The following is a 144,179-nucleotide window of genomic DNA, read 5'->3' as shown; positions in this document are numbered from 1 at the left end:
CTGTCATCTGCAGAGAGTAGACTGAAATGTTTTTTGACAATCTTACAGATGTCTCTGTAGTCAGTACTGAAATCCGTCACAAATGTGACTTTGTGTGGGGTATTGATGTTCACACCAGTCTTAGCACAATTAGATCTGTTTAAAAAAGACTGCCGATCCAAAAGATCGACCTGTCTCTGTGCTCTGTCTACTATATGTCCAGAGTATCCTCTTTCTCTGAGTCTATTTTGCATGTCTCTACTTTGTGCTTTGTAGGTATCACTATTGCTGCAGTTCCGTTTGACCCTAATGAGCTGTCCCTTGGCTACTGCCATAGGTACATGTGCGGGGTGGCAGCTCTTTGCATGCAGCAATGTGTTTTTCGATATAGGCTTCCTGTACATATTGCTTATAATTTTTCCATCATCCCCTGCAGTCAAAGTAAGGTCTAAATAGTTAATGGTCCTAGAGTTCATCTCAAATGTAAAACTCAGGCCAACATCGTTGGAATTTAAAAGACCAACGAATTCAGAAAGAGAGTCCTCAGATCCCTGCCATATGAAGAGCAGATCATCAATGTACCGCCTATAAAAGGCGATACAGTGTCTGTGTATATTACTATCTCCATAGATGTGGGACAGCTCCCACCAACCCATAAAGATGTTGGCATATGAGGGCGCAAATTTGGCCCCCATAGCTGTCCCACATCTCTGGAGATAGTATTGCTCCCCAAAACGGAAATAGTTGTGAGTCAAGGCAAAACTAGTTGTCCTCACCACATATTTCACCAAATCACTATCCAAATCTGATAGGTTCTCCAACATAAAAGACAGAGCCTTCAGACCTTCCTCATGTGGAATAGTGGAGTACAACGATACCACATCTATTGTTAACCACTTGTGCCTATCAAGATCCCAGCAGAAGGTATCCACAAGATTTAATAAATCCTTGGTATGCTATCCAGCCACTGGGACAGGTGTTCCAAAAGGGAGCCTATACCACTGACTATAGGCCTTCCTTGTACTTCCATTAAGGATTTGTGCACCTTTGGAAGATGGTGGAAGATGGGCACCACCGGATGATCCACCAACAGATAATCATATGTGTCACGGTCAAAGAACCCATCCTCCAAACCATCATCCAAAAGGCACCTAAGTTCTTTCTGGAAACACCCAGTGGGATCCCTGTCTAGTCTTTGATAATTTGCATCATTATGGAGTTGTCTATGGGCCTCCTTAAAATATTCAGATTTATCTAGGACCACAATAGATCCACCTTTATCGGCGGATCGAATGACCAAATTTTTATTTTGTTGTAGCTCTAGCAATGCCTGTCTTTCTCTAAAGGATAGATTAGGCCTCCAATTCTTGGTCTCAGTTTTACTGGAGGCCAGGGAAGTGAGGTCTCTCTCAATCCTCTTGGAAAAGGTTTCTAAGGCCAGACCACGACACTGCAGGGGATAAAAGTCAGATGGTTTCTTGAAACCACTGTGACATCTTACAGTCCCTGTTGCAGTCTCACTTGTCCCCTGTCTACTAAGTTCATGCAGTGACATCAGATCACAAGACTCAGAGAACGAAAGTTGTGTGGTGTCAAAGGTGGACTTTTGTGACTGTGCCAAAAGTTCACCAGTGTCTGAGACGTTGTCAGAGTTGTAAAAAAAATTTTTTAAAGTTAAATTTCTAATCAATCTATTAACATCCAACAATATGTTGAAGAGGTTAAATGAAGTGGTTGGAGAAAAATTCAGACCATAGCTAAGTACCTTTAATTGCATACTGGATAAAGTGGCACTGGAGAGATTAATTACATTAGAGGTGTTATCATTACTAGATGTCATTGGTATTTGGTACTCTTGTTTATCCTCTGTGGGTAACTCTTCTCCTGCCCTATCCCAGTTTTGGTCTGTGCCTGGTGAAAAACCTGATCAAAGGCCCTACGATCTTCTCCTAGGGTATTCATCTCATTAGCTGTGCTCTGATTCATGTTGCTTACATATTTCGTGCCCTTAGCATTGTATGTCTTATTATGTGTATTGTTGGCAATATTTGCACCCTGTTTGTGTGAAGCCTTAGGTATCACAGCTATAGTATTCGTAGCATCATTTATGCTCACTTGTTTGTGTGTACCTAATGTGTTTTTCAAAATTCCCCTGGGTGGTTCTGTAGGTTCTTCACCCCCTGAGGCACCATAGTCATCACCTGAGTCCCCCTCACTACCTGAAGATTTGTTAGTAGCTGAGTGGTTAAGGGAGGTGTGCTGTTGTTGTGGTAGTTGTGCCCTACCTCTACCTCTACCTCTACCTCTACTCCTGCTCCTGGATCTACCTCTCCTATTATTGGAGTTATTTCTGGAATGATGCCACACATACACTAACTTGTTATCGTAGTCTGACTGGTCCCTAAGATATTTAGAATGTTTAGTGTCTAAAATCTCTTTCTTGGATTCAGACAGGACCAATCTCAAAATGCCATCAAACTTAGGATAGTCAGGTTCTAGTTTCCTATTGATCAATTCAATCTGCAGTTTTTCAATTTCACCTCTAACAATGGTAAGCAATTTAGTTTTATACATAATCAACAAATGCATTAATCTGATTGAACATTCTGTGAGTACTGTGTTCCAGGTCTCAACGAACTCCTGATCGGAGACCTCAAAGGTAGGATATTTATTAAGTCTGAGACCCCTAGGAACTATGTTCAATTTAATGTATTTTTCAAAAGTCCAGATCTCAAACTGTAATTTATGTTCTTTAATGAGAAGCTTTTCAATATCATCAAAAAGAGTACTCAGGGTGTATGTAGAAATATCCGTAGAAAAAACTGTGTCAAGTTCATAATTATTATAACCTCTTTCTGTTAAAGGCAGCAGGGAGTAATAGTTCATAACGCTGGATCCCTCCATTAGGAGCTGTGAGAAAGTCCCTTATTACTTAATATGCTACCAGCAAGCATAAAAATAAAGCAATCAAAAAGGATTTAGTAAAGGGACTCCTGAATATAAATGTTTGTAAAGCCACCATGTGGATATCTATTCCACTCGACCCCTTATGCAGGTTTAAAAAGACAATTCACTGTAGAAAACCGCAATATCCAAAACCAAAAAGCACAAACATCCCCTCAAGCAAAGATAGCAGGAATAAAGTTCATCATTGAAGTAGGCAGGTGAGTCTCATATAAGGCAAACGGTAAATACGTCACCCTCCAATAGGCAATACAGTGTTGCCACAGGATATCGATAGCAATACCCAAACAGCTAGTAGCTGTATGACTCACCCTTCTTGCTTGTAGTTTCAAACTTACACCTTGAATGAGAAAATCCTGCTGAATGCTCCGTGATCCACGGCATCTAAGACAGCCTTGATGCCTCTATCCAGCCGGTTCCAGTCATGTGATGGGTGTCGGCCGTCACAGCCAATGGAGTTGATTAGCCTACCAGGAGGCTTACAGAGTTCAGCGTCGGAGGGGATGCCCAATGTCGAAAGTAGTAGGGGGAGTGGAATAGAGGCACGCTCCTGATGCAGCCCAGAGCGCTGGAAAAATAGGCATCAAACGAAAGAAATGATATCCAGGCTGCAGTTAAAAACAAAGTCTTTATTGAGTTCCGCTTGGGATAAAAAATGAAAAGATAGGGGGATCCAGCATAACAGTGTTACCAAAGTTGTTCCGCTAACATGTTTCGGTAAAGACCGTAATCATAGCTAATTGGAAACTGGTGTGCTGGCTATTTAAAAGACAAAATCCACACTCATTGGACAAAGTTAAGACCAATGAAATGGTACACTGTTAGTCATAAAACGTAATAGGATGAAAGAACTAATACACCCTGGCATGTTAGTATATAAATATATATATAGACTCACATAGCACACCACAAAATATAAACATTAGAGTATGTGCTGCGAACATTAAAGAAAGAGGAAATAACAAATGACTAAAGGTAACGATAGGGGCATAAAATACTCTCATAGATTAAGTGTAAAAGTGTAAAACACATACCAAAATGCACGAACCACCTAGCATATAAATGTGTATGGATGTATAAGCAATGTAAAATATATGTAATTAAACTGATATATAATTTTACATACAGAAGCATATATATATATATGAAAAAGGTAAAGGTATATCTGTACATGCCTATAATATATATATATATATATATATATAAATGTATAACATCGCTAAAACAATATACAACTAGCTGAGTGTGGCCTGCTGGGATAACTACAACTCAAACACAAACATAGCAATAATATGTTATGTTTATATTTATATTTATATTCACTCCGTTATATTTACTCCGTTATATTTAGCGTAAGGATCCCTATCTAGTGAGAGTTTAGACCTCAAATGCGTATCAATGTACACGGGTAACAGTGACCCATATATAGGGAAATAGAGCAATTGAAAATACAACTACACTAATCTAAAATACTGAGTAAAATACGCTAAATGAGTGTAGTGGGGTGTAAGTTGTGAAAAACAGTAAAAGTACACTGCACTGTGGTATGGATAAAAATAATAATAAGAGTGCCCTATTCTTTATTGAGTTCCGATGGAAAAATTATAAGCAATATGTACAGGAAGCCTATATCGAAAAACACATTGCTGCATGCAAAGAGCTGCCACCCCGCACATGTCCCTATGGCAGTAGCCAAGGGACAGCTCATTAGGGTCAAACGGAACTGCAGCAATAGTGATACCTAAAAAGCACAAAGTAGAGACATGCAAAATAGACTCAGAGAAAGAGGATACTCTGGACATATAGTAGACAGAGCACAGAGACAGGTCGATCTTTTGGATCGGCAGTCTCTTTTAAACAGATCTAATTGTGCTAAGACTGGTGTGAACATCAATACCCCACACAAAGTCACATTTGTGACGGATTTCAGTACTGACTACAGAGACATCTGTAAGATTGTCAAAAAACATTTCAGTCTACTCTCTGCAGATGACAGCCTTGTTAGTTGTGTGGAGGGAGGCTTACGTTGCTCCTATAGGAAGAACAGAACCTTGGGTAATATTCTGGCCCCCTCAGAAGTTTTGACTAAGAAACCCGACAGACAAAGCTCTTGGTTGCAACATAGGGGGATGTACAGGTGCGGCAAATCGAGATGTAGACCGTGTGAGTTTATCATTATTTCAGATGACTTCAGATCAGAGGTTACTGGAGAGATTTTTAAGATATCATCTTGCCTCAACTGTACATCTTCCTATGTTATCTACCTACTTTACTGTATAGAGTGCCATCTACAGTATGTAGGACTCACCACCACGGATGTAAATACTAGAATCAGGAACCACCTTTCTACAATCAAACTGGGTGAAGCCAGTACCCCCTTGGTTAAGCATTTTCGGAATTTTCACAATAAGAGTAATGCCACACTCAGATGGCAGGCTATTGAACATGTCAAGGCACCACCTAGAGGAGGTGACAGGAATCAGCTGCTTGGCAAGCGTGAGATGTTTTGGATTTTTAAATTGCGTACTAGAGTACCAGAGGGTTTAAACTCTGAATATGATTTGATTAACTATTGGAAATAATTACCATTGCCTCTCACGCTTGCCAAGCATTTTCCTGATTTCTTGTATCCTTAACGCTTTCTCTATATACATCTTTTTAAGATAGGGCACTCTTATTATTATTTTTATCCATACCACAGTGCAGTGTACTTTTACTGTTTTTCACAACTTGTACCCCACTACACTCATTTAGCGTATTTTACTCAGTATTTTAGATTAGTGTAGTTGTATTTTCAATTGCTCTATTTCCCTATATATGGGTCACTGTTACCCGTGTACATTGATACGCATTTGAGGTCTAAACTCTCACTAGATAGGGATCCTTACGCTAAATATAACGGAGTAAATATAACGGAGTGAATATAAATATAAATATAAACATAACATATTATTGCTATGTTTGTGTTTGAGTTGTAGTTATCCCAGCAGGCCACACTCAGCTAGTTGTATATTGTTTTAGTGATGTTATACATTTATATATATATTATAGGCATGTACAGATATACCTTTACCTTTTTCATATATATATATATATATATATATATATATATATATATATATATATATATATATATATATATATATATATATATATATATATATATATATATGCTTCTGTATGTAAAATTATATATCAGTTTAATTACATATATTTTACATTGCTTATACATCCATACACATTTATATGCTAGGTGGTTCGTGCATTTTGGTATGTGTTTTACACTTTTACACTTAATCTATGAGAGTATTTTATGCCCCTATCGTTACCTTTAGTCATTTGTTATTTCCTCTTTCTTTAATGTTCGCAGCACACACTCTAATGTTTATATTTTGTGGTGTGCTATGTGAGTCTATATATATATTTATATACTAACATGCCAGGGTGTATTAGTTCTTTCATCCTATTATGTTTTATGACTAACAGTGTACCATTTCATTGGTCTTAACTTTGTCCAATGAGTGTGGATTTTGTCTTTTAAATAGCCAGCACACCAGTTTCCAATTAGCTATGATTACGGTCTTTACCGAAACATGTTAGCGGAACAACTTTGGTAAAACTGTTATGCTGGATCCCCCTATCCTTTCATTTTTTATCCCAAGCGGAACTCAATAAAGACTTTGTTTTTAACTGCAGCCTGGATATAATTTCTTTCGTTTGATATATATATATATATATATATATATATATATATATATATATATATATATGTGCCTAAGCCCATTCTTACCTTTTACCTTGTCGGGAGCGTTATTCTCTCCATACAACTGGGCTCTATTTCCTTGTGAGATGTGAGCAGTATGTTGTCCTATCAAAAACAAAGGTGACCACCGTAACAAAAAAAAACAATAAAAACCATTTAACCTGGTAACTCAATAGCATAAAAGGTAATATAACCAGTAACATTTTCTCCATTCTCCACACCAATGGTTGACATAGGGGTGTCGAAAGACCTGAATAGGTCTGGGCACAGTTCGGGGTACACGTCATTTTAAGGCATGATAACTTGAATATATTATTTTTATTTTATTTTTATTTTTTTGAGAAGTACTCCGAGCAGGAGGAGAAGAAAAGAGAGTGGGCTGCCATTGCAACTGGTACACGATTGGTATTTGCATGGGGATTCTTAAAGCTAGACATACTATGAAAGAAATTATATTCCCTCCCCTGAACCTCCTTTCTTTTCAAATTGCCAATCCCAGTGATTTAAAAAAAAAAAAGTGTTACCTAAGTGATGGCTTTCTCTCTGAGGGGTATAATCCCTCCAAATCCAGCTAGCAACAGTTCCCCTCCTCTCTCAACATTTTAGTGAGTTAAAAGATAAAATAAAGGACAGATAGTCAGCAGTTTTCCAAACCTTGAGAGGATGTTAGTCCATTCGGTGCAATTTTTTTTGTTCTCTTTCTCTGTACTTTCATCCACCGTGGTCTTTGCTGCTGTGGTCTGGAGATATCGGAAGTCTGTTCTTCATGTAGTGATGGCAGTGCTGGCTGTGATATCTCCAACTGGGTGCAGAAGGCCTCCAAATCTTCTAGGGACCTATAGATATGTATTCTGTTGTTTTTCAGTACCTTAATACTGAACGGGAAACCCAGCCTATAGGTGATTCCTTTGTCTTGAAGGTGTTGGGTTAGGAATCATGCTTCTTTTCTGTTTTGCAATGTGAGTGGACTGAGGTCAGAATAAAGTTGTAGTTGATTTCCTTGGTAGGCTACAGAGTGTTGTTGTGTCGCTGCCTTCATAATTTTTTCCTTATCCACAAATTTGTGAAATTTTATAATCACATCACTTGGCGGTTCTGTATCTTTGGGCTGCAGGCGCAATGCAATATGGGCCCTATCTAATAGGATATCTGCGCAATCAGGGTCTTTTATTATAGACCTGAACAAGTCTTGGAGTAAAAAGTGCAATTCTTCTGGGACAATTCTTTCCGGAATACCTCTGATCCCTATGTTTTGCCTCCTCCCTCTATTGTCCAAGTCTTCCAGTTTTTCCTGTAAAAACGAGATTTGAGATTCTTGAGCTTGCAGTTTTCTAGTTATCAGATCCATATCTGTGGTCTGTTGTTCTGATTGTTCTTCCAAGAACTCAACTCTGTTACCTAATTCATTAACTTCTTTCTTTACTTCCGCTAGCCCGACTTTAATCATGCGGTCCACTTGCTGTATAAATGAAGTGAAATCCCCCTTTGTAGGAAGATCCATTAGATCTGCTCGAGTGATTGGGGTATCCAAGTCCATATCTTGTTGAGTGTCCTCCTCATCTGGAGCCAGAGAAGAGTTCTCATCCTCAGGTGCCGTTGTATTTGCTGTTCTAAAAAACATGTTCATCTTATTAGGGTTACTCATTTTTATTGTTTTTCGGTGTTCTTTTGGACGCCATATTGGAGCCTCACAGTGTGTAATTAAATCCTGTCTTTCCCCTCCGTCTGTGTCTGATCCTTTTAATAAACAGGGAGTATCTGGTTATACCCAGTTCAGTGTTGCTGGTCTTCTAATAGTTATATGAAATATTAGCAACAGTCTCTTAGATATAGGATGGTATTCCATCCTATATATTTCCTTGTATTTATTTCTTGTTGGTGTATCTATCCCACTTTCTATATGGCAGAGTTAGGGCATTTGGTTGATGTAAATTGTTGAGATATAATTTATTTGGGCACAGGCTCTTCTTGTGATTGCAGCTATTAAGACAGTGCTTTCTTCTGGGCCTTGTATATTTTTCCTTTCTAGCCTGCATTTTCAAGCTTTGCGTGCAGGCCTTTCAGCGCAACTATATTTTATAATCCAAAATGTGCGCCCTTATATGCTATGTCAGTTAATCTCTTTGTATTTCAGCCCTCAAAGTGATTATGTGGCTCTCTGATATCTGTTCAGACTTTTTAATTATGCTCCTCCGTAACAAGCTGTAACAAGCTGTTTCTCTTATGTGCTCCTTATTTATACCGAGCCCGCTGATGTTCATCGAACTCCTTCCTTTCACATTTGCTCCCCACAGTCCCAATGTCTATAGGGTTATAGTTAGATGTAATTGTTTATGTATTGATGTACCCCCACCCAGGGTGCTACTTGCGCAGATCGCTCACCTTTTAGGTATGTGTGCTCGTTATAGCTTCCCGCCACAGCTCCGTTTTTCTTCCTTCATGTAAAAAGCTCTTGTAGCCTTCTTCAACCCTCTGGGACCTGTAGAGCACCAATGGGTTTCCTGAGCTCTTTTTCAGGGTTGGGTTTCGCTCTTCCACTGAGTTATCTGTCCCTTAGGTAGTTTACGTTCCGTGAGGCCTACCGTAATGGCGTCGCTGGCGTTCCTCTGCTATATCCACTGTGAGTATTCCGCTGTATCATTTAATGAAGCATTTTCAGCTGGATTGTTCCTGCTTGTTGTTCTCTTGGATCGATGCGTACAAAGCGCTGCTATATGTTATTTTATACCCTAACTGTGCCTATGATACTGTAGAGCTTCACACTAATGCGGCCATTTCAATCCATGGTCGGCTCCGCCCCCAGTTTTGCAGAAATTTTATCCATTTGCAAGAGCACTAGATAACAGTGCAATTTCCTGCTATGTAGTGCTCCAGACAACTACCTAGGTATCTCTTTAACAAAGAATACTATGGGAACTGAGCAAATTTGATAATAGAAGTAAATTGGAAACTTTCAAAAATGATATGCTCTGTTAGTAAATTAGATTTACATCTAATTTACTTCTATTATCAATTTAGCTTTTTTTCTTGGTATCCTTTGTTGAAAGAGCAGCAATGCACTGGTGGGAGCAAGCTAAACACATCAGTAAGCCAATCACAAGAGGCATATATGTGCAGCCACCAATCAGCATCTAGCTCCCAGCTCCTGTGTCTACCTAGGTATGCATTTCAACAATAGATAGCAAGAGAACAAAGCAAATTAGATAAAAGAAGTACATTGAAAAATTGTATCCCCTATCTCGATCATGAAAGAAAATTTTTGGATTTCATGTCTCTTTAACCTCTTCCAAATTACAAAAAAAGTCTTTATCTAAAAGAGTTCAATATTATCTTTTAATTAAACATAAAAACCTATATTTCGTTTGCAGATAATAATAAAAAAGTTAATTGAGTCTCTCCATTTATCAAACTTTTCTGGCCAGCAGCAGTATAGAAACCTAGAATTTGATGGTAGTTATAGGGACACTGAACCCAAATATTTTCTTTCATGATTCAGATAGAGCATGCAATTTTAAGCAACTTTCTAATTTACTTCTATTATCAATTTTTCTTCGTTCTCTTGCTATCTTTATTTGAAAAAGAAGGCATCTAAGCTAAGGAGACAGACAATTTTTGGTTCAGAAACCTGGATTTCACTTGTTTATTGGTGGGTGAATTTATCCACCAATTAGCAAGAACAACCCAGGTTGTTCACCAAAAATGGCCCAGCATCTAAACTTACATTCTTGCTTTTCAAATAAAGATACCAAGAGAATGAAGAAAATGTGATAATAGGAGTCAATTTGAAAGTTGCTTAAAATTGCATGCTCTGTCTGAATTATGAAAGAAAAAAAATTGGGTTCAGTGTCCCTTTAAGAACCAAACGACCCACCAAGTCTTCCCATATTATTTGTGCAGTATAAACTTATTTCCTGAAGCAATAGCCGCATGTTAAATGGCATCGCGGGATAGGGGGCATGCCTAGCGTTGTATGCTCTCCCCCTCGACCCGATCCCCTCTTTGATATAATTTTAACTTATTTGTTTACATCAGAATTTTGTTCTGATGTAGACAAATAAGTCCCGTCAGGAAAGGCTTAATTTAGGGTATTTTGTTTTGGGAGTTGTTTGTGATGGCAAGGGAGTCATGTAGTCAAGGAATTAAAGATGGGGGATTATATGTTAGTTAAGTTTAGTGGTGGAAATAGATATTGTAAAGTGTTTAACTGACAGAGGGATAGCGCTGAGGGGTGTTTAGAATAATGTGGGCTATTGTTATGGGAAGGTATAATTATTGCCATAGTCATGTGTGTCATGTGTAGATACAGTTAGGGATTGGTTAACAGTGCTGAAAGAATCTGGTCAGCAGTAATTAGGGTTAATTGCACAGGGACAGGTTTGTGGTTGCACTGGGATAGGGTCAACGTTAAAAAGTTAATTGTGCTTTGGGGACCAAGACAGCTGCAGTTAGGGCTAATAGTGGTTTGGGAAGTTGGAAAAGTGGAGGATAGGGTTAAATGGAATGGGAGAGGTACAGACAGCAGACAGGTTTCCTGCATGCAAACCTTGTTCACATGAATTGGCCCCTAAATAATAGGATTGAAAGCCATTGCATAAAATCTGCTGATTAGATTTTGTATAGCACTTCCATTACAGTACAAATCCCAATATCAATAACTGCTGCAAGGACAGAATTCCGCACAATTTACTAACAGGAAAAAATATTTAACTGATCACTATTCCCAAAATTATATATGAAATTTGACATTTTGTACCATTCTCTTGCCAAAGTATGTAAACTTATCTGCAGGAATCCAGGAAAAACCAATAGGGTTTAGGGTCTACACATTATTCTGTGCACAGAAAATGTGGTTGTCCCTGAAACCTATAAAGTACATCTCTAAGAACAGGGGTGGGCTTAAATTAAAGTGACAGTAAAGTTAAAATTAAACTTTCAGTATTCAGATAGAGGATGCAATTTTAACCAACTTTCCAATTTACTTATTTTAAATAATTTACTTCTTTCTCTTGGTATCCTTTGTTAAAAATCATGCCTAGGCAGGCTCAGGAGCAGGAATGCACTACTGGTAGCTGATTAGTGGTTGAATATATATGCCTCTTATCATTAGCTCAACAGATGTGTTCAGCTAACTACCATTGCTGTTCCTTCAAAAAGGACACCAAGAGAATTAAGAAAATTGATAATAGAAATGTCTACTCTAACTGAGAATCTCCTTTCATCTTCCCATATTACTACCTGTCACCTTGACCCTATTTCCTCACAACTAAAACCTTTTCTTTTCCGCTTCTCTTACACCTCTCCCTTAAATCTGGTATATTTCCATCATCCCTTAAATATGCTCTAATTACACCCATTCTTAATAAACATCACTTGATCCAGTATCCCCTTGCATCTATTGCCCAATATATCTTCTTCCCCTTGTCTCTAAGCTTCATGAGCAGATTGTTTATAAATTCTTATCACACTTTTGCCTCCAACACTCTACCGTAGCAGCCATCACCAAGGTGACAAATGACTTGCTTACTGAATATTCTAAAGGTCAGTATTTCATGCTAATCCTTTTAGACCTCTCTGCAGCCTTTGACACTGTTGACCATCCACTGCTGATCCAGACCATTCAATCCTTGGGTATTTGTGACACAGCTCTAATGTGGCTCTCTTCCTACCTTTCTAACCATACAGTGTATCCTTCTCTGACTCTTCCTCCTCCCCTCTACCCCTCTCTGTTAGGGTACTTCAAGGCTCAGTTCTAGGTCCCCTTCTACACATAATCTCTACGCTCTTTAATTAACCTGTGGGTTTCAGTATCATCCTTATGCTTATGGCACCTGTGATGAGAGTGGGAAGTGATGTCACCGGATGGGGGCGTGGTTTAGGGTTAATATTGTCTATGTCGCAGTTACCAAGTTAGATGTGTTGTACAAGCTGTTTACTTCTATGCTCTGCAATAAATAGCGTTGTACCTTCTATGCTGTGTCCTGCATCTCATGACATGGTGTCAAAAGTACTTGCATGCAGTTCTGTTTCCTGATTAATGACAATGTTGAAGTTTACCCCACCTGAGCCTTTTGATTTCTCTCAGCCTGCAGCTTGTCCCACATGGCGTCAGCGGTTTTAACACTTCAGGGTTGCTTCCAAGCTGGACAAGGAGAGTGGTGAAGTACAAGTTAATTCTCTTTTATACTCTATGGGGAAAGATGTGGAGCCAGTGTTCAATGTCTTTACTTTCCAAGAAGGGGAAAATTTTGACTTTGAAATAGTTATGAATAAACTCAGTGCCCACTTTGTACCCAAAAGAAATGTGATTCATAAAAGGGCATGTTTTCACAAACGTGCCCAGCGTGTGGGAGAATCTGTGGAATCATTTGTGCGCAGCCGGTATGAAGTAGCTGAATTCTGTGAGTTTGGTGTTGCTAAAGAGGAGCAAATGCAAATCAGTGACAGAATAGTCATAGGAATTGCAGATGCTGAAGTCTCACTGAAGCTACAGTTGGAGGCTGATTTACCATTGTATGGGGCTATTAGGATGGCCCGCCAGAGTGAACTGGTGAAAAAGAAAAGTGCAGATCTGAGGTCTGAGAGTATTGTGGATGAAATGCAGCAGTTCAGGAGAGCTGCTAGTGAAGTAGAAGAGCGGTAGACCAAGGGAAACAGATAGGCCCAGAAGCGGATGGGTGCAGCATGCTCGCTGCATGCGGTGTAACCGTATCCATGATCAGCGTGTCTTATGCCCTGCTAAAGACAAAATATGTAGAAAATGTAACCGAATGGGCCATTTTGAAGTGGTGTGTAAAACTGAATACATTAATGAGATGCATGTGGATAGTGACCAGGAGGGTCAAGAAGTGTCCTTTGTTGGGTCTGTTGTTGAATGGTCTGGTTCAGATGAAGATTGGTGGGTTACTCTTACTGTAATGGGAGCCAAAGTTGCCTTTAAGATTGACACAGGAGCAGACATCACTGTTATGTCCCTTGCAGCATTTGTAAAACTGCCTCAACAGCCTCAGCTGGCGAAAGTTACAACAAAAGTTCATAGTCCTGGTGGCCGCATCAATTGTGCAGGGAAATTTCTTGCCAGCTGCAAGTACAAGCAGAGGAAATTCACCATGTGGGTACATGTGATTAGAGGTCAGTGTGTTAACAACCTATTGAGCAGAAAAGCAGCTTGTGGTTTTTGCCTGGTCGCCAGAGTGAATAAGATTTCAGAAGACATGTTTGGTGAATTGGGCCTACTGAATTGCAACCCAGTCTGAATATCACTTAAAGGTGATGCAGTCCCATACACCATTACCACTCCTCGTAGAATTCCGTTCCCGCTCATGCCTCAAGTGGATAAGGAACTTCTGCGTATGAAGAATATGGGAGTCATCGAAGAGGTTGTTGAAGCAACTGACTGGTGTGCCCCCATTGTGCCTGTTGCGAAGAAAAACGGGAAGGTACGCATCTGCGTAGACTTGAAAATGCTGAATGAGGCGGTGAAGAGAGAGATATGTGTTGCCAATACTTGAAGACATAGCTCCGAAATTGGCTGTGGCGAAGTTCTTCTCTATACTGGATGCTTCCAGCGGCTTCTGGCAAATACCTCTAGATCCAAAGTGCAGCAAACTGACTACCTTCATTACACCAGTAGGTCAGTTTTGCTTCTGCAGACTCCCCTTCGGGATATCATCTGCTCCTGAAATCTTTCAAAGAGAGATGAGTTCTCTCCTAAGGGACCACAAGGGCACGGCAGTTGTCATGGATGACATTTTGGTGTATGGGTCTACATTGGAAGAACATGATCAGCAATTGAGCTGTGTGCTGCAGACCATTAGAGAGTCTGGGCTGAAATTAAATAAGGAGAAATGCCATTTTAGGAAAGCTGAGTTATGTTACTTTGGGCATATCATCAATGGGGATGGCATCAAGTCGGACCCTGATAAAATCTGTGCTATTGAACAGATGAAAAGTCCTTCTGATGTACATGAGCTGAGACAAATATTGGGCCTTGTAAATTATGTGGGCAGGTTCCTTTTAGATATATCCACAATACTACACCCTATCACAGAGTTGCTAAAGAAAGATGTTGCCTGGGTCTGGGGACCTTCACAGGAAGAATTCTTTGTGCAGGTCAAGTCCCTGCTGGGGTCTGCTGCAGTGTTGGGGTTCTTTGACCCTTCTAAAAAGACTGTGGTTAGTGCTGATGCGAGTAGTTATGGGTTAGGGGCTGCCCTCCTGCAGTTGAATGAGAACAAACTACAGCCCATCTTACTTTGGGCATATCATCAATGGGGATGGCATCAAGTCGGACCCTGATAAAATCTGTGCTATTGAACAGATGAAAAGTCCTTCTGATGTACATGAGCTGAGACAAATATTGGGCCTTGTAAATTATGTGGGCAGGTTCCTTTTAGATATATCCACAATACTACACCCTATCACAGAGTTGCTAAAGAAAGATGTTGCCTGGGTCTGGGGACCTTCACAGGAAGAATTCTTTGTGCAGGTCAAGTCCCTGCTGGGGTCTGCTGCAGTGTTGGGGTTCTTTGACCCTTCTAAAAAGACTGTGGTTAGTGCTGATGCGAGTAGTTATGGGTTAGGGGCTGCCCTCCTGCAGTTGAATGAGAACAAACTACAGCCCATCGCCTACTGTTCCCGTACACTGACGGCTGCTGAGTCGAAGTACGCCCAAATTGAGAAAGAGTGCCGGGCTGCAGTTTTGGCCTGTGAGCGCTTCCCATCGCCTACTGTTCCCGTACACTGACGGCTGCTGAGTCGAAGTACGCCCAAATTGAGAAAGAGTGCCGGGCTGCAGTTTTGGCCTGTGAGCGCTTCCAGCGTTACCTAGTGGGTTTAGAGAAATTTAGTCTGGAAACTGACAATAAACCGCTAGTCCCTCTAATCAACTCCTATGATATTGACAAAACACCCCTAAGATGCCAGAGACTTCTGATGAGGCTGCTCAGGTTCAATGTTAAGGCAGTGCATGTGCCGGGGAAACAACTGGTAGTGGCAGATACACTTTCCAGGCTCCCGCTGGCTGCTGCTCAAGAGTCTTCAACGGAATCAGATGTGAAAGTGTATGTAGATTCAGTTCTGGAATCCAAATCCATTTTGTCAGGGAAGCTAGAGCAAATAAGAAATGAGACATATTAAGATACTGACCTTCAAGAAGTTATTAAGTACATAAAAGAAGGTTGGCCCGAGAGACGGGCAGCCTGGATGTCTTTAAGTTCTTACCAGTCAGAAAGGTCGCAGCTCACAAAACTGGATGGATGGGTTAGTGCTGTTCCAGGACCGCATTGTTATTCCTGTTAGCATGCGGCAGGAGATGTTAAACAGGATTCATGATAGCCACTTGGGCATTACAAAGTGCAGAGAAAGGGCAGCTATGTCAGTATGGTGGCCTGGGATCAGTTCCGACATCGCAAGCCATGTGTCAAAATGTGCCTTTTGCCGGGAATGCCGGCTTACTCAGAGAAGGGAGCCCTTGATTTCTACTCGGTTGCCTGCAGGCCCGTGGCAGAAAATAGCTGCTGATTTGTGTGAAGTGCACAGGAAAAAGTACCAGTCGTGATTGACTACTATTCCAGGTATTTGGAGATTGCACCCTTGAATGAGAACACAAGTCAGGCCGTTATCACTTGTCTCAAGAGCTTGTTCGCCTTGTGGGGCATACCAATGGAGTTAGTGAGTGATAACAGAATGCAGATTGCTTTCATAGAGTTCAGTTCTTTCAGCAGTGAATATGATTTTGTCCATTCTACATCGAGTCCACATTACCCGCAGGCCAATGGAATGGCTGAAAGGGCAGTTAAAACAACAAAGTTCATTTTGAAGCAATCTGAGCGGTACATAGCCCTCTTGTCCTATAGGGCAACTCGCATTCAAGCCACGGGTTTAGCCCAGCACAGCTGATGCTAGGATGCCAGATTCACACCACTTTACCCTCTGTGGGTGTCTTCCAGCCAACTAGCTCTGTTCCTCGGGACGAGGTCCTTAGGAGGGATGAAGAGGCTAAAAGGGACTATTGATTCTTCTACGACAGGAGACACCCTGTGAGGCCCTTGCAGGAGCTGAATGTGGGGCAAAGTGTCAGAGTTAAACTGGATGATGAGAAGAAATGGAAGACGCCTGCTACGGTAATTGGATGCTCTCCAGAACCAAGGTATTATGCAGTCCTTACTGATGGAGGGACAGTCACACGTCGAAACTGAAAACATCTTCAGCCTGTACCTGAAAGTTTGGGACTGGATGCCTCAGTACCACCGCCGGTGGGATCCCCTGTTTTAAGAGGGGTGCCTTCCCCTCAGCAAGATCACAGCGGGGATACTTCTTTGCTTCCAGCAGACTCTCAATCACCATCTTCTGTATCAGAGGACAGTTCATGTAAAATGACATCAAGTGGAAGAGTGGTGAAACTTCCAGCCCGATATCGGGATTAGCACTAGTTAGAGCAGTGACCGGAAGTATGGGCAGAATAATCCCATGGTCACTGTGGACTAGGGTAGTCTACCCCAATGTTCAAGTCAGGATTGTATTTCATGTTGTTTATATATATTCTCTTTAACTTGTTATTTGATGTATTCAAAGAAAAAAAAAGTTATGCTTTGTCCTTTGAAAAGGGGGAAGATGTGATGAGAGTGGGAAGTGACGTCACTGGATGGGGTCATGGTTTAAGGTTATTATTGTCTATGTCACAGTTACCAAGTTAGATGTAAATACAGGGATATTTGTGATAAAGAATACCACCAGTCCCCTATAGGAGGCGCTAGTAACCAATGGTAAAAATTGCTAAAATCAGTGTGCAACTCGTCACACCATATACATAATGTAAAGAAATTAAAATTGTTAAAAATATGTGTATATACAGACGTAGCACGTGACCAATCTGGCAATAGATAAGTTCAAATGGTATCCAACAAAGTCCAAAAATAGAACAGGCAGCTCTCGGTCTTCACCCAAACGATGGTGTAGCTTCTAAAATGGTTAACTGTAATGAAAACAGAAACAGAGGCGCCACATGTGTAGATCAATCAAAGCTGACAATATCCAAGCAATACAAGATACAGGATACTCACAAACGTGAAGGCACTCTCTTGTGCCTGTAGAGGCAGGCTGGTATTCTCACAGCAAACCAGCTGGCTGTACAAGGGAATCCCCGTCGTGATGTCCTGTGGTTCTAGTTGTCCCAACAGCAACTCTTGCCTGGGTCACTTTCAGCAGAATGGAACTGGAGTGAAGCAGGGAGAAAGGCTAAACAGCCCTTAGATTACTTACAAGGGAAATGCCACACAAACACCAGACTTGTAAAAAAATAAACCAAGTATTTTATTGTTCCAAAAATAAAAATACCATCAGTGCAACGAATTACAGCTGGGTGTGTTAAAAGACAAATCTCCTTGTGTATGCAGAGATAATAGCGACGCGTTTCTCAGGGATAACCCTGTTTCATCAGGCTTGTATCTATATATATGATACAAGCCTGATGAAACAGGGTTATCCCTGAGAAACGCGTCGCTATTATCTCTGCATACACAAGGAGATTTGCCTTTTAACACACCCAGCTGTAATTCGTTGCACTGATGGTATTTTTATTTTTGGAACAATAAAATACTTGGTTTATTTTTTTACAAGTCTGGTGTTTGTGTGGCATTTCCCTTGTAAGTAACCTAAGGGCTGTTTAGCCTTTCTCCCCGCTTCACTCCAGTTCCATTCTGCTGAAAGTGACCCAGGCAAGGGTTGCTGTTGGGACAACTAGAACCACAGGACATCACGACGGGGATTCCCTTGTACAGCCAGCTGGTTTGCTGTGAGAATACCAGCCTGCCTCTACAGGCACAAGAGAGTGCCTTCACGTTTGTGAGAATCCTGTATCTTGTATCGCTTGGATATTGTCAGCTTTGATTGATCTACACATGTGGCGCCTCTGTTTCTGTTTTCATTACAGTTAACCATTTTACCAAGTTAGATGTGTTGTACAAACTGTTTACTTCTATGCTCTGCAATAAAATAGCGGTGTACCTTCTATGCTGTGTCCTGCATCTCATGACAGCACCCAAATCTACCTTTCTGCACCAGACATTTCCTCTTCCCTGCTGATTTATGTCACCAACTGGCCTAGCTAATATATCATCCCGGATGGCTTCTCAATACCTAAAGCTGAACCTCTGTAAAACTGAACTCTATTTCCCCAAATCTCACTTACTGTGGACAAATCTGTCATCATCTCTACCCCTCAGGCCCTCTGCCTTGGTGTCATACTTGACTCAGAACTTTTTTTTACTCCCCACATTAAGTCCTTATTTAACTCCTGCCACTTCCACCTTAAAAAAATGTCACTTCCTCATTCAACATACAACTAAGACCATTCCCTTATTATTCAACACCTTGACTACTGCAATTCTGTCTTCTCTGGTCTCCCAAGCTACCGCCTATCCCCACTGCAATCCATCATGAATGCCTCTGCATGGCTCATCTTCCTTAAATTGACTTTAATTACCTTGATATGGTAATATAAAATGATAAGTTGTATATATATATATATATATATATATATATATATATATATAAAAACTCTGCAATACTCTTTCATTGTTTATTGTGTTCCCTTTTCCTGTTATTCCATTCTGCAATTGTGATCTTTTCAGTTCCTGGTAGAAATGGAAGTGCAGAACACTGTTATATTCCACACAGCCATTGGCTGCCCACTCTAATGACCTCGTTATAACTGTCCCTTTTTGGCCACAGCAGAAAAGGTAATCTAAGTAACTATATGGCAGCACCCATTGTTTTATAGACACTAAGGCCTCTATTTATCAAGGTTTGGCAGACCTGATCCGACTGTGCGGATCAGGTCTGCCAGACCTCACTCAATACGGCGAGCAATAGAGCTGCTGGTGCAACGCCGCCCCCTGCAGACTCGCGGCCAATAGGCCGCCAGCAGGGGGTTGTCAATCAACCCGATCCTACTCGATCGAGTTGATTTCCGGAGATGTTTGTCCGTCTGCCCAGAGCAGGCGGACAGGTTATGGAGCAGCGGTCTTTGTGACTGCAGCTTCATAACTGCTGTTTCTGGCGAGTCTGCAGGTTCGCCAGAAACACGGGGCATCAAGCTCCATACGGAGCTTGATACATATGCCCCTAAAACTTTACAAATATTTAGTCAATATTTAAATAGCTAATGAGACTTTAAAAATACATCTACATGTTATTCTCAGACTAATCCTTTCTTTGAATGCATCATTCTATAAAGCATTTATTTAGTGTTTAATGTCCCTTTAAGCCTCACTCCACATCTGCTACATCTTCTTGCCAACATCTCCACTGGCTTCCCTTAGCCTCAAGAATAAAAATCTAAATTTTGACCCTAACTTTTAAAGCCGTCACCAACATTGCACCCTCCTATATTTTTGCCCTTGTATACAAATACTCCCCAACCTGCCCCCTCCACTGAGCTCACAACCTACTTCTCTCCTCATCTCTCATCACTTCCTCACACTCATGATCATATCATATGGAACTCCTTGCCTTGCTCATTCAGACTTGCCTTTAGTCTCAAAAAGTTCCATAAAAGCATATAAGTTCAGGTATGCCTGCAACATACTTAAATATGTCTCCACTACTTATGTTTCTTTCTTCCTCAACTTTCCCATGTATTTCCTTTAGAATGTAAGCTCATAAATCCACCTGTCATGCAGACCATTTTATGTAAAGATGCTTTACAGCTTACAGTGACTCCATGTCAGGGCCCTGTACTCCTACGATTATGTAATTATCTGTTACTTATTGTACTCCATAACTACAGGGAGTGCAGAATTATTAGGCAAGTTGTATTTTTGAGGATTAATTTTATTATTGAACAACAACCATTTTCTCAATGAACCCAAAAAACTCATTAATATCAAAGCTGAATAGTTTTGGAAGTAGTTTTTAGTTTGTTTTTAGTTATAGCTATTTTAGGGGGATATCTGTGTGTGCAGGTGACTATTACTGTGCATAATTATTAGGCAACTTAACAAAAAACAAATATATACCCATTTCAATTATTTATTTTTACCAGTGAAACCAATATAACATCTCAACATTCACAAATATACATTTCTGACATTCAAAAACAAAACAAAAACAAATCAGTGACCAATATAGCCACCTTTCTTTGCAAGGACACTCAAAAGCCTGCCATCCATGGATTCTGTCAGTGTTTTGATCTGTTCACCATCAACATTGCGTGCAGCAGCAACCACAGCCTCCCAGACACTGTTCAGAGAGGTGTACTGTTTTCCCTCCTTGTAAATCTCACATTTGATGATGGACCACAGGTTCTCAATGGGGTTCAGATCAGGTGAACAAGGAGGCCATGTCATTAGATTTTCTTCTTTTATACCCTTTCTTGCCAGCCACGCTGTGGAGTACTTGGACGCGTGTGATGGAGCATTGTCCTGCATGAAAATCATGTTTTTCTTGAAGGATGCAGACTTCTTCCTGTACCACTGCTTGAAGAAGGTGTCTTCCAGAAACTGGCAGTAGGACTGGGAGTTGAGCTTGACTCCATCCTCAACCCGAAAAGGCCCCACAAGCTCATCTTTGATGATACCAGCCCAAACCAGTACTCCACCTCCACCTTGCTGGCGTCTGAGTCGGACTGGAGCTCTCTGCCCTTTACCAATCCAGCCACGGGCCCATCCATCTGGCCCATCAAGACTCACTCTCATTTCATCAGTCCATAAAACCTTAGAAAAATCAGTCTTGAGATATTTCTTGGCCCAGTCTTGACGTTTCAGCTTGTGTGTCTTGTTCAGTGGTGGTCGTCTTTCAGCCTTTCTTACCTTGGCCATGTCTCTGAGTATTGCACACCTTGTGCTTTTGGGCACTCCAGTGATGTTGCAGCTCTGAAATATGGCCAAACTGGTGGCAAGTGGCATCTTGGCAGCTGCACGCTTGACTTTTCTCAGTTCATGGGCAGTTATTTTGCGCCTTGGTTTTTCCACACGCTTCTTGCGACCCTGTTGACTATTTTGAATGAAACGCTTGATTGTTCGATGATCACGCTTCAGAAGCTTTGCAATTTTAAGAGTGCTGCATCCCTCTGCAAGATATCTCACTATTTTTGACTTTTCTGAGCCTGTCACAGCTATACAGCTTGGAGTAAGACAACATGCATAAAGAGGATGATGTGGTCAAAATACTCATTTGCCTAATAATTCTGCACTCCCTGTATATACACATGATTTATGTATATGTCTGTTTATTGTACGCCTGTACCTGTATACTTGATGTTATAATAATAAAAATGAAAGAAAATGTTTAAGTTTTAAGTCCCTTTAAAGCTCAGTGAGTCAACTCTTTCAGGGATATACACGTGGGAGGTTACTAAGTCATATTAGCTATATAGTACAAATCAAAAATGAGAAACAAAGTCTGATCAAAAAGAACATTACTGCAACCTTCATACTATGCCCAAGAGATTAGAATGTAGTTGTAAAAGTAAACAAGGTGCACATGGAAGAATGTTTAAAATAGTAAATTGAATTCAATTATATATGACAAAGAATATGAATTTAATATAATTAATGGCAATATTTAAATAGAACATCAACAAATCTCTAATAAAAACCATGTGGTTTCCTTGAGAGACATACAAAACACATATAAAACTCCGTCAAAGAAAACTAGACTCACATTTATTAAAGAATGTCAAAACTGCATTTGATTATTAGAACAGTTAAAATATGTGGTATAATTGCAAAATAATTTAGATGAAAGAGAACCTGGAAGTTCATTTTACTAGTTAACATCAAAGTATAAAGAACTGCTTAACTTTTACTATATAGTTAAATACAAAAACATATAAAGTATATATGAAGCTTCCTGTATAATGTTATCCACCATCCTTTGAACAGTACGTAATGCTAGATTTCCATCTGGATCTAATATCTGATATTTTCTGTGTTGACACAGCTGTTGATTTATGTTTGAGAATCCTGAAATCCTTGAAGCAAGTTATGCTAAAAATAACTTTTTTTTTTTTCAAAAATAGCTAACATTTCTACAGATCATCACATACGTGAGATAGATTTTTAACCAATGAAGCTGCAATAGCAGGAAAAGTAATTTAAATATGGAGGAGGGACACGTAAAATGTATTTATCCATGGTCACTGAAGCTTTTTGCTATCATAAGCAACTCAGGAATAATTACAATTTTTTGAAACATATATTTATTTATTCATCATTATGTGATGCTTAGACCCAAACTGACCTTAAAACTACACTATTGGACGTTTTTCCTCATATATCATATATATCATATTGCTCTTTACTCCAGCTGTTTGTTAGAAACTATGGAAGTTGCTATAAAAGAACTGCTATAAAAAAACTTACAGATCTCTATTTGCAGTTTTATAACTAATAGCAGTAGCTGAAAGCTCATTTCTATAAACAGCCAGATAGCAATGGTATCTATATTAGTTATCAGTATATTAGTTACCGTTAGTGTCATAGCCTATGCCATAACACCCCAACTGCAATGTTAGACCCCTACTTTAACTGCGACCTTCCTACATTTGACCCCATATACTAAAACTAACAATGCCAAAGTGACCCCCATTAATTAGACCTGTAAATTAGTTGGCTAGCTGTAAAAGTTGAAACTATCTGATTGGTTAATTATCAGTCATTATTATACATAGTAACTGGAGGAGAGTATATCACAGTTAGTTATGTTGAGGAGAGCTTAATTTTAGGTTGGTGGGGGTTAAACATGCTGTAGATTTCTAGAGAGTGGGGTTAGGATGTTTTTGGTGGGGGTCATAGGGTTAATTGCAGTGAGGTAATTGTATTGAGCTGGGAATATTTTGTTGGGTTAGGACATCTCTCTATGAGTGGTTATGTTTAAATTATTTTACAAAATTAACACTTCTTTATGGGTTGGAACTTGACAGCAAAAATCAAACCTGGAACTGATATATTTTTTGCATAATATTTAAGTTTCATTATGTCTATTAAATGGATGCAATTTTCAGAGGCTTAGGTAATAGGAATAACATTACCCACTAATATTTGCAGATATTGTATGGTGATGATGAACTTAAAGACATAATTAAAGGTGGTTGCTAATCGGTGTATACTAAAATTTTGACTATTGGACATATGGTTCCACCTAGTATGCCCTCTCATTAATCAGGTAGATCTTGGTTGACTCATTTTGGCACTTTTAGATGTGGTAGCATACATTGTAATGCATGTGATTGTATTCAGGTTTCAATGATTCAATTCTCATGTAACTGGGGAAGTTTTCAATACTAGAGGATGTATCAACTGTTCAACAAAATTTGTGATATACCTAACAGAATGTATACAAAGTTCCATTCGATATGTGAGCCTCACCACCTGAGAGGTTAGGTCCAGAATAAATGAACATTTAGGTAATATACCTAGAAAGAAAAGGTGCTCTGCCCTCTCTATACACAACCAATTAGCTTTTATTATTATTAACATTTATTTATAAATTGCCAACATTTTACACAGTATTAAACAGAGATACATTACATTTATTAAGGTACAAACAATACAAATGTCATGACTGTCAATGAAAGTTTATTGTACAGGACATGGAAGGATCCGTTACTAGAAGCAGGATAGGTGAACAGGTGCGTCCACTCCAGAGCTGAAATAGGAGGTAATGCCCATGATAGGGTCAGGAACAGGAATGCCCACATGAAGGCCGAGACTGGAGTGCCCACACGAAGGCTGAGTCAGGAATACCCATGATAGGGCCAGGAACAGGAATGCCTAGTCGAAGCAGAAGACTGGAAAGCCCACTTGAGGCTGAAGACTAGAATACCCACTTGAGGCCAGAGATTGGAATGCCCACTTGAGGCCAAAGACTAGAATGCCCACTTGAGGCCAAAGACTAGATGCCCACTTGAGGCCAAAGACTGGAATGCCCACTTGAGGCTAAATATTGGAATGCCCACTTGAGGCCAAATATTGGAATGCCCACTTGAGGCCAAAGATTGGAATGCCCACTTGAGGCAGACGGCTGGAACAGGATAAATTAGCTGGGTGGACACCCAATGCAGAGTTTGAGTACAATAGCTAAATACTGGTATGTGTACAATAGTTGGATACTGGTATGTGGCAGATACCCTTTGCATAACTTGGAAGGAGGAACTGGAGACTGGCACTTAGCAGATACCCTCTCTTGAGCTAGAGTACAGGAACTGGATACAGGAACTTGACACCCTCTGCAGAGCTTGGGTGCATTAGCTGGAGACTGGCACTTGGCAGATACCTTCTATTTTAATATCATTAAGTGCAGTTTAGTATTATAAATAATTGACATACTTCTTATTCATACTAGTTTATTATGGTTATTAAACAAACAGGAACAACACACGCATGCTTGATTAAGAAATACTTAAACTCCTTTGTTTTGAAATAATATTTATACTGCCTTTGGGAAAATATTAAACACAGCCTTTCTTGTGGCTCTTGCTACTAGAAGTCACAAATCATAGCATCAACAAATTCAATCTATCTGAGACTGGGCTCCTTCTAACGGGAGCCAAAATGAACTATTGTGTTAAATCTCCTGCTATTGGGAGTCACCTATTGTTGTATGATGAGTTCAATCTATCTGTGTCTAAGCTCCTTTTATAGCGGGAGCCAAAATTATTGTTAAACTGACTATTATATCAAAGGCAGATTTTTTAATGTTGAGGAGTAAGCCATAAAGTTAAAAAATGTCTAGAAGTGGCATGCTAGTGTAAGCAATATTGTGACAGCGTTAACTATGGCGCATATTATAAGTTGAAAGTAAATGGGTGTGCTCGAAAAAATCTCCACAAAACACATGGAAAAAACATTATGATAAAGTGTTACACTCATATATAACAAAAATAAAAAAAATATTAAAGGCATACTGAATCCAATGTTTTTCTTTCGTGATTCAGTTAGATCATGAAATTTTAAGGAACTTCTAATTTACTCCTATTATCAATTATTCGTTCTCTTGCTATCTTTATTTGAAAAAGAAGGCATCTAAGCTTTTTTTGGGGGGGTCAGAACTTTGGACAGCACTTTTTTATTGGTGGATAAATTTATCCACCAATCAACAAGAACAACCCAGGTTATTCACCAAAAATGGGCCGGCATCTAAACATTCATGCATTTCAAATAAAGATACCAAGAGAATGAAGAAAATTTGATATAATTTTTTTTAGAAGGGTTAAAAGGGATATGGCATATGGCAATGTATTTTACTATAAAGGGCTATTAAGTATATGTGCATATATATATACTGTGTGTTAATTTTAGCTTTAGTGTAGAGATCAGCCTTCCACCTGACACATCAGACCCCCTGATCCTTCCCAAACAGCTCTCTTCCCTCCCCCACCCCACAAATGTCCTCGCCATCTTAAGTACTGGCAGAAAGTCTGCCAGTACTAAAATAAAAGGTAGCTTTTTTTTATAGCATTATATAGGCTGCTGTGAAGGATCCCCCTTAGCTACCAACCCTAACCCCCCACCCCCTCCCAGATCCGTTTTTATATGGTTTTACTGCACTTCCCTCCCCCAACTCTCCCACTTTTGCCAAACATATTTTCTGTAATGTAGCGGTTCCCACCCACTCCCTCCCTGTGCACGTGCCTGCCTGCCGCCTCTCATGCGTGCCCCGGGCGACCCGGCCCCCCTCTTACTGATCTAAGCCATCGATGGCCACCCACCCACCTCCCACCCACCAACGATACCGGCCATCGATGTCCGGTGCAGAGAGGGCCACAGAGTGGCTCTCTCTGCATCGGAGGGGTAAGAAATGTTATTGCAGGATGCCTCGATATCGAGGCGTCACTGTAATAACCGGAAAGCAGCTGGAAGCGATCAGGATAGCTTCCACTGCTTTCCAAGGCCGACAACGTATGCCATAAGTCCTCGGTCGTTAAGAGTATTTTTTGTGAGGGCGTACAGCGTCGGTCATTAAGGGGTTAAAGGTACATGAAGCCCAAATTGTTTCTTTCATGATTCAGATAGAGCATACAATGTTAAACAATTTTCTAATTTACTTCTGTTATCATTTTGGCTTCATTCTCTTGTTGAAGGAGCAGAAATGCATCAGGGAGCTAGCTGAACATATCAATAAGCCAATGACAAGAGGCATGTATGTGCAGCCACCAATCACCAGCTAGCTCCCAGCTCCTAAGACTACCTAGGTAGGCTTTTCAACAAAGGATACCAAGAGAACAAAACAAATTACATAATAGAAGTGAATTGAAATATTGTTGAAGATTGTATGCTCTATCTTCTCAATCATGAAAGAAATAATTTGGCTTTCATGCTCCTTTAAGACTTAAAGGGACATGAAACCCAAACATTTTCTTTCATGATTCAGATAGAGAAAACAATTTTAAACAACTTTCCAATTTACTTCTATTATTTAATTTGCTTCCTTCTCTTGTTATCATTTGCTGAACGTTTTATCTAGGCAAGTTCATGAGCAGCAGATAAACTAGGTTCAAGCTGTTGATTGGTGGCTGCAAATATATATTGAATGTGATTGGCTCTCCCATGTGTTCAGTTAGAAACTAGTAGTGCATTGCTTCTCCTTCATCAAATGATACTAAGAGAATGAAACAGATTAGATAATAGAAGTAAATTAGAAAGTTGTTTAAAATTGTATTCTCTATCTGAATTATGACAGAAAATTTTGGGTTTCATGTACATTTAATACATAAGAAACAAACAGCTAGATTACAAGTTGTGGCGTTATGGCTGCTCGCTAATTTCGTGTACGTTATATATTCATTGCGCAACTTTCATAATGTAGGTATTATAAGTCTGAAAAGAACCTCTTAATGCGTCCCAGTAACACGAGTACCGCGTTTATTTCCCAAGCGTAATCACGGGCGCGTAATGAATTCTCCTATAGAGATCAATGCAAAATGAAGAATACTCAGATTTTTCTTCTAACACTCAATCTCACGAGAAATACACACTGCTCTGTCATATTACGTACATGGACAAGAAAAACAGTCAGCTCAAATGTACAAACAACAATCGCTCACGCAACATAGCACATACGCATTCAAGATTCATAATCGGAAAAAACTAATACTACATAATATTTACACTAAACGAGGAATAGGAAAATACGCTGCGATCTGCAACACGGAACGAAACAACTTGAAAAAAGAATTGCACACTGATATACAAACAAAACATTTGCATTGCCGATTACGAAACATTAGTACAACGAAAAAACATTTACAACACTTAACAACTACGACACCATCACAAATCACCATTTAGATTTGGAGATAATTAATACATTTGGAGAATGTTAGGCAAAACGATCATTATGACATTGCATTATACACATTCCACAAATACATACCTGTATGTGCATTTACAAACTCATTATGAGCATGCGCAAATTAAAACAACTATTACACATTGCACACATACAAATCAAAAAGAAAGCACACCTGGACATCGTTTACTTTGCAAACCGGTACATCATTAAACATTTACATAGGGTATATAAGCACGCTAGAAACATGGCTTCTTTGCCTGTATTGCTTTTTTGAGTTAGGTGCAGGTCTTCTAGGTGTTGGAGGATTTGGTGAGATGAGAGAGAGAGAGAGAGATTAGAGAGATATTAGTGTGAGAGTTAGTCTGAGAGTTAGTTTTCGAGAGAGTGAGTTAGTGAGAGAGATAAAGAGCGTTAGTGAGCGAGTGCTGTTTTTTGGTACATTCCTTATATAAACACATTTACACGCAAACACATTCAATACATACATACACTTATCACTAACACTACATACATTCCATACCCTATTCCCTTTCATCCTACACTCCATACCCCATTCCCTTTCATCCTATACCCCATTCCCTTTTATCCCATACCCATCCCATAGTTATATTTTGTTTGATTTACACTAACTTATTGTTAGTTACTTTTTTAACATATACGTGTGTCTGTTTAATACTCCTTACCCTCTTTTTTTTTATCCCATTCACACTTTGAGCAATTTTTACTTTTAGTTCATTATTTTGACCCCCTTTCATTTGGGCACATTCACATTTTGATTGAGTATGGCGGGAGGGAGGGATAGGGGGCAGATTAGCCCGGAGCTAGTAGAGCTCCTTAGGCAGGAGTATAGGGATGAACTTAGGGAGGAGGTTATGCAGGAGTTTAGGCAGGGGAGAGGGAGGGGCAGAGGAAGAGGGAGAGGAACTAGAGAGGAAGGGGGAGAGGAAGGGAGAGGAATGGGTGGGTGGACCCAGCCACATTGTGGAAGATGAACAAGTGGGCCCAGTGGTGTGCAGCGTAGACAGGGTGCTTCATGGTCCAGGGAACAGAGGCTCACATCGCAGGGGAAGCCCAGGCAGAGGGAGGAGAGATATACCATGGAGAAGAAGGAGGCCCTTATAGAATCTTATATGGAGAGGGCTACAAGACTGCAGACACAGAGGGCCACCCCTTCGGATAAGAAGAAGTTGTGGATGGAGATCAGGGATGCCGTTAATGCAGTGGGGGACTATAAGAGGGATGTCAAGTCTATCCAGCACCATTACCGGGACTGCAGAGCTGAACTTAAGAAGAAGCTCACAAGGGACAGAGAATATTATTCAGGGGCAGGTGGCGGTCCGGAACAAACCTTTGTGTACAGCCGCCGGGAGGACATGCTGCATCCTAACATATCCAAAGTGGGCATAGTTGATATCAGAGGAGTTGATACCAGGAGTGTGTAGATAATGTGTGTATAGCAAACAAGTCAGATGTTAACAAACAGATATGCTTAACACAATGTACTAAAAAACAATACTCTCCTTATCAAAGTGATGTAAAGATGACCGCTGCCTTCCTTCAGTCTCTCCCCAGGGACTGTACAAACAATAGGCAAATAGAAATGGATGGCGCTGGTCTTGATATGAAGTTAAGTTTTCTAATGATAGATAGAAATGGACTTGATGTGCAAGTTTAAATCCACAAAAATAATGTGCAATATACTCACTCCTTCAATAATGTGAGTTCAGCTTCTAAGGTATGCCTTTCTCCAGAAGATAGGAAACAAATCCCAAAGAGGATGTCAGCTGGGCTGGAAATGGATTGAAAACCCCATCAGCAGTAAAATAGTAACTTTTATTACAAATCAAATAATAACTTACTTATCAAATATGGTAAGTCCGGCTCGTCACAGGAAAGAAAATGATTCCAAGTGTATAAAAGATATAAATATTTATTTTAGCTCTACGCGTTTCAACGCTCAAGCGTCTTTTTCAAGAGCAGTAAAAAACAAATAAACTTTTTATTTGTTTTTACTGCTCTTGAAAAAGACGCTTGAGCGTTGAAACGCGTAGAGCTAAAATAAATATTTATATCTTTTATACACTTGGAATCATTTTTTTTCCTGTGACGAGCCGGACTTACTATATTTGATAAGTAAGTTACTATTTGATTTGTAATAAAAGTTACTATTTTACTGCTGATGGGGTTTTCAATCCATTTCCAGCCCAGCTGACATCCTCTTTGGGATTTGTTTCCTATCTTCTGGAGAAAGGCATACCTTAGAAGCTGAACTCACATTATTGAAGGAGTGAGTATATTGCACATTATTTTTGTGGATTTAAACTTGCACATCAAGTCCATTTCTATCTATCATTAGAAAACTTAACTTCATATCAAGACCAGCGCCATCCATTTCGAGTTGATACCAGGAACCTGCGCCGCTCATCTGCCGGTAAGCTTATTTACTAATCTCTTTACATCCTCCTTATAAACCATTCACACGCAAAAAAATACGGCTAGGACTAACGCAATAAACCGTTTTTAAACATTATTACGTAAACACATTCACAATTACCTTGAGAAAGTTGCATTTGAAGAAAATCCATCACATTAGTAGCTAGTCTATAGATTAGGTGTGCATTTAAACAGATTTAAGACAAACTCAAAAAGACATTCAGATTGACCATATAGATATCAGAAAGACGGGTTTGAAAATATGGAAATTGTATTGATTGCTTTGGCTTACAATTGAATTACGAAGGCAGCCTCATTAACATTGACATCTTTATTCGGAACTGTGCTAATATCTTGATTTCTTTATTTCTAAAATATACAGAGTCTGAGGCAGGGGAGGAGGAAGCACAGCACCAACAGGCTCCTCCTTCACCCAGGCATGAGAGTGGTGCAGATGACTCACCACCTCGGGGAGAAATAGAGGACATCCCTGAAGAAGCACACCCTGAAGAAGCCTCCACTGCAGAAGAGATCCCTACAGCACCCTCTCCATGCACCAGCAGCCCGCCGTGCACCAGCTCCTCCTGAGGAGAACATCCCCCCAGAGGTGCCAGATCTGGAGCTCATTAGAAACTTCCTCGAAGAGATGCATGCCTCCCAGAGGGAACAGGCGGAATACAGGGTGTTCATGACAGGAGTAATGAACCAACTGCTCGAAGGACAGGAGGAATACAGGGTGTCCATGACAGGAGTAATGAACCAACTGCTCAAAGGACAAAATAATATCTTTAATACTCTAAATAATATGTTGCAGGTCCTCCAGGAGGTGCCAAGCGGAATGGAGGAAAGAGCGTCTGCTCCTGGACCATCTTCTCCTGAGCCTCCATCATCTCTTCTGCCTCAATCTCCTCCTCAGCCTGGTGATCCCTTAACCACTCATAGTACTCCTGCTCCCCTTCTTCCCCAACCATCTCCTAGGAGAACTCGTCGGAGGGGACAATTGCCTTCCATAGAGCCTCCATCTCATGGGAAGAAGGGAAGGAGGAGGAAGTAATTATATATATAGATATATATTTTTTTATTTAATGTGTAAAGGATAGATATGTAATGATGTTATTTTCTTACACTTGTGGAACACACTCTGTATTTAATAGGCTTCTATAGGAACGGGTACATGGAGGCATATTGTTTGCAGAGTGTGGTTTACAAGTGTGTGTAGACAACATCATCACATGCTGTCCTTGTTGATTAGATTGATTGGTTTTTACGTTGTGATGTCCAAACTGTTCTCCTAATACAAAATATTGACCATTACAATTTGATAATAAGCCTGTATACCATATTTCTCTCAATGTGTTAAATAAAGTGTATATTTTTCAAGCTATATTATAGTGTTTGATTCATTTATGAAATCTATTTCATTTAAAAGGTGTATGAAAGCCGAACATTTGCTTACATGATTTTAACAGAGCATAACATTTTAAACAACATTCACGTTTACTGATATTCGGACAAGTTATCTTGTTTGCCTTTGCTGAAAGGTTTATCTAGGAAAGCTTAGGAGCAGTAAAGAACATAGCTTTGATCTGCTGATTGATGGCTGCATATATCTACCGATTGTCATTGCCTCACCCATGTGTTCACTTAAAAACTAGTAGTGTATTGATGCTCCTTCAACACATTATACCAAGAGACTGAAGCACATTTTGAGAATAGAAGAGAATTGGAAACCTGGTTATAATTGTATGTTCAACATAACTAATGAAAGATACATTTAGGGTTTCATGTCCCTTTAAGAGTTACATTTGAAAGAAATGCTCACAGTACTATATTTGGAGAAAAAACAATGTGGAATCGATACATGACACGATATTGAGCATTTACATTAAGAAGAAATATCAGGACATAACATATAGAATAAGTAGACATCTCATATATATTTATCAGATGATAAAGGTCAATGCATATTAAATAATTAAAATACAAAAGCGCATGTTTAGGAATTATATATGTAGAAAATTAAACACAACATATTCATTATTTGGTAAAGTTAAAATATTGTTGACAAACATATTAAACAAGATGGAGAATTTTCATTGTTGAACATTCATGAATTAGCACTTGCCTCAAAATATATTCGGGATCAAAAACACAATGCCTTCATTCGTTTCTTCCACGAGACAGCCAGCAATAGATATTTATTTGCTCTTTATCATCTATGTTTTAACAATGTACATGATTGACACAATCCATAATCCAAGAAAATCATGGTTTTAAACTTGTGTTCTCATTTGCAAACGTGGCAAATCCAATATTGCGGGACAACGTCATCTAATCAAAGGTTGGATTTAACACCTTTGCATGAGACATCTTATGCAACATGGTGCATCCGAGATCGTGTAAAAATGTCATCCAATTAAAGGACGGAATTAACACCTTTGCATGTAAAAAAATAGAGTATGTGCTATATTGTTATCTATGAAGCGTGTTTGTTTCATGTAATGCACAGCTTCACATTCTGATATATGAAATATAATCCATTGTTGGTAATAACTATATATTTCATTACAATAAGAAGATTAGGAAATATTTTGGAAGCAGCAGGGTTTAGCAAAAATAATGCTACTATATGCATTACCAAAATGTAGATTGTTTATACATTATATATAGCAATATATTGTTGTATAATTAAATATAATTACAAATAATAGAAAGCGATTATTCATCTAAAATCTTTGCATTACACACAGTGATTTCTTTGGTTATACTACTACAATAAGATATAAGGAAAATTGGAATATATGTGTTGTCAACATTCAGATAAGTCTGTTTTAAAGATATATGTGTATGTTGGTGTCAAAAGAAATAATAATAACATTTACATTATGATTGCATATCCATAAATTAAGAATTGTGGTCAGTATCTTTTAAGGATTATAAACATAAAAGATCTTTGATTAGAAATTACATAAATAAATAAAGAAGAAACATAACAGTTTAATTACTTTCTTTTTTATTATGATAAATATGATTTATGAATGTCATAAAACATAAAGAAATAAGATAATTTGAAAAACAAGTCAGAATGAGAAAACAGCCTCTTTGGAGCCATCTGACAAGGTGACATAGTGCATCACAGTCCTTGGAGGGAGTTGACAAGGGCAAACAAAGGCCAACACAGCCCCTTTGGAGCCATCTGACAAGGTGACATAGTGCATCACAGTCCTTTCAGGGAGTTGACAAGGGCAAACAAAGGCCAACACAGTCCCTTTGGAGCCATATGACAAGGTGACATAGTGCATCACAGTCCTTGGAGGGAGTTGTCAAGGACAAGCAAAGGCCAACACAGCCCCTTTGGAGCCATCTGACAAGGTGACATAGTGCATCACAGTCCTTTCAGGGAGTTGACAAGGGCAAACAAAGGCCAACACAGTCCCTTGGGAGCCATCTGATAAGGTGACACAGTGCATCACAGTCCTTTCAGGGAGTTGACAAGGAAAACAAAGGCCAACATGGCCCCTTAGTATAAATCTGACAAGGTGAAATAGTGCAACAGGCACAACAATACAAACAAAATAGGCCAAATAGCAACAAATAGTAACAAATAAATAACAACATGTGGATGGAGGAGTTATTAGTTCTCCCTTGGGCCATCTCTGGATTCTCAACTTACTGGGGCATCAGCATCACCTTCATCGTCCTACGCCCCTCCAGCTGCGGCTTCATGCATTGCCTCTAACCGCATTATTCGGGCTAGAGTCAAGGGATGAAGCAGCAGCTGGATACACATCGTGTCATGCATCCTTCCCAGCAACTGATTGGAACTCAGTATGGTTTGCTCAATCCTTGCTAGAGCCTCTAGCGTTAACCATGCTGAGTCACAACCTAAATAAAAAAAATATTACAAATTAATAATAATTAAAATACAAATCATTATTATAATAAAATATGCTATAGAGAAGAGGAATTACACATTAAATATGTTCTTCAGAGATAAACCATTAAGATATTAAGAAAAATCAAAACCCTATCAATCTGGAAATAAATATTTCTTTGGTTTATGACACACTGTGAAAAGGGCGGTGATAACAAATCCAAAATATTGGCATATATACATAATATATATCCAACATCTAGGCAATATCATTTAGATATTAGAAAATTTACATTAATTAAAGAAAAGGTTTATAAAAAACATTTTCCATTCAAAATCAATTTATGTATAATTAGATCAGTATAATGTCCCTTTAAGAATGTATGTTCTAATGTTGATTTGTAATGATACTTACATCGGTGGCTGGGAAGGACAATCTAACACCCAGGACAATGAAGGTGGGGATTAGGGTAAAGGTGTTGTTGGGTAGCGATGGGTCGAGGCGGAGAAATGGGGTGAGGGGGAGGGATGGGGCGATGTGGGGGATTGGGTTCCTGCTCCGGTGGAGCCTGCACAGCTGGGGAATGATAGGCTGGGAGATTTGGTGGCTGTGCAGGTGGGGTAGAAGCAGGATGGGCCAAACAGGAAGAGCGGCGAGGGAGGGCAAGGATTTTTTTTGGGGAAGGGCCGGGAGAGGAGTCAGGATGGGAAGGGTCGGGATGCTGATGCTCAGAAGTGGAAGTTCCATCTGAAATATATAATACAATTTTATAAATACATATATTATATTAAAATATATTCTTATCTTGAGAGAATTCAATATTCACCATCATTTAAAATATGTATCCTTGTTCTCATAAAATGTCATAATAATGACTATGTTTAAAGGTATTGATTGGAATCAAGTCTAATTAATAATAATATTTAATTGATCCTTGAAACTCTGATTGTTCAATGGTATTTTTCATGGAACATTTGATCAATACATCAAAAACTATCGCCTACATTTGGAGTTCTGCGTTAGGGTTAAATGCAGCGTTAAGGGGTCCTAACGCTGCTTTTTAACGCCCACTCTGGTATTACGAGTCAGGCAGGAAAGGGTCTACCGCTCACTTTCTTTCCGCGACTCGAGGCTACCGCAAATCCCCTTACGTCAATTGCGTATCCTATCTTTTCTATGGGATTTGCCTAACGCTGGTATTACGAGTCTTGGAAGAAGTGATCGGTAGAACCTCTACCGACAAGACTCCAACCACAAAAAAAAGTCAGTAGTTAAGAGTTTTATGGGCTAACGCAGGAACATAAAGCTCTTAACTATTGTGCTATAAAGTACACTAACACCCATAAACTACCTATGAACCCCTAAACCGAGGTCCCCCCACATCGCAAACCATATAATCAAATTTTTTAACCACTAATCTTCCGACCGGACATCGCCGCCACCTACATTATAGCTATGAACCCCTAATCTGCTGCCCCTAACATCGCCGACACCTATATTATATTTATTATCCCCTAATCTGCCCCCCCCCACGTTGCCGCCACCTACCTACACTTATTAACCCCTAATCTGCCGACCGGACCTCGCCGCTACTATAATAAATGTATTAACCCCTAAACCGCTGCACTCCCGCCTCGCAAACACTATAATAAATTTTATTATCCCCTAATCTGCCCTCCCTAACATCGCCGCCACCTACCTACAATTATTAACCCCTAATCTCCCGCCCCCAATGTCGCCGCTACTATAATAAAGTTATTAACCACTAAACCTAAGTCTAACCCTAACACCCCCCTAACTTAAATATAATTTAAATTAAACTAAATAAATTTACTATCACTAAATAAAATATTCCTATTTAAAACTAAATACTTACCTATAAAATAAACCCTAATATAGCTACAATATAACTAATAGTTACATTGTAGCTATTTTAGGATTTATATTTATTTTACAGGCAACTTTGTATTTATTTTAACTAGGTACAATAGCTATTAAATAGTTATTATTGGCTGATCCAATCAGCCAATCGGATTGACCTCGCATTCTATTAGCTGTTCCGATCAGCCAATAGAATGCGAGGTAAATCCGATTGGCTGATTGAATCAGCCAATCAGAATTTTCCTACCTTAATTCCGATTGGCTGATAGAATCCTATCAGCCATTCGGAATTTGAGGGACGCCATCTTGGATGACATCATTTAAAGGAACCGTCATTCATCGGAAAGTCGTCGGCCAGGATGGATGTTCCGCATCGGAGGTCTTCACGGATGCTGCCGCTCCACTCCAGATGGATGAAGATAGAAAATGCCGCTTGGATGAACACTTCAATCGGATGGAAGACCTCTTCTTCCCCCGCTTGGATGAAGACTTCAATCGGATGGAGGACCTCTTCTGCCCCGCTTGGATGAAGAATTCGGCTCGGCTGAGTGAAGACAACTCAAGGTAGTGAGATCTTCAGGGGGTTAGTGTTAGTTTTTTTTAAGGGGTGTTTGGGTGGGTTTTTAGAGTAGGGGTATGTGGGTGGTGGGTTGTAATGTTGTATTGTATTTTTATTTACAGGTAAAAGAGCTGATTACTTTGGGGCAATGCCCCGCAAAAAGCCCTTTTAAGGGCTGGTAAAAGAGCTGATTACTTTGTAATTTAGGATAGGGTAGGGCATTTTTTTATTTTGGGGGGCTTTTTTATTTTATTAGGGGGATTAGATTAGGTGTAATTAGTTTAAACTTCTTGTAATTTTTTTTATTTTCTGTAATTTAGTGTTTGTTTGTTTTTTGTATTATAGTTTATTTAATTTAATTGTATTTTAGTTTAGATAATTGTAGGTAATTTATTTAATTAGTTTAATGATAGTGTAGTGTTAGGTGTATTTGTAACTTAGGTTAGGATTTATTTTACAGGTAATTTTGTAATTATTTTAACTAGGTAGCTATTAAATAGTTAATAACTATTTAATAGCTATTGTACCTAGTTAAAATAAATACAAAGTTGACTGTAAAATAAATATAAATCCTAAAATAGCTACAATGTAACTATTAGTTATATTGTAGCTATATTAGGGTTTATTTTATAGGTATTTAGTTTTAAATAGGAATAATTTATTTAATGAAAGTAAATTTATTTAGTTTAATTTAAATTATATTTAAGTTAGGGGGGTGTTGGGGTTAGGGTTACACTTAGGTTTAGGGGTTAATAACTTTATTATAGTAGCGGCGACATTGGGGGCGGGAGATTAGGGGTTAATAATTGTAGGTAAGTGGCGGCGAAGTTAGGGAGGGCAGATTAGGGGTTAATAAAATGTATTATAGTGTTTGCGAGGCGGGAGTGCGGCGGTTTAGGGGTTAATACATTTATTATAGTGGTGGCGAGGTCCGGTCGGCAGATTAGGGGTTAATAAGTGTAGATAGGTGGCGGCGACATTGGGGGAGCAGATTAGGGGTTAATAAATATAATGTAGGTTTCGACGATGTTAGGGACAGCAGATTAGGGGTTCATAGCTATAATGTAGGTTGCGGCGGTGTCCGGAGCGGAAGATTAGGGGTTAATAATATAATGTAGGTGTCAGCGATGTTGGGGGTGGCAGATTAGGGGTTAATAAGTGTAAGGTTAGGGATGTTTAGACTCGGGGTGCATGTTAGGGTGTTAGGTGTAGACTTAGAGAGTGTTTCCCCATAGGAAACAATGGGGCTGCGTTAGGAGCTGAACGCTGCTTTTTTGCAGGTGTTAGTTTTTTTTTCAGCCAGCTCAGCCTTATTGTTTCCTATGGGGATATCGTGCACAAGCACGTTTTTCCAGCTTACCGCTACCGTAAGCAGCGCTGGTATTGAGGGTTGAAGTGAAGCTAAATTTGGCTCAACGCTCCCTTTTCTGAGGCTAACGCAGCCATTCAGACAACTCGTAATACCAGCGTTGTCTTAAGGGTGCGCTGGAAAAAAAAGGCTCGTTAGCACCGCGGGTCTTTACCGACAAAACTCCAAATCTAGGCGTATATTTTTCAAAGTCAACATTATGTGCTAATCTTTATGATTTTATAATATGATATTTCTCTTTTTGATAATATATTAGTACGCATGTATGCATTTGAGATTGAAAGGCCATAGAGTTCTTTTAGACACATGACCATGGATTGACTTTAGAGACTCCTCCTATTGGATAATATGGGAGTGTGTAATATGATCAAATCTAAATGACCACTCCACATAGCCTTTGAAACAAGGTAATCACTAATTAACATATAGATTAAGATGATTGCCTTTGTAATCTTAAATATAATTGTTTTAAGCTTGATGATTCAATCAATTACTATTCAGAATCTATACACGGTAGATACTACCGTTCATATTAAATATTAAGAATTGAATGGTATCTATCTGACATCACTTTTACAGAGTATGTTTTGTGAATATCTCTTTTACATCAGGATTAAATGTATGTCATCCCAATATTAATAGACACATTCAGAATTACATTTTTTGTTTGAGTGAAATGGACACTCTACACATAAATTATTTGCAAATCCCTTTACATATCATACATCATGAAATTAAATCAATGAATTTCAACATGATTATATTTTATGTATACTTAGAAGTGGCTGAGAAGTTCAGAACAGTGATGATATAATGAGATGGTCTGCATCTAGGCACTCAGATAAATAGCAATGACTGTCTGTACAATCATAAAATGATTATTGGGGGTTTAAATGTAAAATGCATGTGACATCATGATGTCCATCATGAAAATTCATACATAAATAGGAAAAGAAATAAAAAAATATGTTCATGCTGCATGATATAGAAAGGGGGGCAGTAGTGTATTGAAAAAATAATGGAATAATAAGGGACAAAGCTGTAGACTTTATTTTTCTTCAGTAGTATGATTTGGAAACAATAATACACGTTAGATACATGTTATATATATTTGACGTACCATCAGACTCCGAGGGAGACACTTCCACCTCCATCGCACATGTTGTTACATTAATCTCTGTAAAACATAATATGTTGTGTACACATTAAAATAAAATAGTAACGTGTTAATGGTGCTCAAGGACACACATCAATGTTGCATTAAAGAGATACTGAACCAAAGTTAGGAATTTCATAATTTGGATGGAGCATGCAAATTAAATAAAATATATAATTATCTATGATTAATAATTAAATATGATTGCCTGTATTTTTAAAATCTGGAAAAAGCATAGGACATAGAACATTTAATAGTTCTCATGTGTGTATCGCTTGATTGTTGTCTAAATTTATACAAAATATCAACATGTGCTAGCCATGTTCTGAAGCACAAAGGTGTAGACTAAGAAGCTTTGAGATCTTAATATTAAAATAATAAAAAATAAATATATATATAATTAGAGAAGTACATTATAAGTTTTATTTAAATAGAATGCTTCATCATAATCATGATCAGAATTTCTTTGAAAAAGACACCTTTAATGACGTATGAATGAGTCAATGGACTTACCAGAACCCTGCAATGTACAGTAATATGGTTTCTGACACAACACATATTGATCACAATGCAAGACATAAGATATATATTTTAAACTATGTCATCATGGTGCTGTTAGAATATGCTTATATATAAAGGTAGTCCGAGAGTGAAAGATGTGATTTAAATCACAGTATTGTTTCATCAAAACAGTGTAATGATTAATAAATATATTGTTTATCTATAGATAAATTCAATACCAATATTTGAGAATGTCACTCTAAAGGAATTGTCTATTCTATATGTTGATGTAATGAATCGGAGAAAGCATGCAGTTTCAAACAAATATATAATTTCCTCCTATCATCATGAAACTTTAATTCTCCTTCTCTCTTAATGATAAGAAAAAAATATCAAGGCATATGAGATGTATATTTATATATTATGCACATGAGTAAAAAAGTGTTAGTGTTGTCTAAATGTAGCCACTAACTGTCAAGCACTACCCAGGTGCAGAATACAAAATGGGCAAGACCCTAATATTACATTCAAATAAAGATAGCAAGAATCAGAGGAATATCTTTGAATACTAATAAATTGAGATTTGGATTACAATGGAATTTGATCTCTGAATCGTGATTCTTCTTTTTAAATACACTTGAAATCGAATTAGAGGACCCATGATAATATACATCAATGTGAATGGATTAGGCAATGTCATGTACAAATTTGTAAGCCAAAGTAAAGTACTGTATAATGAAACATACCAGAATGGGACAAACCGGAGCTAGAGGGTCCAGCACCAACATCCATCTCTGTAAAATATTCAATCAGGATTGGATATCTTAATACAAATCAGAACTTTGACACGAACAATCATACATTGTTTTTCAAATTGACAAACTTAAACATTTTAATTCTTCACGTGAGATCATGGTTTTCAACAATGTATTTATAAATAAAGAGATCATGTATATTTATTTTTAAGTTTTTATGTTGTTGACTGTCCCTTTAAGTCATTTTATGTCTTCTTGCATTGTCATCAATTGTTAGACATTGAGTGGTCATTTTTTCTTTTTATATTGCTAGTATAGCTTTTGTAATTTCTAAGATTGAAAATCAGGATACTGTATTCTTCACATTTACACTAATTAATGTATACATTTGACAAACATGTCTAAAGTAATGCCACTGTTACAGCAAACCCATGTTCACGTCTCTGTGCAATTATAACTTCCATGAGCATCGCGCAATAATTAAAAGCGTAATTGTGCATCCGTGATTATGAATTGATTTGGATCTAGTAGTGTGATGAGAATAATTTGTAAAGCTTTAGAATATATTTACAATTGTGTGTATCGCGATATTCCAATAAGATCATTGTAAAGATTGAATAATACAAATTAATACTTCTAACTTTTGTATGAATTGATATTCAAGGTATGAAATGGAGGAGGATAGGGATTTCACTGATGCGCAATTCCATTTTAGTTCTGTGACGCATATTCGGGAGAGAGCAAGAAAAAGCATTATTCCTATTTGATGTGTGACAAATCTAAATTCAGATGTCTACCATCATATGTAACGTCTCTTGGGAGATCTATATAGGTTGAATATATGACTATATACAGATTGCTTAAATATATACTCAAATATTAATATATTATATGAAGTCTGATATTTACCTGGTTCAGCCTCTGTAGTGCCTTCTCCCAGGCCACCGATTGGAGCTGCACTGGCCTCCGGGTTAGGAGATTCAGAGCCAGCAGCTAGGGACTGTGAAGGGGCCGAGGAGTGTGCGGAAGCAAATCTGCGGGGGAAAGGGAGATTGAGGAGGGTGCATAAAGTCTCCTCATAAGGTTGTAGGAAAAGTTTCCGTGGGGGTGGACCATGATTCCCACCTATCCGATGGGCTTTTGCCCAATCCCTCATGAGATGGACTTTACTGCAAAGCCGCAACCTCATATCCCCAAATCTCCACACAATTTGATCCGTGGTCCTGTGGACATCTTTCACCGAATTCACAGAAACGGTGATAGACACCCAGAGGGCCCTCTTAATCGCCGGCTTCGTCGACCCCTTCTGAGTCCCAAACAGCTGTGGAAAAAACTGCTCGACCGCATTGACCAGTGCATTACTTTCCACCCGTGTGAACCTGGGAGACATCATGTTGGTTTGTAACCAATATATACAGTATATATATATATATATATATATATATATATATATATATATATATATATATATAGAGGGAGTGCAGAATTATTAGGCAAGTTGTATTTTTGAGGATTAATTTTATTATTGAAAAACAACCATGTTCTCTATGAACCCACAAAACTCATTAATATCAAAGCTGAATATTTTTGGAAGTAGTTTTTAGTTTGTTTTTAGTTTTAGCTATTTTAGGGGGATATCTGTGTGTGCAGGTGACTATTACTGTGCATAATTATTAGGCAACTTAACAAAAAACAAATATATACCCATTTCAATTATTTATTTTTACCAGTGAAACCAATATAACATCTCAACATTCACAAATATACATTTCTGACATTCAAAAACAAAACAAAAACAAATCAGTGACCAATATAGCCACCTTTCTTTGCAAGGACACTCAAAAGCCTGCCATCCATGGATTCTGTCAGTGTTTTGATCTGTTCACCATCAACATTGCGTGCAGCAGCAACCACAGCCTCCCAGACACTGTTCAGAGAGGTGTACTGTTTTCCCTCCTTGTAAATCTCACATTTGATGATGGACCACAGGTTCTCAATGGGGTTCAGATCAGGTGAACAAGGAGGCCATGTCATTAGATTTTCTTCTTTTATACCCTTTCTTGCCAGCCACGCTGTGGAGTACTTGGACGCGTGTGATGGAGCATTGTCCTGCATGAAAATCATGTTTTTCTTGAAGGATGCAGACTTCTTCCTGTACCACCGCTTGAAGAAGGTGTCTTCCAGAAACTGGCAGTAGGACTGGGAGTTGAGCTTGACTCCATCCTCAACCCGAAATGGCCCCACAAGCTCATCTTTGATGATACCAGCCCAAACCAGTACTCCACCTCCACCTTGCTGGCGTCTGAGTTGGACTGGAGCTCTCTGCCCTTTACCAATCCAGCCACAAGCCCATCCATCTGGCCCATCAAGACTCATTCTCATTTCATCAGTCCAGAAAACCTTAGAAAAATCAGTCTTGAGATATTTCTTGGCCCAGTCTTGACGTTTCAGCTTGTGTGTCTTGTTCAGTGGTGGTCGTCTTTCAGCCTTTCTTACCTTGGCCATGTCTCTGAGTATTGCACACCTTGTGCTTTTGGGCACTCCAGTGATGTTGCAGCTCTGAAATATGGCCAAACTGGTGGCAAGTGGCATCTTGGCAGCTGCACGCTTGACTTTTCTCAGTTCATGGGCAGTTATTTTGCGCCTTGGTTTTTCCACACGCTTCTTGCGACCCTGTTGACTATTTTGAATGAAACGCTTGATTGTTCGATGATCACGCTTCAGAAGCTTTGCAATTTTAAGAGTGCTGCATCCCTCTGCAAGATATCTCACTATTTTTGACTTTTCTGAGCCTGTTAAGTCCTTCTTTTGACCCATCTTGCCAAAGGAAAGGAAGTTGCCTAATAATTATGCACACCTGATATAGGGTGTTGATGTCATTAGACCACACCCCTTCTCATTACAGAGATGCACATCACCTAATATGCTTAATTGGTAGTAGGCTTTAGAGCCTATACAGCTTGGAGCAAGTCAACATGCATAAAGAGGATGATGTGGTCAAAATACTCATTTGCCTAATAATTCTGCACTCCCTGTATATATATATATATATATATATATATATATATATATATATGAAAGAAAAGAGAAAATGATAGAAAAGGTAGGGCGCAAATAATATAAATGTTTATAATATATATTCAATTGGCTATTATTCTGCAAAACAAAATATAGAAAGTCACTTATTAGGAACAATCTAATATGTCCAATATCCTTATGGTAGATATATAGTTGCTTAAACACAAATTCAATGCAATACAATAAAATAGTAGGAGACAGTAAGTAGTAAGCCTATTTAGCTAGTAATACACAATCAGTATTATAAAACACACAATACAATCTAAACACTTCGTATAAAACACATATTAAAGGTATGTATAATATACAATGGTTTAAAATAAAATAGAAATAAAAAGATAATGAAAATAAAAAGTATATGCTATATATGAGAGATGAATTATATCAAAAAAACTGCCTTTAATCCAAGAAGCAGAAATCTTAAGGGGTGTCTACTTACACTCCTTTACCTCAATCAGTATGAGGTAAGTGCCGCGCAGTATGAGTAGAAAACTCCCTTGAATCACCAGCTGTGTCGAGTATAGGATGATCACTTGCAGGACTGCAGTCAGAGTACTTGTCTTTGTGGGGATAAAACAAACCCCTTTTTCACCAGATGGCCATGGGCATGTAAAACAAATAGACACAATAATAGTGCAACCCCGTATGTAAAACAGTGACAAATATTTTATTCCATACAGTGCACTCACATTCAGTATCCTCAAATATGTATGAGGTATAATAAAAGCATAGACCGGTTATCCCAGTCAACAGTATTAAGATAGAAACTCTTTCCAAAGGGCTGTGCTCAACTTTTTTGTATTTAAAGTTCAAAAGTGAGATCAATATGCAGCAGTATATACAGCAGTCCTGGTATAGTAATCACTTAGTCCTAGTCCTTACGCGTTTCAAAGGCATTAGTGCTTGTCAGCCTTCTTCATCAGAGGATTTACAGACAGCTGGTGGCTGTGCTGTTTTTCAAGCGGAGCGGCGGCACACTCCCCCCGAAAACAGAGTTCTCATTGGTGCAAGTAAAAAATCACATGACCGTCCATCTGCCTATGGGAATCCCGAGTCATGGATTATGAACTGCTTAGTTAAATGTAAAGTCCCTTACTCATAAATATTGCGATAGTATAGGTAAAGGGCAGTATCATATATACAACCATAAATAACATGAGTTAGATGTCCTTAGTTTTTACCAGATACTTGCGGTATATGAAATATTGCGTTTTCATATGATTACAAATTATAGTATTAGCATTTGATACATTTTGTTAAAATCAAACATAAGTAATATCAAAACCTCTAGAGAAATATATATTAAATATGAAAAAACTAATTAACCTATAAAAACATAAAGGGGATATATATATATACACTATAAGATATCTCTAAAACCTAATTTGATAAGATATACTAAAAAAAAGGATAAAAATAAAAATAAATATAAAACTAATTTTTATTCCAATGTATTATTTACGATATAGAGTTAAGCAAGAAAAGGAGTAGAAAAAAAGGGGGGGGGGGATAATACAGCTTTAAATATTATGATTAAGGTAATATGTTTGTGGAAAAAGAATGTCATATATAGGTACTATCATATATAGGTAGATCAAACTGATAGTTCTTAATTGGGATATTAGACCTCCTAGATGAGATTTTCCGTTGTTAGATCAGAAAAAATCTAAAAACATTAAAAAATGATGTTGGTTTATATCTAAAATCTGTTATCAAGGCAGTTATATAAAACTTATTAAAAACTGTATAAAAAATATATATCTGTTTATATAATTTAGTTAATTAAAAGCAGTAATATAATACAGTAATTAGAATTATTAAAATTTATATGCATAATGCCAATATCAAAAGTAAAAAATATTAAAATTAACTAATATTGTTTCTTTTTGCATCTGCTTCTAAAAATATTGTTCAATTAAAAACTATATATAACCGGTCAGTATGCTACAATTTAGACTAAAAGTCTAATGGACCAAAAAACATGATAATAAATTTAGATTTAAAAATAGAGGATAAAAAAGGATTTTAAGTTAAAAATGCTGCCAAATCAATGTCTTTATTATGGCCTTGTGGAATTAGAGTTCCTAGAGTGTAGATCCAAAATGTCTCTCTTTTTCTGAGTTTCAGCTCTCTGTCTCCTCCTCGCTTATGATTTTGAACACATTCTATAATGGTTCCCCTTAGACATGTGGGATCTTTATTGTGTTTTTCTTTATAATGCGCAGAGAGATTATGAGTTTTTTCTCCATTCTCTATATTGTTGATATGCTCCAACAGTCTTTTCTTAAAAGGCCTTGTGGTTCGTCCGATATACTGCAGGCCACACCCACATTGTAGGAGGTACACAACAAAGTCTGTGCGACAATTGCATAAACTTTCAATCTTGTATTTCTTATTAGTTGTTGTCGAAGTAATTTCTTTCGTTGGTTTGTTCTTATAGAAATGATGTGTACAAGCTACACAGTTTTTTCTGTTACATTTAAAAAACCCAATTGTATTTTTATTCAGCCAATTGGTGTCTTTTGTATCCACATTCTTTAATTCACTGGGTGCCAGGATATTTTTAAAATTCTTGTTTTTTCTGAAAATTATTTTTGGGTCCTTGGTTGTTACCTCATTAAGGAGATTATCCTTCTTGAGGATATGCCAGTGTTTAGTTAAAATTTCTCTAATTTCTAGTGCTCCTTCATTAAATGTTGTAATGAAGTTCACAGATTGTTCTTTTTTGTTTACTATTTTTGACTCTTTCTTTATTCCAGTTGTCAACAAATCATTTCTGTTTATCCTTTTCACCTTCTCTAGAGCTTCACTCACTTTATAGGAATTGTATCCCCTGGCTTTAAACCTTTCACTTAAATCTTTTGCTTCCCTTTCAAAATCTTCATTTTTTGAACAATTTCTTTTAAGTCTCTGGAATTGTCCTGTTGGAATATTGTTTATCCAATTTTTATTATGGCCACTTTTTGCATATAGATAGCCATTACTGTCTGTTGTTTTTTTGTATAGTTTTGTGTGTATTTCATTTTCTTCATGGAAGAAAATGACGTCCAAAAAGTCTATTTCCACAGTATTCATTTTGTTGGTGAAGGATAGATTAAAATCATTAACATTTAATTTTGACACAAAGTCATCTAATTGGCTAGTTGTTCCATCCCAAATGAAGATGATGTCATCTATGTACCTCCCCCATACTTTTATGTTGGGGAGGTATACATTGTTATGCCAAATTACCTCCTCTTCCCATAGGCCTAAATATAAATTGGCATAGCTCGGGGCAAATTTTGTCCCCATAGCTGTGCCATTTATTTGTAGAAAATATTCTTTTTCAAAGATGAAATAATTCTTTTCTAAGGTGAATCTTATTGCATCTATTAGAAAAGTCTGTTGGTCATGGTGAAGCTTATTGTCCTATTCCAACCAATGTTGTATCGCTCGTATTCCCTTTTCATGTGGAATGTTTGTATATAACGCATTGACGTCCATTGTTACCCATAGCCAGCCTTCATTCCACTTTATTTCACTTATACACTTATACACTATATATACAAAAATTAAGTGAAATAAAGTGGAATGAAGGCTGGCTATGGGTAACAATGGACGTCAATGCGTTATATACAAACATTCCACATGAAAAGGGAATACGAGCGATACAACATTGGTTGGAAAAGGACAATAAGCTTCACCATGACCAACAGACTTTTCTAATAGATGCAATAAGATTCACCTTAGAAAATAATTATTTCATCTTTGAAAAAGAATATTTTCTACAAATAAATGGCACAGCTATGGGGACAAAATTTGCCCCGAGCTATGCCAATTTATATTTAGGCCTATGGGAAGAGGAGGTAATTTGGCATAACAATGTATACCTCCCCAACATAAAAGTATGGGGGAGGTACATAGATGACATCATCTTCATTTGGGATGGAACAACTAGCCAATTAGATGACTTTGTGTCCAAATTAAATGTTAATGATTTTAATCTATCCTTCACCAACAAAATGAATACTGTGGAAATAGATTTTTTGGACGTCATTTTCTTCCATGAAGAAAATGAAATACACACAAAACTATACAAAAAAACAACAGACAGTAATGGCTATCTATATGCAAAAAGTGGCCATAATAAAAATTGGATAAACAATATTCCAACAGGACAATTCCAGAGACTTAAAAGAAATTGTTCAAAAAATGAAGATTTTGAAAGGGAAGCAAAAGATTTAAGTGAAAGGTTTAAAGCTAGGGGATACAATTCCTATAAAGTGAGTGAAGCTCTAGAGAAGGTGAAAAGGATAAACAGAAATGATTTGTTGACAACTGGAATAAAGAAAGAGTCAAAAATAGTAAACAAAAAAGAACAATCTGTGAACTTCATTACAACATTTAATGAAGGAGCACTAGAAATTAGAGAAATTTTAACTAAACACTGGCATATCCTCAAGAAGGATAATCTCCTTAATGAGGTAACAACCAAGGACCCAAAAATAATTTTCAGAAAAAACAAGAATTTTAAAAATATCCTGGCACCCAGTGAATTAAAGAATGTGGATACAAAAGACACCAATTGGCTGAATAAAAATACAATTGGGTTTTTTAAATGTAACAGAAAAAACTGTGTAGCTTGTACACATCATTTCTATAAGAACAAACCAACGAAAGAAATTACTTCGACAACAACTAATAAGAAATACAAGATTGAAAGTTTATGCAATTGTCGCACAGACTTTGTTGTGTACCTCCTACAATGTGGGTGTGGCCTGCAGTATATCGGACGAACCACAAGGCCTTTTAAGAAAAGACTGTTGGAGCATATCAACAATATAGAGAATGGAGAAAAAACTCATAATCTCTCCGCGCATTATAAAGAAAAACACAATAAAGATCCCACATGTCTAAGGGGAACCATTATAGAATGTGTTCAAAATCATAAGCGAGGAGGAGACAGAGAGCTGAAACTCAGAAAAAGAGAGACATTTTGGATCTACACTCTAGGAACTCTAATTCCACAAGGCCATAATAAAGACATTGATTTGGCAGCATTTTTAACTTAAAATCCTTTTTTATCCTCTATTTTTAAATCTAAATTTATTATCATGTTTTTTGGTCCATTAGACTTTTAGTCTAAATTGTAGCATACTGACCGGTTATATATAGTTTTTAATTGAACAATATTTTTAGAAGCAGATGCAAAAAGAAACAATATTAGTTAATTTTAATATTTTTAACTTTTGATATTGGCATTATGCATATAAATTTTAATAATTCTAATTACTGTATTATATTACTGCTTTTAATTAACTAAATTATATAAACAGATATATATTTTTTATACAGTTTTTAATAAGTTTTATATAACTGCCTTGATAACAGATTTTAGATATAAACCAACATCATTTTTTAATGTTTTTAGATTTTTTCTGATCTAACAACGGAAAATCTCATCTAGGAGGTCTAATATCCCAATTAAGAACTATCAGTTTGATCTACCTATATATGATAGTACCTATATATGACATTCTTTTTCCACAAACATATTACCTTAATCATAATATTTAAAGCTGTATTATCCCCCCCCCCCCTTTTTCTACTCCTTTTCTTGCTTAACTCTATATCGTAAATAATACATTGGAATAAAAATTAGTTTTATATTTATTTTTATCCTTTTTTTTAGTATATCTTATCAAATTAGGTTTTAGAGATATCTTATAGTGTATATATATATATCCCCTTTATGTTTTTATAGGTTAATTAGTTTTTTCATATTTAATATATATTTCTCTAGAGGTTTTGATATTACTTATGTTTGATTTTAACAAAATGTATCAAATGCTAATACTATAATTTGTAATCATATGAAAACGCAATATTTCATATACCGCAAGAATCTGGTAAAAACTAAGGACATCTAACTCATGTTATTTATGGTTGTATATATGATACTGCCCTTTACCTATACTATCGCAATATTTATGAGTAAGGGACTTTACATTTAACTAAGCAGTTCATAATCCATGACTCGGGATTCCCATAGGCAGACGGACGGTCATGTGATTTTTTACTTGCACCAATGAGAACTCTGTTTTCGGGGGGAGTGTGCCGCCGCTCCGCTTGAAAAACAGCACAGCCACCAGCTGTCTGTAAATCCTCTGATGAAGAAGGCTGACAAGCACTAATGCCTTTGAATCGCGTAAGGACTAGGACTAAGTGATTACTATACCAGGACTGCTGTATATACTGCTGCATATTGATCTCACTTTTGAACTTTAAATACAAAAAAGTTGAGGACAGCCCTTTGGAAAGAGTTTCTATCTTAATACTGTTGACTGGGATAACCGGTCTATGCTTTTATTATACCTCATACATATTTGAGGATACTGAATGTGAGTGTACTGTATGGAATAAAATATTTGTCACTGTTTTACATACGGGGTTGCACTATTATTGTGTCTATTTGTTTTACATGCCCATGGCCATCTGGTGAAAAAGGGGTTTGTTTTATCCCCACAAAGACAAGTACTCTGACTGCAGTCCTGCAAGTGATCATCCTATACTCGACACAGCTGGTGATTCAAGGGAGTTTTCTACTCATACTGCGCGGCACTTACCTCATACTGATTGAGGTAAAGGAGTGTAAGTAGACACCCCTTAAGATTTCTGCTTCTTGGATTAAAGGCAGTTTTTTTGATATAATTCATCTCTCATATATAGCATATACTTTTTATTTTCATTATCTTTTTATTTCTATTTTATTTTAAACCATTGTATATTATACATACCTTTAATATGTGTTTTATACGAAGTGTTTAGATTGTATTGTGTGTTTTATAATACTGATTGTGTATTACTAGCTAAATAGGCTTACTACTTACTGTCTCCTACTATTTTATTGTATTGCATTTGTGTTTAAGCAACTATATACCTACCATAAGGATATTGGACATATTAGATTGTTCCTAATAAGTGACTTTCTATATTTTGTTTTGCAGAATAATAGCCAATTGAATATATATTATAAACATTTATATTATTTGCGCCCTACCTTTTCTATCATTTTCTCTTTTCTTTCATATTTTCTTTTACCCTAGTTGGAGGGTTTAGGGACCCTCTCTCTAGGGTAGATAGATTGGGGCAGCATTTAATTATTATTATCCACTTCTAAAGAATTTTTAGGATCAGGTTTTTCCTGCTTGCGCCACATGCACATTTTTCTTCTTTTCTTATATATATATATATATATATATATATATATATATATATATATATATATATATATATATATATATATATATATATATATTATCAACAGGTATCAGAGAACTGACAAAAATGGCTACGTGTAATGGACTTTTATATGGGGAAGTAAACATGAGATGCACCATGGGACATGTTAACTGTACATCTAATTGGATAAAACACTGTAATTTTGTTAGCATGTCTGTGAGGCCATACTGACAGGGCCGGACTGGGAAATCAGACCAGCCCTGGAAATTTGTATAGACAGGCCCAACCCCGCCCCCTACAACATAGCCACGCCCCCTCCAACATAGTCATGCCCCCTCCAAGCCAGCCAACTTTTTCCCTTCAACATATATATATATATATATATATATATATATATATATATATTTATATATACATTATATATATATATATATATATATATATATATAATAAAAAATACAAAAATTGTGAGTTAAGCAGGCAGTTTATACACAAATGAAATACTTGCAGACATACTTACACATACTTGCAGACACACTACATACACAGCATACACATACATGCAGACCCACAGCATACACATGCATACAGTGGGGCAAAAAAGTATTTAGTCAGCCACCAATTGTGCAAGTTCTCCCACTTAAGAAGATGAGAGAGGCCTGTAATTTTCATCATAGGTATACCTCAACTATGAGAGACAAAATGTGAAAACAAATCCAGACAATCACATTGTCTGATTTGGAAAGAATTTATTTGCATATTATGGTGGAAAATAAGTATTTGGTCACCTACAAACAAGCAAGATTTCTGGCTCTCACAGACCTGTATCTTCTTCTTTAAGAGGCTCCTCTGTCCTCCACTAATTACCTGTATTAATGGCACCTGTTTGAACTTGTTATCAGTATAAAAGATACCTGTCCACAACCTCAAACAGTCACACTCCAAACTCCACTATGGTGAAGACCAAAGAGCTGTCGAAGGACACCAGAAACAAAATTGTAGACCTGCACCAGGCCGGGAAGACTGAATCTGCAATAGGCAAGCAGTTTGGTGTGAAGAAATCAACTGTGGGAGCAATAATTAGAAAATGGAAGACATACAAGACCACTGATAATCTCCCTCGATCTGGGGCTCCACACAAGATCTCACCCCGTGGGGTCAAAATGATCACAAGAACGGTGAGCAAACATCCCAGAACCACACGGGGGGACCTAGTGAATGAACTGCAGAGAGCTGGGATCAACGTAACAAAGGCTACCATCATTAACACACTACGCCGCCAAGGACTCAGATCCTGCAGTGCCAGACGTGTCCCCCTGCTTAAGCCAGTACATGTCCGGGCCCGTCTGAAGTATGCTAGAGAGCATTTGGATGATCCAGAAGCGGATTGGGAAAATGTCATATGGTCAGATGAAACCAAAGTAGAACTGTTTGGGAGAAACACAACTCGTTGTGTTTGGAGGAGAGAGAATGCTGAGTTGCAACCAAAGAACACCATACCTACTGTGAAGCATGGGGGTGGCAACATCATGCTTTGGGGCTGTTTCTCTGCAAAGGGAACAGGACAACTGATCCGTGTACATGAAAGAATGAATGGGGCCATGTATCGTGAGATTTTGAGTGCAAACCTCCTTCCATCAGCAAGGGCATTGATGATGAAACGTGGCTGGGTCTTTTAGCATGACAATGATTCCAAACACACTGCCTGGGCAACGAAGGAGTGGCTTCGTAAGAAGCATTTCAAGGTCCTGGAGTGGCCTAGCCAGTCTCCAGATCTCAACCCCATAGAAAACCTTTGGAGGGAGTTGAAAGTCCGTGTTGCCCAGCGACAGCCCCAAAACATCACTGCTCTAGAGGAGATCTGCATGCAGGAATGGGCCAACAAACCAGCAACAGTGTGTGACAACCTTGTGAAGACTTACAGAAAATGTTTGACCTCTTTCATTGCCAACAAAGGATATATAACAAAGTATTGAGATGAACTTTTGATATTGACCAAATACTTATTTTCCACCATAATATGCAAATAAATTATTTCCAAATCAGACAATGTGATTGTCTGGATTTGTTTCCACATTTTGTCTCTCATAGTTGAGGTATACCTATGATGAAAATTACAGGCCTCTCTCATCTTCTTAAGTGGGAGAACGTGCACAATTGGTGGCTGACTAAATACTTTTTTGCCCCACTGTATATGCAGACATACTATATACACTTGCATACAGACGCACACCATAACATGCACATACATGCATAGTAGTACCTTATTGCCTGTCTCAGACATTCAGACAGACAGACAGTGCAGTCAGTGAGTGCTGGCTGTTCTGCTTTATTGCTGGTGATGGCTGTCTCAGTGCCACGTGGCCTGGCCTGCTGCTGCACACTTCTGCCTGCCTGCTGCCCCCAATAAATTACAATTTACTAGTATAGTACGGTACCTTATCCTCTCTCTTCACCTTCCTTCAGACTCTGCTCTCCCTCTGTCCAGTGTCACTGTCTACCACCGCACCACGCACGTGATCCCATGACGTGCAGACCTGGCTGGCTGACAGTCCTGACTCCTGATGGCGCGAAGGGAAGAACGCAGACGCAGCGCTCCCAGGCTGAGGCTCCCGCTCCCTCCACTATGTCAAGTGGTGGCGCCGGCACGTGGTGAGAGTCATCGTGACATCATCACAGCAGTGACAGCCGCCTGCCCTGGCGGGCCCGCCCCTCACCCACCTGCTGACCCGGCCGGCCCATAGGAAGTGGAACCAACTGAGTCTGACAGTCTGTCACAGTGTGATAGTAACTCTATACACTGCAGACTGAGTCAACTCAGTTGGTACTTGCGGAGTCACTGTCAGTCAGTCAGAGTGAGGCACGGCAGGAGCAGCAGCGGGCATTGATGATGAAACGTGGCTGGGTCTTTTAGCATGACAATGATTCCAAACACACTGCCTGGGCAACGAAGGAGTGGCTTCGTAAGAAGCATTTCAAGGTCCTGGAGTGGCCTAGCCAGTCTCCAGATCTCAACCCCATAGAAAACCTTTGGAGGGAGTTGAAAGTCCGTGTTGCCCAGCGACAGCCCCAAAACATCACTGCTCTAGAGGAGATCTGCATGCAGGAATGGGCCAACAAACCAGCAACAGTGTGTGACAACCTTGTGAAGACTTACAGAAAATGTTTGACCTCTTTCATTGCCAACAAAGGATATATAACAAAGTATTGAGATGAACTTTTGATATTGACCAAATACTTATTTTCCACCATAATATGCAAATAAATTATTTCCAAATCAGACAATGTGATTGTCTGGATTTGTTTCCACATTTTGTCTCTCATAGTTGAGGTATACCTATGATGAAAATTACAGGCCTCTCTCATCTTCTTAAGTGGGAGAACGTGCACAATTGGTGGCTGACTAAATACTTTTTTGCCCCACTGTATATGCAGACATACTATATACACTTGCATACAGACGCACACCATAACATGCACATACATGCATAGTAGTACCTTATTGCCTGTCTCAGACATTCAGACAGACAGACAGTGCAGTCAGTGAGTGCTGGCTGTTCTGCTTTATTGCTGGTGATGGCTGTCTCAGTGCCACGTGGCCTGGCCTGCTGCTGCACACTTCTGCCTGCCTGCTGCCCCCAATAAATTACAATTTACTAGTATAGTACGGTACCTTATCCTCTCTCTTCACCTTCCTTCAGACTCTGCTCTCCCTCTGTCCAGTGTCACTGTCTACCACCGCACCACGCACGTGATCCCATGACGTGCAGACCTGGCTGGCTGACAGTCCTGACTCCTGATGGCGCGAAGGGAAGAACGCAGACGCAGCGCTCCCAGGCTGAGGCTCCCGCTCCCTCCACTATGTCAAGTGGTGGCGCCGGCACGTGGTGAGAGTCATCGTGACATCATCACAGCAGTGACAGCCGCCTGCCCTGGCGGGCCCGCCCCTCACCCACCTGCTGACCCGGCCGGCCCATAGGAAGTGGAACCAACTGAGTCTGACAGTCTGTCACAGTGTGATAGTAACTCTATACACTGCAGACTGAGTCAACTCAGTTGGTACTTGCGGAGTCACTGTCAGTCAGTCAGAGTGAGGCACGGCAGGAGCAGCAGCGGTCGGACTCGGAGAGGGGGACGGTTAAGGAGTTTATTATAACACAACACAACATAAATAAAACATAAAAGAACAATTATTTTACTAATAACTACACACGGATGCTGCTGTAGCAGTGGGGAGGGGAGGTAGGGACTGGTGGATACCTTACCGGCCGGCGCGGCCGCAGCGCAATAGCAATAAATAAAAAGCAAGCTGCAATAAATTTAGACACAGCAGCGAAGCCAGGCCAGCCCAGCTGGTATCCCAGCTGCCCAATCCGGCCCTGCATACTGAGTCAAGTCATGTTTAAGTGATGATCTCTGATTGGCCGTTACTTAATGGTTCATGGATTCATATCTTTGTAACTTCCATACACATACCTCCTGGGGGTGCTGTTACTACATTTGGTGTGTAGAATAAATTAGAATTTATGAGAATGGTATGCGTATATATGTGACGCATATATAATATACGGAATCCGTTAAATAATAATATTTTTGGTTAACATTTGAATGTATTTTTACTCACGATAGTAAATATAATCATCACATTAGTAAATGTTTATTACACATTTGGATGTTTAATATTGATCAAGTTCTTTAATAAAAGTTTACAAATATTTGAGATTCCAAAAAGTAAAGATTGTATGTATTCATTGTTTATTCAATAACTATTGTGACTCATTGTGAAGTATTGACAGTGCTCTATTAAATGTATTTACAATCCCAACAACGCACATCGATTGTGTGCTAGTGCATGAAATTCTATTCAACTTTACATAGATTCGAATCTCGTGTTGAAAAATACGTTTACTACACTATATTTCAATAATGGTGAAATTTGTATTTTTAATGGACGTTTACTTTGTGAAATATAAAGGGAATTTTTTTCATTTGGAAAATCAACGTTTCTGTTCCTTCATTTTAAAAAAAGAAATCGAGCATGTAGTTGTCTGAAATGCTCACATATAATTTTTATTTTTAAGGTGTCTTTATTGTTAAGAAGCAGATATGCAATAGTGTGAAGTATCTAAAGACATCTGGCTAACCATTGCAACTATGCATTGTTGCCCACCCACAAACAAGTAGATATCTCCCAGTAATGCTTTGCTGCTCATAAGCCTATGCATATAGTTTGTGCAAACTTAGGATAACATGAGAATGAACCATATGTGATTATTAAAGTCCATTTTTATTTTAGATTCAAATCTGCTCTGTCTGAATCATGGAAGATTAACTTATGGTTGCATTTCCCTTTCACTACAAATGAAATAGCCATCACAAGCTATTAACTCTATCTAAATAGTTGACATAATAGCCAATATTCTAAAAGTAAATATGCAATGGGAATTTTTTTTAAATAAACATGCAGTCATGTCTAAATATGATAATATATTTAAATAGATGAGTGTATACCCCGTGAATGGTTAGATATATTTAAAGGGACAGTAAACCAAAAATAGATATTTACTTTAATACATATTATGTCATACTCAAGCCTGTTTTATGAATATACATTTGACCTGTGTGAGGACGTTGTATTTAAACTGTCCACGTATCTCCCTCCTTTGATGGAGCTTTGGAATGGTTCAGTGCAGACTCTTAAAGGGACAGTATACTCTAATATTTGGATCACTTAATGTGTTTACAATTCCGTATTATTTTATTAGCAGCAGAGTATATAATGTATGAAATTAAATTTTTCCTGTTTGTCTATGAATTATTATTTGGAAGCCACAACAAAATAACATTTTATTAGCTTGTAAATATAATCTGATCTCCTAACTTTATCCCATTGTTTACATATACATCTTATATCTGCAAATTAATCAACCTACATTTTTAAATCTTTTATTACCTTATATCGTATGCCCCACTTGTAAACTGAAATACTTGTAAACAATTGTATACACTCCAGCAGGTAAAGAGGATAATTGTGAGAAATTATATGTTGAAATATCTATGAGTTAACTGTCCCTTCAAATGACTCCACTAGAGCGAAAAGTCATCAATATGGCAAACAATAACTAGCTCTGTCTAAATGTGAAAATTAACTTAGCTATCATGTTTTCTTTAAAGTTCATTAAATCTACCTAGGTTACCCTGCAAATAATGATACCATAATAACTAAGCTATATTTATTTTAAGAATATGTTAAAGAAAATTTTAATAAAAAAATTATAGATTTTAGAATGGAAATATATATATATTAAATTACACTGTCAATGTAATCTAACAAGTTCACCCTACACATTTCTTAAAAGTGACATGACCAAAGTTGTTATGTAGACTTTATACTGCATAGCCTCGTCATTAACATTTTAGGATTTGTACATCTCTAAATCACACAACCAAAAATTAGATGGCTGTATCTAACTCCACCTTCACTTTTCTAAGATACAAGATTTTAACACTCATTATCTGCTTGAGCTGTGTTGATATTTGATTTTTTTCTTAAAATTTCAACTGTATTAAATTGAATATGTGCTTGTAAAATAGATACTTTAACAAACAGTCATGGGGCTAATATTTTGTTTACATGTTCTAATATTAGAAGGATGTATTTCTTATTATCTTACTTAGATAGAGAATATGAATATATATATATATATATATATATATATATATATATATATATATATATATATATAAATATAATTGAAATAAATAAATAAAAAAAATATAGTATGTAAAGATATTTATTAGGAAAAAAAAATTAAAAAAATCTAACAATAAATCTATATTTGTTTTGGAATACATCAAAAATGAAAATCTGTAAGAAAAAAATAAAAAGAAGAGATTAGAATATGAAATCAATTATGTTATTTAATGAACACATGACTAAACAAATATTCTGTAAATCTAATAATTTTAAATTGATGTTCTGTCTATGCTTTAATGTTTTGATATTAAAGCCAGGTTCAGAATGGAGATCGAGATCTATATATATCTACACATAATTTAACATTCATCACACTAAATTGTATAATCAAGAGTTGACTTACATATTAACATTAAATTTATACAAAATAATGCCTAATAGCCATAATAGAATGTAATATTTCCTGTCCCTTCAAAAACTAATATACCTAAATGTCAACTATGAAATGTTTCCATGTATCTGTCTGATTGATCACAATCTGAGTCCTCTCTAGCACAAAGTAGGGGGAATGTATATTAAATAAATGTCTTCAAAAATAGGACATGTTTAACCCCTTAGTGACCAGAGCACATTTCCTTTTTCTGACTTTTTGGAACCAAGGCTATTTTTACATTTCTGAAGTATTTGTGTTTAGCTGTAATTTTCCTCTTACTCATTTACTGTACCCACACATATTATATACCGTTTTTCTCGCCATTAAATGGACTTTCTAAATATACCATTATTTTCATCATATCTTATAAATTACTAAAAAAAATGATAAAATATGAGGAAAAAATGGAAAAAAAACACACTTTTTCTAATTTTGACCCCCAAAATATGTTACACATCTACAACCACCAAAAACAAAAATTTGTCCTGAGTTTAGAAATACCCAATGTTTACATGTTCTTTGCTTTTTTTGCAAGTTATAGGGCAATAAATACAAGTAGCACTTTGCTATTTCCAAAGCACTTTTTTTCAAAATTAGCGCTAGTTACATTGGAACACTGATATCTTTCCGGAATCCATGAATATCCCTTGACATCCCAAAGTATTGATCTAGGCCCATTTTGGTATATTTCATGCCACCATTTCACTGCCAAATGTGATCAAATAAAAAAATCGTTCACTTTTTCACATTTTTTTTCACAAACTTTACTTTTCTCACTGAAATTATTTACAAACAGCTTGTGCAATTATGGCACAAATGGTTGTAAATGCTTCTCTGAGATCCCCTTTGTTCAGAAATAGCAGACATATATGGCTTTGGCGTTGCTTTTTGGTAATTAGAAGGCCGCTAAAGGCCGCTGCGCATCACACGTGTATTATGTCTAGCAGTGAAGGGGTTAATTAGGTAGCTTGTAGGGAGTTTGCAGGGTTAATTTTAGCTTTAGTGTAGAGATCAGCCTCCCACATGACACATCACACCCCCTGAACCTTCCCAAACAGATCTCTTCCCTCCCCCACCACACAACTGTCCTCGCCACCTTAAGTACTGGCAGAAAGTCTGCCAGTACTAAAATAAAAGGTATCTTTAATTTTTTTTTAATTTTTTTAGCATATTTACATATGCTGATGAGTAGGATGCCCCCAACCTCCTTGACCTCCCCCCCCATACAGCTCTCTAACCCCCCTCTACCTATTTCCCACCATGTTGGGTACTGACATCTGTCTGCCAGTACCCAATTTGCCCAAAAAAATAGTTTTTTTATTTTTAAATTTTAAAAATTATATTTTTTGTAGTGAAGCTGCCCCCCTCAATACCCTACCCACCCTCCCCCTCCTAGATCTCTTCCCAAGCACATTTTACCCCACCTTCTCCCTCCTTCCCATTACTTTTATACTAGCAGCCGGTAAATGCGGCGCGCACCCCCAGTCACAACCGCAGGACTTGAAAGACATAATGAGGACCGATTGCCGGTATCTGTGTAATGAGGGGCCGCCCACCCACCTCCCAGCTGCAGGTCCCACCCACCAACGAACTGCCCCATCGATTGCCGATGCAGAGAGGGCCACAGAGTGATGTATGGTCTTTAAAAGTCGATTCTATTCTAAAGATCAGTTTATCTTCATTATGTGTCATATGCATAACTTTCCAAATAGAGGATTGCAAAAAACCATCTAAAAGAAATGAGGAAACATAATTGTTTCCCATAGGATGTATCCTGAATCCCCAGTCTTGTTCCATACAATGGATATACTTACAATGTGAAGGTGTCTTTGTATGTTTTTCGAAGTCAGCACAGTTGAAAGACAATGCCACAGACATGATCACATTGGTATTCTTCACTTTCAGTCTGTAGATGAAGTCATCTCCCTAATGATAAATATTTTGAAAATAAAATATGAAAAGCCCCCCCCTCCCGAAATTCACGCACACCTGCATAATCCGCATCCGTGATTCACAAATGAACTGCACGTTGAGACTATGGAAATGGTTGCGATTTTGGAAGGGTCGATAATCTGCTGGAGCATGCAGCGCAATGTGGGTGCAATCTATTGCTCCCAAAACATTCCCTCTTGTGTCTCCTCCAATCATCCTCATTTTGAGGGAATCCTATGTAAAGCTTACAAACTCGTACCATGGCGTCCAGTAACTTGTCAAAAACCACAGAGAAGGTACCCTGAGACAACCCATGCATGTACCCCTCTGAGGACTGAAATTTCCGGAGGCCAGGATATGGCGTCCAGTAACCTGTCAAAAACCATAGAGAAGGTAACCTGAGACAACCCATGCATGTACCCCTCTGAGGACTGAAATTTCCGGAGGCCAGGACATGTATGCAGCATAGCATCTTGGTTGTGCCAGGGATTGCAGTCCGCATACATTTACGTGGCTCCAGATGAGGTTTAAGTACTTCGCAAAGGCCCATGAGTTTCTCTAGATTGAGCCTATACTTGTCAAAAGCCTCGAAGTCACTCATGTTCTCCAAGGTGGGCCTCACCCTGTGAACACGAGGACCTCTTATCAAACTTGTCCAACAGCACCTACACAAGCTAACTGCGGATCATCCATATTTGCCAAGCCAAGCAGCACAAAGCCAAACAGCAGAGCAAACGCACAAGGAGTAACAAGGTATGCAAAAACACAAAAGCGATTTGATACAATGTGATTTGATACAATGTCGATCACCAAGGATGCTTTGGCCATGTTGTTTGGGGGATTTATAGTGCAAAATGTCCAATGGTAGCGTGTTTGTAATGATTGCTGATTGTATCCACTTGATTGTATGTGAGCGGCGCGAATGCTTTCAAAGTGGGCGTTTTTTAGGTGTTTGGTGAAATTTTGTTTTCCCCCAATAAATTGTAATGGGAAAGTGTTAAAGTGTAAAATATAACATACACAGTGCATCTTTGTGATGTTTGTTCATATGCATAACAAATACTTGCGATCTTATAGTAAAAACCACACGTCCACGCTAACATGATTGAAAGTGCATACTTGTGTATAACGTGTGCATAGACCTGGCATAGAATCTGATCGATCAATGTTGCTGCAATATTGTTGCAAAACGATAATGTAACGGCTGATATCTATAATATTATATTTATAAGTGATTGTCGAGATTTCAATATTTTACGTGTCCCATTGAAATCGCAATAATAATGAAGATCTTCCAACCCTCTCATCTACGTATATGTAATATTGTAATATTGAGTGAGAAACTAATGAAAGGGGCGGTACAGTCCTAATGCTGTAATCTGTATGGTTGAATCTTAGAATGATGTCATCACATTAGCAACATGCCTGTCTAGTTTCCAAATCTTCGTTCTCTTGTAGTTTGTAGCATTCTTATTGTGTAATGATTAAAAAGATAAATGTGTGCTTTGCTGTTGTGTGATGTGTGTTATGTACATTTATGTATGTATTGTGATTCTCTCCCACATAAGTTCATTAATATGAAGCAGTATAGCATTGTTGTTCATTCCAAAAAAGCGACAACTCTAATAATTTTCTAATGATATGTTATTATTGTAAGTAATTCCTAATGGTATCTAATTTTTAAATTGTGATGTTAAAGGGACACTAAAGCCATAATTTCTCTTTCCTGATTGAGAGAGAGAATCCAATGTTAACCAACCTTCCAATGTACTTGTATGATGTAAATGTGTTCATTGTTTGTATATGGTTTGTTGAATGAATAGCAATGCACATGTATGAGGCAATGACAAAAGGCATATATGTGCAGCCATCAATCATCATCTGGTGAGCCTATTTAGATATCCTGTTCATCCAAGCATATGACTTCAATAACTGAAATGCTATAATAGACGTAAATGAGACAAGTGTTTAAAATTGCCAACTTTACTGTTTGTGAATAATTAAATTTTAAAAATATTTTTTCTGTCCATTTAAATATGATTTAATTCATGAAACCGATTTCTTATTGTTGGTGATAGAATGGATCGTGGATCGTGATTTATAGTTGATGTAATGTAATTTTGTAAAAGAATTTGATGTTGTAGTGATGTTCACACAAGTAAAAGCCATAACTCCAGTGTCAAATAGTCTATTTCTTGATCTATTTGTCATAGCGGGACCAACACAAGAATTAATGAATTAGCACCACAATTCTAACGCTGCTATTATGAGTTTTAAAGGAGAAAAATATCTTGTGCGTTACGGAAAGAGGCTGGTCGCTTGCACAAGCACGTATTCCCCATAGAAATTGCAATGAAAAAAACTTCCAACACTTGTGTTGAGAGTAAAGTGAGTGACAGCATGTCCTTCTGTGAAAAAGTAGCTAAATCGTGTTAATTTCATATTTTAAAAATGTTTTGTGTACGTAATGTGCTGTATATTGTTTGTATTTATCTAATTCTGTATGTATGTGATGCTATTTGTACGTAGATGTAGCTAGATGAGTGTATGTTCAGGTATGTCTATGTAAGTCAATGTAAAATGTGTTTTTCAAACACCCAAGATCTCGTAACTTTGATCTGTTATATTTTCTAAATTAAAAAAATTAATTAAAAAATAAAAATTGTATAGTGTTTGTATGAGTGTGTGTACTTTGTATGATATTTTGGAAATGATTCATGAATGTTTTTGGTATCGGGATATCAATAACTACTGGGTCTGGGTGAGCGTTATGGATTTGAGTGTAGAAGGGGATATTTGTGGCGCTACGGAAACTTGTAATAGCAGCGTTAGGGAAAATGAAGCGTTATGGGCCATATTGTTGCTATTTGACTCATAACGCCAAACTCGTAATCTAGGTGATAGGGTTTATAACAACAACCAAAAATATTTTGGGGAAGGCTTAAAAAGATATATGACAAAGAGTGGTAGTGGGGGGAGGGGTCAAAGGTGTGCACGTGTATTTACATATGTGATTGTATATGTATGCATGTTAAAAAGAAAGTAAACACCTTGTAATTACAAGACATTTCTGTTGTCTTGCTTTATAATAAGAGATCAGCCATTTTAAAACAAATGAACATCTTATTTGCTGTAATTATTTTACAATAGCCAATCTCCATTCACCAATTGTCTCATTTGGAGCAGCCAATCTAGGCTTGAGTCTGCTATTAACAAGGCTATTCAATGTCATATTGTTATTATAGATTGCATTGTTTTGAAACAGTTAGGGGCCTATTTAACAAATGTCTGTCGGACATGATCCGATCAGCGGATCATGTCCGACAGACATCACTGAATGCTGCAGAGAGCAATACGCTCTCCGCATTCAGCATTGCACCAGCAGCTCTTGTGAACCGCTAGCAGGGGGTATCAATCAACCCGATCGTATTCGATCGGGTTGATTTCCCGCAATGTCTGTCCGCCTCCTCAGAGCAGGCGGACAGGTTATGGAGCAGCGTTTCTGGCGAGTCTGACAGGTTATGGAAACTGGTGTTTCTGGCGAGTCTGAAGGCTCGCCAGAAACAGGGCCCTTCAAGCTCCATACGGAGCTTGATAAATGGGCCACTTAAAGTCAATTAGGGATACATATGTAGTAAGGTTAGGCTTGAGAGCTCAGCAGTTTTTTTTTATTTTCTTCTGAGACATAGAAAAGCGACAGTTTTCAGAGCTAAATTACACAAAAAGTGTGCAAAATAAACAATAAAAGTATATTGAAACTGTTTTCTATACACAACTTAACATTGTATATTAAAACTTCAAAGTGTTTACTGTCCCTTTAAGTCTCACATGTAAAATATACATTAAAGTGTATATTGCATAACTAAATGAAAAACTCCACTTCTTGAGCAGAAATTTGGACTCCATCAGCTTAGTGCTCAAGCATTTTCTAATATAAATTTAAGTGCAGGCCCTCATAGAAATGTATTATATGAGGAATAGTCCACACCTGCACTAATCTACCCTACCTTAATATTGTAGTGCACATTATACTACCATGCACAAATAGTTATTTTTTAACAGGTTTAACCGTGGACTTCTGACACCAGCACAATAGTGCAAGCGATATTGAAGGTAAGTAGAAGGTAGCGTCGCTCCTAGTCCATACGGAAACAACAGCAGTCATAGTCCAATCTCAGCAGAGGTTACACTGAAGCAGAATGACGCCTACGTGCGACGTGAACACTGGAGCATGGTGCGCACCAATGAGAGAGTAGAGGCCGAGCCAGCCAAGTCCAAATGAAGATAAGAAAAGGCAGCACTCCTTGAATCCTTGTATTAAAAGACAGTCTTTAATGGAATAAGTTAAAACAAACACTCATAAGACAAAGCATGGACGGGGGGGGGGGGGTTCCTTACGCCTATTGTGCAGTGTGGCACTTAATCATAGGATATCCCCACATGCCCTGATTCTGCCTTAAATGGTGAACATATCCAATCACCAATAGGTACGATGGAAACAGACGCCATACTAGCAGGTGAGCAATAAAACATTAAAAATAGATACAATACATTAAGAGCTGGGTATACAGTATAAATACAATACTAAAGAAAGAGACAATCGTTGTTAGTAAGGATGTTGTCTCTTTCTTTAGTATAAAAATCAAATCAAGAGCCCTAATATGTGAGGAACTAAATTGTATTTGTTATACTCAGCTCTTAACGTATCACAGTGTGTACAATGTTTATTTTTTTGAGGCTAAATCACTTGTTACTTGTCAATACATATATATTTTTCTAAGATCTTGGTATGGTAATATTAGCGCTGTATTGATATTGTATCTATATTCAATGTTTTATTGCTCGCCTGCTAGTATGGCGCCCATTTAAATGATACCTATTGGTGATTAGATACATTCACCATTTAAAGGGACAGTCTACACCAGAATATTTATTGTTTTAAAATATAGATAATCCCTTTATTACCCATTCCCTAGTTTTGCATAACCAACACAGTTATAATAATACATGTTTTACCTTTGTGATTACCTTGTATCTAAACCTCTGCAAACTGCCCCTTATTTCAGTTCTTATGACAGACTTGCATTTTAGCCAATCAGTGCGGGCTCCTAGGTTACTCCACGTGCATGAGCACAGTGTTATCTATATGAAACACATGAACTAACACCCTCTAGTGGTGAAAAACTGTCAAAATGCCCTGAGCTAAGAGGCGGCCTTCAAGGGCTTAGAAATTAGCATATGAACCTCCTAGATTTAGCTTTCAATTAAGAATACCAAGAGAACAAAGCAAAATTGGTGAAAGAAGTAAATTGGAAAATTGTTTAAAATTACATTCTCTATCTGAATAATGAAAGTTTGTTTTGGACTAGACTGTCCCTTTAAGGCAGAGTCAGGGTATGTGGAGATATCCTATGATTAAGTGCCGCACGGCACGAAAAGAGTAAGGACTCCTCACCCTGTCCATGCTGTGTTTTATGAGTGTTTGTTTTAACTTATTCCATTAAAGACTGTCTTTTAATATGATTTCAAGGAGTGCTGTCTTTTCTTCTCTTCATTTGTAAGCGATATGAACTCCAGTCATATTAAATTGACATTAAACACTAAATAAATGCTACATAGAATGATGCATTCAAAGAAAAGATTAGTCTGAGAATAGCATGTTGATGTTTTTTTTAAAGTTTCATTAGCTGTTTAAATATTGACAAAGTGTAAAGTTTTAGCGTCTATTAAACAATGGAAGCTGCCATGTAGTGACATAGGTTACCTTCTCTGCTGTGGCCAATTAGAGACAGTTATAAATAGGTCACTAGAGTGTGCAGCCAATGGCTGTGAGGAATATAACACTGTTCTGTACTTCCATTTCTAACAGGAACTAAAAAGATCCACAATTTCAGAATGGAATTACAAGGAAGGGATGCAAAATAAATAATGAAATTATATTGTAGAGGTATTTTTTATATATACGATTTATCATTTTATTTTACTATCGCAAAGTGTTTAATGTCACTTTAATGCTTCCCTTGCATTTTGGGCTCCACTTGTAATCTGATCCTATACAGTATAGGCACTCATTCTCCTTCCTTTATCTACTTCCTTGGATAGATGGGGGTTGGATTTTGTTGAGGAGAGATAATGCAAAGGAAGAAACAGAGGTAAGCTCTGTCAGACATTGGGCTTTTACAGCTAGTGCACACCAGAAAGGTTTTTCCTATACAGCTATTGCAGTGTGGTGAGCAAATGTACGTTTTCTTGTATTTAAAAGAACAAAGAACACAGATGTAAAATACATAAAAGAATACTTGTATATTTAATGTGTACTTTAAGTTACTGGCTATAATGCTTTTGTCTTTGCAGCTCCCCTTCAGTTCAGCTCTTAACACTGTTAGCAATACCCTATAAAGCAGCTGATTTATGAACAGTGAACTTGCTCTGTCATTACAAGCCTTCTAAAGCCTTCTACACATTTATGGAAAGTCCCAGTAACATGTCACTGACTTCACTAAGTACTTGTCTGCTCTACACCAAGAGCAAATGCAAAGTACCTGGACAGTAAAATATTAGTTATTATTTAAAGGGTAATACAAGTGCAGAATGTTTTAGAGCATTTTATTAATTCAAACTATTTGTTAGACTCATGCAAAGAGGGTATTGTGAGCCAATGACAAGAGGCATATGCATGTAGCTACCAATCACCCGCTGCTCTTGAGCTTGCCTAGCCATAGTTTTCAGCATGTATTATACGTTGAAAGTAAATTGTTTAAGCGTGATCGAAACCTGATGCACGCTAACTTCAGGAGTGCACTTATCCTGTGCTAACCCAACACGCGTAACTTTTGTTCTGGCTCCTGGGTATAATTGACTACAGTGGTTCCTGACCCTGGCTTATCTCCTGTCTACACTTCTTTGTACTCCATAAGCTCCAAAATTTGCTACTCACTCTCAAGTGACGACTTAAGCCAATTCCTGATTCCTGCATGCAATACATCTCGTGCGAGACTGGTTCCAGTAAAAGAAAACAATGTAAAATGTTTTATACCTTATAGCAATTAGCATGCAGAGAATTGTCAAATAATTAATTGTGAGCAGCCACTATGTTAGTTTGTCAAATATTGAAGAAATAAGAAAATAGCTTTAGACCTCATTAAGTAATGTCCTTCACCATAAGGTGGGCTTTAAACATGATGAAAATGTTCTATATGTAGAGTTCTCAATCATTCCATAACACTGTTTTCTGCTCTAGAGTTTAGAGTTAATTCAGCAAAGTAAAATGAATTATCTAAGGTCAGATATCTAAAAATAGTCTGTAGTGTTAGTTCCTTAAACTATGTATTGAGGGTCACTAGTGGTTATAGTCTATACAATTTTGACTCTAACTTAACCACAACATAAAATATCAGGAGTACACAATGGTGCTGGTGGTGAACCTCATCTTCTAATTACCATGCCTTTATTAGATCCCCCATCACATACAGGGCTTTAATTTAAAAAAATAACAATACCTGACAAGTTTCTTTTTTAATCCCATTTCTAGAGTCATCTGTCTTTAGCCTCTTTTTGCCAGCAGTCAAAGGATTTCCTCACAGTCTTCTACCTCACCATGGTCTAGGACCAGTTTGGTGTTCCAGTGTAACCAGTTTGGTTATTTATTTAAACCAACATTGATTGGTTATCAAATTAACTAATAAAACTATTGAATTTGTCATACAAAATTTTAGTACAATGTATTATTTAGTTTGAATCTGCTGAGTCTATAATGGTGTTTATTTCTCACTGAAAATGGCTCACAAGAAAGGGCTAAATGTGTGCAGCATCTGGAAATGCCAAAACAGCTGCTCAGCAGAGGGGTGAAAATGTCTAGGCAGTTAAAAAAAAAAAAACTCTTTTTTATGTGGTAATGTTTCACCTCTGCCCCTTCAGAGGTGTGCCATGACGTATGTGCCATATGGCTAACACGGCAATTGGATAAGAGGTGAAACGTTTTCTCATAAAAAAGCTGATGGAGGTTATGGACTGAAATGATTATAGAAATAAAATAATGTTGGAGCACATCTGTGATTAAAAATTTATGAATGAAGGTGGAGTTAAATTTTTGCGTAGATTCCGAGTCTACCGTTTAACATTGCAATTTACCAACACTTTAAGAAGCTAATCAGGATTAGTGATGTCCCGAACTGTTCGCCCGCGAACGGTTTACAGCGAACATAGCTTGTTCGCGTTCGCGTTTGTGGGCGAACACATGGCGATGTGCTCTTATGTGTCATCATTGAGGAAACTTTGACCCTTTATGTCACAGCCGCCTGACACATTAGAGCCAATCAACATCAGACACTCCCTCACAGACCCTCCCAGCTACTCGTAATCGGCCATTTTAGACTCATAACAACCTTGCTTTCTTAATGAGAGGACGTGTTGTGTTTTTGCTCCTTACATTAATAGGAAAAACATAGCTAGGCTAGTGTATTTAGTGTCCACTACTGTCCAGAAGGACTCCACTCATCTCTGCTGCAAGCACAACACCCCAAAAAGCCCTTTTTAGGGCTATATTTTGTGCCTTTTTTTTTTTTTTTTTTTTTTTTCGTTTTTTTTTTATTAGCATTTGCCTGGCTTTCAGGCTGTGTGTTTAAGGCTCACAGCATATGCTGTGATTACTGCCACCACTGATATCTCCCTAACAACATTAGTTTAAATTTAACTAACCAAAAAATTTAATTATTTTGCTAGTGTAATTTTTTTTCATTTTCTATCAGGCCAGTGTCACACAGCATATACTCTGGTTCATTGCTCTGTGCCAGCCAGCAGCCACCAGTGTTAATATCCATTTATAACATTATTTTAAATTTAAAAAAAAAAAAAAAAATATTTTGCTACGTGTATCTAATTACATTTTTTTGCTAGTGTAATCTAATTACATTTACATTTTTGACTGTCAGTAATCAGTCTCCTAGTGTCCTTGAATTGCATTTACCTCTGCCTGCCAGCCTTTTGTGCCAGGCCATCTTGCCAACTATTTACACCAATCATAATTGTTGTCACAGTACAGTTACTAATTAAAATTAAAAAATTCTTGATTGTTGATCTTAATCCTCAGTTTGCTCGTGCCCTAGAATTATACTTTTCTACTGCCTTCCAAGCCTGTGTGCCAGGCCTACTTGAAAAATATTTACACCAATCATATTTGTTGTCACAGTATTCTTAATAATTAAATTTTTTGGTAATAGTTGTTGTGAATCCTCAGTTTGCTGGTGCCATTGAATTGCACTTTCCTCCTGCGTTGCAGCCTGCTGTGTGCTAGGCCCACCTAGCCAATTAATGCCAGCAATCATATTTCTTTTAACAGTATTGCAAAAATTGTCAATCATCACTGTTTTGACTGTCAGTAATCAGTCTCCTAGTGTCCTTGAATTGCATCTACCTCCTGCCTGCCAGCCTTTTGTGCCAGGCCATCTTGCCAACTATTTACATCAATCATAATTTTTAGTCACAGTATAGTTACTAATTAAAATTAAAAAATTCTTGATTGTTCATGATCTTAATCCTCAGTTTGCTTGTGCCCTAGAATTGCACTTTTCTACTGCCTTCCAAGCCTGTGTGCCAGGCCTACTTGAAAAATATTTACACCAATCATATTTGTTGGCACAGTATTCTTAATAATTAAAAATTAAAATTTTTGGTAATAGTTGTTGTGAATCCTCAGTTTGCTGGTGCCATTGAATTGCACTTTCCTCCTGCCTTGCAGCCTGTGTGCCAGGCCCACCTAGCCAATTATTGCCAGCAATCATATTTCTTTTAACAGTATTGCAAAAATTGTCAATCATCACTGTTTTGACTGTCAGTATTCAGTCTCCTAGTGTCCTTGAATTGCATTTACCTCCTGCCTGCCAGCCTTTTGTGCCAGGCCGTCTAGCCAACTATTTACACCAATCATAATTGTTGTCACAGTATTCTTAATAATTAAAAATTAAAATTTTTGTTAATAGTTGTTGTGAATCCTCAGTTTGCTGGTGCCATTGAATTGCACTTTCCTCCTGCCTTGCAGCCTGCTGTGTGCTAGGCCCACCTAGCCAATTATTGCCAGCAATCATATTTCTTTTAACAGTATTGCAAAAATTGTCAATCATCACTGTTTTGACTGTCAGTAATCAGTCTCCTGTGTCCTTGAATTGCATCTACCTCCTGCCTGCCAGCCTTTTGTACCAGGCCATCTTGCCAACTATTTACACCAATCATAATTGTTGTCACAGTACAGTTACTAATTAAAATTAAAAAAAAATTCGATTGTTGATCTTAATCCTCAGTTTTCTCTTGCCCTAGAATTGCACTTTTCTACTGCCTTCCAAGCCTGTGTGCCAGGCCTACTTGAAAAATATTTACACCAATCATATTTGTTGTCACAGTATTCTTAATAATTAAAATTCAAATTTTGGTAATAGTTGTTGTGAATCCTCAGTGTGCTGGTGCCATTGAATTGCACTTTCCTCCTGCCTTGCAGCCTGCTGTGTGCTAGGCCCACCTAGCCAATTATTGCCAGCAATCATATTTCTTTTAACAGTATTGCAAAAATTGTCAATCATCACTGTTTTGACTGTCAGTAATCAGTCTCCTAGTGTCCTTGAATTGCCATCTACCTCCTGCCTACCAGCCTTTTGTGCCAGGCCATCTTAGCCAACTATTTACATCAATCATAATTGTTGTCACAGTACAGTTACTAATTAAAATTAAAAAATTCTTGATTTGTTGATCTTAATCCTCAGTTTGCTCGTGCCCTAGAATTAGCACTTTTCTACTGCCTTCCAAGCCTGTGTGCCAGGCCTACTTGAAAAATATTTACACCAATCATATTTGTTGTCACAGTATTCTTAATAATTAAAAATTAAAATTTTTGGTAATAGTTGTTGTGAATCCTCAGTTTGCTGGTGCCATTGAATTGCACTTTCCTCCTGCCTTGCAGCCTGCTGTGCTAGGCCCCCACCTAGCCAATTATTGCCAGCAATCATATTCTTTTAACAGTATTGCAAAAATTGTCAATCATCACTGTTTTGACTGTCAGTAATCAGTCTCCTAGTGTCCTTGAATTGCATTTACCTCCTGCCTGCCAGCCTTTGTGCAGCCAGTCTAGCAAACTATTTACACAAATCATAATTGTTGTCACAGTATAGTTACTAATTAAAATTAAAAAAAAATTTGATTGTTGATCTTAATCCTCAGTTTGCTCGTGCCATTGAATTGCACTTTTCTACTGCCTGCCAGCCTGTGTGCCAGCCCAACTATCCAATTAGTGCCAGCAATCATATTTATTTTAACAGTATTGCAAAATTTGTCAATCATCACTGTTTTGACTGTCAATCTGCAGTCTACTAGTGCCCTCCTTGATTGCATTTTCCTCCTGCCTGCCTGTGTGACCAGTCCCAACTAGACAATTAGTGCCATCAATCATATTTATTGTAACAGGATTGGAATTTTTGTTAATCATAACTGTTTTGACTGTGATTCTTCAGTCTCCTAGTGCCATTGAATTGCAGTTTCCTTTCTCCCAGCGTGTGTGCCAGACAGGCCCATTTGCCAACTAGTGCCAAACAATCATATTTGTTGTCACAGTACTTGTAATATTTTAAAAAATTAACAATTTGTGATTTTTTAAAACATCTGTCTTTTTTGTTGTTGTCAGTCTCACAGCGTATACTGTGCCCACTTTCACAGTGCCACCACTCAATTGGTGTAATAGTATTGTTAGTGTCCATTTTAAAAAAAAATGACAGGCAGAGACAGGCCACCACGCAGGTTCCGTGGTCTTGGTCGTGGTACTGTGATTCCTTTAGACCCTACAAATATGCATATTGTTCAGACACCGGGTGCCAGGGGGGACCGCGAAAACTTCTGAGGAGGACCTAGTTGAGATGGCTAACACAGTACAACCAATCTTCTTCAGCTTCCGCTGCTAGTCCTCCTAACCTTCACGCACCATCTAAGTCCAGCTGTGCTTTGGGCAGGTCTCAAGTGGACCAGTGCCACTCCCCCGCCTGTCGCCACCACCCAACACTAGCACCACAGCCGCTTTCACTTGATCTGTCACAGGAGTTATTGACACATCATTTGGAAGAAATGAGTGATGCGCAACCATCATTGACAGAGGATGTAGATAATAGTGATCAGTCTCAGTCAGGCAGCATTACCGACATGGAGGTACGGTGTGATGATGATGATGTGTTGTACCCGCTGCTGCTTCCTTTCTTGATGTTTCAGATACAAGTGAAGCGGTTGATGATGATGTGTCGGTGGATGTCATGTGGGTGCCTGCTAGAAGAGAAGAAGAAGAGGGGGAAAGTTCAGATGGGGAGACAGAGAGAGGGAGGAAACGATTTGGAAGGCATGGGGAGGTCGTCTCAAAGAGCTAGTGGCACAGTCAGACAGCATGCATCGTCACCAGGGGTCAGCCAGAACAGCACGCCGACGCCCATCAAACGCATGCTGTTGCCACCACCAGAATGCCGTCATCGCAGAGCTCAGCAGTGTGGCATTTTTTTGTGTGTCTGCCTCTGACAACAGCGATGCCATTTGCAACCTGTGCCAAAAGAAACTGAGTCGTGGGAAGTCCAACAGCCACCTAGGTACAACTGCTTTGCGAGGCACATGGTCTCCCATCACAAAGGCCGATGGGAAGAACACATGAGTAGAAGCAGCACACAAAGTGAAAGCCGCCCTCCTCCTCCTGCTCCAGCATCTTCAGCCACGTCAACCAGTGCTGTCCTCCTTGCCCCCTCGCAACCATCCTCCACTCAGTCTCTCTTACGTAGCAGTTCCTGGTCATCTGCCCACAGTCAGGTGTCTGTCAAGGACATGTTTGAGCGTAAGAAGCCAATTCTCAAAGTCACCCCCTTGCGCGGCGTCCTGACAGCTGGCTTTTCTGAATTCTTAGCCCTCCAGCTTTTTACCATACAAGCTGGTGGAGTCTGATGCTTTCAAAAAAATTGTATCTATTGGGACACCGCAGTGGAAGGTACCTGGCAGAAATTTCTTTTCACAAAAGGCAATCCCCAAACCTGTACTCTGTTGTGAGAAAGGAAGTTATGGCATGTCTGCACACAGCGTTGGGACAAGGGTCCATATGACCACGGATAGCTGGTCTGCAAAGCATGGTCAGGGCAGGTATATCACCTACACTGCACATTGGGGTAAACCTGCTGACTTCTGACAAGCATTGAATGCGTGGCTCTGCAGAAGAGTTGGTGACACCGCCAAGACTTGCAGGAAGGCCTGCTGCTACCTCCTCTACTCCTCCTACTCCATCCTCTTCCATAACCTCTTCCTCAGCTGAGTCCTCTTCAACTTCTGCATCTTGCTCCACATCTATGGCACCCCCCCAGCTCCCCAGGTACTATGCTACATCCCGGGGTACGGCAAGTGTCACGCCATCTTGGGGTTGACTTGCCTGAAAGCGGAGAGTCACAACGCACCAGCACTCCTGACCGCCCTGAATGCACAGGTGGATCAGTGGCTGACTCCGCACCAACTGGAGATTGGCAAGGTTGTTTCTGACAATGGAAGTAATTTGGTGGCGGCATTGAAATTGGGCAAGTTGACACATGTGCCGTGCAATGGCACATGTGTGTAATCTAATTGTACAACGATTTGTCCATTAAGTTACCCAGGCTTACAGGACGTCCTGAAGCAGAGCAGGAAGGTGTGTGGCCATTTCAGCGTTCCTACATGGCCCATGGCGCACCTTGTCCGATATCCAGCGTCAAAACAAACCTGCCAGTGAGGCACTTGATTTGTGACAGCCCGACACGGTGGAATTCAACACTCCTAATGTTTGACCGCCTACTCCAACAAGAAAAAGCTGTTAATGAGTATTTGTATGGACCGGGTGCTAGGCCAGCCTCTGGGGAGCTGGGGATATTTTTTCCAAATTACTGGACGCTCATGCGCAATGCCTGTAGGCTCATGCGTCCTTTTGAGGAGGTGACAAACCTTGTCAGTCGCACCGAAGGCACCATCAGCGACATCATACCATTTGTTTTCTTCCTGGAGCATGCCCCTGCGAAGAGTGGCCTGGATCAGGCAGTAGATGAGCGTGGAAGAGGAAGCGGGAGAGTTGTGGTGTCCATCACCCCCACAAACAGCCGAATCAGCATTCGCTTGCTGGACCTGCGGCAACGCAGGAATGAGGATTGTGAGGAAGAGAAGTCAGAGGAGGAATGTGGCTTTGAGGAGGAGGAGGAAGACCGAGCACAACAGGCATCCCAGGGTGCTCGTTGTTGTCACCTCTCTGGTACCCGTGGTGTTGTACGTGGCTGGGGGGAAGAAGATACCATCAGTGAGATCAGTGAGGAGGAGGAACGGGACATGATTAGCTCGGCATCCAACCTTGTTCAAATGGGTTCTTTCATGCTGTCGTAGCCTGTTGAGGGACCCTCGTATAAAAAAAGCTGAAGGAGAACGACCTGTACTGGGTGTCCACACTCCTCGACCCCCGGTTATAAGCATAAAGTGCCTGAAATGTTACCAAATTCCCGCAAGTCGGAAAGATGGAGCATTTTCATAATAAATTAAAAACTATGCTTTACACAGCATATAAGGGTATGTCACAGCACCATGGGAATGTAACAGGGGAAGAGATGACATTAATCCTCCTCCTCCTCCCACGACCACGCGGCAAGGACCAGACGCTCTTCCTGATGTCTTGTACTGAGTGGAGGACATGCGTACCTTTTTTAACTCCCATGCACCATCAGAGCCTTACGGGGATCCAGCCTTAGAGAAAGACTCAACCGACAGGTAGCAGACTACCTAGCTTTAAACTGTGGATCTCGACACTCTCAGGAGCGATGGACCCCTTGACTACTGGGTGTGCAGGTCAGACTTGTGGGCCTGAGCTATCCCAATTTGCAATGGAACTTCTGGCCCTGCCCCGCTTCAAGTGTCCTGTCCGAAAGGACGTTCAGTGCAGCAGGAGGTTTTGTCACTGAGAAGAGAAGTTGCCTAGTTCAAAAAAAGCCTTGACTACTCTCACTTTTATAAAAATGAATGAGGGCTGGATCCCGAAGGGACTTGACATTGGGCGATACATTTTGAATAAAAAAAGGCCTGATGATGAGATGAGCTGGCTTGGGCTACAACTGGTTACACAGGCTGGCCTTTTTTTTTTTGTTATAAAGCCGGAGGACTTGCTTGACTTATCCGCCAAAACTAGTGTTCAGAGCCACAAGCTTTTAGGGCACTTTTATAAATGTTTTTCACAACATCAATTTTTCTTGCCGCTGCTACAGCAGTTGCTACAACAATACCCAATTTTTTCAGTCATTTGTACATTCCTAATTTTTTTGGCCTCTTGCTGCAGTCTTCTGTGTGTACAAAACTCAAATACAAAAAATAAGGCACGTAACACTAGTGATTAAACTGTTACGAATTGTACAACTTAGCAAACCAATCATATCTGGGTGGACCATTAAATTGAACGCAAAATGCCACAAATTTGAAGGAGGAGGACTCCGACCAAGACCATCTTTATCCGTCTCTTGGTTGCTCTAAATTATCTCCGTGTTCCATCTATGCCATACCTGTACTCTATTGTGCAAATGGTGGCATATGTGGTGTTTTCATCGTGTTGTGCCTGTTACGTCATAGGCCCATGGTATAAAAAGGCTGAAGGAGAATGACCTGTAATGGGTGCCCCATCAAATTTTTAGAAAAATGTTCCTGGTTCCTCTCAATTATCTCTGGGTTTCTAAATGGTGCCATTACCTGTACTCGCTTGTGCAAAAGGATGGCATATGTTGGTGGTGTATTCCTGCAGTTGTTTCTGTTGAGGGTGCTGGACCCTCTTATAAAAAAGCTGAAGGAGAACGACCTGGAGTGGAGTCCAAGCATGGTTTTTGGGGCTATTTCACTTTTCCAAAACAATTATCTGTGGGTTTCTAAAATCAATGCCGTACCAGTACTCTATTGATCAAAAGGATGCCCATATATTCTCTTTCCTGCTGGTATTTTGTTGAGAGTCCTGGGACCCTCTTATAAAAAGGCCTAAGGAGAAAGAGGTGTACTGGGTGTCCACTCATTTTTTTTCTATTTCACATTTGACCAAAATTATCTCTGGGTTTGTAAAATCAAATGCTGTACCTGTACTCTATTGTTCAAAAGGATGCCATACATCCTCTTTCCTGCTGGTGTTTTTTTTTGAGGGTCCTGGACCCTCTTATACAAAGGCCGAAGGAGAAAAGAAGTGTACTGGGTGTCCATCGAATCATTTGTTTGATTCAAATTCCGGTTGCAACAAATTATCTCCGGCGTTTCTAAAATCAATGCCTTTCCTGTAATCTAATTTTCAAAAGGATGCCATATGTCCTCTTTCCCTGCTGCTGCTGGTTTTGTTGAGTGTCCTGGAGCCTCTGCTAAAAAAAGGCCCTATGGATAAATAAGTGTGTACTGGGTGTGTCCCAATCAATGTTTTTTTTAGATTTCACGGTTGTGCAACAAATTATCCCCGGGTTTCTAAATCAAGCCTTTCCTGTAATCGATTATTCACAAAGGATGCATATGTCCTCTTCATGCTGTTGTTTCTGTTGAGGCTCCGCCGGGGACCTCTTATATAAAAGGCCTAAGGATAAAAAGAAGAGTACTGGGGTGTGTGTCTAATCTATGTTTTTTTTTAGATTTCACGGGTTTGCATCAAATTATCCCCAGGGTTTCTAAAATCAATGCCTTTCCTGTAATCTATTTTTCACAAGGATGCCATATGTCCTCTTTCATGCTGTTGTTTCTGTTGAGGCTCCGGGGGGAGCCTCTTATAAAAAGGCATAATGATAAAGAAGTGTACTGGGTGTATAATCTATGTTTTTTTAGATTTCACGGTTGCAACAATGATCTCTGTGTTTCTAAAATCAATGCTTTACCGTAATCTATTTTCAAAAGGATGCCATATGTCCTCTTTCATGCTTGCTTGGTTTTGTGAGGGTCCTGGAGCCTCTGCTAAAAAGGCCTAAGGATAAATAAGTGTACTGGTGTCTAATCAATCTTTTTTAGATTTCACGGTTGCAACAAATTATCCCCGGTTTCTAAAATCAATGCCTTATTCACAAGGATGCCATATGTCCTCTTTCATGCTGTTGTTTCTGTTGAGGCTCTGGGAGCCTCTTATAAAAAGTCCTAAGGATAAAGAAGTGTACTGGGTGTATAATCTATGTTTTTTTAGATTTCACGGTTGCAACTAATGATCTCTGTGTTTCTAAAATCAATGCCTTTCCTGTAATCTAATTTTCAAAAGGATGCCATATGTCCTCTCTCATGCTGCTGGTTTTGTGGAGGGTCCTGGAGCCTCTGCTAAAAAGGCCTAAGGATAAATAAGTGTACTGGGTGTCTAATCAATCTTTTTTTAGATTTCACGGTTGCAAAAAATTATCCCCGGGTTTCTAAAATCAATGCCTTTCCTGTAATCTATTATTCACAAGGATGCCATATGTCCTCTTTCATGCTGTTGTTTCTGTTGAGGCTCCGGGAGCCTCTTATAAAAAGGCCTAAGGATAAAGAAGTGTACTGGGTGTATAATCTAAGTTTTTTTAGATTTCACGGTTGCAACTAATGATCTCTGTGTTTCTAAAATCAATGCCTTTCCTGTAATCTAATTTTCAAAAGGATTCCATATGTCCTCTTTCATGCTGCTGGTTTTGTGGAGGGTCCTGGAGCCTCTGCTAAAAAGGCCTAAGGATAAATAAGTGTACTGGGTGTCTAATCAATCTTTTTTTAGATTTCACGGTTGCAACAAATTATCCCCGGGTTTCTAAAATCAATGCCTTTCCTGTAATCTATTATTCACAAGGATGCCATATGTCCTCTCTCATGCTGTTGTTTCTGTTGAGGCTCCGGGAGCCTCTGATAAAAAGGCCTAAGGATAAAGAAGTGTACTGGGTGTCCAATCAATGTTTTTTTAGATTTCACGGTTGCAACAAATTATCCCCGGGTTTCTAAAATCAATGCCTTTCCTGTAATCTATTAATCACAAGGATGCCATATGTCCTCTTTCATGCTGTTGTTTCTGTTGAGGGTCCTGGAGCCTCTGCTAAAAAGGCCTAAGGATAAATATGTGTACTGGGTGTCTAATCAATGTTTTTTTAGATTTCCCGGTTGAAACAAATTATCCCCGGGTTTCTAAAATCAATGCCTTTCCAGAAATCTATTTTTCAAAAGGATGCCATATGTCCTCTTTCCTGCTGCTGGTTTTGTTGAGGTCCTGGAGCCTCTGCTAATAAGGCCTAAGGATAAATAAGTGTACTGGGTGTCTAATGAAGGTTTTCTTAGATTTCCCGGTTGCAACAAATTATCTCTGGGTTTCTCAAATCAGTGCCTTAAATTTAATCTATTGTTCAAAAGGATGCCATATGTCCTCTTTCCTTTTTTCTTTTTTTTTTCTCTCGGTATTTTTGTTTATTTTAGAAAATGTAATGCACTTATAGGTTCACTAAGATTATGACTTTGCACACTGCCATTTTCCATGCAGCATTTTGACATGTCGTGTGATATGACTAGAAGAATGGTATGTTTTTAATCTGCTGAGCATAATAAAAAAATAAAAAAAATTAATTTAACTTGAGTTAATAACTGAAGCATGACTTCAGGAGTCAGGTGTGGTCGTAGGTAGTGGTTGTTAGCAGATTCTTTTTAATGCAAATTGCAATTGCCACAGCGTGCATAAAATGTGCGTCACTAGTCTCCAAATCTTACCTTTTTTTTCATTCAGGATTAGTTTGGTGTCCGGCGCCATATTGGAAAGGCAAATACAGGTCTCCGTACCCGTTGATATAAGGGGTGACTAGTGCTTTTCCTTCTCTTTGTCAATAGTTGTGATTAACGAGTTGTCCAGTTACTATAGAAGTGGTTTGATAACCCAGGGTCCTGGGGGGTATATTGGCGGCAGCTTTGACAGCACTATCAGGCTAGAGAGGCCTCTCAGTGTCGCGGCTAGCTGTAACGCAGTCAGCTGAGGAACATAAGTAAGCCGATATGAGTAAGGTATCTCCAGGCTCCTCTTCGATAGCCCCAGAAAGTGTGACTATGAATCCCAAAAAGAAAATTAAATTAAGGTTGAAAACTAACTCCAAAGTAAATTGTAAGACCTGGAGCTCCTCAAACACACGTCCTACCGCAACAGCTATAGGCTCCGCCCCCCAAAATCTTACCTTTTTAATGCCAATTGATATTGCCACAGCTGGAACAACAGTAAATAACATGTGCGTCACCACAGTCTCCGAAGCTGTTGTCGGATGTATACAAAAACACTGATAAAGTATTCCTTTCGGGGCGCAAAGAGATGGCTACCGGAACACTCCAGGAACTTCCAAGAGTTCGCTGTCTTGTGTTTCTGTGATGTTGGAGACATCTGGGGTAGTGTACAGGGAGGACCAAAAATCCTCTCCATCTCTGTTGCACCACAGGACAGGATGTCCCTTGTCATCCAAAAGCACATGAAATTGCTTGCATTTTCCTTGGTTCAAGAAGTTCAGCTTTTGTGGTGAGAGTACAGAATTAAAATAAACTTTGGTTTCTACCATACTCAAGCCAATCTTGTAGTTCAAGCTTCGGACTTGTTGTGGGAAACAGTGGCCTGTCCCATACCAGGAAGATGATTTAGACAGAAGTAACGGCTCTGGATTGCAGGTGACACATGTTTATCGTCAATCATCAAATGGGTGGTTGCGTGCAGAATATGGCTGATGGCCCCCTTATTCACATGTTTGTCCAGAGCCCACAACATTTGCAAACAGCCAGAAAAAAGGTCGGTTCTCACCAGCCTTAAGTTGAGCTTCAATTACCAAATGCTGATATTCAAAAAATAGACAAACAGTGTCTTAAAAAACACATTTGCAATATGGATTCACCAGAGCAAGGTCATTGCAAGTACTTCCCACGATAACAAAATTAAAATGCCACACTCGCAATCTTCCCCTTCACATTATTATTGTCACACTCCATTGTACTCCTATGCCCACCTCCCTGCTCTTGTTTTTGTTGAGGGCCCTGGAGCCTCTGCTAAAAAGGCCCTATGGATAAAGAAGTGTACTGGGTGTCTATTCAATGTTTTTTTTAGATTTCCCCCGGTTTGCAACTAATTATCTCTGTGTTTCTAAAATCAATGCCTTTCTGTAATCTATTATTCAAAAGGATGACATATGTCCTCTTTCATGCTGTTGTTTCGGTTTGAGGCTCCGGGACCCTCCTTATTAAAAAGGCCTGAGGATAAATAAGTGTACTGGGTGTCTAATCAATGTTTTTTTTTCTATTTACCGGTTGCAAATAATGATCTGTGAGTTCTAAAATCAATGCCTTTCCTGTAATCTATTATCAAAAGGATGACATATGTCCTCTTTCATGCTGTTGTTTGGTTGAGGCTCCGGGACCCTCTTATTAAAAAGGCCTAAGGATAAATAAGTGTACTGGGTGTCTAAACAACGTTTTTTTCTATTTCCCGGTTGCAAATAATGATCTGTGGGTTTCTAAAATCAATGCCTTTCCTGTAATCTATTATTCAAAGGATGACATATGTCCTCTTTCATGCTGTTGTTTCGGTTGAGGCTCCGGGACCCTCTTATTAAAAAGGCCTGAGGATAAATAAGTGTACTGGGTGTCTAATCAACTGTTTTTTTTCTATTTCCCGGTTGCAAATAATGATCTGTGGGTTTCTAAAATCAATGCCTTTCCTGTAATCTATTATTCAAAAGGATGACATATGTCCTCTTTCATGCTGTTGTTTCGGTTGAGGCTCCGGGACCACTCTTATTAAAAAGGCCTAAGGATAATAAGTGTACTGGGTGTCTAATCAATGTTTTTTTCTATTTCCTGGGTCATATAAATGATCTCTGGGATTCTAAAATCACATGCCTTTCCTGTATTCTATTATTCAAAAGGATGACATATGTCCTCTTTCATGCTGTTGTTTCGGTTGAGGCTCCGGGACCCTCTTATTAAAAAGGCCTAAGAATAAATAAGTGTACTGGGTGTCTAATCAATGTTTTTTTCTATTTCCGGGTTCATATAATTGATCTCTGGGATTCTAAAATCAATGCCTTTCCTGTAATCTATTATTCAAAAGGATGACATATGTCCTCTTTCATGCTGTTGTTTCGGTTGAGGCTCCGGGACCCTCTTATTAAAAAGGCCTGAGGATAATAAGTGTACTGGGTGTCTAATCAATGTTTTTTTTTTCTATTTCCCGGGTCATATAAATGATCTCTGGGATTCTAAAATCAATGCCTTTCCTGTAATCTATTATTCAAAAGGATGGACATATGTCCTCTTTCATGCTGTAGTTTCGGTTGAGGCTCCGGGACCCTCTTATTAAAAAGGCCTGAGGATAAATAAGTGTACTGGGTGTCTAATCAATGTTTTTTTTCTTTTTCCCGGTTGAAACTAATGATCTCTGGGTTTCTAAAATCAATAGTACTTTCCTGTAATCTATTATTTAAAAGGATGACATATGTCCTCTTTCATGCTGTTGTTTCGGTTGAGGTTCCGGGACCCCTCTTATTAAAAAGGCCTGAGTTAAATAAGTGTACTGGGTGTCTAATCAATGTTTTTTTCTATTCCGGTTGAAACTAATGATCTCTGGGTTTCTAAAATCAATGTCTTTCCTGTAATCTATTATTCAAAAGGGATGACATATGTCCTCTTTCATGCTGTTGTTTTGGTTGAGGCTCCGGGACCCTCTTATTAAAAAGGCGTGAGGATAAAATAAGTGTACTGGGGTGTCTAATCAATGTTTTTTTCTATTTCCAGGTCATATAAATGATCTCTGGGATTCTAAAATCAATGCCTTTCCTGTAATCTATTATTCAAAAAGGATGACATATGTCCTCTTTCATGCTCATTGTTTCGGTTTGAGGCTCCGGGGACCCTCTATTAAAAAGGCCTAAGAATAAATAAGTGTACTGGGTATCTAATCAATGTTTTTTTTTTTCTATTTCCCAGTTGCAACTAATGATCTCTGGGATTCTAAAATCAATGCCTTTCCTGTAATCTATTATTCAAAAGGATGACATATGTCCTCTTTCATAATGTTTTTTCTGTTGAGGCTCCGGGAGCCTCTTATAAAAAGGCCTAAGGATAAGAGTGTACTGGGGTGTCCAATCAATGTTTTTTTCTATTTCCTGGGTCATATAAATGATCTCTGGGATTTAAAATCAATGCCTTAACTGTAATCAATTGTTCTACAGGATGCCATATGTCCTCTTTCATGCTGTTGTTTCAGTTGAGGCTCGGGAAGCCTCTTATAAAAAGGCCTAAGGATAAAAGTAGTGTGCTGGGTGTCAAATCAATGTTTTTTTGTTTATTTCACAGTTGCAAAAAAATTATCTATGGCTTTGTAAAATCTATGCCTTACCTGTCATCTATTGTTCAAAAGCATGCCATAATGTCCTCTTTCCTGCTGTTGTTTTTGTTGGGAGTCCGGGAACACTATTCTAAAAAGGCCGAAGGAGAACGACCTGTACTGTACTTGGTGTCCAATCATGTTTTCTTTTCAATTTCACGGTTCATAATAAATATCGCCGTGTAACTAAAATCAATGCCATACCTGTACTCTGTTGTTAAAAAGGATGGCATATGTGGTGGTTTCATCCTGTTGTGGTTGTTGAGGGTCGTCGGCCGTTGGGACAGCGTATAAAAACGGCTGAAGGAGAACAACCTGTACAGCCTTGCTCCTCTTTTTAGGCAGGCCAGCTCTTTGCATACATGCCCACAGACTCTGTAACGCATGCCTCTTTTAGCGAGAGGTGCAGCCATAATGCAGGGTCAGAACCTCTGCCTGCAACTGTTATACTCGATTTTGCGAAAGGAAGTAAGCTTACCATGGGTTCCTGCACGCACACGTATTGTTGTTATATTTTGGTGAGGGTAATCATGATGGCCAACGTAGACCACCACCACTGAGAGTCCTGGAAGTAACAGGGATTGAAATGAAAGAGCTAGAATAGTAGGAACTTGAAACAACAGAGTTAGCCATGGGTGTTAGTGCAAGACGCTTGGCTTTTTTTTGGCTTTGGGTGCTGCTATTCATGCAGGCCATATAGAGCTGCCACCATTCGGTGCTTGTATCAGGTATTAAACTAATAAGAACAGTACTACCAAAATTACAGCCAATGAAGGGCCTTATGAAGACTGAGCCCAAGTTTGGATTGTAGTATTTGGTTAGGCTAATCATGAATGGCCATGTAGACCAACCACCGAGAGTCCTGGAAGTAACAGGGATGATGAGATGAAAGTGCTAAGAATAGTACTACTTGAAACAACAGAGTTAGCCATGGGTATTAATCCAAGACCGCCTTGGATTTATTTTTGTATTGGGTGCGGCTAATCATGCCAGGCCATATAGAGCTGCCACCATTCGGTGTTGTATCAGCTATAAAAATAATAAGAACTGTACTATCAAAATACAGACCAATGAAGGGCCTATGAAGACTGAGCAAAAGGTTGGATTGTAGTATTTTGTTCGGCTAATCATGAAGGCCATGTAGACCACCCGTAACAGGGATGAAAGTGGTAAGAATAGTACTAATGGAAACAACAGAGTTAGCCATGGGTGTTAGCCTAAGACCACTCTGCCGTTTTTTGGGGTTTGGGTGCAGCTAATCATGAAGGCCAGATAGACCTGCCACCTTTGGTGTTTGTAACAGGTATTAAACTGCAAAGAACAGTACTACTTAACACAACCTACTTACCATGGGTCCCAGAGCATATGTTTTGGGTTATTATATTCTTGTTAAGCGTAATCATGCAGGCCATATAGACCTCCCACTGATAGGGTGAGTATGAAATAACAGCTATTAAAATGACGAAGGACATTACTAATTAACACAACATAGTTACCATGGGTCGCAGACCAAGAGCAGATGTCTTATTATCATATTTTGTATGGGTAATCATCCAGCGCCGTATAGACCCTCACCAAATAGGGGGAGTTACAGAGATTAAAGTGCTAAGAATGGTAGTACTCTAAAACACAACCTAGTTAAAATTGGTACCAGACCGCATGTCTTATTATTATATTTTTTCAGGGTAATCAGGCAGGCATATAGAACACCCCCGATAGGGGGGGGGGAGACAGGGATTAAAGTGCTAAGAAAAGTACTAATTAACACAAGATAGTTATCATGGGTCCAACACCGTGTGTTTGATGTTGTACTTTGTCAGGGTAATCATGCAGGCCATATAGACCTCCCTTGATAGGGGGAGTGAACAGGGATTACAGTTATAAGAATAGTACTACTTAAACACAACCTAATTACCATGGGTCCAAGACCAGATGTTTTATTATTATACTTTGTCAGGCTAATCATGCAGGCCATATAGAGCTCCACAAAAGGGGGGGTAAGAGGGATTCAAGTGATAAGAAAAGTTTTACTTACACAACAAAATTACCATGGGTCACAGACCACGTGTCTTGTTGTTATACTTGTCAGGGTAATCATAACCGCCATATAGACCTCCACCAATAGGGGGAGCTACAGGGCTGAAAGTGCGAAGAACCAGTACTACTTAACACAACCTAGTTGGTGTTCAAGAACGCATGTTTAATTATTAGACTTTATTAGAGTAATTATATATCTAACAAATCTATCTATTTCTCTTCTATCTAACTATCAATCTATGTATATCTATCCATCTATCAATCTATCTTCTGTCCCGGGATGTTTTGAGATAGCCACTTTGGGAATGTTAGTTGATTTAGGCCCATTATGGCTTTAAAAGCAGACTCTGCATAAACTATGTAATTTCCATGGGAGTTTTGCCAGAGATCCCCCCCTCCAGCATGCGACAGTCCAGGGTGTTAGTACCCTTGAAACAACGTTTCCATCACTATTGTGGCCAGAAAGAGTCCTTGTAGCTTTTAAAGTTCGCCTGCCTATTGAATTCAATGGCGGTTCGCGGGTTCGCGAACAATACCGGAAGTTCGAGTCTGCCGTTTGCGAACCGAAAATTTTAGGTTCGCGACATCACTAATCAGGATACTATTCCCAGAACTTACAAGGGACCGTTCATCTGACATGTGCATTTACAGTCTCTTATTTCCCTCCTTAGTTTAAAAGGCACAGGCTACTCCATAAATGTTATTGTTTAAAAGATAGATAATGCCTTTACTACCGTTCCCCAGCTTTTGCACAACCAATATGTTATATAATATACTTTATTACCTTTAAGCCTCTAAATGTCTGCCTTTTTTCTAAGTCCTGCAGACTGCCATTGTCTCTGTGCATTTTTATAGCTTTTTACACAGACAGGTGCTAGTTCATGCGATGCCATATACACAACATTGTGCTCACTCCCATGGAGTTATTCATGAGTCAGCACTTGATTAGCTAAAATGCAGGTCTGTAAATAGCACTGAGCTAAGGGGAAAATCTGCAGAGGCTTAGATACAAGGTAATCACAGATGTAAAAGTAAATTAATATAACCGCGTTCATAATATATTTGGAAGTAGACTGTCCCTTTAAGGAAGCTTCCTATGAAATCCCATGCAAACACAGTAAAGCCAAAGTGTGCACCGATGAAGCCAATTTCCTTTTTTTTTAACATACAGGTGACAGTCAACATATTAGATCTGAACCACAAAACTCTCAGGTGAACTGAAGGAATTCTGAGGTATTTTTTTTTACCTAGAAATATTAAAATTATATTTTCTTGTCTTGAAAATTGAAATTTAAACAGAAACTTTGTTGAAATTTAAACTCTAGCTTACTTTTATGCCTCTTTAAATTAAACATACACCTTACTATTTGTAGTTCTGATCTTCAGTTACCCATGATCCTATTAATGCAGTCCAGGGTGTGTCTGGTATGTCTGTTGGCCAATTACAGAATTAGAGATCTGTTATTGGGATCCCTATCTTTACTGTGTCTGAAATCTTGGCAACTACATACAGCAGAATCTGTGCTACTCCCTATAATCTCATTTTCCTTCAATGAGAACATCAGAATATATTTAGGTGAACTTAAAAAGGACAAGTTGTACAGAGTACAAGTGATGAAAATATTAAATCCACCCCCCTTATCAGTTTAATAATCTACAGTTACATAACATCAATCTGATTACTGATATTACAAGTGTTTAGGTGTCAGAGTTCCATGCATCATAATGTACAGTAGTCTATAAATATAACTTTATGCATGCACAGAGAAAATTACCATCAATTTTAATTAATTACAAAAGCAGAAATTCTTATAGAGAATTTAGCTTAATTAAATTTAAATACAAATATATATAAATATAAAATCACACCCTGTGTGTGTGACACAAAGAAAATGATAAATTAAAAAATAAAAATGTGTACAATCACCAGAAAGGCAGATGGAAGTCCAATGTATTCAATATAATTTTTAAGTCACAACATTTCCTCAATGGAAGAAGAAAAATAGCTACGCACAGAGGAACGTCACGTGGGAGGATACCAGTTAGACTACACGCACAGTAAAAACTCTGAGATACACTTGGAACTTGTGAGAATGGTTCTTTAGATGTACATTCTGAATGCAATCAGAGTCTCTATGGATATGTGCTACTGGTCTGTAAAATCCTTTTGTGACTGTTAAACCTCTTTTTTTTTTTTTTTAAATGTTTGTTATATACTCAAAATAAATATTGAAAGAAGAAATTTGGATTGCCAGTGGAGTGTTATAATGCCTTTTAACTCAGAGCTATGGTGGCTCTGATTAATGTGAGCACCAGCTGCCATTTTTATTAGAATTTGAATTGAAACTAAATTGCACAATGTTCCTATTTTACTTCTTTGCAGAAATCTTATGACTGAAGATTGTAATGAATAAATTGGACTTCCATCTGTCTAATTAGATTCTTTGGTGATTGTTAATTGTACACATTTTTTTATATTCATATTTACCTACTCCAAATCAAATAGTGTATTTGAAAGCGTGAATGGGCTACTTTGATTTATTAGTGTGTTAGTCAAATTTAGGAGAGCAGCAGAGGGTTAGACAACATAATGCTAAGAAGCAGTTGGTTTATCAGCAGGACCAAATGTCTTCCACTAATACACTGCAATTTTTAAGTCTCCTTTGAATGTATTTAAAATTGGTAATTTTCAAGGTTTTCAAAGCAACACAGTGTATATTTATATTGCCTCATTTGCTTTGGCCAGTTGTAAAGGGAGGCCCCCTGAAATGTACTTACAGTATTGCACAAAGCTGGGTATAACACACTGCAATATATTTAAGTACGCACTTCAGATTCTCTTAGTGACAAGACAATTTTCAGAGGTTAAAGGGACAAGAAACCCCAAAATGTTCTTTCATAATTTGGATAGAACATAACCATTTCAAACAACTTTCCAATTTACCTCTGTTATCAAATGTGCTTCATTCTCTTGTTATTCTTTGCTGAAGGAACAGCTTTGCACTACTTGCAGCAAGCTGAACACATCTACTTAGCCAATCACAAGATACAAATGTGTGCAGGTACCAATCAGCAGCTAGCTCCCACTAGTGTAGGATATGTGTGTATTATTTTGCAACAAAGGATACCAAGAAAACAAAGCACATTTGAAAAAGAAGTGAATTTATAAGTGACTTAAAATTACATTCTCTGTCTGAATCATGCAAGTTTAATTTTGACTTTCCTATCCCTTTAATTCAAGGAAAACAAAAAATATGGTTTGTTGTAGTAGGTGGCGCAAAACAAGTTGCTATTCCCCATGTGTCTTACTGTAAATATGTGTGATAATATGTGGGCTCAATATATGTTAATGTTTTTGATGAGTCCTAATTTTATATCTCTTTTGGAAAAAAATGGATGTCGAAACTATTTAAAAAAATAAATATGATCTTTATTTGATTATGGTAAATTTACCCAATAGTAGTGATGCTAAAAGTACAGTTAAACAAAAATTATTACAATTCCTTCAAAGTTTAAAAAATTACACCGGTGTCTCTATGTATAAAAATGTACATAATATATAAAAAATAAATTAAATTAAAATAATACGTTGAAATCTTATAATTTATACAGTTTTTGGGTTTATCACAAGTTGTAATTCTAACAGAATGTTTGTAGATACAGTTTTATAGTGGATAAAACAATAGTTGCTGTATAGTTCATATAGGGATACCTTTGTTTCAAGTTCAGCTATGCAATTGAGATCTTATCTTAGGCAACTATATATCAAATGTAGAGGTATGTTGGTGCAATTTTTATCACACTATAATATAAGTATACAAATTAGTACCTTGAAGTGTATCTGTTTGATATCACTTTTGTGAGATAATTGCGGTTAAATAAACGCCGCTATGCCAGTGTTTTGATTTAAGTTTCAAGATCAAGCTGGTGGCAGTTCTATATGAGCTGCTGGCGGTTAAATAAATGCCGCTTTGGTTTCCTCTTATTAGGTGGGCTTATCTGTTTGCTGCGAGAAAATTCACATTTATATGTGTTTGGGTAGTTGCCGTGGCCGCTCAGTTACCTTATCCTTTGTCGGTCAGTGACCGATCGTGCTCTTAAGGGTTTCTTGGTGGGATCTTCGTTGCGGTTAAGTGCTAACCGTTTGCTGATGTTCTTTAAGTATCTCCGGTTTTTCTATTCTGTGGCTTGTCTGTCGGTCAGTGACCGATCACGATGGTATGGTTGTTGGATAACCTCCTGATGTGAATTTTTGCGTGCCTTTCCGGTCTGTTGTTCCCAGGTTTCTTAGATGTCGGTCAGTGGACCGATCTGGGTGCTGCAATGTGGTTTTTTGGGATAAGTAGAACGTTGTAGGATAAGTAGAAAAAGGATTTCTAGTTATCAATGTGATCTTTGCGGTTAAATATATGCCGCTCAGTGGGAACTTGAATATTTCAACTGGGTATAGCTGGTATTCACTTTGTCTTCTCAAATCCTGTGCAGGTGTGCTCTGGTATCAACATGTTTCGGCTGGACAGCCTTTTTCAAGATACCAGATGTGGGGATTCAAAGGCTATTTAAAGCCTCTCTAATTTAGCAATAAATCACTAATTGATGATATACATAAAATCAAAAAAAAATCAGGAACAATTATAAAATGCTGTTTTATTATATAACATAGGTATCCTTGGGTCTTAATTATAATATAGTTGGGTGTTTTTATGTAGCGATAAACATTTTATATGATTACTTTTAAAATAGAGAAAGAAATTATATATCTTAATGTCAATTACTTTTAGAGTGTATATTTTAGTCACTTTATGAAACCATGGATATTTTTAAAAGGTTTCTGTAATTAGAGCGTAATATTAGAGTGAAATAATTTGTCTATACTTATCGTTGTATGGATATTTTAACCATAAAATATAGTTAAAACGGGGCCAATGGTGAAATTAGAATTTAGTGAAATAAAAGTTAGATGGGCCAAAAGAGAATATAAATTTAAGTGAATCTTTTGACTCTAGTTTGAATGTTTCTATTTGTTATCTGTGGGCTACAATAACCAGATAGTGGGTATTGTAAAAATATAGTAAAGAGCTGTATGATCCAATGAGTGTGTTGTACCAATACTTTTCTAGTTTTTGTGGATATTAGTATTATCGGATGAGAGATTAGCCTTTCTTGTATGAATTTTTATAATTATTGTATGAATTTTAAAATTTCAAGTTGTTTGTCCTTAGACTGTAAAACTAAGTTGTAATTTTGTCAAATATATATATATTTTATTTTAGAATTCTATTGTATTTAAACAACTTGGTTTGTTAGTGTGATGGCTTGGTTTTTATGATCTTAAAAAAATGGCCTATGTGTTAGTTTAAATATCAAGTGGTGTGTCCTTAGACTGTAAAACTATTTATTTATTTATGATATATATATATATATATATATATTTTCTTGAGTAGTTTTATTATGTTTAGTAAATATGTTTTAATGGTGTGTTTGCGTGTTTTCGTGTCTATACTTATCGTTGTATGGATATTTTAACCATAAAATGGGGCCAATTGTGAAATAAAATTAGTGAAATAAAAATTAGTGAAATAAAAGTTAGATGGGCCAAAAGAGAATATAAATTTAAGTGAATCTTTTGATTCTAGTTTGAATGTTTCTATTTGTTATCTGTGGGCTACAATAACCAGATGGTGGGTATTGTAAAAATATAATAAAGAGCTGTATGATCCAATGAGTGTGTTTGTACCAATACTTTTCTAGTTTTTGTGGATATTAGTATTATCGGATGAGAGATTAGCCTTCTTGTATGAATTTTTATAATTATTGTAGGAATTTAAAATTTCAAGTTGTTTGTCCTTAAAACTGTAAAACTAAGTGGTGATTTTGTCAAATATATATATATATTTTATTTTAGAATTCTATTGTATTTAATCAACTTGGTATGTTAATGTGATCGCTTGGTTTTTATGATCTTAATCTTTATAAAAATGGCCTATGTGTTAGTTTAAATTTCAAGTGGTGTGTCCTTAGACTGTAAAACTATATATATATATTTTTATTTTTATTTTTTATATATATATATATATATATATATATATATATATATATTCTTGAGTAGTTTTATTATGGTTAGTAAATATGTTTTAATGGTGTCTTTGCGTGTTTTCGTGATATTTATCTTATAGAATTGCATTGAGGTCTAGTTCGCTATTGAGGCCTTTTGGGTGTAGAGTTTTCATTTTGAAAATCAATTCTGCTTCATGGTATAGTAGCTTTTTTTCCATATTCCTCCGCCTCTACCATCTGTCTTATTTTCTTAATGCCCCAAAATTTCATGTCATTTGGGTTACCTTTGTGGAATTCTTTAAAGTGGGCATAAAGTTCTGGTATTATCTTTTTCTTTTTCTATGCATCTGATGTGTTCTCTTATTCTTTCTTTCAGTTTCCTCCCGTTTGACCTAGGTACTGTAGTTTACATGAGCACTGAATTAAATAGATTATGTTGGTGTCAGTGCATCTTATGGTGTCATTAATCTTCAGTTCTTTCTGGGTTACATTAGATTTTACCTTTTTGGTTTTGGTGCTAAATTTGCATGATTTGCATACATGACATGGAAAAAATCCTTATAGTTTTTCATTGTTTAAGTTGTATTGCTGGGGACCTGTTTTTGATTTAAATTCGCTTGGCGCTAAGATATTCTTTAAATTAGTGGCTTTCTGAATATAACATCAGGGCGATATTTTAGTCTTTTCCCTATTATGGGGTCACTTCTGGCTATGTGCCAGTGTTTCTTTACAATGTTCTCAATTAGTTTATGTTGACTAAAAAATGATGTAATAAATGGAATGTCATATGGATCTTTCCTGCCTTGTTAGTCATATTGCTGTCTTCTAAGTAGTGACCTCCTGTCTATTTGTCTAACCAGTTTGTTGGTTTCTAGTAGTTGTTTGGGGTGGTATCCTTTCTCTAAAAATCTGTTGTGCAAGATCTCTGCTTGTGAGTCATAATCTGCGATGTGTGTGCAGTTTCTTCTGATTCTTGAGAATTGCCCTTTTGGTATGTTTCTTTTCCATTTATTATGATGGCAGCTTTTAAAATCAATATAGCTGTTGGCATCGACTTTTTAAAAAAAGGTGGTTGTGGTTATTTCATTATTTATTATAGATATTTCTATATCCAGAAAATTAATTTTTACTTTGTTATATTCATATGTGAATATTAATCCGAAATCATTGGTGTTAAAATCTGAAATGAATTGTTCTAGTAGTTCCTCATCACCTTTCCAGATAATGAATATATCATCAATAAACCTTTTGTAGAGCACGAGATTCGCACCCCACGGAGTTCCGGACAAAAAAAGTTCTTCAAAATGCCCTACGAACAAATTGGCGTAACTGGGTGTGAATCTCGTGCCCATGGCTGTGCCCTTTTTTTGCAAATAGTAATGCCCATTAAATGAAAAATAGTTATTCTTAAGAATAAACTCCATAACCGTCTAATATGAATTCTTGCTGTACTTTTGACATTTCTGTATCTCTTAGTAGATAGGAATGAGTAGCCTCTAGACCTTTCTGGTGTTCTATGCAAGTGTATAAAGAACTCACATCACACGTGACTAAGATGTAGTTATCTTCCCATTTTAAATTTTCTATAAGATTTAAAAAATGTTTGGTGTCTTTGAGATGTGATGGTATAGATTTCACATATTTCTGTAGGTAATAATCTGTGTATTGCGATAGGTTAGATGTTAGGGAATCAATTCCTGAGATGATTGGTCTGCCTGGGGGGGTTGGTGATGCTTTTATGGATTTTGGGCAGGAAATAAAAGACTGGTGTCCTTGGGTGATCAATTTCTAGAAATCTACTTTCTTGGTTATTAAGAATACCTTTGTTTTTTGCTGTAAGTATCATTTTGTCCAGTTTTTCTTCATGGATTCTAAGGGGTTCCCAGTCAATTTTTTATATGCTGCCTCATCTCCCAATAATCTATATGCTTCATTAAGGTAGTGTACAGTGTCCATTATAACCACTCCCCCACCTTTATCAGCTTGTTTAATCGTTATGTCTTTGTTCTATTTTAGATCTTTTAAAACTAAATTTTCTTTTTTGGTTAGATTCCATTTTAAGTCTTTTTTATCGTCTATTTTTTCAATATCTTCTTTTACCTTTTTTTCGAATATTTCTATTGCACTACCTTTTTCTTGTGTGGGGTTGAAATCAGATTTCTGTTTGAGATTAGTATGAATGTATGTGGAAGTATAGTTAATAGTACTTTCTAAAGGATTTTTTAGAAAATATTTTTTAAGTGCTAGTTTCCTTGTGAACTGGTTGACATGGATTAGAGTCTCAAATTTGTTGATTCTATTGGTTGGTGCAAATGATAGTCCTTTACTTAATACAGATTTCTGTTCATTGTTGAGAGCTACTTTACTGAGATTAAAAATGCCTTTTGGTTCTACTTGGATTTTTTCGTGGCTTTCTTTGGTTCTACCTCCTCTTCCTCTGTGTCCTCTAATCTTCTTTTGCCTTTTGGGGGGTCGTGGGTTTGGATTGGACCCTCTTCTAAAAAAGATAACCTTGAACTGTGTGTTTTTGCTGGAACTGCTGGTGTTCTGTGATAATCATTTTCATGGGTTAATAAACTGTATCTGTTATTAGTTTCAATATTTCTTTCAGTCTGGTGGTTGTGTGATTCTTTGTGTCTAGGTGAATGTGTTTTCCTCTGGTGATTTGTCGGTGTTTCCCAATCTTTTTGTTCTGTGTGCTGATATCTCCAGTTAGTGTGCATATTGTCTTCGTTGTGTCTGTTATTCCTATCTCTGTGGTTAGTTGGTGTTTCCCAATCTTTTTGTTCTGTGTGTTGGTATCTCCAATTCGTGTGCATATTATCATCATTGTGTCTATTATACATATCTCTGTGTTTATCAAAGTGCCTATTGCTGTGATTATGTGAATTTTTGTGGAAATCTCTTTCATTTCTAAAATCATCATTTCTATATTGATCATTGTTTTGATTTTGATAGTCTCGTTGATTGTCATTAAAATGTTTATAGTTGTGGTGTGTAGAGAAATGTCTTTGTTCTCTATTTTTCAAATCATAATTTCTATTGTGATTATAATTATATCTCCAGTGTCCTTGATTCCTATATTCATGGCTATTTCTATATTCATAATTATGTGATTTGTGATCTCTGTAATTGTTATAGTAGTTGTTGGTGTCATGTTGTCTATTGAAATTGTTTCTATTATTTCTATTGTAATCGTTGTTAGTATATTGTCTCTCATTGGGATTCCTATTTTGCATAGTGTTTCTATTTGTGATTCTTTCTCTTTGGTCGTTTCGTGAAGTTTGGTATGTTGTGTTGTTTGATGCTTCTATATCATTCATTGGTTTTCTACTGCTGAATAGATGTTTATGATTCTCCAATTTATTATCAGGGTCTTGATTATCTGTTCCCCTTATAGTCACTTAAATCTCTGTTGAATTTCCTCCATTTTACTTCAAGAATATCTTTGTTTAAATCGCCTAATTCTTTAGCTATTTCTTGTTGTTTTGAATTTAGTGTATCGTTCAGTGTTGTCTTATCTAGTATTTCTTTACACTTTTGGATTTTTATCCCTAGGTCTTGTGTGGTGGCTTCTCTAGATTTTATGATTACATTTATAAGTTTGCTGGAAGCTGTTTCTAGAATATCATACCATTCTTTTTGATGTTCTTCATTAAGTTCGAAGGTACAGTCTTTTTTTAGCCTAAGTCCCCTTGGGACCATATTTTATTTAATATACTTTTTAAGAAAAGCTAGTTCTAATTTTTGTTTGATTTCTTTAAAAAGGATGTTCTCTAGCTCACTTAATGTGTCTCTTTCATTTATGGTGTCGTTTTTATATTTATTATATGTTGAGTCTGATGGATCTATTTTTTTGTGTATATCATCCAATATGCTATCTCTAGTGCCAAAAATATCCATAGTGAGTTTATATGGTCTTATGATATGTTTATATTGTATCCTTGTGTATAGAACGTAGAAGATACCAGTTTTGGACAGTCAGGGGATAATTAGTACTGAATGTTTGGTAGGTTTAGACTGTCTAGCTGGTGGGGAATCTAGCACACCTGAAGTAAACTTTATCCCAAAGTTTAAAGAGTTATAGTTAGTTGTAGTAGGTGGCACAAAACAAGTTGCTATTCCCAATGTGTCTTACTGTAAATATGTGTGATAATATGTGGGCTCAATATATGTTAATGTTTTGATGAGTCCTAATTTTATATTCTCTTTTGGAAAAAATGGATGTCGACACTATTTAAGAAATAAATATGATCCTTTATTTGATTATGGTAAATTTACCCAATAGTAGTGATGCTAAAAGTACAGTTAAACAAAAATTATTACAATTCCTTCAAAGTTTAAAAAATGACACCGGTGTCTCTATGTATAAAAATGTACATAATATATAAAAAATAAATTAAATTAAAATAATAACGTTGAAATCTTATAATTTATACAGTTTTGGGTTTATCACAAGTTGTAATTTCTAACAGAATGTTTGTAGATACAGTTTTTATAGTGGATAAAACAATAGTTGCTGTATAGTTCATATAGGATACTTTGTTTCAAGGTCAGCTATGCACATTGAGATCTTATCTTAGGCAACTATATATCACATGTAGAGGTATGTTGGTGCGATTTTTATCACACTATAATATAAGTATACAAATTAGTACCTTGAAGTGTATCTGTTTGATATCACTTTTGTGAGATAATTGCGGTTAAATAAACGCTGCTATGCCAGTGTTTTGATTTAAGTTTCAAGATCAAGCTGGTGGCAGTTCTATATGAGCTGCTGGCGGTTAAATAAATGCCGCTTTGGTTTCCTCTTATTAGGTGGGCTTATCTGTTTGCTTCGAGAAAATTCACTTTTATATAAGTGTTTGGGTAGTTGTCGTGGCCGCTCAGTTACCTTATCCTTTGTCGGTCAGTGACCGATCGCGCTCTTAAGGGTTTCTTGGTGGGATCTTCGTTGCGGTTAAGTGCTAACCGTTTGCTGATGTTTTTTAAGTATCTCCGGTTTTTCTATTCTGTGGCTTGTCTGTCGGTCAGTGACCGATCACGATGGTATGGTTGTTGGATAACCTCCTGATGTGGAATTTTTGCGTGCCTTTCCGGTCTGTTGTTCCCAGGTTTCTTAGATGTCGGTCAGTGACCGATCTGGGTGCTGCAATGTGGTTGTTTGGGATAAGTAGAAAGTTTGTAGAATAAGTAGAAAAAGGATTTCTGGTTATCAATGTGATCTTTGCGGTTAAATATATGCCACTCAGTGGGAACTTGAATATTTCAACTGGGTATAGCTGTTATTCACTTTGTCTTCTCAAATCCTGTGCAGGTGTGCTCTGGTATCAACATGTTTCGGCTGGACAGCCTTTTTCAAGATACCAGATGTGGGGATTCAAAGGCTATTTAAAGCCTCTCTAATTTCACTAATTTTTATTTCACTAATTTTTATTTCACAATTGGCCTGCACACCTGCACAGGATTTGAGAAGACAAAGTGAATACCAGCTATACCCAGTTGAAATATTCAAGTTCCCACTGAGCGGCATATATTTAACCGCAAAGATCACATTGATAACTAGAAATCCTTTTTCTACTTATCCTACAAACTTTCTACTTATCCCAAACAACCACATTGCAGCACCCAGATCGGTCACTGACCGACATCTAAGAAACCTGGGAACAACAGACCGGAAAGGCACGGAAAAATTCCACATCAGGAGGTTATCCAACAACCATACCATCGTGATCGTTCACTGACCGACAGACAAGCCACAGAATAGAAAAACCGGAGATACTTAAAAAACATCAGCAAACGGTTAGCACTTAACCGCAACGAAGATCCACCAAGAAACCCTTAAGAGCGCGATCGGTCACTGACCGACAAAGGATAAGGTAACTGAGCGGCCACGACAACTACCCAAACACTTATATAAAAGTGAATTTTCTCGCAGCAAACAGATAAGCCCACCTAATAAGAGGAAACCAAAGCAGCATTTATTTAACCGCCAGTAGCTCATAGAGAACTGCCACCAGCTTGATCTTGAAACTTAAATCAAAACACTGGCATAGCGGCGTTTATTTAACCGCAATTATCTCACAAAAGTGATATCAAACAGATACACTTCAAGGTACTAATTTGTATACTTATATTATAGTGTGATAAAAATCGCACCAACATACCTCTACATTTGATATATAGTTGCCTAAGATAAGATCTCAATTGCATAGCTGAACTTGAAACAAAGTATCCTATATGAACTATACAGCAACTATTGTTTTATCCACTATAAAACTGTATCTACAAACATTCTGTTAGAAATTACAACTTGTGATAAACCCAAAACTGTATAAATTATAAGATTTCAACGTTATTATTTTAATTTAATTTATTTTTTATATATTATGTACATTTTTATACATAGAGACACCGGTGTCATTTTTTAAACTTTGAAGGAATTGTAATAATTTTTGTTTAACTGTACTTTTAACATCACTACTATTGGGTAAATTTACCATAATCAAATAAAGGATCATATTTATTTCTTAAATAGTTTCCACATCCATTTTTTCCAAAAGAGAATATAAAATTAGGACTCATCAAAACATTAACATATATTGAGCCCACATATTATCACACATATTTACAGTAAGACACATTGGGAATAGCAACTTGTTTTGCGCCACCTACTACAACTAACTATAACTCTTTAAACTTTGGGATAAAGTTTACTTCAGGTGTGCTAGATTCCCCACCAGCTAGACAGTCTAAACCTACCAAACATTCAGTACTAATTATCCCCTGAATGTCCAAAACTGGTATCTTCTACGTTCTATACACAAGGATACAATATAAACATATCATAAGACCATATAAACTCACTATGGATATTTTTGGCACTAGAGATAGCATATTGGATGATATACACAAAAAAATAGATCCATCAGACTCAACATATAATAAATATAAAAACGACACCATAAATGAAAGAGACACATTAAGTGAGCTAGAGAACATCCTTTTTAAAGAAATCAAACAAAAATTAGAACTAGCTTTTCTTAAAAAGTATATTAAAGAAAATATGGTCCCAAGGGGACTTAGGCTAAAAAAAGACTGTACCTTCGAACTTAATGAAGAACATCAAAAAGAATGGTATGATATTCTAGAAACAGCTTCCAGCAAACTTATAAATGTAATCATAAAATCTAGAGAAGCCACCACACAAGACCTAGGGATAAAAATCCAAAAGTGTAAAGAAATACTAGATAAGACAACACTGAACGATACACTAAATTCAAAACAACAAGAAATAGCTAAAAAATTAGGCGATTTAAACAAAGATATTCTTGAAATAAAATGGAGGAAATTCAACAGAGATTTAAGTGACTATAAGGGAACAGATAATCAAGACCCTGATAATAAATTGGAGAATCATAAACATCTATTCAGCAGTAGAAAACCAATGAATGATATAGAAGCATCAAACAACACAACATACCAAACTTCACGAAACGACCAAAGAGAAAGAATCACAAATAGAAACACTATGCAAAATAGGAATCCCAATGAGAGACAATATACTAACAACGATTACAATAGAAATAATAGAAACAATTTCAATAGACAACATGACACCAACAACTACTATAACAATTACAGAGATCACAAATCACATAATTATGAATAAAGAAATAACCACGAATATAGGAATCAAGGACACTGGAGATATAATTATAATCACAATAGAAATTATGATTTGAAAAATAGAGAACAAAGACATTTCTCTACACACCACAACTATAAACATTTTAATGACAATCAACGAGACTATCAAAATCAAAACAATGATCAATATAGAAATGATGATTTTAGAAATGAAAGAGATTTCCACAAAAATTCACATAATCACAGCAATAGGCACTTTGATAAACACAGAGATATGTATAATAGACACAATGATGATAATATGCACACGAATTGGAGATACCAACACACAGAACAAAAAGATTGGGAAACACCAACTAACCACAGAGATAGGAATAACAGACACAACGAAGACAATATGCACACTAACTGGAGATATCAGCACACAGAACAAAAAGATTGGGAAACACCGACAAATCACCAGAGGAAAACACATTCACCTAGACACAAAGAATCACACAACCACCAGACTGAAAGAAATATTGAAACTAATAACAGATACAGTTTATTAACCCCCGAAAATGATGATCACAGAACACCAGCAGTTCCAGCAAAAACACACAGTTCAAGGTTATCTTTTTTAGAAGAGGGTCCAATCCAAACCCACGACCCCCCAAAAGGCAAAAGAAGATTAGAGGACACAGAGGAAGAGGAGGTAGAACCAAAGAAAGCCACGAAAAAATCCAAATAGAACCAAAAGGCATTTTTAATCTCAGTAAAGTAGCTCTCAACAATGAACAGAAATCTGTATTAAGTAAAGGACTATCATTTGCACCAACCAATAGAATCAACAAATTTGAGACTCTAATCCATGTCAACCAGTTCACAAGGAAACTAGCACTTAAAAAATATTTTCTAAAAAATCCTTTAGAAAGTACTATTTACTATACTTCCACATACATTCATACTAATCTCAAACAGAAATCTGATTTCAACCCCACACAAGAAAAAGGTAGTGCAATAGAAATATTCGAAAAAAAGGTAAAAGAAGATATTGAAAAAATAGACGATAAAAAAGACTTAAAATGGAATCTAACCAAAAAAGAAAATTTAGTTTTAAAAGATCTAAAAGAGAACAAAGACATAACGATTAAACAAGCTGATAAAGGTGGGGGAGTGGTTATAATGGACACTGTACACTACCTTAAAGGGACAGTTCACCCAAAAACTTTCTCCCCTTTAAATTATTACCAATGATCCTTTTTACCTGCTAGAGTGTATTAAATTGGTTGCAAGTAGCTCATTTACTCCTATTTCAGCATTTGAAATAGCTGATTTAGCTTGTGGTTTCCCAACCTATACTGAAAGTTTTAATACTGGCGTATACGCTATTGACAAGCCTAAGTAAACACAGCCAGCAGAAGAGATTACACCCTCAGTGGGGGGCATGATAGTTAAGTAATAAAATGATAATTTTCCATTGTTCTCTCTATGTATTGAGCTTTGGTGTTCCAGACAAATATTAGATAAGGAAGCAAGTCTGTGTACATGAAAATGATAACATAATGAGATCTGATATTACCTGAAGCTCAACCCATTGTAATAGGCTGTGGTTTCAAAGCACAAAACCAGCTACTTCAGATACACAAATAAACCTGAAAATGCAATTTCTCAAATATTTTATACTCTGCAGTTGGTATAACAAGTCATTTAAAATACATTTATGGAAAAACAATTTTACAGTGTACTGTCCCTTTAATGAAGCATATAGATTATTGGGAGATGAGGCAACATATAAAAAATTGACTGGGAACCCCTTAGAATCCATGAAGAAAAACTTGGACAAAATGATACTTACAGCAAAAAACAAAGGTATTCTTAATAACCAAGAAAGTAGATTTCTAGAAATTGATCACCCAAGGACACCAGTCTTTTGTTTCCTGCCAAAAATCCATAAAAGCATCACCAACCCCCCAGGCAGACCAATCATCTCAGGAATTGATTCCCTAACATCTAACCTATCGCAATACACAGATTATTACCTACAGAAATATGTGAAATCTATACCATCACATCTCAAAGACACCAAACATTTTTTAAATCTTATAGAAAATTTAAAATGGGAAGATAACTACATCTTAGTCACGTGTGATGTGAGTTCTTTATACACTTGCATAGAACACCAGAAAGGTCTAGAGGCTACTCATTCCTATCTACTAAGAGATACAGAAATGTCAAAAGTACAGCAAGAATTCATATTAGACTGTATGGAGTTTATTCTTAAGAATAACTATTTTTCATTTAATGGGCATTACTATTTGCAAAAAAAGGGCACAGCCATGGGCACGAGATTCGCACCCAGTTACGCCAATTTGTTCGTAGGGCATTTTGAAGAACTTTTTTTGTCCGGAACTCCGTGGGGTGCGAATCTCGTGCTCTACAAAAGGTTTATTGATGATATATTCATTATCTGGAAAGGTGATGAGGAACTACTAGAACAATTCATTTCAGATTTTAACACCAATGATTTCGGATTAATATTCACATATGAATATAACAAAGTAAAAATTAATTTTCTGGATATAGAAATATCTATAATAAATAATGAAATAACCACAACCACCTTTTTTTAAAAAGTCGATGCCAACAGCTATATTGATTTTAAAAGCTGCCATCATAATAAATGGAAAAGAAACATACCAAAAGGGCAATTCTCAAGAATTAGAAGAAACTGCACACACATCGCAGATTATGACTCACAAGCAGAGATCTTGCACAACAGATTTTTAGAGAAAGGATACCACCCCAAACAACTACTAGAAACCAACAAACTGGTTAGACAAATAGACAGGAGGTCACTACTAGAAGACAGCAATATGACTAACAAGGCAGGAAAAGATCCATATGACATTCCATTTATTACATCATTTTCTAGTCAACATAAACTAATTGAGAACATTGTAAAGAAACACTGGCACATAGCCAGAAGTGACCCCATAATAGGGAAAAGACTAAAATATCGCCCTGATGTTATATTCAGAAAGGCCACTAATTTAAAGAATATCTTAGCGCCAAGCGAATTTAAATCAAAAACAGGTCCCCAGCAATACAACTTAAACAATGAAAAACTATTAAGATTTTTTCCATGTCATGTATGCAAATCATGCAAATTTAGCACCAAAACCAAAAAGGTAAAATCTAATGTAACCCAGAAAGAACTGAAGATTAATGACACCATAAGATGCACTGACACCAACATAATCTATTTAATTCAGTGCTCATGTAAACTACAGTACCTAGGTCAAACGGGAAGGAAACTGAAAGAAAGAATAAGAGAACACATCAGATGCATAGAAAAAGAAAAAGATAATACCAGACTTTATGCCCACTTTAAAGAATTCCACAAAGGTAACCCAAATGACATGAAATTTTGGGGCATTAAGAAAATAAAGACAGATGGTAGAGGCGGAAATATGGAAAAAAAGCTACTATACCATGAAGCAGAATTGATTTTCAAAATGAAAACTCTACACCCAAAAGGCCTCAATAGCGAACTAGACCTCAATGCAATTCTATAAGATAAATATCACGAAAACACGCAAAGACACCATTAAAACATATTTACTAAACATAATAAAACTACTCAAGAATATATATATATATATATATATATATATATATATATATTAAAAAAAATATTGTTACAGAAGCATTAGTTATTTTGTTGTGAAGAGCTTATTTCCCAGCAGCAATGCCTGAACCAGCAAGCCAGCGCCTAAGAAGGGCTCCAAGAAAACCGTAACAAGTATCATTTCATAAAGAGTTAACTCTTTTTTTTCAGCTTTTAGAAACTATTGTCTAATCACCTCTGGAGCCAGACTGCTAATTGATAAGATGAACTTGTAAACTTGTTATCTTAAGTACTGTAATCCTATTGTGGCCTGTCAAAGGACAGTGCTCTCTATCTAAATGTGTGATGGGGGATTTTGTGCTTCCCCCCCCTCTCCCCCTGGGAGTGCCCTGTGTGCATGTAACCTTAATAAAAAGCAGGCTGGGCATCCCAGTCCTGAGTTCTTGTTTGACCCTCAATCGCAGCGTTGACTCGTTTTTGTGGGCAGAAGGGTATCCTAGCTGTACTGCAGCTAAGGGAGATTATTCTATATTTGCGAGACTCATATAGAATACTATGGAAAGCAGCTTCTCCCCTCTTTAGCAATAGGGATCCAGGCTACTAAGCGGTCCATCTCTCAGCGAGACTAAGGGTAACCGTAACATTTGGCGGCAGCGGCGGGATTTTCCTGGATTTCCTAGGAGAGGTACAGAACGGATGGAGAGCGCTTACGAAAAATTGAAGCGTACAACCCTAAAGGATTTACTTGAAAGCAGAGGGGGGTACGCCAGCAACCGGCCGAGGAGAGAGCTGATCGCAGAATTGACCGACCTGGATCAGAGCTTCACAATGGCGGAAACACCGACCACGATTAGTGACGAAAAAACCAGGATTGTTCGGGAAAGGCTCTCATTATACGGGCCGAACCCCTCCATGGAATTGGTACAGCAGTTGATGGCGGAGGCGGACGAGGATATACGAGAGACTCGAGCCCACGAACTCAACCTAGCGAACGCACACCGCAATGCTGAAGCCCCGCAGGTAATCATCCCTGTCGAAAATGCTGGGAGGCCCAAGATACCCTATGCGGCATTTCGACCCTTCCTAGAGAGCGAGACAGGGATTGATGAATATTTGGCGGACTTCGAAAGGCAATGTGCCCTGCACCAGATTCCCAACAGAGAGTGGCCCACGATATTGTCTGGGAAACTATCCGGGCGAGCCCTGGAAGCCTTTCGTACTCTGGGTGCTGAGGAAGTGACACAGTATGAGCTAGTTAAGGAGATACTGTTGCGACGGTACGCTGTAACTCCGGACACGTATCGCCGACAGTTTCGGGGCACGGAAAAGAAGCCTAACGATACCCATATGGAATGGGCGCACCGAATGCGGAGAGCGGCAAATCACTGGCTGAGCGGAAGTAAAGCGGTGACTGGGGAGGAAATTTTACAATTGTTTCTCTTAGAACATTTTTATAATGGCATGGAACAGCAAGGGAAGGAATGGCTGCGAGACAGGCGGACTTCTACCTTAGAAGAAGCAGCCAAATTGGCCGATGAACATTATGACTCCCGTCTTCACGAACCCATGAACTACCGAGCTCCAGCACGGGTCGAACCCAGAGAGGTTTACCGTGCACCCCCTCGTGCTGAATTCCAAGCCCCGGTGCCCACAGGGCCCGTCCGACACTCAGGACCACCCAATAACAGCTCTGAGCGTCCCAGACCGACTTGCCACCGATGCAAGCAACCAGGGCATTTCATGGCTAGCTGCCCCCTTAATATGCACCAGACACCCAGGAATTACAATTACCCCTCTGGGTCCTATCGTCCGGCCCGGGCCCTCTGTGTTAACCAAGAGGCCCCTATGGAGGGATATGTGGGGCCGCTTCACGAGGCAGACCCTGTATATGCTGCCTCAGATAACCGCCAGCACCATCGGCAGAGGGTATGGCTCGAGGGGCGATCTACCGAGGGATTGCGAGACACAGGGGCTACTATCACGCTGGTACAGAGTCATTTGGTGCCAGAGCACAAGCGATCCGGACAGACTGTGGCCGTTAGAGTGGCGGGGGGGGGATGTGTACAAAATTCCAACAGCTAAAGTACATCTTGATTGGGGAGCGGGAAAGGGGGCTGTGAATGTGGGCCTAATGGATAATTTACCTGCCGAAGTACTACTGGGCAACGATTTGGGCCCCATGACTTCTGCCTATGCTCCAGTATGCAACAACGAGGTGGACCCAGTGACTACACGGGCCCAAGCCCGGACGGAGCGAGAGCTCTCACCAGTGCGGGAGACACAGGTAAGACCTACCCCGACCTTGCCTGACAGGTTAGGCCCCATACCCTGGGACACCCCAGATGCTTTCGAGGCAGAGTCTAAGACTGACCCGACCTTACAAAAGTACCGGGAACGAGCAGAGACCGGAGGGGGCGGGGCAGATAACGAAACATTCTTATGGGAAAAAGGGAAACTATACCGCTGGACAGAGAAAAGGGGACAGCGTAGGCGACAGCTGGTAGTGCCCCACAAATACCGTCAAGAAATCCTCAAAATAGGCCACGACATCCCCTTAGCAGGCCACCTAGCCGTTACCCGTACCCTACACCGCATTACTCACACGTTCTTTTGGCCAGGGGTGCACGCTGACGTTAGAACTTACTGTAACACCTGCGATGTGTGTCAACGAGTAGGAAGGCGAGGCGATCACCCTAAAGCCCAGCTAGTAAATATGCCCATTGTAGAGGAACCCTTCAGCCGGGTTGCTATTGACCTAGTGGGACCACTGGCTACCCCTAGTCCCTCCGGTAAGCGATACATTCTTACCGTAGTGGACTATGCTACCAGGTACCCAGAGGCTGTCGCCCTATCCAACATACAAGCGGATACGGTAGCGAATGCACTAGTACAGGTGTTCTCCCGGGTAGGATTTCCAAAAGAAATCCTATCCGACCGAGGCACCCAATTTATGGCTGAATTGACCCAACAACTCTGGCAGGTTTGCAAAATTAAGTCCCTCCTGAGCTCCCCATACCACCCCCAGACGAACGGGCTGTGTGAGAGGTTCAATGGGACCCTCAAGCAAATGCTCAAGACGTTCACTCAGGAATACCGAGACTGGGAACGCTTCCTGCCGCACCTCCTATTTGCTTATCGGGAGGTGCCCCAGGAAACGACAGGGTTCTCTCCCTTCGAGTTGCTCTACGGAAGAAAGGTACGGGGACCCCTAAACCTGATCCGGGAGCACTGGGAGGGAGAGATGGAGGCTGACGGTGTCCCCATTGTGCCATACGTGCTGGAACTCAGGGACCGAATGGAGCAATTAGCCAAATCCGTGCGGGCTAATCTCCAGTTGGCCCAGAGAAGACAGAAAGTATGGTACGATCGGGGGGCCCGAAAGAGAATCTTCACCATAGGACAAAAGGTGTTAGTACTTAAGCCGGTGAAGACAGACAAATTGCAGGCGTCCTGGCAGGGTCCCTACCAGATCGTAGAGAAAAAGGGAGACACCACTTATGTGATAGCTAGCTGCCACGACAACAATCTTAGAAAGACATTCCATGTAAACATGCTCAAGGAATATTTTGAGCGACCAGAGAACGTGACGGCCGTATGTTGTTCCCCTCAGGAAGACCCCGACAGTTTACCCATTCCAGACCTATTAGAAAAGAGCCTCCCCACAGGTATAGTGGCACAGGTTCAGATAGGGGACCGACTTAGCCCCACTGAAAGGGAGCAGCTCAACCAACTCCTCCAGTCCAAACACCTCACCTTCTCCCCGAAGCCAGGGTACACTACTTTAACCACCCACCAGGTAGATACTCCGGGACAAGCTCCCTTGCGCCAGGCTCCGTACCGAATCCCCGAAGCAGTTAGGACAGGAATGAAGAAGGAGATCGATGAGATGCTCCAGCTCAGGGTAATTGAGCCCTCCGATAGTCCCTGGGCCTCCCCAGTTGTCTTGGTGCCCAAGAAAGATGGGACCACCCGGTTCTGCGTAGACTATCGGAGGCTCAATGAAAATACCGTGACGGACGCTTACCCTATGCCCAGGGTAGACGAGCTACTCGATCGTATAGCCAGGGGAAATTACCTGACCACTATTGACCTCTGCCAAGGTTACTGGCAGATTCCCCTGGCCCCGGAGGCTATCCCCAAGTCGGCATTCGTCACCCCATTCGGCTTATATCAGTTTAGGGTAATGCCGTTTGGGATGAAGAATGCCCCAGCTACATTCCAGCGCTTGGTGGATAGGCTCCTGGATGGCTTCCAGAGTTTTGCTTGCGCCTACCTGGACGACATAGCGATCCACAGTGAGTCCTGGGAGGACCACTTAGCTCATGTGGGAATGGTTCTGGATCAGATCCGGGCTGCTGGCCTGACTCTGAAGCCAGAGAAATGCCACTTTGGGATGGCCGAGGTACAGTACCTGGGTCACCGGGTGGGGTGTGGAAAGCAGCGACCAGAGCCGGCCAAAATAGAAGCTGTCGCCAATTGGCCCACCCCCATCACTAAGACTCAGGTCCTAGCCTTCCTGGGCACGGCAGGGTACTATAGACGGTTCGTACCAGACTACAGCACACTTGCCAAACCCCTGACTGACTTGACCAAGAAGAACTTAACTCGACAGGTCCTGTGGTCTCCCCACTGTGAAACGGCTTTCCAGGCTCTCAAAAATGCTCTAATTAACGCTCCTGTCCTGGCGGCCCCAGCCCTTAACAAACGTTTTATCGTCCATACAGATGCTTCCATGTTCGGGCTGGGAGCCGTCCTCAGCCAAGTAGGCGAAGATGGAGGGGAGCATCCAGTTGCCTACATCAGCCGGAAGCTCCTGCCCCGCGAAGTCAGCTATGCAGCGGTCGAAAAGGAGTGTTTGGCTTTGGTGTGGGCATTAAAGAAATTGACTCACTATTTATATGGTCAGGAGTTCACTCTGGTCACCGACCATAACCCGTTGGTGTGGCTGAACCGGGTCTCTGGAGATAACGGCAGGCTATTACGTTGGAGCTTATCGTTGCAACCCTTCAATTTCACCATTACTTACAGACCTGGGAAACAGAATGGCAACGCCGACGGGTTGTCCAGACAAACCGACCTCAGCCCCGCATAACCAGCGGTCTGGACAGCCTTAGTCTGCCCCGAAAAGGGGTCAGACCGTGTCTGCCAGAGTGTTCCACAGAAAGGGAGCACTGTTACAGAAGCATTAGTTATTTTGTTGTGAAGAGCTTATTTCCCAGCAGCAATGCCTGAACCAGCAAGCCAGCGCCTAAGAAGGGCTCCAAGAAAACCGTAACAAGTATCATTTCATAAAGAGTTAACTCTTTTTTTTCAGCTTTTAGAAACTATTGTCTAATCACCTCTGGAGCCAGACTGCTAATTGATAAGATGAACTTGTAAACTTGTTATCTTAAGTACTGTAATCCTATTGTGGCCTGTCAAAGGACAGTGCTCTCTATCTAAATGTGTGATGGGGGATTTTGTGCTTCCCCCCCTCTCCCCCTGGGAGTGCCCTGTGTGCATGTAACCTTAATAAAAAGCAGGCTGGGCATCCCAGTCCTGAGTTCTTGTTTGACCCTCAATCGCAGCGTTGACTCGTTTTTGTGGGCAGAAGGGTATCCTAGCTGTACTGCAGCTAAGGGAGATTATTCTATATTTGCGAGACTCATATAGAATACTATGGAAAGCAGCTTCTCCCCTCTTTAGCAATAGGGATCCAGGCTACTAAGCGGTCCATCTCTCAGCGAGACTAAGGGTAACCGTAACAAATATATATATATATATATATATATATATATATATATATATATATATATATATAGTTTTACAGTCTAAGGACCCACCACTTGAAATTTAAACTAACACATAGGCCATTTTTATAAAGATTAAGATCATAAAAACCAAGCGATCACATTAACATACCAAGTTGATTAAATACAATAGAATTCTAAAATAATATATATATATATTTGACAAAATCACCACTTAGTTTTACAGTCTAAGGACAAACAACTTGAAATTTTAAAATTCCTACAATAATTATAAAAATTCATACAAGAAGGCTAATCTCTCATCCGATAATACTAATATCCACAAAAACTAGAAAAGTATTGGTACAACACACTCATTGGATCATACAGCTCTTTATTATATTTTTACAATACCCACCATCTGGTTATTGTAGCCCACAGATAACAAATAGAAACATTCAAACTAGAATCAAAAGATTCACTTAAATTTATATTCTCTTTTGGCCCATCTAACTTTTATTTCACTAATTTTTATTTCACTAATTTTTATTTCACAATTGGCCCCATTTTATGGTTAAAATATCCATACAACGATAAGTATAGACACGAAAACACGCAAACACACCATTAAAACATATTTACTAAACATAATAAAACTACTCAAGAAAATATATATATATCATAAATAAATAAATAGTTTTACAGTCTAAGGACACACCACTTGAAATTTAAACTAACACATAGGCCATTTTTTAAGATCATAAAAACCAAGCCATCACACTAACAAACCAAGTTGTTTAAATACAATAGAATTCTAAAATAAAATATATATATATTTGACAAAATTACAACTTAGTTTTACAGTCTAAGGACAAACAACTTGAAATTTTAAAATTCATACAATAATTATAAAAATTCATACAAGAAGGCTAATCTCTCATCCGATAATACTAATATCCACAAAAACTAGAAAAGTATTGGTACAACACACTCATTGGATCATACAGCTCTTTACTATATTTTTACAATACCCACTATCTGGTTATTGTAGCCCACAGATAACAAATAGAAACATTCAAACTAGAGTCAAAAGATTCACTTAAATTTATATTCTCTTTTGGCCCATCTAACTTTTATTTCACTAAATTCTAATTTCACCATTGGCCCCGTTTTAACTATATTTTATGGTTAAAATATCCATACAACGATAAGTATAGACAAATTATTTCACTCTAATATTACGCTCTAATTACAGAAACCTTTTAAAAATAACCATGGTTTCATAAAGTGACTAAAATATACACTCTAAAAGTAATTGACATTAAGATATATAATATCTTTCTCTATTTTAAAAGCAATCATATAAAATGTTTATCGCTACATAAAAACACCCAACTATATTATAATTAAGACCCAAGGATACCTATGTTATATAATAAAACAGCATTTTATAATTGTTCCTGATTTTTTTGATTTTATGTATATCATCAATTAGTGATTTATTGCTAAATTAGAGAGGCTTTAAATAGCCTTTGAATCCCCACATCTGGTATCTTGAAAAAGGCTGTCCAGCCGAAACATGTTGATACCAGAGCACACCTGCACAGGATTTGAGAAGACAAAGTGAATACCAGCTATACCCAGTTGAAATATTCAAGTTCCCACTGAGCGGCATATATTTAACCGCAAAGATCACATTGATAACTAGAAATCCTTTTTCTACTTATCCTACAAACTTTCTACTTATCCCAAACAACCACATTGCAGCACCCAGATCGGTCACTGACCGACATCTAAGAAACCTGGGAACAACAGACCGGAAAGGCACGCAAAAATTCCACATCAGGAGGTTATCCAACAACCATACCATCGTGATCGGTCACTGACCGACAGACAAGCCACAGAATAGAAAAACCGGAGATACTTAAAAAACATCAGCAAACGGTTAGCACTTAACCGCAACGAAGATCCCACCAAGAAACCCTTAAGAGCGCGATCGGTCACTGACCGACAAAGGATAAGGTAACTGAGCGGCCACGACAACTACCCAAACACTTATATAAAAGTGAATTTTCTCGCAGCAAACAGATAAGCCCACCTAATAAGAGGAAACCAAAGCGGCATTTATTTAACCGCCAGCAGCTCATATAGAACTGCCACCAGCTTGATCTTGAAACTTAAATCAAAACACTGGCATAGCGGCGTTTATTTAACCGCAATTATCTCACAAAAGTGATATCAAACAGATACACTTCAAGGTACTAATTTGTATACTTATATTATAGTGTGATAAAAATCGCACCAACATACCTCTACATTTGATATATAGTTGCCTAAGATAAGATCTCAATTGCATAGCTGAACTTGAAACAAAGTATCCTATATGAACTATACAGCAACTATTGTTTTATCCACTATAAAACTGTATCTACAAACATTCTGTTAGAAATTACAACTTGTGATAAACCCAAAACTGTATAAATTATAAGATTTCAACGTTATTATTTTAATTTAATTTATTTTTTATATATTATGTACATTTTTATACATAGAGACACCGGTGTCATTTTTTAAACTTTGAAGGAATTGTAATAATTTTTGTTTAACTGTACTTTTAGCATCACTACTATTGGGTAAATTTACCATAATCAAATAAAGGATCATATTTATTTCTTAAATAGTTTCCACATCCATTTTTTCCAAAAGAGAATATAAAATTAGGACTCATCAAAACATTAACATATATTGAGCCCACATATTATCACACATATTTACAGTAAGACACATTGGGAATAGCAACTTGTTTTGCGCCACCTACTACAACTAACTATAACTCTTTAAACTTTGGGATAACGTTTACTTCAGGTGTGCTAGATTCCCCACCAGCTAGACAGTCTAAACCTACCAAACATTCAAAACAAAAAATATGATCATTAGATTTGTCACATTTTGATATCAAGCTGAGATGATTGTCCTTAACAGGAGATCATTCTTAGCAAATGCTCTGCTAGTAAATTTCATAGGACTGGAGTTCCATGATTGTGCCTTTTATGTCAGTAATCTTTATTTAGGAAGTTTATGGTTGGTTTTTCATTTAGGCAATAATGAAATCATAGCCAAAGTATGATCAGATGAGATCATAAAAACTGATTAATGTAAATCCAACTACAGTAAAAGGGAAATAAATCTTCCCATTGGCAAGTACTAGAATAGACATTTGAGATTGTTAATCTATAAACACTGCATAAATTTCAGTTTATCTTGGATACCTTTTCTTCTTAGACTTGGAAACAAACTGTATACTTTTTATGATGTTTGTAAAAAGGATCATGTTGATTTAACCACATACAATAGAAAAAATATCTATAATTGAACTATTGAACATCATTTAAAAATCTTGTTTAAACAATGCACATTTCTATCTCATTGCCAAGAGGAAACAGTTCCATTAGCAAGTTTTAAATTGCTTGTAGATTTATTATGCAAAATTGGTGGCAGGAGTTGGACATGTAACATTATCTTGCTTGAAATAGTAATCCATTACAAAATACATTTAAACCACTTAGAGGCACCAACACATAGTTAAAATCAAAATTAAACTTTCATGATTCAGATAGATCATGACATTTTAAACAACTTTGCTATTTAGGTCTTTTATCTAATCTGTTTAATTCTCTTGGTTTCCTTTGTTGAAAAGCATAACTAGGTAGGCCCAGGAGGTAACAATGACTATTGGCTGTTCATATATGTCTACTGCTTTTTGCTTGCACTATGCATTTAGATAGCTCCCAGTAGGATATCAAGATAATTAAGCAAATTGATAGAATAAAATTGAAAAGCTGTTAACAATTGAGTGATCTGTATTTTTTCATAGAAGATTAGATTTATGTCATGAATGATAATCCTAATCTTTTAACCATATATGACTAGTTTAAATAATATGTTTTAAATTATCCAGTCAAACTGCTTATTACAGAAGCACTCAAACTGTATATACAATTATACAGTTATACAAACAGTACACATTGCTATTGTAGATACCCCATCTATCCTTCTTTTCAGCGCCCCTCCTTCACTTGATCTAATAATTACCATAACCCATCCCATAACCCTATTCTAAGAAGTAGTAGTGGGAGCTTAGAGCATACAGCGGCAGCCAGAATTTCGAACCTCCTTTTCTTAATCCAAATACATTGTACTGCCATGGCTGCCCTCTATTGCCTACTTAAAGGGATACTAAACCCAAATAGTTTATTTCATGATTCAGATAGAGCATGCAATTTTAAGCAACTTTCTAATTTACTCCTATTATCAAGTTTTCTTTGTACTCTTGCTATCTTTATTTGAAAAAGAAAGCATTCTAGGCTAAGGAGCCAGTCATTTTTTGGTTCAGACCCTGGACAGAACTTGTTTATTGGTGGGTGACTTTATCCACCATTCAGCAAGAACAACCCAGCTTGTTCACCAAAAATGGGCCGGCTTCTAAACTTACATTCTTGATTTTCAAATAAAGATACCAAGACAGAGATGAATAAAAAAAATGTGATAATAGGAGTAAATTAGAAAGTTGCTTAAAATTGCATGCTCTATCTGCCAGGTAGGGTACACTGGTCCTTTAACTTTTAGCTTAAACCGCAGCCCAAAAACTAAAGAGCAACAACAACAACTAAATTTTTCAAATAGAAATGATTTATTTCAAATTACAAATTAGGCCTGCGTAAAAAGGAATATAACAAAAAAAGTCCTGTAAAATTAAACGAATCAATGGGCCCAATTAGTGGCTAGTGTCGAGACTGGCTAGTGACTACCCATCAAATATTTAAAAATAAATGAAGTATTAGCCCACAATTATTTTAACTGACTTGTTGCACAGTAACTAAGCAAGACCTTGGAGGGTTACAAATTAAATTGGCCTAGATATATAGTCAACCTTTAAAACAAAAAAATGTATTTCTTTCCTAATCTACAGTTCTTTTGCGTTCACTTTCAATAACACAAGTTTGGCCAAAGTCTGAGGCTTCAGACTCATGCGGTGGTTTCTTGACAGCAGTCTGGCAGTGGAAAAAACCCTCACTTGGGATGCTGAACACAATCCAAGCTACTTTAGCCAGGTGGGGAAAAGACGTGGGGGGGTAGTTATCAAGCCGTCAACTTTTCTGACTTCGCCGGCCCAATACGCCCGCCTAAGCTCGCCTACCTTCGCCGCCGCGGACCTGAAAAAATACGCCTAAGTTATCAAAAAAAGCTGTCAAAAAGCCGCGGGGCGATGAGCAGCGGACTGTGAGAGTTATCACTCATCCGATCTCGCTGCTCTTCGGCTGTTTGACAGCTTTCTTGCTAGCCTGTCACTAAGCACTCACACTAAACTACACTGCTCTAACCCCTATACCGGCGCCCCTGGAGCCCCCCGCAACTAAATAAAGATACTAACCCCTAAACCGCCGCTCCTAGACCCTGCCGCAACTATTAAAAATGTATTAACCCCTAAACCGCCGCTCCTAGACCCCGCCGCAAGTCTTATAAATGTATTAACCCCTAAACCGCCGCTCCCGGACACCGCTGCCACCTACATTATACCTAGTAACCCCTATCCTGCCCCCCCTATACCGCCGCCCTCTGTAATAAAGTTATTAACCCCTATCCTGCTGATCCCGCACCTCGCCGCAAATAAAAAAATTGTTTAACCCCTAAACCGCTGCAACCTATATTAAATTTATTAACCCCTATCCTGCCCCCCCTACACCGTCGGCACCTATAATAAATTTATTAACCCCTATCCTGCCCCCCACTACACCGCCGCCACTGTAATAAAATTATTAACCCCTAAACCTAAGTGTAACACTAACCCTAACACCCCCCTAACTTAAATATTAATTAAATAAATCTAAATAATATTTCTATTATTAACTAAATTAATCCTATTTAAAACTAAATTCTTACCTGTAAAATAAACCCTTATATAGCTACAATATAAATAATAATTATATTGTAGCTATCTTAGGATTTATTTTTATTTTACAGGCACCTTTCAATTTATTTTAACTAGGTACAATAGCTATTAAATAGTTATTAACTATTTAATAGCTTACCTAGCTAAAATAAAGAGAAATTTACCTGTAAAATAAAAACTAACCTAAGTTACAATTACACCTAACACTACACTATACTTTAATAAATTATTCCTATTTAAAACTAAATACTTACCTGTAAAATAAACCCTAATATAGCTACAATGTAATTCATAATTACATTGTAGCTATTTTAGGATTTATATTTATTTTACAGGTAACTTTGTATTTATTTTAGCTAGTTAGAATAGTTATTAAATAGTTATTAACTATTTAATAACTACCTAGCTAAAAGAAATACAAAATTACCTGTAAAATAAATCCTAACCTAAGTTACAATTAAACCTAACACTACACTATCATTAAATTAATTAATTAAACTACCTACAAATAACTACAATTAAATACAATTACATAAACTAACTAAAGTACAAAAAAAAAAAAAGCTAAGTTACAAAAAATAAAAAAAAAGTTACAAACATTTAAAAACATATTAAAAACAATTTTAAGCTACTTACACCTAATCTAAGCCCCCTAATAAAATAACAAATCCCCCCAAAATAAAAAAATGCCCTACCCTATTCTACATTAAAAAAGTTCAAAGCTCTTTTACCTTACCAGCCCTTAAAAGGGCCTTTTGTGGGGGCATGCCCCAAAGTTCAGCTCTTTTGCCTGTAAAAGAAAAATACAACCCCCCCCCAACATTAAAACCCCCCACCCACATACCCCTAATCTAACCCAAACCCCCCTTAAAATAACCTAACACTAATCTCCTGAAGATCATCCTACCTTTAGATCTCTTCACTCAGCCGAACCACCGATGGAACTGAAGAGGACATCCGGACCGGCAGAAGTTATCCTCCAAGGGGCGCTGAAGAAATCTTCAATCCGATGAAGTGATCCTCCAAGCGGCGCTGAAGAAATCTTCCATCCGGGCGAGGTCATCTTCCAAGAGGCGCTGAAGAAGTCTTCTATCCGGGCGAGGTCATCGTCGAAGCCGGGTCTTGAATCTTCATCCCGCCGACGCGGAACATCCTCCTTTCCCGACGAACTACCGACGAATGAAGGCTCCTTTAAGGGACGTCATCCAAGATGGCGTCCCTTCAATTCCGATTGGCTGATAGGATTCTATCAGCCAATCGGAATTAAGGTAGGAAAAATCTGATTGGCTGATGGAATCAGCCAATCAGATTCAAGTTCAATCCGATTGGCTGATCCAATCAGCCAATCAGATTGAGCTCGCATTCTATTGGCTGTTCCGATCAGACAATAGAATGCAAGCTCAATCTGATTGGCTGATTGGATCAGCCAATCGGATTGAACTTGAATCTGATTGGCTGATTCCATCAGCCAATCAGATTTTTCCTACCTTAATTCCAATTGGCTGATAGAATCCTATCAGCCAATCGGAATTGAAGGGACGCCATCTTGGATGACGTCCCTTAAAGGAGCCTTCATTCGTCGGTAGTTCATCGGGAAAGGAGGATGTTCCGCGTTCATGGGATGAAGATTCAAGACCCGGCTTCGACGATGACCTCGCCCGGATAGAAGACTTCTTCAGCGCCTCTTGGAAGATGACCTCGCCCGGATGGAAGATTTCTTCAGCGCCGCTTGGAGGATCACTTCATCGGATGGAAGATTTCTTCAGCGCCCCTTGGAGGATAACTTCTGCCGGTCCGGATGTCCTCTTCAGTTCCATCGGTGGCTCGGCTGAGTGAAGACAACTAAAGGTAGGATGATCTTCAGGGGATTAGTGTTAGGTTATTTTAAGGGGGGTTTGGGTTAGATTAGGGGTATGTGGGTGGTGGGTTTTAATGTTGGGGGGGTTGTATTTTTCTTTTACAGGCAAAAGAGCTGAACTTTGGGGCATGCCCCCACAAAAGGCCCTTTTAAGGGCTGGTAAGGTAAAAGAGCTTTGAACTTTTTTAATGTAGAATAGGGTAGGGCATTTTTTTATTTTGGGGGGGTTTGTTATTTTATTAGGGGGCTTAGATTAGGTGTATGTAGCTTAAAATTGTTGTAATATGTTTTTAAATGTTTGTAGCTTTTTTTTTTTGTACTTTAGTTAGTTTATGTAATTGTATTTAATTGTAGTTATTTGTAGGTAGTTTAATTAATTAATTTAATGATAGTGCAGTGTTAGGTTTAATTGTAACTTAGGTTAGGATTTATTTTACAGGTAATTTTGTATTTCTTTTAGCTAGGTAGTTATTAAATAGTTAATAACTATTTAATAACTATTCTAACTAGCTAAAATAAATACAAAGTTACCTGTAAAATAAATATAAATCCTAAAATAGCTACAATGTAATTATGAATTACATTGTAGCTATATTAGGGTTTATTTTACAGGTAAGTATTTAGTTTTAAATAGGAATAATTTATTAAAGTATAGTGTAGTGTTAGGTGTAATTGTAACTTAGGTTAGTTTTTATTTTACAGGTAAATTTCTCTTTATTTTAGCTAGGTAAGCTATTAAATAGTTAATAACTATTTAATAGCTATTGTACCTAGTTAAAATAAATTGAAAGGTCCCTGTAAAATAAAAATAAATCCTAAGATAGCTACAATATAATTATTATTTATATTGTAGCTATATTAGGGTTTATTTTATAGGTAAGTATTTAGTTTTAAATAGGATTAATTTAGTTAATAATAGAAATATGATTTAGATTTATTTAATTAATATTTAAGTTAGGGGGGTGTTAGGGTTAGTATTAGACTTAGGTTTAGGGGTTAATAATTTTATTACAGTGGCGGCGGTGTAGTGGGTGGCAGGATAGGGGTTAATAGGTATAATGTAGGTGGCGGTGGGCTCCGGGAGCGGCGGTTTAGGGGTTAATACACTTATTATAGTTGCGGTGGGCTCCGGGAGCGGCGGTTTAGGGGTTAATAGGGATAGAGTAGCTTGCGGTGGGCTCCGGGAGCGGCGGTTTAGGGGTTAATAGGGATAGAGTAGCTTGCGGTGGGCTCCGGGAGCGGCGGTTTAGGGGGTAATAACTTTATTTAGTTGCGGCAGTGTAGGGGGGGACAGCTTAGTGGTGTTTAGACTCGGGGTACATGTTAGGGTGTTAGGTGTAGACAGCTCCCATAGAAATCAATGGGATGTCTGTCAGCAGCGAACTTGTACTTTCGCTATGGTCAGACTCCCATTGATTCCTATGGGATCCGCCGCCTCCAGGCTGGCGAATTGAAAACCAGGTACGCTGGGCCGTAAAAGTGCCGAGCGTACCTGCTAGTTTTTTGATAACTAGCAAAAGTAGTGAAATTGTGCCGCACTTGTGTGCGGAACATCTGGTGTGACGTAAGAATCGATCTGTGTCAGACGGAGTCCGGCGGATCGAAGTTTACGTCACAAAATTCTACTTTTGCCGGTCTGAAGCCTTTGATAACTAAGGCGAATCAGCATCGCCACAAATACGCTGCGGAATTCCAGCGTATTTGAGGTTGACGGCTTGATAACTAAGTTTTCTTTACAAAATTAAATAACATCCGGGTTATGTCTCGGGCATGAGAGGTACTTTTCGACTTCACCTTTGGCGTCTCCGGTTACGCGTTGCGCTTGCTGAAGCATGACCTGAACAGGCGAGATCTTTTTGTTTAAGGGTCGTAATTCAAGTCGGCAGCTGGTGGGGTGTCGGTCTCGGGGGTCCCGCTGAGAGCATTAATTTCCTCAGCTTCTTTGATGAGGAGGTCTCGGATTTCCCCGAGTTTGTTGCATACTGACTCATCTCGGATTATCCATTCTATCTTGAAACGGGCATCTAACACTGATGCTAAAATGAAATGTTTATCAGAATAGTATATTCCATAGCGAATTGACACGTTGTTTGCCAACGTTTCAGCAAAAGCAGCAATGCCCATTGGAAGTGCAGCAGCATCAGTGCCATCGCTGTCGCTGAGCAGGGATTTGATTTCCGTGATCATCCCCAGGTTCCCCAGCTCCTTCTGCATTTTGTCGGTGAGGTTTGCTAGCGGTGTCAGCACACCGGTCAGCTGCCGTACTTGATTCAGGGTGATGTTGTTGTTAGCAACATTAGACTTGACAAGTTTGTTTTGCCATAACGGATCTTTTTGGAACAACCGGATGACCGACTGAATCATCCACAGCTGGCTGCTCCATCGAGTGGCGCAAGCAGTTGTCAGACGGACACCTAATCGGTCGGTTTCCTTGGAGTTCAGGGTGCTCTTGCGTACACTTTTCACCAGGTGTCCGACTTTCATTAATAGCCTTTTAATGTTGTCGTGCTCGTTAATGGCATTTTTGATCGCCAGCTGAAGCATGTGGATGGGGCATATCAGATGTAAATTAGACACAGTAAAGTACGGATTTATCATAGTTTCTACATTGGTAGTTATCTCTTCCACTTGGACTTGCGAGGGCGCAGGTGAACCCTCATCCACCTCTTCATGTTCAGCGCTGTTGCTGGCATCTGCGGCATCTGCGGCCACTTCGCCCTCTGCCTCCTGTTCAGTGCCAGGGAGGAGGTTAAACACCTTGATCATGTTGCTGGCACTGTCAGTGATGACCCTAATCACACGCCGTTGCACGTTCCAATATTTCAGTATACTTTCATACTTTTGGTAAATACGATCTGCGGTATGGTGCCCCTGTATGTGCTCACAGCCCAACAAAACGGTATGCCCTCTGAACATCCCATCGATGAAACTGGCCACGATGCCAAGGAAGCTGTGCCTTCTTCTACTGGTCCAAATATCCGCTGACAGAACAAACTCATCACAATTTTGCAGTAGTTCTTGCAGTTTGGCTTCCATCTCTTCCAGGGCATGTGGTATGAGAGTATCCCGGACAATGTTGTAGCGGGGGGGTTTAGCCCGGTTGAGCCGCGCTGGCGAAGTGTTGCATCCCTTCCCGTTCTCCCATATTCAGCGGTTCATAGTCCATGTAAATAATTTTAAAAAATGCAACATCCAGCTCTCTTTTTCTCTACCTTGTTATGGTTGGGCCTTTGCGAGCAATGGAAAAAACTCACCCCTTTTCTCTTGTAGCTGCTGCTGCTCCTCTCTCTCTATAAAATAAAAATAAATCACAAATTAAATTGAACAAACCAAATTAGGCCTACTTTAAAAGGGACAGTCAACAGCACCAGTATTTTTGTTGTTTTAAAGGACAAATAATCCCTTTAAATACCCATTCCCCCCAGATTTGCATAACCAACACAGTTCTAATAATATATGTTTTACCTCTGTGTGATTATTACCTTGTATCTAAGCCTCTGCAGACTGCCCCCTTATTTCAGTACTGTTTTGACAGACTTGCATTTTAGCCAATCAGTGCTCAGTCACTCCTTGGTAAATTCACATGCATGAGGCCATGAGCTCAATGTTATCTATATGAAACACATGAACTAAATTACTAACACCCTCTAGTCTAGTGGTGAAAAACTTTCAGATTAGAGAGGCGGCCTTCAAGGTCTAAGAAATTAGCATATGAACCTCCTAGGTTAAGGTTTAGCTTTCAACTAAGAATACCAAGAAGAATAAAGCAAAATTGCTGGTAAAAGTAAATAGTAAAGTTTTTTTTTACAATTATTACATGCCCTATTACTTTGAATCGTGAAATTATTTTTGGAATTGAGTTGACTGTCCCTTTAATGACAAAACAAATTTGTGTTAGAAATGAATATATTAGGCTCATATTTTGCTTACCTTTTGCTTTCTTCCCAGCGTATTCACGTAGCACACTTTCGTGTTTTCGAGAGAGGTGTCTTTTTAGATTCCAAAATGAATCTTTACTGACTGAAACGATGTTACCACATTCTTTTTCTTCTACCACATTATCGTTGTTAGTTATTTTTGTATTAATTGTACACCTGTATGACTTCTCAGTTTCTTTTATGAAGTACTTGGTGAACTCCATGTGATTTTTGACAGTCTACTTTTGATGACAGTCTACTTTTGATGACAAGACAACTTGCAAGACAGATGGATTCTGGGTCGGCTTGTGGCATGCTTTAGAGTGTGGCGCCGTGTGTTGGAGTGAAATCGGAGCAAAATTGGAATGGGACATAGGGCAACGCTCTGTCTTTTTAAAAATAACGCTCAGCGCTCTGTCCAAAATCTGCACGCTTGCTCCGCTACAAAGCTTATGCATAAAAAAACACCTACCATCACTCTAAAGTAACTTACAAAACAATGTCCAATATAAATACCTAAAACAAATGAACAATATAAACACTGTTATCATTGGTTAATTATGCTCTCATGTATAGCGACACACCTCTTTATTCCTAAAGTGTATGTAAAGTTGAATACTATTAAAAACAGGGGCACTTTCATTCATTAAACTTTATATTGCAGCGTTTTGTTTTGTTTTAAATTACCTTTTTCTTTAGGAAACCCAGACCGGCGATCCTCTGCCTGCAGCTCCTATGTACTTACCTCAGCAATGACGAAACCGGCTTGCTCCAATCATGGCGTGCACCAAGCTACCATACCACCAAAGAGAGACAACACCATGTCTCAATGAGTAGATAACTCCCACCAGGTGCAAGTCAAAGCGTATTTCATTGGGTAAGAATAAGACTAGGACCCCTAGACCGCTGCTTTATAACTTCTGTTTCTGGCGAGCCTGAAGGCCCCAATGACTTTAGTGCGTCTAATGTGCTCAAGCCTCTGATTAGGACAGTTAAATAAATATATGGAGCACCATCAGTCATTGATGTAATTAATACTCCTAATACTTGATTTACGGATGTACTTGCATATAACAAAATAATGACTTACAAATGATTAAAAGTGTAATGTTTTAATTTACAACATAACACATAAACTAACAGTAATATATGCTTACAACTAACACATAAACTAACAGTAATATATGCTTACAACTAACACATAAACTAACAGTAATATATCCTTACAACTAACACATAAACTAACAGTAATATATCCTTACAACTAACACATAAACTAACAGTAATATATCCTTACAACTAACTCATAAACTAACAGTAATATATCCTTACAACTAACACATAAACTAACAGTAATATATCCTTACAACTAACACATAAACTAACAGTAATATATCCTTACAACTAACACATAAACTAACAGTAATATATCCTTACAACTAACACATAAACTAACAGTAATATATCCTTACAACTAACACATAAACTAACAGTAATATATCCTTACAACTAACACATAAACTAACAGTAATATATCCTTACAACTAACACATAAACTAACAGTAATATATCCTTACAACTAACACATAAACTAACAGTAATATATCCTTACAAGAATTTGTTCTGCAGGTGTGGCATGCATCAAATAAACTTCCAAGAAAATATTTTTAATGCTTGACCTTGAGGCATTTTTGCATCTAGACATATAAATCATTTAACATCAAAGGCAAAGTATAAAAAGAGGAAACCTTTATTTTTTTAAAGTTATTTTAATGTAAATTATGTTTCTATTAGTACTGTGTCAACATTTTAGTGAAAATGAAACATTCCAAAGGACAATAATACTTTGCATTAGAGATTAGGGTTGCCAGCTGTCGTCCACAAAAATACTGGACCATCTGGGCTAGATTACGAGTGGCGCGCTAACAGTTGTATGCAATGCGAAAAGTTTTATTGTGTCTCTTTGTGCAACGTCGGAAGTAGCGTGGATATTACAAGTTGAAAGTAAACACGTTCTCTCAAGTGCAATTTAATTTTTTTTTTTTTTTTTTTAAATTCTTTTTATTGAAGAGACATAGGAGCAAGACAACATATTCATATGCACTCAGAGTAATATTACAGAGAACAAGTTACAATCAGAGTTCTAGGTTAAATGCTACATTATAAGCATCGATATACAGTATTCGCGTACTTTTGAGAAAGATGAAAGACACTTATGCATTTAGAGGTACATATAGCTTATTCAGGCATTTCCTTATGTTGCACCCATGTCCCTAAATTTTATAGTATCATCAAAACTAAACTAAACTAAATAAAACCCAAACTAAGCACTAACATAGCACAACTAAACAATAATAAACTAAAATAAAGTAAACTAGTACCTTCTATCACGGAGAGTATATATATATGTCCCCCTTTGAAGCTAATGTGGAAAACCTCCACTTATTTAGAGTTTTAGGTTCACCGTGAATTGCAATACTGTGTAAGTATTAGGTTAAGGTATCAGGTTAAGTATTAGGTTAAGGTACAATCCTGAGAGTGCTTGCAGGCCTCATACATAAACATTTTGTAGAGATGGGCTAGTTCTTGTGGGATAAGACCTGCTATAATATGGTTATTTATAAGTGAGGATTGGTATTAATAAACACGGTTTAAAGGGGGGTAAGATGAGATCCATATAAGTATTGAGTATATATATGTAAGCCAAGTTATATTGTGGTGGAAGTGTCTTCTAATACATTCGGTGTCAGAGCACATGACATATCAAAATATTACTTAGATTAGACACTTAAAGATAGTTACTCTTACTACAGGAGAATAAGTACTAGCAAAACAAAATTAACAGAATACTAAGACAATACACACATAAGAACTCCTTAACCAAACAACAATTATGAAAATTAAGAAAATTAAACACCTTCCCAGATGACACAGAGAATTCAGGGGTACGCCATCCCCATTATGCGTATATGAGGGGGGTCCGCATATAAGCTACCTGGTGTTGCCGGGAAAGCAACCTTATGCCTTCAAATTAATAAGACTATTGATCCTATGAGTTGATATGAGTGCTATTGTGGGGGTATATCTGAATCTAATAGTAGGTTATACTGCCCAATAGTTTGCTTTTAATAAACAGTGGTCTGGTAGTTGGTTAAGGAGGAACAGCTATGTATGACATGTGAGAGCCCAGTCTATGTAGCATGAAATAGCCTATAAGAGTTAATTAAAATGAGCACTTGTAAAAACTTTTATTTGCTAGAAAATAGTTGGAAGTAGGATAGGAGACTACTTTATTAGGGATAACCAGGCCATATATGAGTTAACCAGTAGAATAAATAGGTTGATTTATATTATTATGTTCAAGTTGAGGCCTGAGTTAGTCTTAAGCCAAGCCAGATGAGTTGATGTCAGGTTTAATATAATAGGCATAAACTGAGGATAGATTAGGCAGGGATTGCCAATGCTGGATTATTTTATATTATCAGTGTACACTTATGCATTATCGAAAAGGTCTTTCCAATATTGGTCTGGCATAAATAAGTGCAGCACATGGGGGCTACTCATTCTACAGGGCATTTCAAGGGAAAGCTGAGCAGATCATAAAGAATCTATTGATATATGCAGAGTTAGCATAATATGAACTTTTGTCAAATAAAAATATGCACATGAGTAAATAAGAGAATCCTTGCTGTGTCTCTGCTAAGTTAAATACAATTATATATTTCTAAAAAAGAAAAAACAGATGTTGCAGTAATATAGGGATTGTGCAGCTTAAAATAGTAGCGGTTGAACAGTACACATTCTATAGATAGTGACACTTCATTGTAGTAGATAGTATGTTAGAGCACCATTGCCATTTAATACTCGGCAAGAAATACATTTTTAAAGTTGCATGAGAACCAGTGCTAGTAAAAATAAAGTTAACTTCAAGTAAAAACAGGGCTTAAAACAGTAAACAACCAGCAGTCTAACCCACATGCTTTTTTTTTCTGCTTTTTTTTCTTCGGTCGCGTGCATTCTCCTATAGTCCCCAAAAGACAACCAATAGCATACACACACATGTAAACAGAACTAGACCTTAGAACCATGTTAAACAAACTTTACTCTTGTATAGCATGTCTGTAGAGAGGCGTCAGTCCAAATATCCAGAAAGACAGTTCAGGCAGGATCTACATGCTTTATCCTACTCCCTCCCTTGCTAGAGCCGTCAGGCCATTACATGATTCCAGCAGCTGTCTCGATCGATCAAATTGAATCTCATTGTGCCGACAAACATATACTTTCTGACCTTCACCATGCGGCTCTCTTACCATGAGTAACATGTCCCCTATGGCAGGTCTCACAGTCTGCTCCGCTGCCTGTGCCGAGAAGCGCTGAGCACTGGCAGCCCGTAGCGCTTCTATAATGTTCTCTCTCCCTGTTAAGTCTGGCCCATTGATGTCTGCAATGAAAGGTGGTACTCTGCCACGATACGACTTACGCTGCAAGTCTTCTGGCCCCATGGTGTCACTGGAGAAGAGGTGTTTTAACGGCTGCTGACATTGGAGGGTTGTATTGGGAATTAGGCAGTCATCCCTTCTGTGCTGAATTAAAGAGCCTATAATCGGCCTGGTATCGGGAGATGTTAGGTCCGGCGCTATGATCTGCATGCAGGTGGGAGGCGTGGTACGTGCCATCAGGCGGGCCGGTATAACTTTAGGAAAGTCGGTTACTCTCAGCTTTCTTGTCTCTTGCAGCAGTTCTCCCATTGCTGCTGCCAAGGTGTCAAACAGTGGCACGAAAGCCTCAATGAGACACGAGGTGATGTGCTCCATCTTGTTTGCTTCAGGGTGAGCACATTAAAAAAAAAAGAAAAAAAAAAGCCAATATGCTTAATTCTGTTTCCTTGCCTTCTCGGTAGCCAGGAGTTGAAACGTCCTGATCCTGGTAGTGTCCCGGGCACACTTATTGCCAAGGGAAGTCTGGATGGCTTCAGATTCGGACACAATTCCTTTCTCTGCAGATAACAGTCACAGAGCAAGATGAATCAGTGGCCATCTTGGTGAGCCGCCCACCGGAAGTCATCAAGTGCAATTTAATTTAACCCAATTCTTTGTATTTTTAGATAGATATTTATATATTTTTATATATATATATATATAAAATCATCAATATATACTGTAGGTATAGATATACATTTTAACTAAAACACATATGTTTATGTAGATTTTATTTAATGAATAAACAGAACATATTCTGCTATGTGAAGGGCATTGGAATGTGAAATATAAATGTTTCATCAAATAGAGAACAGTTCCCAGTCACTAGTCCACATTCACAAATAAAAATAAAACACTCTAAGCCTTTTTGCTGCAGTGGCATTTAGTAATGGATACGTTGTGCCTAGCCTATGTAAACAAACAATACCCCAATTCACATCAAAGCCCCAATCCTCCAGCGGCATTCACTGTGCGGAAAAGGGGATCCGTTCACTCACCCTTCTGCTGAGAGGTTACTGTGTCATGTCCGGTTTGCAGCTGTAGGAACTCCTCAGAGGTAAAAGCTCTCATGGGGACAAATTCAGGCTGAAATGCCAGTTCCCTTAACACGCTGTCTCCTCTCCGTTCCTGCTTGCTGTTATCATCCAGGTCTGTGCAGTACAGCGTGTGACGTCATCGGCGGTGTGTTGCGGCTGGCCAATCGGTGTACAGGAAACACGATGCTTGATCCGTAATACCTGCTGCTGCCACTGCCGTAGCTATTGGAGTGTGAGGATCCACAGAAGAAATGCTGCCAAAGGAAGGACTCCTTGCAGTCCCAAAAAACTAATAAATTCAAAAGAGGAGGCAGTCTTTCTTGAATGCATAAAATCCAATTCTTTATTCTTTCAATTTTAAAACATCACAGCACGCTATAATTGAGTCCATGTCTAATATGCTCACACTCTGATATATGCCTTATATATCTGTAACTGTTCATCAGCGATTTTCTATGGAGGCATCTGTTACCTCACTTTATTATTTGAGTATGTACTTATAGATATTATCACAATGGTTTGATAGTTGGATCAATATTACAGTTCATGCTCTATAGAGGCTCACTATAAACAATCAGGGATGAGTCAGTTTATAATGGTTAGACAAGTTTCATCGGGTCACTCTTAATGGATATAGATAGACCAAAGGTCCCATAACTGCAGTCACTCTATAACCCCCAAACTCCTTTGAGCCAATATTAGATAACCCCAGAGTACATATAGGAAATTGGAGTAGGCACCCTATATCTCACAGAGCTGTTAAATCTGTAGCTTAATACCCTGATATATCCCTCTCTACATTGTTTGTTTGGAGTCTACTTAATAGCGTAATCGCTAATGCTCAATGATGTCTTAGATACCCCACCTCCATCCCTAACTAAATTTACCTACCACATGACTCTAATTACTATCAATGCCACAATAAGGCTTGCCCCAGCCTATCCCAGTGGAAAAGTCGGCTGTCATACTCCTACCACCAAGGTGATAGTATCTCATTATCATTAAGAGTTCACTCGCACTCAGGTACTTACACAGTTGTAGATCTTTACTACTTGATAACCCACCCTAATTATCACCTTTTCAACATAACCCTTTGGGCTTCCTAGCTAGCTTCCAGTCTATGTTTTCTCCCCACTTAGTTAGCACTCACTATGTAAACCAAAACCCAGAGTACATAGACACCTACAGACCTAGAATTAGGTTAGAACGTTATCTACCCTATTAATACTATACAATAGTGTCCATTATATTAATTGTCACTTCCGCTCCTCCGAATAACTTATATTTCTCACAAGGGCCCCCTCTCTCTCTCCCCCCCTTATTCTAACCAAAACAGCTCTTGCCTGTTGATTCCCCCAATTCTCTCTCCTCTATCCCACATCTTCAATTATTGCATTTCTTATTTAAGTTACTAATTTTCTTCTACTCATCTAGGTCCAAAAGTGGCCATTCTCAAAGCCAATTTCCTCTCCCAGATCATATAAGTTTGCAGGGTTCAAAAGTGACCCTTAGCCCCAATAGAGGAACACACCTAAGATAATAATATAAAACTGAGGTTCAAAGCGTCTACCTATAAAGATTCACTACCTGACTTTTTTATTATGTGACATTTTTTCTTTGTGACATATAGATTCTGTCATTTATGTTTTATGGTATTTCATGTATGTTGAATTTCTTCTAACAACCTCAATAAAAAATTTATTAAAAAAACCCCCCCAAAAAACAAAACATCACAGCACAAAGGTAAAAGGTGCAGGCTGGTCTGACTAGTTTCGGCAATGCCGTAATCATAAACCTGCTGACACTTAGTAGTGGACATGTTTAAAAAGGGTGTCTTACATAGTCATTGGTTAATCATAGGGGAAGGGCGAAAACACTCTCCCACATTAACCCCTTATATGTAAATCACTTAGTACAACATACTTGGAACCTAAGTTGACTATGCATGTACTATGTATGGTCCTTGGTGTATACAAATCACAGGAAAAATAATAATAGAAACAATAATAATGGCGGTGGTGAAAAATAAAAAATGGGGTATGCTTTGTTATATAATCTTGAACCCTAAACATCAAACCTCTAAACTTAAAGGGAGCATAAACCTTACATATTGTTCAATTGTATTTAATACATATATATGTGGAACAGCTTAATGCCAACATGTAGTTGTTTCATGCTGCAAAAACCAACATAATGTAGGTCATTATCCCAAAATTTAGTGGAACAATAGTCATATAAACAAATATATATATATAAAATTAGTAGTCAAAGGCTAAAATATAATATATAAAGTGCTCATTTCTACCTAAAAGTATATGAATACATAAAAATACAAATGCATATATATATACATTCACACCTTATACTTTATGGTTATTGGGATTTTCTAAGGAAATACTTAAAATACACGTGATTGGATAACATAGCATTGTGTGTTCACAACAATGGACATCATAGCTATTCACTGTAAATATATTCCCATTTAATTATTCCCAATTAAGGGGACGCATAATATAGTAGAGTAAATAAATAAATATAAAGGGTCCCTAATACATATCATAGGCTTCAGAAAAAAATAATAATATATATATATATATAGTTGTTGATATAAGAGAGGATGATACTTATTGAAGCCCTTAAATGCAACAACAATTTAGGTGACACTCATAAATATCTTTAGGTGGTAGCACTTATAATACATACCATGAACTGCTTATATGTATATATGAAAAAAGCCACAATGGAATGATGTTTTTTCAAAAAAGATTCCAATCCATTTAATGGATCTATCATGAGTATAGCTGCCCAGCACAGGGGAATGCGTAAAGGGTAACAGTGAAAATGGGATAGAGAATGGCAGGACGCTTTATATATGACTCCGAATCACTCTAATGGGATAACTTGTTTCTCAATTTGTTCATATAGAATGGATACCTAGGATGGCATCATTAGGTGGATAAATAAATAAATAAATAAATCAACGCCAATGGTTGATTAAATCAAATTCGGAATTGAAACCGTCAGGTACCTGTGTTTGGAGTTTAAATATCCAGAAGGCCTCTTGCCTAGCTAAAAGCTCATCTTTATTGCCTCCCCTGGGTGGTTGCCTGATGGTTTCAATTGTCCTCCATTTGAATGCTTTAACATCTCTCCTGTGCACCTCAATGAGATGTTTCGACAGAGCAGGGCATGGCTTCTCATTTTTGATATAGCCAAGATGTTCTCGTACTCTAGTTCGTACGTCTCTTGTGGTCATGCCCACATACTGTCGCCGATGTTGAATACATTCAATCAGGTACATGACGAAAGAGTAAGAAAATTTTACACATCCCTTGGTGTCAAAGGTCTGATTAGTCACGCATGAGTAGAAGTTTTTACCTTCTACTATGGAATCACAGGCCTTACACCTGCCATTTCCACATCTATATGTGCCACTTATACTCAGCCATGTGGCTGGGCGTTCCTTATGTGGTAGTTGAGAGGGGGATCAAATATTATCAAGGGTTAAGCCACTGGAATAGACACATTTTAAATCCTTTCTCCACAGTACTCTTCAAGCCCTTATCTCCATACAGGAGAGGGAAATATTTCTTTATTATGTGTGATGAACAGTGTCCGATTGTCCTCAGCTACCTTTGGCCTATGAGTAAAAGCGTCCTGCCTATTCATACCACTCACCTCCTTACCATCCTGGGCTGGTATCCTCTTTCAACTAGTCTGTTCACCATGTCTATGCTCCCTTCTCTAAAGTCAGCATCTGTGTTACAAATCCGTCTAGTCCGTAAAAGCTGTCCCTTCGCTATACCTCGGAAGACATGCTTAGGATGTGCACTTTTACTGTGCAGCAATATGTTGCCTGAAATAGGCTTCCTGTATAGTCGAGTAACAATTTTTCTTGTTGCAACGTTCCCCTCAAGTGTGATATCTAGAAAATTAATGGTCTGTTTCTTCCATTCAAAAGTGAAGTTGACACCATTCTCACTTTCATTTAGATATCGTACAAACCCTTCAGCTTCTTTCTCATTAGATTTCCATACTATAAGCAGGTCATCTATGAAGCGTTTGTAAAGACAAATATGTTCACTATAGGGGTTACTATCTACATAAACAAAACACCTCTCAAGCCATCCCATAAATATGTTTGTAAGACAGGGCAAATTTTGCCCCTATGGCTGTGCCTTGCCTCTGCAGGTAGTAAGTACCCTCAAAATGGAAATAATTGTGCTGCAACAGGAAAGTTGTAACCCTAAGTATATAGTCAATTGTACATCTATCCATGTCATACTGTAATTCCAAGAAATATTTAATTGCCTTAATGCCCAGATGGTGAGGGATACTGGAGTATAGCAATACCACGTCTATGTAAAGACTAGAATTTAGACCATAAAGCAATAGGCAGAGAGTAGACACTACATGGCAAACAATGAGACAATTCTGAGTATTTCTGATTATTTTTATGGTTATGGGCTGATGTGATTATCTTGCAACACAAAATTAAAATATAGATCTCAAATCTCATAGGACCCATATGCCATTTACTTGCTATTCTAGAACCATGAAAAGTAAAGAAGCAGAGTATATGTCCTCTTTCTCTCTAACCTTCTAATCATTACATATACAGGTATTCAAATAATACAGAAAACTTGCTAAATATCTGCTTTAATCCATCTGTATGTAGAGTTAATACCTACATCTGTGTATTTGCCTCTGACCGTGTTCATGAAAGAATATATTAAAACATTTGGAATGTCTTAGTGTGGTGTTAATGTTTATTTAGTTTGTGGATATCAGTTTGCTAATTAAAAAGGGGCGCTAAACACTAAATACATGCCATGAATCTTCCTCTAAACATGGGTGCTGCTATTATGGAACCTAGGTTACACTGCAGGTATCTGAAGAAGAGTTGCTGCACATGTGCAAACAGGTCAGCACTGGAATGTAGTGAAAATATTATTTCAACATGGTAGCACCTATGTATAGAAGGAGGAGAAATAACCTTAAAGGGACACTGAACCCAATTCTTTTCTTTTGTGATTCAGATAGAGCATACAATTTTAAGCAACTTTCTAATTTACTCCTATTAAATTTTCTTCGATCTCTTGCTATATTTATTTGAAAAAGAAAGCTTTTTTAGGTTGAGACTCTGGACAGCACTTTTTATTGGTGGATGAATTTATCCACCAATTAGCAAGGACAACCCAGGTTGTTCCCCAAAAATGGGCCGGCATCTAAACTTACATTCTTGCATTTCAAATAAAGATACCAAGAGAATGAAGAAAATTTGATAATAGGAGTGAATTAGAAAGTTGCTTAAAATGTCCTGCTCTATCTGAATCACAAAATATTTTTTTTGGTTCAGTGTCCCTTTAATCCTAGGCTTATAAAAAAAAAAGAGCAGTATTTTTTTTTTTTTTGAGTTCGTATTACAAGTTAAAAATACAACTTATTTTGCGCAAGCAGTAACCCGAATAGCACAAAAGTCCTAAATTATGTTTTTGCGTGCACATACATGTATTCCCCCATAGAAATTAATGGAAAAAAACACCCGAGATTGTGCAAACATGATCACTTTCCCCATAGAAGAAAACCCCCCCCCCAAAAAAAACCATGCAAACACTATAGCATATTCGCATTAGCAAATGTGAAATATTTACAGTAAATACATAGTTAAAATCTTTATTAAATATCAATATTGCATTTTTTTTTTACATCTTTTCATCTACTTAATGGCAAAGGGCTCTCTATTGCACACACGCACACACAATATATATATATATATGTAAATAACAACTTAATGGCAAAGGGCTCTATTGCACATATATATATATATATATATATATATATATATATGTGTGTGTGTGTGTGTGTATATATACAGGTGGCCTTGGTTTACGCCGGTTCAATTTGCGTCGTTTCAGAATAACAACCTTTTTTTTCAGTCATGTGACTGCTATTGAAAAGCTTTGGAAAGCAAAGTGCACTAATTAAAATAGCCAGTAGGTGGAGCTGTCCACTAGTTTTGCAGCAAAGTTATGCAACTTAACAGCCTGAAATTGATCTGTGTACACAGAGCAGACATTAGCTATCGAGCAACAAGTTTTAGCAGCCACTTCCCTATTATCTTCCTGTACAGCTGCTTGAGGTGAGGGTGCCTAACTGCATAATCACTGCAGATTGAAATGCATAGAATAGGTGCAGACCCAATATTATCTAACATGCTAACAATGCAGAGAACTGATTGCAGAAAAATGCAAGTAAAAACATAATTTATGCTTACCTGATAAATTTATTTCTCTTGTGGTGTATCGAGTCCACAGATTCATCCTTACTTGTGGCATATTCTCCTTCCCAACAGGAAGTGGCAGAGAGAGCACCCACAGCAGAGCTGTCTATATAGCTCCCCCCTTAGCTCCACCCCCCCAGTCATTTGACCGAAGGCTAGGAAGAAAAAGGAGAAACCATAGGGTGCAGTGGTGACTGAAAGTTTAAAAATAAAAATATATATGCCTGTCTTAAATAAACAGGGCGGGCCGTGGACTCGATACATCACAAGAGAAATAAATTTATCAGGTAAGCATAAATTATGTTTTCTCTTGTAAGATGTATCGAGTCCACGGATTCATCCTTACTTGTGGGATACCAATACCAAAGCTTTAGGACACGGATGAAGGGAGGGACAAGACAGGGACCTTAAACGGAAGGCACCATGGCTTGTAGAACCTTTCTCCCAAAAATAGCCTCCGAAGAAGCAAAAGTATAAAATTTGGAAAATTTGGAAAAAGTATGAAGCGAAGACCAAGTCACCGCCTTACAAATCTGTTCAACAGAAGCCTCATTTTTAAAAGCCCATGTGGAAGCCACAGCTCTAGTAGAATGAGCAGTAATTCTTTCAGGAGGCTGCTGTCCAGCAGTCTCATAGGTCAAACGGATGATGCTTTTCAGCCAAAAGGAAAGAGAGGTAGCTGTAGCCTTTTGGCCTCTCCGCTTACCAGAATAAACAACAAACAATGAAGATGTTTGACGGAAATCTTTGGTTGCTTGTAAGTAGAACTTTAAAGCATGAACCACATCAAGATTGTGCAACAGACGTTCCTTCTTTGAAGAAGGATTAGGACACAGAGAAGGAACAACAATCTCTTGATTGATATTCTTATTAGAAACAACCTTAGGAAGAAAACCAGGTTTGGTACGCAAAACCACTTTATCTGCATGGAAAATAAGATAAGGGGAATCACACTGTAAAGCAGATAGCTCAGAAACTCTTCGAGCTGAAGAAATAGCAACTAAGAACAAAACTTTCCAAGATAGAAGCTTAATATCTATGGAATGCATAGGTTCAAAAGGAACCCCTTGAAGAACTCTATGGACTAAGTTTAGGCTCCAAGGCGGAGCAGCAGGCTTAAATACAGGCTTAATTCTGACCAAAGCCTGACTAAAAGTTTGAACATCTAGGACATCTGCCAGATGTTTGTGTAGTAGAATAGACAAAGCAGATATTTGTCCTTTTAGAGAACTAGCTGATAATCCCTTCTCCAAACCCTCTTGGAGAAAAGACAATATTCTAGGAATCCTAATCTTACTCCACGAGTAACCTTTGGATTCACACCAATAAAGATATTTGCGCCAAATCTTATGATAGATCTTCCTGGTGACAGGCTTTCTAGCCTGAATCAGGGTATCAATGACCGACTCAGAGAACCCACGCTTTGATAGAACTAGGCGTTCAATCTCCAAGCAGTCAGATGCAGAGAAACTAGATTTGGATGTGAGAACGGACCTTGGATTAGAAGGTCCTGCCTCATTGGCAGGGTCCACGGTGGAACCGAGGACATGCCCACTAGGTCTGCATACCAAGTCCTGCATGGCCACGCAGGTGCTATCAGAATCACCGAAGCTCTCTCCTGCTTGATTCTGGCAACCAGACGTGGAAGGAGAGGAAGCAGTGGAAATACGTAGGCCAGATTGAAGGACCAAGGTACTGCTAGAGCATCTATCAGTACCGCCTTGGGATCCCGGGACCTGGACCCGTAACAAGGAAGTTTGGCATTCTGACGTGACGCCATCAGATCTAATTCTGGTGTGCCCCATAGCTGAATCAGCTTAGCAAATACCTCCGGATGGAGTTCCCACTCCCCCGGATGAAAAGTCTGACGACTTAGAAAATCCGCCTCCCAGTTCTCTACTCCTGGAATGTGGATTGCTGAGAGATGGCAAGAGTGATCCTCTGCCCATCGGATTATTTTGGTTACTTCCATCATCGCTAGAGAACTCCTTGTTCCTCCCTGATGATTGATATAAGCTACAGTCGTGATGTTGTCCGACTGAAACCTGATGAATTTGGCTGCAGCAAGCTGAGGCCATGCTTGAAGCGCCTTGAATATCGCTCTCAGTTCTAGGATGTTTATCGGAAGAAGAGATTCCTCCCGAGACCATAAGCCCTGTGCTTTCAGGGATTTCCAGACTGCACCCCAGCCTAGCAGGCTGGCATCTGTCGTTGCAATGAGCCACTCTGGCCTGTGGAAGTACATTCCTTGAGACAGGTGGTCCTGAGACAACCACCAGAGAAGAGAATCTCTGGTCTCCTGGTCCAGATGCAGTTGAGGAGATAAATCTGCATAATCCCCATTCCACTGTTTGAGCATGCATAGTTGCAGTGGTCTGAGGTGTAGGCGGGCAAAAGGAACTATGTCCATTGCCGCTACCATGAGTCCGATTACCTCCATACACTGAGCCACAGATGGCCGAGGAATGGAATGAAGAGTTCGGCAAGTGGTTAAGAAAGAGTTTTGATTTTCTGACTTCCGTCAGAACTATTATCATTTCTACCGAATCTATCAGAGTCCCCAGAAAGGAAACTCTTGTGAGAGGGAAGAGAGAACTCTTTTTTATGTTCACCTTCCACCCGTGAGATCTCAGAAAAGCCAACACAATGTCCGTATGAGACTTGGCTAGCTGAAAAGTCGATGCCTGAATTAAGGTGTCGTCTAGATAAGGCGCCACTGCTATGCCCCAAGGTCGTAGAACCGCAAGAAGGGACCCTAGCACCTTTGTGAAAATTCTTGGAGCCGTGGCTAACCCGAAGGGAAGAGCCACAAACTGGTAATGCCTGTTTAGAAAGGCAAATCTGAGAAATTGATGATGATCTCTGTGAATAGGGATATGTAAATACGCATCCTTTAAGTCCACGGTAGTCATATATTGACCTTCCTGGATCAGAGGCAGAATAGTCCGAATGGTCTCCATCTTGAATGATGGAACCTTGAGGAACTTTTTTAGAATTTTGAGATCCATGATTGGTCTGAAAGTTCCCTCTTTTTTGGGAACCACAAACAGGTTTGAGTAGAATCCTAGTCCCTGTTCCTCTTTTGGGACTGGGCGGATCACCCCCATGGTAAGCAAATCTTCTACACAGCGTAAGAACACCTCTCTCTTTGTCTGGTTTACAGACAATCGATAAATATGAAATCTCCCCCGTGGAAGGGAGTCTTTGAATTCCAGAAGATATCCCTGGGACACAATTTCTAAAGCCCAGGGATCGTGAACATCTCTTGCCCAAGCCTGAGCGAAGAGAAAGAGTCTGCCCCCTACTAGATCTGGTCCCGGATTGGGGGCTACCCCTTCATGCTGTCTTAGAGGCAGCTGCAGGCTTCTTGGCCTGTTTACCCTTGTTCCAAGCCTGGTTAGGTCTCCAGACTGACTTGGATTGGGCAAGATTCCCCTCTTGCTTTGCAGCAGAGGAAGCCGAAATGGAACCACTCTTGAAGTTCCGAAAGGAACGAAAATTACTTTGTTTGATCTTCATCTTATTTGATCTATCCTGAGGAAGGGCATGACCTTTCCCTCCAGTGATGTCTGAAATAATCTCTTTCAGTTCAGGCCCGAATAGGGTCTTTTCTTTGAAAGGGATGCTCAAAACTTTACAATTGGATGACACATCAGCAGACCAGGACTTAAGCCATAACGCCCTGCGTGCTAAAATGGCAAAACCTGAATTCTTTGCCGCTAATTTAGCCAGTTGAAAAGCGGCATCTGTAATAAAAGAATTAGCCAATTTAAGGGACTTGATTCTGTCCATAATCTCCTCTAATGGAGTCTCCATCTGAAGAGCCTCTTCTAGAGCCTCAAACCAGAAAGCAGCTGCAGTAGTTACAGGAACAATGCACGCAATAGGTTGAAGAGAAAAACCCTGATGAACAAAAATTTTCTTCAGGAGACCCTCTAATTTTTTATCCATAGGATCTTTGAAAGCACTACTGTCTTCGATAGGTATAGTTGTACGCTTAGACGAAGTAGAAATAGCTCCCTCCACCTTAGGGACTGTCTGCCACGAGTCCGGCATGGTGTCAGATATGGGAAACATTTTCTTAAAAACAGGAGGGGGAGAGAACGGAATACCTGGTCTATCCCGCTCCTTAGTAATAATATTCACAATCCTCTTAGGAACTGGAAAAACATCAGTGTAAACAGGAACCTCTAAGTATTTATCCATTTTACACAATTTCTCTGGAACCACTATAGGGTCACAATCATCTAGAGTCGCTAATACCTCCCTGAGCAATAAGCGGAGGTGTTCAAGCTTAAATTTAAAGGCCGTCATATCAGAATCTGTCTGAGGAAGGGTCTTTCCTGAATCAGAAATTTCTCCCTCAGATAACAAATCCCTCACCCCTACTTCAGAGCATTGTGAGGGCATATCAGATACGGCTACTAAAGCGTCAGATGGCTCAGCATTTTTCCTAAACCCAGAGCTGTCCCGCTTTCCTTGTAAGCCAGGCAGTTTATATAAAGTAAAAGAATTTGACGCACTAGAGGTACTTGGCGTCACTTGTGCGGGCGTTACTGCTTGTGACACTTGGGGAGAGCTAGATGGCGAACCCTCATTTACTTCTGACTGAGAATCATCTATTGCTCTATTTTTAAGTGCTAATATATGTTCTTTATAGTTTATAGACATATCAGTACAATTGGGACACATTCTAAGAGTGGGTTCCACAATGGCTTCCAAACATATTAAACAAGGATTTTCCTTGGTGTCAGACATGTTAAACAGGCTAGTAATGTAATCAAAGTAAAAACACTGTGCCTTTAAGAGAAAAAAAGCTGCACCAGTTCTGCAAAACAGTGTAAAAAAGCAGTAAACTTAACAAAATTTTTACAGTAGCATTATAAAGGCTTAGTAACTTTGCACAGCTATAATAAATAATTAACCCTTAAATGGCAAAAACGGATTGAAAAAACGTTAACCCCAGTAAAAAAGACTTTCAGCACCATGCCACAGCTCTGCTGTGGCTCCTACCTGCCCTTCAGAACAATTTGTGGGGGGAAAAACTTCTTTAACAACCCTCAAACACAGCAGAAATGACAGGAGAAGCAGTGATATGTCTCAGGGGAAAGGAAACTGCGCAACTGAGGCGCGAAAATAGGCCCCTCCCACCTCACTCGATGTTTTGAGGACTACCAGAGAAACACCAGAGTGTCTCTTAATTAAACATGTGAGTTACAAAACGCAAAACCAAGCCACAATGACCCCTCTAGTCCCTTCAAAAAATGTTATAAATGCATCAAAAAATAAAACGTTTTTTCCTAACAGTGTCACCAGTAACTAATTAGCCCTTGCAAGCAAGCTGAAATTCCTGTTAAAGTATCTGAATACAGCTTACCCTTCCCTCATGGGGATATTGTCAGCCTTTTCTAGATTTAACACAGTCTGGCTAGAAAAATATAGACTGAACATACCTCATATGCAGCTTAGTCTGCAAACTGTTCTCCCAACTGAAGTTTTCCTATACTCTTCAGGCCTTGTGAGAACAGCAGTGGATCTTAGTTACAAAGTGCTAAGATCATCATCCCTCTTGCAGAAATCTTCATCCCTTTTCTGCCAGAGACTAAATAGTACACACCGATACCATTTAAAAATAATAAACTCTTGCTTGAGAAGTAAAAAACTAGATTTTAGTAACCACATAGCTCTTTGCCCTTCCTAGCAGTCAAGCAGGCAGAGAGAATGACTGGGGGGTGGAGCTAAGGGGGAGCTATATAGACAGTTCTGCTGTGGGTGCTCTCTCTGCCACTTCCTGTAGGGAAGGAGAATATCCCAAAAGCAAGGATGAATCCGTGGACTTGATACATCTTACAAGAGAAAAAAATGTTTTTGTTTATTAAACTTAGTTTGATGATGATGCAGTCTGTTGTGTGATTATTTAAATAGATGCTGTTAGCAAATGTTTTTGTTCATTAAACTTAGTTTTAAGATGATGCAATCTATATTATTAGGTTTATAATGCTGTTTAGCATTTAAAGTCTTCATTTCAAAGCTTTAAATATAATGTATTAGGTGTTACTTATGACAATTTTGAGAGGGGCCTGGAACCTAACCCCATAACTTCCCATTGACTTACATTATAAACTGGGTTTCAATTTACAATGGCTTTAATTTACAACCATGCCACCTGGAACCTAACCCCGGCATAAACTGAGGGCTACCTGTATGTATATATATATATATATATATATATATATATATATATATATATATGTGTGTGTGTAAATAACAACTTAATGGCAAAGGGCTCTAATGCACACACATATATACAGGGAGTGCAGAATTATTAGGCAAGTTGTATTTTTGAGGATTAATTTTATTATTGAACAACAACCATGTTCTCAATGAACCCAAAAAACTCATTAATATCAAAGCTGAATATTTTTGGAAGTAGTTTTTAGTTTGTTTTTAGTTTTAGCTATTTTAGGGGGAAATCTGTGTGTGCAGGTGACTATTACTGTGCATAATTATTAGGCAACTTAACAAAAAACAAATATATACCCATTTCAATTATTTATTTTTACCAGTGAAACCAATATAAAATCTCAACATTCACAAATATACATTTCTGACATTCAAAAACAAAACAAAAACAAATCAGTGACCAATATAGCCACCTTTCTTTGCAAGGACACACAAAAGCCTGCCATCCATGGATTCTGTCAGTGTTTTGATCTGTTCACCATCAACATTGCGTGCAGCAGCAACCACAGCCTCCCAGACACTGTTCAGAGAGGTGTACTGTTTTCCCTCCTTGTTAATCTCACATTTGATGATGGACCACAGGTTCTCAATGGGGTTCAGATCAGGTGAACAAGGAGGCCATGTCATTAGATTTTCTTCTTTTATACCCTTTCTTGCCAGCCACACTGTGGAGTACTTGGATGCGTGTGATGGAGCATTGTCCTGCATGAAAATCATGTTTTTCTTGAAGGATGCAGACTTCTTCCTGTACCACTGCTTGAAGAAGGTGTCTTCCAGAAACTGGCAGTAGGACTGGGAGTTGAGCTTGACTCCATCCTCAACCCGAAAAGGCCCCACAAGCTCATCTTTGATGATACCAGCCCAAACCAGTACTCCACCTCCACCTTGCTGGCGTCTGAGTCGGACTGGAGCTCTCTGCCCTTTACCAATCCAGCCACGGGCTCATCCATCTGGCCCATCAAGACTCACTCTCATTTCATCAGTCCATAAAACCTTAGAAAAATCAGTCTTGAGATATTTCTTGGCCCAGTCTTGACGTTTCAGGTTGTGTGTCTTGTTCAGTGGTAGTCGTCTTTCAGCCTTTCTTACCTTGGCCATGTCTCTGAGTATTGCACACCTTGTGCTTTTGGGCACTCCAGTGATGTTGCAGCTCTGAAATATGGCCAAACTGGTGGCAAGTGGCATCTTGGCAGCTGCACGCTTGACTTTTCTCAGTTCATGGGCAGTTATTTTGCGCCTTGGTTTTTCCACACGCTTCTTGTGACCCTGTTGACTATTTTGAATGAAACGCTGATTGTTCGATGATCACGCTTCAGAAGCTTTGCAATTTTAAGAGTGCTGCATCCCTCTGCAAGATATCTCACTATTTTTGACTTTTCTGAGCCTGTCAAGTCCTTCTTTTGACCCATTTTGCCATAGGAAAGGAAGTTGCCTAATAATTATGCACACCTGATATAGGGTGTTGATGCCATTAGACCACACCCCTTCTCATTACAGAGATGCACATCACCTAATATGCTTAATTGGTAGTAGGCTTTCGAGCCTATACAGCTTGGAGTAAGACAACATGCATAAAGAGGATGATGTGGTCAAAATACTCATTTGCCTAATAATTCTGCACTCCCTGTAAATATATATATATATTATATACTGTATATGTCTATATATGTGTGCATATATATTTATGTGTTTATATGTGTATATATGTCTGTCAATACATATATACGCATATAAATACATCAATATATATGTCCAGAGATATCTATATACATAAAAACTTAGCAATGTATGTGTATGTATCTCTATGTTAAAATACTTTGGCAGCTTTTTTTTTTTTCTAGCACCCGAGATCTCATATCTTTGAGCCCTTGCATATTTTTTTGTGCATTTTTTTTTTTTTAATAAGACAGTGTTAATATGAGTGTAAACAAAGTATTAATATATAGCAGATATATATATATATCTATATATATATAAATCAGAGCGCCAAAACAGTAAAAATATTTGTGTAAAAATATTGTGAATAAATATTATTGTGATATGATGTATAAATTAATATACTATATAGCTTAATAAAATATAAATACTAATAATAATGTGCATAAACAAACAGTCCACTTGACTGAAAAGAGATGGTGTTTCCTACTGTGTAATATTGTCCAAATGACAAGAAGAAACAAAATCTTGATATCTAAGATCTGGTGGCAGGCAACCCCTTCAAAAACGCTTAATATGAGTGTAACTGTACTTTGTGATGTATTTTTGAAGTTTTTGTGCAACTTTTTTGTTTTGGAAAACAGTTAACCACAGCTCTGAGATAGCTGTAAGAAATGTAGCGTAAATGGCGTTTTTGCTCAACTTGTAATATCAGCGCAATTAAAAAGGCTTGCAAAACATGATATAGTTTACGCCTCACTTGTAATCTAGCCCTTAGTGTTTAATGTCCCTTTAACCGATTTGTGTGCTTGCAAACTAAGCCAGTCCTGGTAAGTTTGACACAATGAAAGGAACCTCATTAACATAATGAATATCAACTAATTAATTTCATTTTTGCTGTTTAGAAGCTACATTTATTAACTAACTGGCATCAACACCAGAAATAAACTGCAGCATATCCATGTGGAAAGCTTGTAAAAATTGTGTAAATGCTGGTGAAGGATAAATCTTATGCTTTCGAATATTCCTCATGCATAACCTTGCATGACTGTCTGATTGCCTAACCATCAATAAGTGGAGAATGCCTATAAAAAATAGAACTCCTAGAAAGTTTCATCTTGCAAAAAAAAATCACCAAATTAATTCAGGTTATAGTGTGATCTTTATAGAATATTAAAAAAGTGTAAATCCCCCCACACCACCAAAAAAAAAGTTATATAACATCCCAGTGGGTTAGGCTTTATTAACAAAAGGAAAACCGCTTAAATGTATTTAGATTTCTTGTGTTTGCTTTGGAAGGTGGCCAGTTTTTCTGATCCCTTCCTTATAACTGCTACTTAGTATACACAAAAATTCAGGTCAGACACAAAACACAATTGCCGCTACTTCTTCCTAAAAGTATTAATGTTGATAGCAGAATAAATTATTGGTAAGTAAAAATAAAATTTCCCATTATTTTTTTATTATTATACTAGTCCTAAAGCCCGTGTACACGGGCCATTTTTTGATGTACAGTGGTCCCACCTCTTGCTCTCTCTCTATCCCCCCTCTCTTTTGCGCTCTCTCTCCCCCCTCTCTTTTGCTCTCTCTCTCCCCCCTCTCTTTTGCTCTCTCTCTCCCCCCTCTTTTGCTGTCTCTCTCCCCCTCTTTTGCTCTCTCTCTCTCCCCCTCTTTTGCTGTCTCTCTCCCTCTCTTTTGCTCTCTCTTCCCCCTCTCGTTTGCTCTCTCTCTCCTCTCGTTTGCTCGCTCTCTTCTCTTTTGCTGTCTCTCCCCCTCTCTTTTGCGCTCTCCCAATTTCTTTTGCGCTCTCTCCCCCATCTCTTTTGCTGTCTCTCTCCCCCTCTCTTTTGCTGGCTCTCTCCCCCTCTTTTGCTGTCTCTCTCTTTGCTCTCTCTTCCCCCTCTCTTTTGCTGTCTCTCTCCCCCTTCTCTTTTGCTGTCTCTCTCCCCCCTCTCTTTTTTCTGTCTCTCTCCCCCTTCTCTTTTGCTGTCTCTCTCCCCCTTCTCTTTTGCTGTCTTTCTCCCCCCTCTCTTTTGCTGTCTCTCCCCCCTTCTGTTTTGCTGTCTTTCTCCCCCCTCTCTTTTTTCTGTCTCTCTCCCCCTTCTCTTTTGCTGTCTCTCTCCCCCTTCTCTTTTGCTGTCTTTCTCCCCCCTCTCTTTTGCTGTCTCTCCCCCCTTCTGTTTTGCTGTCTTTCTCCCCCCTCTCTTTTGCTGTCTTTCTCCCCCCCTCCCCCTTCTCTTTTGCTGTCTCTCTCCCACCTCTATTTTTTATTTTTTTTAAAATCTTTTTTATTGACGTTTTAGTACAATACACAAAGAACATATATCGCCTTTGGACATCGAAAAGAAATCAGATTATTATTAAACAACATATAACAACATTTGTAAGATTTAGCAAATATAGGCAGATGAAACCTCAGTTTTTTAGTGTATTAGCATACGTGACTGATCTAGTGAAGATTCATTCTTAAGCCAAGGGGCCCATTCTTATAGTAGCTAACTCATGGTCAGATAAATAGCTCTAATGAGCTACAATTATAAAAGAGGTGAATATACACGTTATGAGGGGGGGGGGGCGAATTTCAGCGGGTAAGCACCGCTCTTAAAATGAGTCCCACCTCTCTTTTGCTGTCTCTCTCAACCTCTCTTTTACTGTCTCTCTCCCCCTCTCTTTTGCTCTCTTTCCCCCTCTCTTTTACTGTCTCTCTCCCCCCTCTCTTTTGCCGTCTCTCTCCCCCTCTTTTGCGCTCTCTCCCCCCTCTCTTTTGCGCTCTCCCCCCTCTTTTTTGCGCTCTCCCCCCTCTTTTTTGCGCTCTCCCCCCTCTTTTTTGCACTCTCCCGCTCTCTTTTGCGCACTCTCCCCCTCTCTTTTGCTGTCTCTCTCCCCCCTCTCTTTTGCTGTCTCTCTCCCCCTCTATTTTGCTGTCTCTCTCCCCCTCTATTTTGCGGTCTCTCTCTTCCCCTCTCTTTTGCGCTCTCTCCCCCCTTTTTTGCGATCTCTCCCCCCTTTTTTGCGCTCTCTCCCCCTCTCATTTGCGCACTCTTCCCCCTCTCTTTTGCTGTCTCTCTCCCCCTCTCTTTTTCTTTCTCTCTCCCCCTTCTCTTTTTCTTTCTCTCTCCCCCTTCTCTTTTGCTGTCTCTCTCCCCCCTCTCTTTTGCTGTCTCTCTCCCCCTCGCTTTTTCTTTCTCTCTCCCCATTCTCTTTTGCTGTCTCTCTCCCCCTCTCTTTTTCTTTCTCTCTTGCTGTCTCTCTTCCCCCTCTCTTTTGCTGTCTTTCTCCCCCTCTCTTTTTCTTTCTCTCTCCCCCTTCTCTTTTGCTGTCTCTCCCCCCCTCTCCTTTGCCGTCTCTCTCCCTCCTCTCTTTTGCTGTCTCTCTCCCCTCTCTTTTGCTGTCTCTCTCCCCCTCTCTTTTACTGTCTCTCTCCCCCTCTGTTACCGTCTCTCTTCCCTCTCTCTTTTGCTGTCTCCCCCCCTCTCTTTTGCTGTCTCTCTCCAAACCTCTCTTTTGCTGTCTCTCTCCCCCCTCTTTTGCTGTCTCTCTCCCCCTCTCTCTTTTGCTGTCTCTCTCCCCCTCTCTCTTTTGCTGTCTCTCTCCCCCCTCTCTCTTTTGCTGTCTTTCTCTCCCTCTCTCTATCCCCCCTCTTTAGAGCTCTCTGTCTCTCCGGCATCTGGCCAGCCCATGTCACACTCAGCCCCGCGCATGTTGTGCCCGTCCCTTCCGCACCCACCCGACCACGCCCACTCCACACCCGCCGGCCACGCCCACTCCACCACACGATGCCAGGTCAGTTGGAAGGCCAGGTATGTTTGTCCTTGCACGCAGTCTCTACTGCGCATGACAGCTTCGGACAAACACACTTGGCCTTTTATTATATAGGATAACAGTATACAACTTTAATAATAAGGGTCTGAAAAACATAAGATACAAAATTGAAATAAAAACATATCTATGCTATACTGCTACAGAATTGTTATGCCTCTCTTATGTTTGGTGTTTTTAAGTTACCCTATAACCTTATATGCTCTAATTCTAAACACAATTATTTCCCAGCCAACAAATTCACTAAATGGATGAAGTGGTGCTACTGTAATGGTTTATGTTCTATTGTAATCACTTACATGCAAATGCCACTTCTGCATCTAACAAGCAGCTGGCTTTTCATTGAAAAACAAAGCATGTTTGTATCATATTTGAGTATAAGCTAAGTGCAAAGAATACACTGGGATAGAGGTGAATAAGTCAGGCAAATTCCTCCTGCACACAAGCTATATTTTACCTCTGCTATCATGGTTCCCCCTCCAGTTCAATACCAAGCAAATGTACAAGTGAAGCTCAGACTTATCAAACTATATAGAGATCACCAGAATTCTCCATAGAACAGGCACCTATTTTGTGGAATCCCAAGTAACTCTCCACTAAATTTGTTCCAGTTTATGAATACTGCGAGCCTTCAGGGATACATACTTTTCATGCATATATAAAACAGAGAGAAGTGCTCAACCTGGGAATGAATAATATCATAATAGCTTGTTCTATGGCCAGTTACCACCCTAGGAGCAGCCTATTTTTGCTCAACGTGTGCCTTTCACAGAGAACTTTCCTGTAGTATATCAGTGTGAGCCTGACTAAACAGTGCAGAATACCAGGCAATCCCTCTCTAAACGAGAGAAATGGCAAAACCCCAGACGTATATTTCGGTCTAGCGTAGGCCTTGTCATACAATCTGAACTAACCCATTTGTCACCTCAGATCCCTCTCTTTTTCTCTTCCTATTGTCTTGTTTCTTCACAAATCCACCTGTCTTCTACACAGAGGCTGTTCTACATCAGATAGCAAACTCACTTGCATCCACCCAATTGTTTTTGTAACAGCGTTTCTGAAAGTTTTAATTTGTCATCAGAGAGCTAATGTTAACAGCACTGCAGTATAATGAAAATAACAAAACTCTCATCCACAAGCTATAATTTATATTATATAATTGTACACAACTTTCCAATTTACTTCTATTATCAAATTGTCTTCATTCTCTCTGTATCCTTTGTTGAAGAAGCAGAAATGCACTACTGAGAGCTAGCTGAACACATCTGGTGAACCAATGACAAGAGATAAATATGCAGTCACCAATCAGCAGCTAGCTCTCAGTAGTGCACTGCTGCTTTTGGAGCCTAATTTGGTATGTTTTTCAGCAAAGGATACCAAGCAAACAAAGCAAATTAAATAATACAAGTAAACTGGAAACTTGTTTACAATTGCATGCTCTATCTGAATCATAAAAGAAATTTTTTGTTATTCGCATCCCTTTAAAGGGACAGTCAAGTCCAAAATAGGGCATGTAATTTTAAACAACTTTCCAATTTACTTTTATCACCAATTTTGCTTTGTTCTCTTGGTATTCTTAGTTGAAAGCTAAACCTAGGAGGTTCATATGCTAAT

The sequence above is a fragment of the Bombina bombina genome, chromosome 5 (assembly GCF_027579735.1).
Source record: "Bombina bombina isolate aBomBom1 chromosome 5, aBomBom1.pri, whole genome shotgun sequence".
Taxonomy (NCBI): domain Eukaryota; kingdom Metazoa; phylum Chordata; class Amphibia; order Anura; family Bombinatoridae; genus Bombina; species Bombina bombina.
Note: the sequence above shows the minus strand (reverse complement) of the source record.